General features: G+C 42.6%; 2 protein-coding genes across 2 annotated transcripts; one reads left to right on the forward strand and one right to left on the reverse strand.

Moving 5' to 3' along the window:
- Positions 1-15,842: 15,842 nt before the first annotated feature.
- prkcbb (protein kinase C, beta b) lies at positions 15,843-121,680 on the reverse strand. Its single transcript, XM_080447719.1, is given in 18 exon segments — positions 15,843-20,259; positions 27,975-28,115; positions 33,102-33,209; positions 33,934-34,014; positions 36,749-36,887; positions 38,167-38,229; positions 39,392-39,483; positions 39,733-39,906; positions 45,894-46,037; positions 46,438-46,534; positions 48,300-48,434; positions 49,942-50,098; positions 61,166-61,294; positions 62,383-62,494; positions 77,155-77,237; positions 118,055-118,086; positions 121,262-121,328; positions 121,331-121,680. Coding segments are annotated over 18 exon segments (2,040 nt in total). The 5' UTR covers positions 121,440-121,680; the 3' UTR covers positions 15,843-20,082.
- A 3,721-nt stretch (positions 121,681-125,401) lies between these two features.
- On the forward strand, positions 125,402-126,326 carry LOC308099507 (globoside alpha-1,3-N-acetylgalactosaminyltransferase 1-like; the record flags this gene model as incomplete). Its single annotated transcript, XM_080448251.1, is given in 2 exon segments — positions 125,402-126,156; positions 126,158-126,326. Coding segments are annotated over 2 exon segments (924 nt in total).
- Positions 126,327-137,015: the final 10,689 nt, after the last annotated feature.

Genomic DNA, 137,015 nt, shown 5'->3' on the forward strand with positions numbered 1-137,015 from the left:
TAACCACTTTAACCCCGCAGCATCCGTATTGCTGGGAAAAGCTTTTGCAGAAAACAGTGGTGTAAAGTAACTAAGTACATTTACTTAAGTACTGTACTTAAGTCAAATTTTACTTTACTGGAGTAATTCAAATTTTCAGCACTTTTACTTCTACTCCACTACATCTCCACTACAAATTATTACATTATAAAACATACATTAACCACTTTAGTCCTATTTTATACCTAGGCTATTTGAAAATTGTCGATCTACAAGCTCACAACGCGTTGCATCGCAACACGTGAACTTGTAGATCTGCTATTTTCAAACACTTTAGTACTTTTACTTTTGGTACTTTAAGTACATTTTGATACCAATACTTTTATACTTTTACTCAAGTAAATTTTTAGTACATTTTAACAGAGTACTTCTACATTGCAGTATTGATAGTTTTACTTAAGTACAACATTTGAGTACTTTTTCCACCACTGGCAGAAAATAGATTAGCGACACAGGCTTGACGTGAGCTTGTCGGTCGACTATTTTCAGCGAAAGCTTTCCCCCACAATGACAGAAAACAGAAAAGACACTAGTATAGAGCTCTGAGGGACTCCGGTCAACCATATAGGCTTTAAGTGGTTATAAGCCTTACTTATTACACTTGGTCATATGACGGCGTTGTATCCACCCGCTATTTAGACGCAGTGTGTTGTGAGCTTGTAGACCTGCTGTTTTCGGCCAGTAACACCATCGTATGATGGAGTGTGAATAAAGCCTAAATGTTGCCAATCAGCTCAGCCCAGGTTACAAGTTACAACTGAACTCACACAGGAACAGAGGGGGAAGTATGGAAAGCATAGTAAGAAGAATTAGAATGAAAGAGTGATGACAAGGAAAGAATGGGGGGGGGGGAGAGAGAGAGAGAGAGAGAGAGAGAGAGAGAGAGAGAGAGAGAGAGAGAGAGAGAGAGAGAGAGAGAGAGAGAGAGAGAGAGAGAGGACAGAAGATAAGACCGAATGGAAAGAATAGGACCAACAGAGTGAGGTGAAGAATAAATGAAAATTACGAAAAGAAAAAAATAAAGGGAAGGAATCAGGGGAAGGTGTGAAGATAAACAAAACGGCAGTGGTAGTAAGAATAGAATGGAACGGAATAAGAGAAGAGATAATTGGGAGAAAAGATGAGAGCAGAAACCAAAGAGCAGATGAAAGGTCAGCAGATGAAGAGAGTTCGTATAGAAGAACAAGGGAGGAGAGAAGAAAAAACAAGTGGGAAACAGAAAAAGAACATGAGCAGAGGGAAAGGTCAGAAAGAAAAGTCAAAACTATAGAAGGAAAGAAGAGAAGAGGACGAATGGAGAAGAGAGAGGAGGAGGAAAGTGAAAGAAGAGGAGAGAACAGAAGGACAGGAGAGAGGAGGGGGAGAAAAGAGGAGAGGAAGATAGATTAGAGAAACAGAGAGATAGATACAGGAGATGAGAGGTATAGAGAGAAGAATATTGGGTGAAGTAATCAGAGTCATGTCTGGTTTGTTTAATATGACAGAAAATTATCACTAGAATAACTATTTTCACTAGAATAATTCTATTGTCACCAGTACTGTATAACTCTATTGTTACATTGTATCTCTGCGCTATCTGTATGATTGCTATTATAACTCAAACATTTCTCCTAAAAATATGTTCATGGAAGACTATCTTTGTTGAGGACTTAAAATATATTTATACAGTATATGTACAGAGAAGCGTAAAAACAGGGAAGCAGAACGCCTTTTCACAATATCTCATAAATAAATAACATTGAACCCTCAGTTATATAATCAATAAAGCAACAAAGAAAAAGTACATCAATTTAACCAATGGCACAGCACACAATAAATCAACAGTTAATCTCAGATAAATCCACAATATATGGCACCAGATATGAAGAAGTTGGAGTTCATCACACGCATGCATAGTACAATCCCTTAAAGCAGGAGAGCAGTGTTTCTCTACCTGTGGCTCCAAAAAGTTGGCTGCAAGATGTTCTGACAAATAAACAAGAAATAGTAGTCCAGAACACACCAGGATACTTCTAATTTATTCATAAAAGATATTCAAGTTTCACCTTTTTTGTCTCTCATGATTAAATACACTGTATGGACCCTTGCAGGTCCATTTGGTACCATTTGTACACTCTCTGAGTTAAATGAACAGAGAATTTCACTGCGTAGTGCCCTGTGGACGCTGGAATACAGTTTGTTGTTTATTCTGCACCAGCTGAATATCAGGGAATAGCACTGCTGTGCACAGGACATCTTTTCTTTTGACTATGTTTTAAGGAATATTGATTTATTTAGATCTGTTAAAGCCAACGCAAACCTCGGATCTGCTCCCAGTGCAAAACCAGATGAGAACCACTGCCTTAACCATGTAAACCCTGGCAGCCCCCATTTTGGGCATGACATGGTGATCATTTATAAAAAATGTTTTTTTTTCCTAATTTTTTTAATAGCAAAAAACAAAACAAAAAACTGATCTACAAGCATGTAGATCGGCTATTTTCGCTATTTGCCGCACAACAAAGTGTAGGGCTTAGGTGGTTAAAGCCTAGCCTGGTATCCAGCCTGCTTCGCTACGTTCGGCGGACTTTTTTTTCTCTCTTCGCTTCTCAGTCTGGAAAGCCTCCTATCTCCAAGGGAGGCGGGACATGCCAAAAGGTTCGAATGGAACCTGGGGCTTCTGATTGGTCTGTGGTGCGGGGCGGGACCAAAAAAACAGTGTGATCGTTGTGATTCGTCATTCGTTTGAACAACATCCAATCAGCAACGACGTTGCCCAACGTAACATATGTAGTTCCAGTGTAGTTCTGCAAAACCTCCCAATGGGAGGCTTTCCAGACTGAGAAGCGAAGAGAGAAAAAAAAGTCCGCCGAACGTAGCGAAGCAGGCTGGATACCAGGCTAGTTAAAGCCTCCATCTGGAACATAAAACAACACTCGGCTACTGTCACAGTAACGAATGTCCAACAAGGTATTATGGCTTTAATACAAAGGCTACCAGCGCATGTGTGTCTAACAAGAATTATTTCTTTGAAGTAGTGAATATAATACAGTCAGAATAAATAAATACATACAAAAAACTGCTGAAAATGATGAAAATCACTCATTAGTTAAGGTTATCCTAATAAAGCACAACTAGCTATTCTTTATCAGACATGAGGGCACATCAGCTGTTGTCTGAATGTACATGTTGAAAAAAAGTTACATGACTTTTTTTGTTTTGGTTGGCTGTTATTTTACACTTTCTCAAAGGAACGAGAATGTAGTTTAATTCTGAAAAAGAACCTGCTTATTTACTTATTTGTAAAATGTACACGTGAAAGAAAAAAAGTCTGGATTTCACACGAACAATCCTAATGCCAAAGAGATGGGTTGGTGGTGCTGATTCAACACTCACAGACAGAGGCAGATAAACTCTGTTTTCCATGCAATAGTAGAATACTTAAGAAAGCTTTAGAAAGACTGCAGAGAAAAGACTTATACTAAAATGTACAGTACTTAGTATAACTGAGGCACATACAGTACACACACACACACACAGTACATAGCATATACAGCACATAGCATATAAGTATATGCAGGTACGTATGCACACACACACACACACACACACACACACACACACACACACACACACACACACACACACACACACACACACATTGTGTAGTGTTGCTTTCAGGGCCTGTGTTTGTATCAACAGACATTAAGATCAGCGTGATTATTCATAACGCAGCCTCTCTACCTGATCAATAAACAGCAGTATGCTTAAGTCAGGCTATGAGCGAGTGTTAATTATACAAAATATGTTACATTCTACAACAACAACAAAAAATAAATACAGTTGCACTGAACTGCCCGACTCGGGTCTGATAAGAGTGCAATTGTCCTACGGAGAAGGGAATAGGGATGTGTGTGTATATGCGTGTGTGTGTTATTGTTTGTGTTAAAAGTTAGAAAATCACTGCTATAGAGATGGGGGGGGGGGGAATGCAGCACAGGGTCTCTCTGGGCCAGAAGAGAGCCGGGGACATTTGCAACGATATGGTCGAAGGAAGCACCATCCAGTCGGTTAGTCTGACTGTGATCAAAGAAATTAAGTTGATGTCATTCATATCTTCAGTTCATGGACAGAAAGAACTGCACTTCCCTGCTGCTGTTACACAGTGAACTCCTCAGTGTTCATTTATCCATTTGTAAACTCTCAAATTTAAATGAATACTCAGGATCTTACTGCATGATAATGATACTGATCCTATGGAGTTGGCATGATGCGTCGCATCATTGCCAAATAGTAATAATAATAATAATGCGTTTTATTTATAAAGCACTTTAGATTCTTGCGAATCTCAGAGTGCTACAGGGTTTAAAAGCATGGCATAAAAACAGCATAGGCAACCAAACAATTACATGGCACCCAACTAGGCTAAACTAAAGGGTCAAATTAAAACGCTTTGTTAAAAAGGTAGGTTTTTAGTCCATTTTTAAAAGCATCAGTGGGCTGTGGTGCTCGGGGAGGGAATTCCACAGACATGGGGCTGTATAGTAGAAGGCCCGGTCGCCCATGGTGCAGAGCTTGGTGTTGGGGACAAGGAGAAGGTTGGTGCTCCCTAGCTCAAGAAGACAATAGTGACATGATTCCAGAGCGATGTTTGATTCTCTCTCCGTTATTACACTTATGTCGCTTGTCGAAAAGAACCGATTATAAATCTCGGAAATCAGTTCTATTCGGCAAGTGACGCCGTCGTACTGCAGGGTATGAATTAGGTTTAAGGTCTGTGTAGTGAACCCATATAATATAATGTTCTCTCTGCCTGTAGGACACAATGTTATACGCCCGCCATGCTTCACCTCATAATCACAACCCTTAGTCATGGGCTAGGTTGTGTGTGTGTGTGTGTGTGTGTGTGTGTGTGTGTGTGTGTGTGTGTGTGTGTGTGTGTGTGTGTGTGTGTGTGTGTGTGTGTGTGTGTGTGTACGCGTGTATATTGAACAGTATGTGGAGATAGCTGACATTATAGCCAATATAATGTAGTTTGTAGTCAGACGGCTTCAGGCCTGTGAGTTAGAAATAATTGGTTTTATCTAGCGAAGCTTATATTAACCACAAGCACACGTGCTTACACACACACACACACACACACACACACACACACGCACACGCACACACACACACACACGCACACACGCACACACGCGCACACACACGCACACACCCGAGAAACGGGAAGGACAGTGTTACAGTGCGGGCTGTCGCACTGCCATGCCAGTGCAGTGACAACACAGCATCACCAGAGCGACCCCTAAAACAGACCTGAAGACTACTAGCCAAAGAAATCACAATGCACAGAGCAAAGGAATGAGGAATGACGAAGTGGAGAGGAGAGAGGGCAGGAGAAGGAAAGAAATACAGAAAGAAAGCAAGAAAGAAAGAAAGAAAGCAAGCAAAAAAGAAAGAAAGAAAGAAAGAGAAGCGGAATAGAGAGAGAGCTGGTTGGTGGATGTAGAGTGGCTTCCATTTCCTACTCATTAAGCCTGATTCATACTTACTAGGTCTGCTATTGTCGACATGCGACACCGTCTTGCAACGGAGCATAAATCGGGCTTTTGTGGTACTCTGGGTTTGAGCATATGTCAGCTATCTGACTTCAAACAGCATCTGCTGTACTGAACAGGGCAGGGACATGTCTAAAGCTGGCTGCCAGCGGTGGTGATTGTTAACGACGCGCAGCTTGGATGGATGGATAGATAGATAGGTGTACTCACAGCAACATGGTGTGAGCTTGTAGATCGGCTATTTTTACTTTGGCACTTTTAACTATATTTTGTTGCTAATACATTTGTACTTTTACTCGACGGCAGATCTTTAATACAGGACTTTTACTTGCAGCAGAGTATTTCTACATTGTGATATTGGTACTCCTAAACAATTGGAGAACTTCTTCGACCACTGCACCTGGCATTCTGTGTTGAGTAGGTGAGGGTTGGAGCCCATATTCAGGCAAATGATGGAGTTACCATGACAACACATGATCTTAACCATCTTAACTGTACTTACTTACTTGTCTGTTATGACGCAAAATGTATTTCTCTTCATTATAATACTATTGAGTTTTAAGTTTAACCACATCGCCTTTCTCAAAGTCAAATGATTCTGAGTGACAGTAAGTTATTAGAAATGCTGTGCAGCCTCTGGAAACAGCCGGTTTGTCATGATAGCAGAAGTTCATCCTGTAATACAAACAATAAAATGCAGTAAACGTAATTAGTGAAACTAGTTACAGTTAAAGAGGTGAAGGATTGGTCAGTAATATCATCACTAAGCATCATCTTGTGGAAGTGCTTCAGGCCCAGGGGATCCTTGGAAAAACCGTTGTTGTCAGGTTAAGGCTTATACTTCAAAAGACCTTTTTGAAGGTTCTCACCTGAAAACCTTTTACAGTGAACAGCGCAAACAATTATAAATTAAGCCTTACCCCATTTAGACCTGTTACACCTATATACGTTGTTATACCTTTCAAGCTGGGAACGCCTCTGTGTCATTTTAGTTGTTGCTATATATTGCTGTTGACGGTGAGAAACCTCTTATCTCCATAGTCTAACCTTTTGTGTTTTTTTCGTAAATTAACGCCCTACTTGATCATACTACAGCGTCACACAAAAGCATCAAAAGTAGCAGATCCACAAGCTCGAAACGCGGCGCGAAGCGACGCGTTTTGAGCTTGTAGATCTGCAACTTTTGCTATTTTTGAATTATAATCCTGAAAAGTAACAGTTTTGGAAATAATGAAGTCTCCACCCGACAAGAGTTTTTCAGAAAACGTATGGAGGATTTAGAAGGTGTTTTTAGAACCGGCCTCAGGTCTTAATGGGTTAACGTCATGGCCCCTGAGAAACTACGGGACGCACACACTTCCTGACTGTTGTTTGGTATCCGGTATCTTTATTCTAACCTGCGATATTTCACCAAATCCAACATCACAGTGCTAAGCTCACACATCACACCAAAGACTATACCAGCACAGATCTGCTGATTCGCAGTAAGACACTGAAGCAGACCTATGTCTAGATGATGCGAGGCGTTGTTAGCTTGTAGACTGGTTCTTTTTGGCAAAGCGACACTGCCGTATTACGGAGTATGAATTCGGTTTTGGGATCGGATTCCACTTTATTGATCCCCGGGAGGAAATTCTTGTGGTTTGTCAGTCATTAGGACGTACTGTACTGTGTGCGTTAATGCTCCTTGATACCGCTGGATGTTTGGTCTCGGTGGGTAGTAGAGTTGTGGTATTGTGATATCGTCTCTGTCAGGTGGAACCCTTGCATGTCCAAAACTGTCCCTTTTGGCTAAAACATTAGATCAAAAAATAGGAACAATTGCTGATCTACAAGCTCACAACGCACCGCGATGCAACGCTTTGTGAGCTTGTACAGTAGATAAATAATCATAATCACAACTCTTAGTCATGGGCTAGGTTGTGTGTGTGTGTGTGTGTGTGTGTGTGTGTGTGTGTGTGTGTGTGTGTGTGTGTGTGTGTGTGTGTGTGTGTGTGTGTGTGTGTGTGTGTGTGTGTGTGTGGAGATGCAAGGTTTCTGCCCGACAGCAACGATATGGCGGTAGGTACTCTGCAATCCTACCGTACATATTGTAAATAGAATAGCTGTTGTTCAGGATAGAAATAAAAAACAAAAGGTACATTTTCTTCTCAATGACTCACACCCTTGTGCTTCGTATTTCAGTATGACTTGGCCAGGTAAACTTCATACCCATGTGACCTCAGACCTTTTCGTAGACCAGAGCCATCAGTCGCTCTGCCATCAAGTCCTGTCCCGTCCAGTCCAGTCCATGTGTGCGTGCGTTTGTGCGTGTGTGTATGTCACTCATATTTGGAAGGCATGTATTTGCGGTTTGGGAGACATGTATTCAAGTCTAATATTTATGTTTCGTTTCCGCAGCGTGTAGGCGTGTGTGAGTGGGTGTCCTCGCATGTGTATGTGCACACAAGTGTGCACATGAGTGTTGTGCGTGTTGTGTGTGTGTTAGTAATTGGGAGCCACGTATTCGGGGTTGGTGTAGGAGAAGCCGAGGAACTCGTCCTGGTCCAGGTTCATGATGAAGAGTTTGTCTGTAGGCGTCAGGTCCGTCGCCATCTTAGTGAACTCCTTGTCAAAGTTACAGGTGTCACGACTGGTTTTCTGTGGGAGAGAGAGAGAGAGAGAGAGAGAGAGAGAGAGAGAGAGCAAGAGAGAGCGAGGCGGAGAATACAGAGAGGACAGAGAGCAAAAGTGTAAACATCACTAAAGTTATGATTGACAATAAAGAGGAACTTGAACATGAACTTGAGCATTCCACGTCTCACATGGTCCTCAACCTTTTCTGGATCAGGGCCCGCTTGCAAATTGCGAAAGCATTATCGATTTGAGTTTAAAATGTTATATGTAAAAAATATATATATTCAACGATTTGCACAAATTTTCACGTTTTTTTCAAAAATAGCACTGCTTTTTTTGAAAAGCCAAAGAAATCTAAAATGACACAGACGCTTTCCCGGGTCTTAAAGGGTTAAGTTGTGAGATGGGTGGGCCGCTTGTATTTTCACAGCACTTTACGTTCTCATCTATTGGTGTCACTTTTTAATATCAATGTTATATTATCATTAATCATCTTAGTGTTTTGACAAATATTTGGGGCCCACTTGCAATACCCTCGTGGCCCACCGGTGGGCCCGGACCCGCAGGTTGAGAACCAGTGCTGTAGGTTACAGGTTATCAGATCAGTGTGATTACACCTTTTCATACGCACAGTGACACCCGCATTGGTGACAAGAGAGCAAACGCAAAAGTCAAGTGACAGAAGAGAAGAGAAAGGCGAAACCAGGAGAGGGGTGAATTCGACAAAGAGGTAGATAAATGAGACAGAGCACGAGAAAGAGAAAACTTAACGGAACGAATTTAGGGAAGAAGAGCCACAATCCAGAACGAAAGAGAAATTAAAAAAAAGGAGAGAAGGCTTGAGAAAGAGAGCAGTGGAGAACAAACTGAGAGAAGGAACTAAGGAACCAGAGAGGAGAAATAGGGTGTGTGTGTGTGTGTGTGTGTGTGTGTGTGTGTGTGTGTGTGTGTGTGTGTGTGTGTGTGTGTGTGTTGGTTTCTCTGGGGCAACAAATTGTTAATGCACTGCTTGGCTCAGTGGATCCATGGGGGGGGGGGGGAGAGAAAGAGAGCGAGAGAGAGAGAGAGAGAGAGGGGGAGAGGAGTGTGTGTGTGTGTGTGTGTGTGTGTGTGTGTTTTAAGGTGCGGGGGATAGGCCAGTTATGTTCAGTATAAGAAAACTGCTGCCATTTTAAGCTATCTTGGAAGACACACCAATGCAACACACACACACACACACACACACACACACACACACACACACACACACACACACACACACACACACACACACACACACACACACACACACACACACACACACACACACACACACACACACACACACACACACACACACACACACACACACACGCACGTGGAGGTCTCCTGCAGAGCATACTGCATATAAACAGTAGGTGAGATCGCTGAGTCAGGTCCTGTCAGGGCTAGCAAATACACCATCCTGATCTCATGGCTAATAAGCACATAATTACAAAAAATATTGGAGCTTTTCTTGTACGATATTGTTGTACAAATCAAATGTAGACCGTGTGGACTCTAACTGGCAGTGTTTTCAAATTAAACTAAACCTAAGCCTAACCTTAATCAAACTAACTCCCCCTATCCTTAACCCAAAGAAAACCTAAGAACTAAATCTTTCCTCATAATCCCGAGCCTTGCAATCAAACACTGGTGTGGTCCGCATTGCATCTCTGGTTGCACTAAACATTTTATGAACCATTTTGTAGCTGTATACTATTAATGGGGGGGGGGGGGGGGCATTACAGCTCATATCATAACCTTTTCGTAGGTTATGATATGAGCTGTAATGAGAATGCTAAGTGCACACATGGGGCAGCTGTCATTCCTTTAAAAAAAAAGTGTGTGCATTTGTGTGTGTCAGAGAGAGAACTTTGGGATACAATTTACATGTAAAGCATCTCTCAGTTCCATAAATGCCTCCGTTTTTTAACAGATGAGTCCTGTGGGTATCAAACCTCCGTCATTGTGAGTGTCAGGATGATCCACCCATTCCGTGTGGTGTTGGTGTTGGTGTGTGTGTGTGTGTGTGTGTGTGTGTGTGTGTGTGTGTGTGTGTGTGTGTGTGTGTGTGTGTGTGTGTGTGTGTGTGTGTGTGTGTGGTGTTAATCTGAACCCAACAAGCAAACCATGTGTATATTGAAGAATAAAAGGCCACGATAGATAGACATATAGACATATAGATAGACAAGATATATATATGGTAGAGACTAGCAAAGGTGAGAGGACAGGGAGAGTAACAGGCCAGCCACACACTGTAAATAGCTCTATTCACATCTATAAACATACAGAAGTCACATGGGAAGAGTCTCACAACTCTCCACACACATCAATACTACAGGTAAAGAAAGAGCAGAGAGAGACACCACATCAGATACCATAGCATAGAAGAGAGATGCCATAAAGACAGCAAGTACATCTGAAACACATGCACAAGCCACAGACAGAAGCCAGAATCCAATTCACAGACTGACAAACATAAGAGGAACTAATCGAGAGAATGGAGGAGAGGACAGGAGAAGAACATTTAATAGAATTTAAACTACAAAAGTGCACTGCGCAGATTCCTACCAGGCCAGGTTGCCTACCCAGGGCTGTGTCAGTCATGGGGTGTAGCTGTCATACACAAGGAAGCTGTGGGGGAAATAGTTTGTACGACAGACGTTGCAACTGTTCGCGTTTGTGGCGGCCGCTGTGGGCATACAGTAAGTGAAAGTTGTTTAGGAGATGCGCTCTATAGAGGCCCCTCAACATGCGATTACAATTTTGGTATCCATTGGATGGTAAGTTAATGGCATTTTTTTGTAAGAAATAGGCTACGGCCACACATTTGTGAGGGCAATTGCCCTAAAAAAAAACACTGTTCTCATGCTCATGAGATCAATTTGTGCCTAATTTGGCAAACGACGACATTTTGTAGAATGCGTGGCGCCCCCTATGGGTGCAAGTGTGATCGCTTTTGACTCCGCATTGTTTCGAGGCCCCTAAATGTGCGATTCAAATTTGGAGCAGGTTGCACGCTGCGTTCCTGATTTGTTGTTTTTTTATTTTGCAAAGGCAGCCCGTTCACGCAACCAATAGCAATGGAATATGAAACATCTGACTGATCATTCCGATGACTGACACACACAGCAAAATCTGGAGTGTTAAAGGAGAAATCCGGACATTTTAAGTGTTATCTTTGATGTGTAGTTACTCACTCACCGAGTTAGCGAGATTTCCCGTCCTCGGCTCACTGCGCTCCTCGGGAAATCTCGCGAGACGCGAGATTTCACGCGAGAGGAAAACATTCACGTCGCTGACCATGAACGCCAGCTCGTGAGTGATAAACAGTGCATGTGAAAGTATCAGGAGACACCATGAGGAGGATTTGTGGAAAAAAAAAGAAGTTTGGAGCTGTGGAATTAGGCGATTTTCACTAAGACACACGCCTCCCACTATGCCAATGCTGGGGGTCGACCAGACTCAGACAGGGGAAATCGCTGGAAAAACTCAACGCCACTTCCTAACTCGGTGAGTGAGTAACTACACATCAAAGATAACACTTAAAATGTCTGGATTTCTCCTTTAAATTAACTCAGAAAGGGACTCTTATGGGTTGAATTTTACATCTTCAGAGTTAACTTAACGCACCAGATTTTACTGTATACACAAATCCACAGAGCGCTGCCCTCTATTGTGTGTGTCTACTTGCGTGCGTGCGTGCGTGCGTGCGTGAGTGCGCGTTACATCCCTTATTTTGGTTGAAATATAATAGCCGAATATAATAGACTATTTGACACAATGTGAACAAGTGATCTAACTTGATGTACGTCAGTGACACTTTGTATCTATCAGAGCCTTTAGTTAAGTGAAAAGGCTAAATCTAAAGCGAGCAGTTTACACACACACCGCGACAGGAGTCTGACACCGCAGTTATGATCGCGCCACCTAGAGGGCAGCGCTCCGTGGATCAGTGTATAGGCAACAGTAAGGTGGTCTGGATAGAATGGGGGAGGGGATAGGAGTTGTGATGTTCAGCCCATCACTCTCAAAACGTCATCTCCTACCTTCTTCTCTGCCAACTCTCCCACGGTTGGAGATGAATTTCACCAAACCCAGGGACACACCTGTCACAGCTGGCCCAGCTTTCAGTTCAAGTGCCCATGGGCACAAGATCCACTTGATTCCCTGGCTCAGAGGCCTAGACCCTCTGAGCTCCTGGCCACAGTGCAACACCCATGTGTGTCTGATTTCCCTTGCGTAGCTAATGCCTATTTTTTGTACTCCATTGTATGATGTGTCATGCTGTACCACCATACAACCAAGTATAACTCAGACTTTAGCGCTACAACATGTGGGAAACAAGTGTTACCTTATGTTAATATACCTTAATCAACATAAGTAGCATTGTCATATATAACACATTGTATATGCATTTGTTAGATAACCTGACAAATTCATTCAGTATACAATGTGTGTCTAAGTGTATGTGTGCACAGTAAAATCCTCACTGTTCATTTAACAATGTGTACTGTACAAATGGTGCATTTGTCTTTACTGTGTGTTTAATCCTGCAAATAACACAAAGAGGTAACTATTTACATTAGAAAAGATACAATGCACATAAGTGCACATACTGTACAGTAGCTCATGCATGCATACACACACACACACACACACACACACACACACACACACAGCTGCCAGCCATGTAGGCCAGCTCGTAATGTGTTCCATCTCAGCACGGTTCAGTTGCATCCAGCGCTGAGAGGCAGAGAGATAGAGATATGGAGAGACTGTGTGTGTTCATGAGAGATAGATAGAGATGGAGAGACAGATACAATCAACGGTACTTGGCGTGGATGTATTGATAGAAAAGCATGATAAGGATATTATTACACACGTGTTCACACGTACACATTGGAACAGTATGTAGTAGAGAAGTCATAACATTGTAATAAAAGTAATGTATCGATATATCAATATATCGTCTGTCGGGTGGAAACCAAAAATAGCAGCAGTAGCAAATCTACAAGCTCGAAACGCGGCGCGTCAAGTAGGGCATTAATTTACGAAAAAACGCAAAAAGTTAAAATATTGAGATAAGATAAGGTTTCTACCGGCAGCAACGATATGTAATATCAATACATTTTTGAGGCACTGATGTATTTACGGTAAAACCTCTTGCTTTTGTATTCATTTGCTTTTCTAATCTAATACAATGGGTGACCACATGGAATGCCGCTACCTGCATATCCTCCTCCACACCATTTTAGTTGTCAATGGCGAATCACCAAGTTTTGAGGTGTGTTTTGGTTGGAGGGGAAAATCGAGTAATGTGATGTATGCTCCTTGTTTGGACTTTGGATATCGCTGTAACTGATCAATATATTGACAAAATGTAGACTATTTGCAAGATCTGCAATATTGAGGCCCCATACTTGGGAAATACGGCTAATCTTATCATACTGTACACACACAAAATGTATATCCAAACCCACAGGTTTGGATATCAATTTGATTTAAGTGTTTGCACGTAGAGTACATTTTCAATGTAAACATGCACCAGATACATGTCTTTTTGTTTATTTTTCCTGACAGAATGCAGCATCGGGTCTTTGGCCAGTGTCCTAAGTTGAATTCTGTGCAACGTAAAGATGTCTCTTATGTATACTGCATGCATGTATGTACTGTATGCGTACAAGACAAATAACTAAGTATACATGTAGGGCATATGCATGAGGATAGTCATGAGAATGCGGGAGTGCACACACACACACCATTAGATTTGACTTGACTGTGTTCTATAAGCAGAGACTAACAGAAAAACACTACTGTATATTTTTTAATTCCCCCTCTTTCCATCTCCTCTTTCCCCCTCTTTCCATCTTCAGTCCCTCTCTCCCTCCATCAGTCTTCTCTCTCACCCTCTCTCTCGCTCTCTCGCTTTTCAGTAACGAGAGGATTAGCAGGAGACAAGCTGATGTCAGTGGGGGTGGGATGAGAGGGGAGGTGTAGGCGGAGGAGAGGAGAGGAGAGGAAGGAAGAGAACAGAGCAGTGAGAGAGTGCGAGCGAGGGAACGTGTGAATGAAAAGCGGTATGGAGCGCTGACCTGTTCTGGGCTGATAAGCGTGTGCTGCTTTGTGCCCCAGCCACTGGCTGGAATTATCACACACACACACACACACACACACACACACACACACACTGCTGCAGTGCACAGTACACACTACTCCACCCACCCACGCCAACACCAGCAATGCCACTCCCACAGCTACTACCGACATCACCAGTACCACCACCACGAGTTGAACTGAATTTCTAGGGATGCAAAACTGCAGTGCTGTTTAACCCATTAAGACCGGCAAACCATAGTCAAAGTGTAGCGGTACTGTATGTATAGCACTAGCATCTTCATCAGTGGAGCACTAGTGGTGTTCGCAGCAGCGATGAGGCTGTGTTGTATCTACAGTACAGTAGGCTGTGCTCTGCATGTTCCGCCTTGACGTGGTCAGGCCTGCATGCCCTCTCAATCAGACCAGGCTCTTATGATAAGTGACAGCCATGAAATATGCACAGCCTGTCATAGCCGCCCCCCCCCCCGCCACATCATCTTTCTTGTCCCCTTCGCCACAGCTTCTTCCTTTTGCTATCTCTCTCGCACTCTCTCTGTTCCCTTTGGAATTCTCTCTCCTTTCTCTTACATGGCTTCCCTCTCTGACCATCTTCTCCTGTCCATCTCTCCTTTCTCTTCCCCTTTCCCTCTCTTTCTCCCTTCTCACTGCCTCCCTCCACATCACATTTATCTTCCTCTCACTCTTCCTTTCACCATCTTCACTTTGGTTTTGGATTTTCCCTCATGGCCTCCCTCAATTCCTTTCTCCTTCTCTGTCCTGTCTCACATTTCTCTTAAGAGCAAGAGAGAGAGAGAGAGAAAGCGAGAAAGAGAGAGAGAGATAAAGGGAGAGAGAAAAGGGGAGAGAGTTTGAGATAAAGGGAGAGAGAGAGCGAGAGAGAGAGACAAATAACATGAGAGATCAAGAGTTTGAGATAGTTTGAGGTAGGCAGAGATAGTTTGAGATAGACTAGAGGGAGTATGAAATAGAGATTGAGGTAAACAGTCTTAGAGTTAGAGTTTGAGGTGGACAGAGTTTGAGACTGAGGTAGAGATATAGAGATAGTTTGAGCTAGAGATTGAGGTACACACTAGGGCATTAACAGAATAATCGAATATTCGAATATTCGACTATCAAAACCACTATTCGACCACTGTAATCAAAGTCGATTATTCTATTAATTTTTATTTATTTATATATATATATTTTTTTAATAATCAAATCGATTAATCGAATATTCAAATACTTGCAGGTCGAATAATTCGAATGCTAAAAATCACTATTCGTGAATGCCCTAGTACACACACAGCGTTTGAGATAGTTTGATAAAAGAGAGGGATTGAGACATTTTGAGGTAGAGATAGTTTGATGAAGACAGCGTTTGAGATAGAGCTTGAAATACAGAGTTTGATATAGAGATAAAGTTTGAGATAGACAGAGTTTGAGAGAAACAGTAATATTTTAAGACTCTTAGCAAACATGGCAAACACAGTACATCAAAACAATTAAGCCCCCCCCTTCAACATTATCTTTGAAATATTTTATTTTTTTGTATGCTGTTTGTTTTTATGGAAAATACTTTGGCACATGGAGAGCATCGTGAAAGCATTTTCTTTCGGATATATTTCATTGTATCATACATAGCATACAGGACGATAGCTCGGACCACACAATTTAAGCACTGATTCAGTCTAATACATTATATGTTATGTAAATTCTAGTCATGAACAGGCCAAATAAATTAGACTTTTTTTTTCATGCACAAAGTAAATTTTCTTCTCCCTCCGCTGGGAGGAATCGTAGAAACAAAACAAACAAAACAAAAACAAAAAATACATGAATCCTTGATCAATATCTCTCCTATATTTGTTACAATACTGACCACATTGTGTACAAGATATATTATATACGAATCAACATTTGAATCTTTGACACAGTTTCATATATGTATGTTTTTGTATATGCATATGTAAAAGGTATTGGTTGTTATAATACAGGAATTAAATAATTGTTCCAAAATGCAGGAACAGATAGACTGGAATACTGTATATTCCTGGACAAGGACGCAGCCTTACAATATGACCTCATAAAATGAAATCCTGACACTTTGGCTTTCACGCACATAATAGTACACAGTAGGGAACAGTAGTCTATAATCTGCAAACACTTTTCAATGCACTCTTCTTGCTTGAGTTTTAGGTTCTGACGTCATAAGAGGAGGACTATGATAGTATATGATAGTTACTCTAGCCAATGCCTTTCTTTCAACCCCATGCCAACTCTAGTTTGTCTACTCATTTCAAATTCAACATTATACCATGGCCACAGATAATGCTCAATTCGGATTGGACAGAGGATGTGCATTATTTGCAGATAACCGCATGGCTGTGGTCTCAACAAAGTTCATAATTGATATGCATAATAAAAATGTACTGTATCAGCAGTCATTTAAGCTAACATAGCTACAGTACACGCTATCCTTAAAAGTAACATGGATCTCAATATAACTTTAACATTTTGAGGGGAAAACAAAACATATGTGCAAATATCGTGGTAATGTCACTGTTGATACAGTGGATACTACAGCTTCTATCACTTTCTGGAGTAGTAATGTTTATTCCGCAGTTGATGGAGATACTGTAACGCCAAAAAACGTTTCTATTCCAGTGTATTGCCTCAAAATATGAATGACCACTACTTGTGATTTAATTGTTGGTAAGTGGCTGTGGTATACTGCTAGATAATCAAATACGAGCCCTGCAGTTATCTAAAAATATTACCCGGAGGCAATTTGCCTTCGCATCGGGCACTATGTTCTGATAACAGTACGATTCATAGTTCATTATCACTTAAATAGCTGCTTATACTTCCAAAATGTGCCAAAAATCGGTACATTCTTTTTATCTGTAGAAGATATCTATCATCCAGATAACTCATCACTCACAAGTAGAATACTTGCTTGCCATTTGTTTCAGGTCAAAGAACTCAAGCACTGCCATAAAACTCAATTAAAACGCGGTTATGTGCTCTGTCATTTCAATGAAACAATGAGTCGCAGTAAAGGTCGGTGCCAAGTTAACTGCTGCTAACTGCTCTTACATCATAAAAACATGGGATTTGACTTTGTTCTGTTGCAAAATATTGCAACAGTGTGTCTCAGATACACTTTTGAACTGCACTGCAACTGTACTGTTTCAGATATTGTATGTTCAGGTGGTGGATAAACTCACTGGTGTGGGTTTTACCATCATCAAAGCTAGTTCAGCTGGCTAGGCCAATTTTATACCACTCCCAACGGGAGCAAACCTTTGCTCCCTCAGCCTTATGTTAATCCTAGCCATCTGTTTCAACGGTCGGCCATTAGGCTCAGTCCATATTTTCACTGCCCTGCAGTAGACTTGCATCGCCAATTGTGTCTACACTTTTCCCACACTAAAGGCCGAGGATATGGTGCCCCACATGTAGAAAATGTTTCTGGTCTTAGTCTTAAATGATCTTACTTTGAAGCCAACATTGAAAAAACATTGGAAAATACATCAGAGCTTACATGCCCAAAAAACTTTTCTTGTTTATGAAACATCTCTGGAGGAGACCAACACTGTCTGTATAATGTCCCACTGATTTCTTTAGTACCGATTTTAGGAGAGATTAGATTGTATTGCAAAGAAACCCCAAATAACTTCTTCTGAATTAACATTGATGTGTATAGCTGCAACTACAGCAGACTAAACTTATAACAGCCATCTTAGATACCACTTTAGCTAACTACTACAGGTAAAGTAGTAGCATCCTTGTTCCCATGGCTACTGCCAAAATGGCAAGACATTCCACCAACCGTTTGCTGCTATGATTGCTATAGAAATGTCTGTGCATTTTCTTGGTCCAGATTCTGTCCGACTGTCCCCACAAAATATTATTGCTAGCTGGGGGAAACATCAATAAAACAAAAACAAGTACATTTTCCTGCATTGCAGTGCCTCACGTTGACTTATCAACACCCTTAGCCCATACTGTTTATACTGTAGACTAATGAGACATTCTTCAATCGGTGGAAATGTAACCTACGGCCAGCCCCAAAAGCCAACAGACAACTGACTTTAGATGGATCTGACATCTGAATAATGTCTCCTTCTTTGGCCTGTACCAAGAAGGTAGGGATGGGACAATATGAAAATTACATGTCATGATTATTGTGGCAAAAATGATTAACGATATTATCGCGATAATCAAAATATGCTTAAAACTTAAAATGCCACTTTTGTTAACCACTTCAACCCCCAGGACAATTTCACGATAAATTAAAATCTCCACGATACGATTATTGTGAGAGTCCCTACAAGAAGGTGGTTTGGAGTTTGGATCAGACAGGTTCTGCTTGATTGGGCAGGGATATTAAGGAATCATTCAATACACAAATTCAGCTAACACACAAAGCCAGGCAAGGCGCTAGGAAGGCAGGCATGCATGCACACACACACACACACACACACACACACACACACACACACACACACACACACACACACACACACACACACACACACACACACACACACACACACAATCTGTAAACCAATTCCCATTTCAAGGTAGTCATGCTTTTTTTTTTTACACTGAGAAACTAACTACTATTCTCTCTCCTTGTTTAAACACTAAAAGATAGGATACAGTACCTCTGAATATTACAATATTACGTAATTAATGTCTGACTAAAGGACTGCATTTCCCAGCAACATCTTAGTAGCTCGTGTCCAAGACTGGTCTGCATTGACACAGGAACAGAAAATAAAAAATAATATTTCCAGCTGTTTGTGGCACAGGTCTTGCACAAATGTCTACCATAATGTGATAGCAAACATACCAAAAATGTTTACCATAAATTGGTGTCAGGGAGGCAGTGAAAGTGAGGCAGGTGCTTTTGGGAAATGAAGTCCAGGGATTATTAAAACTCATGCAGGACTATTTCAAACATTCCAGGTTTAGCTAAGGTAATGATCCAACAGACATAATATTCTGATAGAACGGGGGAACAAAACACATCAGAGATTAAGCTCAACTGAAAACACTTTTCACAAAAAGAGATATAATAAGGGGAATGCTGGAGCTATGTTACATGGTACAGTAAGTTTGTCTCTGCGTGCATTAATCAAACTGATGTTGGTCATGTGTTATTGATTTATGTGTTTGTTTGTTTGTGTGTGCGTGTGTGCGCGTGTGTGTGTGTGTGTGTGTGTGTGTGTGTGTGTGTGTGAACGTGTGTGTGTGTGTGTGTGTGTGTGTGTGTGTGTGTGTGTGTGTGTGTGCGTGCGTGCGCTGCGTGTGTGCATGTGAACCTCCTAGGACATGTTGTATAAGCATGAATGTACTGTATTCTTAAATGCTAATTATGTCCATGTGTATGTAGTTAAAATCTGGCATGCACAAATACATATGAGAATTTGAGAAGTGTGTAGAGCTGATACGTGTAGGTGTATTTAAGTACTGTAATTCTAAGTCTGTGCATGCAGATGTGTCTTACTGTACATATGTATTGATAGAACCCAAGAGAAGTGTGTGTGTGCATGCGTGCATGTGTAAAGAATAGTATATATGCGAGCATGTGTGTGTGCGTGTGTAAACACCTCTGTGTGTAATTCTATCTATGATTATGCCTGATCAGTATCAGTTATGTGTGTATGTATGTACTGTATGTGTGGGTGTGGGTGCGTGCACGCGTGCGGGCATATACAATATAATGATAAATGTGTTTCTCCACATGCGTGTGCGTGTCAGATCAGGCCTGCTCTGTGGCAACAGAGGGATCAGAGGCTCCAGGGAATTCTGGGTTGATAAAAGAGAAGCCCTGGAACTCATCCTGGTCCAGGTTCTGAATGACTTCCTGGTCCGGTGGGGTCAGTACTGGAGGGTGGCGTGTGAAAAAACGGTCAAAGTTCTCTGCGTCCCGGCCGCACTGTCGTAGAGGAGGAGGAGGAGGAAGGGGAGAGGAAAGGATGGGATGGAAGGGGAAGGGAGGAGCGGGAGTCAGGAGGGACAGGGGTGGGAGGGAGGGAGGGAGGGAGGGAGAGAGGGAGAGGAAAACAAAAAAAGGAGATGGAGGGGTTGAACTCGGGTGTGAGACGACAGTAATGTGAACATGGTTTCAAACATTTGAACAACGGTATGCAGAGGGTGTACTTGATTTGAGTTTGTCTCAGTAAAAGACGTTCAAAGTGAATGCAGTGATGATGATGGATCTGAGATTAGGCGCAAAACCTCGGGTTTTGTGCGTTTGTCGTTGTTCAAATATTTGAAGCAATTTCAAGTGTACATCAATACAAAAACAGGGGAAAAGTTGTCTCAAATGACACCCGGCACTGTGGCAGGGCACTACTGTACATCAAGCCAGGTTGCTGATTTGGCAGCTGGGATTGCTAGACTAATGCTAATGCATGCAGCTGACAGCAGTGCTGCTGCTGTTGAAGGAGGCTCCACCTGCAGCAACATGCAACAGCTGTACATTTTCATTGTCTATTGGACAGTACCATTTTTGTCTACTCATTTCTGTTTTGTTGTTGTTGTTGTTGATGTATTAACTACTATTTAACCAGGAAGAGAAAGGTTCCAGGAAGAGAAAGGTGACGGCTGGAAATCCCCTCCGATGGCGTTATCGGCTGGTACATTTTCACAGCCCATCTCTGAGTTAGAAGACAGAAATGGTGCCTTCCTATAGTGAGCATTAGCAAGGACCAATATATGGAGATACGGTTGGAAAAAGATGAAGCGTTCTTTTAAGTCTCTAATCTTGCACTTGCACTGTAAGTCACTCAGGATAACAGCATATGCTAATGCCTAGATTGTTGTTGTAAATTGTGAGACACAGATGTCAGCAGAATTGAAATCATATGAAACAAACATTCAAAAATGTTCCTCACCAGTTGGAGCTCCACAGGAGCTCACACACCCCTGAGACGACGTGTCTGGCTTCATGTTTATAAAACAACTGATTCAATTTGAAATTGTATTTTCCCAACAGTAAGCCTCGCAGAGGCTTTGGGACAAATTTTTCTCTCTCTTTATTTTTGCGTTAATTTCCATTGACATGCCTGCATTGAGGTTTAATTAAGACAACAAGGACTTTGTTATTCTCTGCCGGCATCACTCAGAGGGACGGCCTCAGACTCATTAAGTCTGAGAAACTCGTCGACCAAATAAAATCCAGACAGACTGTTTACGGGTTGGGGGCAATGTAGGAGATGATACGTACTTAACAGACCTGGCTTCAACAGCATTTACCGGAAAATGAAAAATATGCATTCATTTTAATCTCACTGGGGCGCCAGATGGGTGGGGTTACCCTCCCCATAGGACAATTAAAGTGCTAGAAAGTTGAGACATTCACAGGTATCTGAACCAATTTTTAGAATACTTTTATGTGATGAACTTAACTGAACCTACAGTGTGTGAATGATCCTAATGTGATAAGTCCCACCCAACTGGAAATCAATATTGTTTAAACAATAGGTCATAAATCAGAATAGGTCACAGCCCTCTTTCTGACTCTTGCATTCTGCAAGAAGTTTAGTGATCCTGCACTCGACATTGTCAGGGTTTCCCATTCAGTCAAACCACACGGACATCATTAATATTATGGTGGTGTCGCCTACGGTTATAAGCAGAGCACTGCACACAGAAGGTTTAGGAATTCATTTGAGACAGAGCCCTGGAGCATGCATACAAACATAAACACTCAATAATACTATGAGAACAGAGAGACACAGGTAAAAATACATGGATGAAAGGATGGATGGATGGATGGATGGATGGATGGATGGATGGATGGATGGGGTAGAGTGGAAGTGTGAGCGTAGATGGATGGACGTACGGATAAATGGATGACTGAATGGACAAACAGATAGAAGACCTGTGTGGTGACAGTTTAATATGGAGGCGGGCATATCATTTGTTTATCAGTGTGGACTGAACCAAGCAAATAACCAGCTGACCAACCGGAACAACCAACTAAGACCAGCAAATCAATCAATCAATCAACCAATCAATCAATCAATCAATCAATCAATCAATCAATCAATCAATCAATATACAAACAACATCATTTCTAGGGTATTCCAGAATTTCCAGCTCATAGGTTAGGACAGCATAAACAGAAGAATGTTTGCTATTTATCAAGGTCACGTGTTTTAAGAACTGTAGATAATTCACTCATATTAGCAAAGGGACATGGAGTAGAGAGAGAGAGAGAGATAAAGGTGAAAAGACTAAAGAGAAGAGATTAAGAACAAGAAAGAAAGAGAGACCAGAGAAGGGGTGACAAAGAGAGAAAGGGGAGGAGACGAAGAGAGGAGAAAGAGAGAGAGAGGAGTAGAGATCAGACAACATATGTTAGTAGACACATCAGAGGAGATGAGAAACCACAATGGAATGTTAAACAGCCCGATTCCAATTTGCATGCACGCACGCACGCAGGCACACACACACGCGCACACACAAATACTGTACAGATGGGTGACAAATTAAAGGAAAAAACCTGAGTAAATGAGTGGAGGAATATAACAAATGCATCTTATTCCATACAGGTGGAATGCACAATGCATTTAAAGAGATGCAATGCCCTATTTCTGTTTGTGTCTCCAGAAATACAGCCGCTCAACATTTCAATCTACAGAATTTGGAAGAAAGAAAAAAAAATGGTATAACAGTAATACCACTGGAGGAAATAGGCCTGTGTCACTCTAACTTTAAGCAACTAACATCCTATCCTATCCTATCAGTGGCATGTATAGAAGTGCTGATCAGGCTAAGTTGTCCTCGGTTTTGATCGAGATGGCAAGAAGAAAAGATCAAAGTGACTATGGAAGAGGGTTTCTTTATTGGGGTATAGATGGCAGTAGCTTCAGTTACTAACAAAGACTGCTCAACAGGCTAGTGCGTCAATCGGAACAGTGACCAAAGTGACATTTGCATTTACAGTATGGGAGGAAAGGCATCAGTAAATAGGAAAATTGATGCGAATGCATTAGTGCGATATCTTAACCCATTAAGACCTGGAACGCATCTGTGTCACTTTAAATGTCTTTGGCTATTCAAAAATAGCAGATATACAAGCTCATAGCGCGGCACCGAGTGCCGCGCTATGAGCTTGTAGATCTGCTATTTTTGAAAAATCGTGAAAAAAAATGTTTAGATTTTTTTTTTTTTTTTAAACGTTAGGATTTAGAAAACATTTTTAAGAATCGTCTCAGGTCTTAATGGGTTAATGTCAATTAAGTTATTGTCAAATGTCAATGCAGGACGTGATCAGACTGTCAGGAAGAACAGTCTGTCGACAACTACATGGAGAGGGATGTTATTGTAGGGTTTTTCAGTGCATAAACCCCTCATTACAAAGACAAATGCACATTTAGAGAGTTCCAGTAAGCGGTGCCAAAGCTACTGACCCTGGACCACAGAGACGTGGAGAAAAGCGATGGTCAGATGAGTCATCCATCACCATATTTTCCAAAAGGGGGTCGACCGCATGGCACACACCTAGAGAATTGCACAGGACCCGCCTTGCTTGACCCCTGTCAGAAATGCGGTGGCTCGGTTATGCTGTGGGGTGTTTTCCAGCATGGTTTGGGTCCCCTTGTCCCTTAGAGGGAAGGGGGTCACTGCAAAGTTATTCCGAGTGATCACCTTTATCCTATGATGAAACACTTCTATCCTGTTGGGAGTGATTTCTTCCAGGATGCGCCCCTTCCACAGGGCATGAGGGGTCACTGAATGTTTGATGAGTATGAAAATTATCATATTCTATGAACGTTGCAGTCACCATATCTCAACCCAATTGAACACCTATGGGAGATTTTGGACTGACAAGTTAGAGAGCGTTCTCTGCCACCATCATGAAAACACCATGAGTATTATTTTGTTTGACTGTGTTCCATCCCTCCAGCAGAGTTCCAGAGACGTGGACAATCTATGCCAAGGCGCACTGAAGCCGTTCTCTGGCAACCTTCATTTATCATCATGTTTTGACGATGGTGGTGGAGAGTGCTGTCTAATGCTGCGTTCACACTGGCAGATATAAAGCTACAGGCTACCATTCCACTAAGCCAGCTACATGAAGATGCAGAGATACATCTGACGTTTGTAGAGCTGCTACAAAAGCTTCAACAGCTACAAAAAAGTTGAGCTGGTTTTAGCTTCAGACACAAAGGTACAAAGCTACAAATGCTGTGTATCTTTGTATCTTTTGCAGCTGCCGGTGTGAACACAGCATAACAAGTCTGTCCAAACACTCCCATAGGTGTAACCAGTGTTTTACATGGGCTCCTGCCATCTACGTATGTCCCAATAATGAACCCTCTTTCATATTCCCTCAGATGTTTTCCTCTTGCCATCTTGATCCAACATTAAGGTCAACTGCTCCTGCTCAGTTTGTATACATGCTGCGGAGCACTATAGGATGTTATTTGATTACGTGAATCATGCAGTCTATCTGTATGGAACCACCTGCATTCATTACGTTTGTCCAGTTATTTATTCAGGTATTATCTTTAATTTGTCACCTGTCTGTACATACAGTACGCACACACACACACACACACACACACACACACATGTCCATCCATGTAAAATTACATGCACATAGAGTACACACAGTTTCTACGTCAACTAACAATGAAGTGTGAATGTTACACCAGCAGTCACACCACTACTACCCTTTGATCAAAATACACACACGCGCACACACACACGCACACACATCCCAAGCAGGCCATAAGACCGCTGCATAACATGCTCAGAAGGACTCTTTAACACGAGGGTGGCCTAAGGCTGAGTGTGTGTGTGTGTGTGTGTGTGTGTGTGTGTGTGTGTGTGTGTGTGTGTGTGTGTGTGTGTGTGTGTGTGTGTGTGTGTGTGTGTGTGTGTGTGTGTGTGATAGAGTGCATATATGAGCATGTGTTTCTGAATGAATGTTTGCTTGAGCACTCTGGCAGATATGTTTATGTGGGTGTGTACATCTGTCAGTTGATGAGCACATTCTGTAAACCAACAATTCCTGTGTTGTGAGTGCATTTGTGAGTGTGTGTGTGTGTGTGTGTGTGTGTGTGTGTGTGTGTGTGTGTGTGTGTGTGTGTGTGTGTGTGTGTGTGTGTGTGTGTGTGTGTGTGTGTTCTCTCCTCACATATCCACCTGTCCGTTGTCATTAGGATCACAGTTACCACGGCCACACAAACAGGGTGGAGCACTATATTGTAGCAACACCATCGACAACAGCCCCTCCCAACCTTTATCGAGAGTCTAGACACGCCCACGCAGGCAGGCAGGCGCACACGCACGCACGCACACGCACACGCACACGCACACGCACACGCACACGCACACGCACGCACACGCACACGCACACACACTTCCGATCAATCTCTCTCTCCCTCCCTACTCCCCACCCTTCCTTCTTTTCCTCCGTCACGTCACATGATTCCAGATAGAGGAGACAGGACCCTGTCCCAGACAACATCTGGCCCGTATGAGACAAGAAAGGGAGAGGTAGAAATAGTCCTCCACCCGTTTTCCAGTTTCAGCCATATCCATCCATCCATCCATCTATCCATCCATCTATCTCACAGATCCAGCTTTATCTGTGTCACGGCTAAATCTCATCTCATCACATTTGTGTCAGTTTGAATCAAAATGACAGACAGTTGGCTAGCTTCATTATCATGATCATCATGATCATCATCATCATCATCACCACCACCGCCACTGTCACCCCCATTGCCACTGTTGTCCTCCATCATAGGGCTGGGTCTGTGCTGAATCGTTCCCGAGTACATTTGCCCTCTCCCCGCTGGCCAGCATTCACATTGGCCATGATTCTTCCGTAACCGAGTACACTTATATGCAACTGTAATAGTACTTAGGTGGTCCTGGGTCCGCACCCGGGACCATAGTCGCCCATAATGACCTCCATCGTCCCACTGTTGTCCTCCATCATAATCACCTCCATCGTCACACAGTCGACATCCTCATCACCAAAATAATTTTCATCATCACCATCACCATCATCTTAACAATTAGTGTGTCATCATACTACGCATCACGGTTTCAGAGACTTCTCATCTCTCCTTCCTCATTCTTATGTGAGCCCGTATGACCAAACCGTCATCACCATCACCATCATCACCACCGTTATCATCATGAGTAGCTTGATTAGAGCCCGGCCGACATATCAGTTTGGCTGATACTGTATATCAGCCATTGTTTTACTTTTGGTAATGGCAATTACATTATGCATCGAATGAGTCCGTCCTAACTTTTTAACCTAAAAAATTGCATATATACTAGCTCACATTGCATTGCGAGGCAACACATTGTGAGCTTGTAGATTGGCTATTTTGTTTAATATATTTGAATTGGGCTGAAAGCTAGTGTTTGTGTCTACTTCAAATGGACACTTTAATCAAATCAAACTTACTAATTCACTGATTGTTTGCTTATAAGTTTTTCAAATTGATTTAAAGATACAACATATGGGTCAAATAATTGGTAATCAGGACTCTTCCAATTGGAGTTCAGCATCCAACCCAAACATCTGCCATGGGTCAAGCTCTAATCATGATCCTTTCTTGACTTACCTGTGTACAATCCCACAGAGAAGACAGGACAGAGACAGACCGGGCATATTTGAGGAGAAAATATCAATAAAATGTAAGAAGACAGAGACAGAGAGAGAAAGAGAGAGAGACAGAGACAGAGACAGAGAGAAAAGTAGAGAAACATTTGGTGGTGTGGATTTTTGTCATTCACTAGATTGGAGCCATTAAGTTGTAGTGTACCCTTCCTTACTGAGGGTTCATGGGCCAATCTATGAAGTTATTAAGAGTTCAAAGGTCACATAGTTTCCTTGAACATTTTGGGGGTCAGTGTCAGATTGAATCTCTGAGTTTGAGCCACCAGGTCATGTTGGGGTCACTGTACACAGTGGTACAGCGTAAACACAATTCTTCATCGGAGTTCAGAAGTTGAAAAGGTGAATTAACCACATTAACCATGGCGTCCCTATTTTTTACATGTCATTAAAGCGACAGCTATAGCTGAATGGTTAGAGAGCTCGCCTGGGAAGCCGAAGGTCCCAGGTTCAATTATTATTATTTTAGGGGAACATTTTAGAAGAATTTAAGAATTAGAGAATTTCTTACATTTTAATTGTTTTCAAAATTAGCGAACACAGCATATCTCCCAGCTGTCAACACTAGATCAGCTATTTCGGTAGTACAACAAAGTATGCTATAAGGCTTAAGTGGTTAAGGACCATTGTCAGACTGAGTTTTCACTTTGGTCTGGATGGTCAATGCATTGCCTTGTTGAGGGTTGTTTTGTGGTCAGGGTCACTTGTGGTCAGCCTTACAGCTTTGGCTCTAGAAGGCTTAAACACGTACTCAGATCTCAAATATGTACAAGCCAATAAGTCAGATTTGAAAAAAGAAAACTGGCATTACGTAATCTGACTCCATCATGGTCCAAATAGATAAATTACTTATTTATTCATGGAAGGACTGGAGCGTTAAAGCTTTGGGTTTAAGATGGCACTTGGGAGTATAGTAAATGCACTTCCTTGTTGAGGGTTCCAGGGGCCGAATATCAGGCCTTAAGGGCCAAGGTTCAGGGGACGTTCAGACTTACAGCTTTGGGTTTGAATGGCGGCTGCACCTCCTTGTTCTCCAGCTTGTCCCAATCCATGTAGCGGAAGAAGCCGTGGTCCCTGATGTCCCTCTCCCCCTCTGGGCCACAGCCCAGACGCTTGGCCGGGTGTTTGGTCATCAGCTGGAGACACCAAGCACACCAGAACAGGATTTAAGAAAAAAAGAGCTATCCCTGAGGAGTGTACAAATGGAACCACATGGACCCTTTTGGTTCCACTTGTACACTCTTCTGAGTTAAATTAACACTAAGGCTTTTACAGAGTAAGGTAGGTAATTAGTCCCCCCAATCACTTCCATCATTCTAGGCTTGCTAGCTCCTTAACAATTTTGAATAACATGCCCTTTTAACCCCGTAATGGCAGCAATTGGTGCGTCTATCATTGTTGAAGCTGTTAATCGTGTGTTGCTGTCTTGTCATCTTATTCACACAAATTGTATATTATTCATAGTTTGATTTTGTTGTAAAACACTTTGTAACATTGTTTAAAAAAATTGCTAAAAAGTATTATTATTATTATATCTTTCCTTACACCACTTTTGTGATGAACAGAATATTCGCAGTTAACACAATCCCGTTGAAATCCATACAATAATGTTTTCACATTTGTAACTGTGTGCCCTGTCACCAATTAATGTTTTCATTTTAATATCATCGCGTTGAGACATGATGAAAATATCCATGAATTCAGTCTAATATTTGATTGTGTGGTCAGTTATAGTTGACTAATGTATGTAAACTTGCCACCACAATGGATCACATACGGTAACCTTTAAAATGAGCCACAAAACATAGTTGTGCTCCAGTCCTTAACCATATGGACCCGGGCGTCCCTACTCCCCTACTCTGGGAATGTCATAATAGATGTCATATAGATTAGATTAGTTCTGCGAGAATAGCCAATCTACAAGATCACAAAGCGTCGCGCTGCTTTGTGAGCTTGTAGATCGGCTTCCTAGCATCCTTCCCTTTTCCCTTCTTTCACAAAAACAAAAAATTATAATATAGCTTTGGCTTAGTACAGGTGTGTGTGTGTGTGTGTGTGTGTGTGTGTGTGTGTGTGTGTGTGTGTGTGTGTGTGTGTGTGTGTGTGTGTGTGTGTGTGTGTGTGTGTGTGTGTGTGTGTGTGTGTGTGTGTGTGTGTGTGTGTGTGTGTGTGTGTGTGTGTGTGTGTGTGTGCGTGCGCGCGCGCGTGCGTGCGTGCGTGCGTGTGCGTGCGTGCGTGCGTGCGTGTTGTGTTGCTCTGTGTGTGCACACCTCCCTTGGCAGTCATAACTCATTACATTAGCAGTAAAATAACATTTAACACGGGTAGGACAATCATACTCACATTACACACACAAACATTGTTCACATACGCATGTGCACACAATACAAACACACACTACTCTATCGTGCGGACGTGCGCGCACACACACACAGAAGATTTCCAATTACAAAGTCAAAAGTCAAATGCTCAGAGAGGAGAATTTTCTGGATGAAAAATGAGAATGTAATTGAGTGTTGTTTGGAAAATTCTCCTCTAAAGCACTAAATGACCATAGCGGGCATTCTCTCTGCCTCTCTCTCCTTAAATCCATCTCTCTCTTTTCACTTTCTACATATCTTTTCTTCTGTCCTTCATTTCTCTCCCTCTCTCTCACCTCTACCTCGCCAAATAACCTTTATTGTTCTCAGACTCTCTTTTTCTATCTCGTAATGTTGCACACAGCCAGAGGAAGAGAAGCAGAAAATGTGTGTGTGTGTGTGTGTGTGTGTGTGTGTGTGTGTGTGTGTGTCTGTGCCTGTGTGTCTTTTCTTGTGTAAGGACAAATTGACACGATTAGGGTTTGCTGTAGAATTGTATAGTTTAACACATCATGAAGCCTGTGTATGTGTGTGTGTGTGTGTGTGTGTGTGTGTGTGTGTGTGTGTGTGTGTGTGTGTGTGTGTGTGTGTGTGTGTGTGTGTGTGTGTGTGTGTGTGTGTGTGTGTGTGCGTGCGTGCGTGCGCGACCTTGCTGGCTGTGAAATATTGATGCTGGTTAAGGCGAAGGCAGAGGAGTGGAAAGGTTCTTATAGCACACACATACACACACATACTGTACACACAAGCACACACACACACGCCTATATGCACACATGCAAGATTTAAACCCCTTAAGCATGCACATGTGCGCACATTTATGCTACAATATTTATGGACACTTTTCATTTCCTAACGTGTAACCATGCCGATTATGCTTAACCCATTAAAACCGGGAAAGCATCTGTGTCACTTTAGATGTGAACCACTTTAACCATTATTTTATACTTTGGCTATTAAAAAATAGCAGATATACAAGCTCATAGTGCGTCACTTCGTGCCACGCTATGAGCTTGTAGATCTGCTAATTTTGAAAAATCATGACAATGTGTGCAAATCTTTGAATATATATATTTTTTTAAACGAACATTTTGAACTCAAATCTTTGCTTCTGTGGGTCCCTGGAACAAAAATATTTTTGAGATGGGGGTCGGCGGCCAAATACATATAATTTTGGGGGTTGACATGGAAAGGTTTGAGAAACACTGACATAGAAACATAGGTTTTAATGGGTTAACCCCCTTAATTTGGATCCAAACTTTCACCCAGCCTGACCTCTGACAACTGACACCACACAGCACAGACCCGGGTTTCTTTTTTAACTCGGACAATTGTGTGTGTGTGTGTGTGTGTGTGTGTGTGTGTGTGTGTGTGTGTGTGTGTGTGTGTGTGTGTGTGTGTGTGTGTGTCTGTCTGTGTACAGTATGTGCGCATGCGCGCACGTGTGTGTGTGTGTGTACACTACGAGGATGAGGAAGGCAGAGGGTCAACAGCTGCATCATCGCGGAGCTTTGAAGAAAATAATAAAAGAGACACACACAGATCCCATGGCCAGTCCAGTGGTGTGGTGTCAGGCCTTCTTCCTCTCCTGCAACATCATCATCAGATGGTGACGCGTCTCTCCATCCGGCCTCGGATTGTGTGCTGCGGCACGCGGCCAAGGTCCGTGTTGGTGTGAGTGTTTCAGCGTGCACAGAACAGGCTCTGTTGGGATGAACAGCAGCGGTGCATCTGCGTTGGAGGGCCGGTTTCTCAGCGCCGTTTCGTCTGTTCCAGAGGGCGCTCCTCTGACCTCATCCCCCCACAATTCGGCTCAAACAGAGAAATGCATTCTACTATGCTGCCACCAAAAACGTGGAAAGCCTTACCAAAAGCCATTAATCCATCAATCAATCCGGGAACGGATATTGTGTTATTTTAGATTTTTAGCCATTATTTTATACATTTTGATTTTTGAAGAAAATTTTTAACTGAAATCTTTGCTTCTGAGGAAATCTTTGCTATAATATCAGTGGTTCTCTAGCTTTTTTCATGTCAAGGACCCCCTAAATGAAATGCATTTGTCTGCAGACCCTTTTGAGTCCGCTGACAAATGAGTGTGCGTGGCTGGATTTTGTCTGAGTGGCTGGATTTTGGTGACTAGCCACTCAATGTTGGAACCAGCTTGAGGAACGACTGCTGCCTTGTTGGAATCGGCGAGGTGCAGTATGACTTCGAGTTTAGTGGCGGTAGTGAGGCCCTTGATATTGAGGTGGAGCACTGCCAGGCCTTGGTTTTTGACGGGGATGATCTACAGTACTCAATCTCACAATGTGTGACGATAGATCTGCTATTCACGGTGTGCGACACGCCGCACGACCAAGTATAAATCAGGCATCAGGTTTGGAGAAGTCGGCCTTCTCAGGCTGTCAGTCGCCACGGCAACTGAACTCACCACTGTGTGTGAGCGGGTAAGCAAGTAAGCGAGCACTGTGTGTGTGTGTGTGTGTGTGTGTGTGTGTGTGTGTGTGTGTGTGTGTGTGTGTGTGTGTGTGTGTGTGTGTGTATACTTATGTACAGTATGTATGTATGTATGTGTATATATGTATGTATGAGAATATGCATGTACTGTATGAATGTGCACATGTATAATTGTTCTGCGCACGTACGCACACATTGTATTGTGCATTTGTCTTCAAAGCATGCATGTGCATAAACATATCTATAAGTGTGTGCGTGCGTATGTGTAAGAGATAGAGGATATACAATGAACAGTGTGGAGCAGAGGCTTAACAATGAAGACTGCAGAGAGAGAAGGGGGAGAGAGAAGGTGGAGAAATAGAGAGAGATATAGAAGAATAAAGAAATAGAAACGCATAACGTTGCTGTCGGTGGAAACCTTGTATGTCCAAAACCATTTCCTTTTTTATTATTATTTTCAAAGTAGTGAAAATAGCGACAGGTTGTGAGCTTGTACAGTAGAGCGACTATTTTGGACATGCAGCACCGCCATACAACAGTTCAAGTACAAATGGAGCGTGAGAGGGCAGATAGACAGAGATAGCGAACAATGTTGTTTCACACCAACTAAATGGTCTCTCACAGTGACTTTAATTATGTAGATCATTTTGATGTCCTCTCCTAGCTCCTCCTCCAAACCCCTTTCTCTTTACTCTCTTAACCTCCCCCTCCCTCCTTCCACCTCCTCTTCCAACCCCCGCATTTCACCTCCTCTCCAATTTAATACCTTCCCCGTTCCCTCTAGAACAGCTATTGCGTGTGTGTGTGTGTGTGTGTGTGTGTGTGTGTGTGTGTGTGTGTGTGTGTGTGTGTGTGTGTCTGAGTGTGTCTGAGTGTGTCTGAGTATGTGTGTGTCTGCTCCATAATATATTTTAAGTGTTTTACAAACTCTTAAAACTAGCCGTTGTAAATGTAAAATGTATCAATATTGAACAACTGCATGGTCTATTTCTCACTTAAATGGTATTGGAACATAATTATTTATTTGTTCTGGTAAACCGTATATGCCTGTGCTCCAGGTCTGCTGTCTGGCACTTCTCCGCCAGCCTACAGCATAAAGGTCACATGATGTCGGTCTCCTGGCTCACCATTACGTGGGTCACAGTATATTCCAAATCATTACTTTTCGTAGGTTTAAGTACTGTAGGAACAGCGAGTGAGAACCGCCTCGTTTGTGAGCAAACATCTGCACGTGTGCGCATGTGTGCATCTCAATTTATGTGTGTGCGTATAGTACTATATGCTGTGCGTGCGTGCATATCATACCCCTTTACAGATGGCGACAGCCTCCTTGGACATAGATTTGGGGTAGGAGACATGATGCTCCATAATGGACTGAAACAACTCATCTTCATCCTCACCATCAAACGGAGGCTAGGAGAGGAGAGGAGAGGAGAAATAATGGTTATTTTGCTACAGTTGTATCATTAAAGTGTGAGGTTTATTTACCAGATATTGTTGATCATATTTATCTAAGCTCTTTGTGATCAAGGAAATGGATTTCTCTCACTGTATGGCAAAATAGGTCTCAAAATCACACTTTTAGCACATAACTAAAAGCAAACAAAGACAATTCTGCCAAACGATAAAACACAAAAAAAAACAAAAAACAATAACACGATTTTTGGGAAATTTAATTTCTGTATGTATTCATGTTACATTGTCCTTGACATAAGTTCTGCGGTGGAACAAAATCGTTAGGACACTAATATTGGTGTAATGAGAGCGCCTCCACCAGTAGGCGAAAACCTATATACAACACTGGCTATATTGTACGGGTTTGTGTGATTTTTTGTTATCTTCTACACCGTACAACAACAACATTAATGCACATGTACAGTAAGTGGCATTTGTGTGATTTTCTGGATCGTGATTTGAATCACTATTCAAATCGCTATTTGTGGTTACTAGCTTACAGAGCACAGAAGTAATAGATAAAGTGATCAACAATATCTGCATTCATATCATGGCCAGGTAGCTACTCTACCTCTATTACCAAAATGACTGTGACATCACCTTTCTGCTGCATACGATGATGTCATAACATAACTTTGCCGTGGCAGTTTTGGAACACGGTTACTTATTATTTGGCACACACCTGTCCAGCCAGCATCTCGTAAAGCAGTACTCCGAAGGCCCACCAATCCACAGATTTCCCATAAGGCTGGTAGGCTATGATCTGAAAGGCAGGTCACATGACAACCATTTAACACAGTGTTCGTTTGAACTCTAGAGTGTACAAATGTAACCAAATGGTTACAGGTCCATTCGGTTACATTTGTACACTCTCAGAGTTAAATGAGCACTCAGGATTTTACATTTTAACAAAAGTATCACTTACCATACCTTTAACTACTGTAGCCTCGTTCCCAGCCTTTTATCATCTCCGAGGAGAAAAGGCTGGTTACGACCTAATGCAGAGCGTGTATACTGTACACGACTTCTGTCGTATATACTCCTCCCGGTAACTGCCTTTTTCGCCCCATCACAACACGGATTTCAAGCACGGGAAATGTAAACGGATCTGTAAAGCCTCAATATAACTTCCTTGGGCGGTACTTCCGCCAAATTCCAGTACTTCTGTTTAGACACTCAACCGGCTAGGTCTCGCTGAGCGTGACCTATAACCGTATTATGACCACGGATAACGTTGCAGAAACCTCTTATCTCCATACTTTATCTTTTTGTGTTTTACCGTAAATTAACGCCCTACTTGATAATACTACTAACAGCGTCTCACAAAAGTATCAAAATTAGCAGATCTACAAGCTCGAAACGCGGCTCGGAACGCGGCTCGGAACGCGGCTCGGAACGCGGCTCGGAACGCGGCTGGGAACGTGGCGCGAAGCGTCCCATTTTCATCTTGTCAATCTGCTACTTTTGCTATTTTTGAATTTCAATCCGGAAAAGTAACGGTTTTGGACATATTTGGACGATATGTTCTTGTGTTTGACGTACATGGGCCAGACATGTCGATCAAACAGACCAGGTGGGTCTGGTGTAGTTTCTTGAGCATATTTGGACTACATTTTTAAATTTCAGCTGGTATTGACAGGTGGAAAAATAAAGCTAAACTACTACCCCAAAGTCAACGATTATTTGAGGCTTGATTGTGTACAGTTGTCTCTACGTGTGTGTGTGTGTGTGTGTGTGTGTGTGTGTGTGTGTGTGTGTGTGTGTGTGTGTGTGTGTGTGTGTGTGTGTGTGTCCGGTCACTAGCTTTCAACCTTGAGTCCTTATTTTGGGCAGGTCATTATGACATTATCATTTCATATACTGTATGTCATTTGGGCATGTCATTTAAAAAAAAATAGGGAAAATAGCAAATCTTCAAGCTCACATGATAGTATGTGGGGCTTAAGTGGCCAAGAACACAGTAGTGTAACAGCATCAATAATGCAGTGGTCAGCACAACATTGGCATGTGTGAATGTAGGCCAGTACACACACACACACACACACACACACACACACACACACACACACACACACACACACACACACACACACACACACACACACACACACACACACACACACACACACACACACACACACACACACACACACACACACGGAGACTGTCAAGTGATGGTTCAATATTCAAATGCTAATCAAATTGTAAAAAAAAAGACTGAGTGTGAAAATTTGAATTTGAAGCCACTCTTTACATGAGGTCTTCCCTTCAACTTGTGTACAATAAATGTCACATTTTAGTCCCGGAAAATCTACGACACTGCATACATTTTCTGTTACTTGACGCCAAGGCACTTTCGTTTCATAGTGGATTAAAAATCAAATCAAAAGAATGGTGGGCCTATTCTTTGCGCTGATAATAGCTGTTCAACAACAGCAGCATGTTCAGAAACCCAGCTCAGCCGTGGAGAGGGTGATTAGCACTCCGAGCAATATACTATAGAAAGGCCCATTTGGAAATACTTCACTTTTACGCAGCTTTAACTCCAAGAGTGTACAAATGGAAGCAAATGGACCCCTTAGCCACTTAAAGTTTAACCCTATATACTTAATTGGCTGTGGTCCCCTGAGGCTCTATACGGTAATTGGTCTGCTCCTTTTTTCCCTAGTCTACACCAAATCTCTTCCCCGAATGTTCGCCCCCAGAACAGCGATGCAAGGGTGGTTAAGGGTCCATTTGGTTCCATTTGTAAAGTCTAGCTATGTCAGCTACAGATGGCCTATCATTCCACTACCAACAACATGAAGACACATCTCAAATACAAACATGCATCCAAGTAAGTTTGGTCAGATGTCCAAAGTTAATCTCCAACCATATTTTACACAGCCAAAGAGTTGCTAAAAATGCGGACACGTAATTCAACATTTAAAATTGTACTACTGTATAATACCAGTGGTGGAAAAAGTACCCAATTTTTTTACTTAAGTAAAAGTATTAATACTGCAATGTAGAAATACTCTGTTACAAGTAAAAGTCTGGAATTAAATATTTACTTGAGTAAAAGTACAAAAGTATCAGTATCAAAATGTACTTCAAGTACCAAAAGTAGAAGTACTCATTATCCAGAATGTCCCATTTCACAAGTTTTCAAATGTATACAAATCTTTTGAAAATTGCAGATCTACAAGCGCACAATGCGTCGCATTGCGGCGCATTGTGAGCTTGTAGATTGGCTATTTTCAAATGGCCTAAATGTATATACTGTAGGGCATAAGTGGTTAATGTATGTTTTGTAATAATAATCTAAATCTACAAAGTAACTAGTAAACCTTTCAAATAATTATAGTGGAGTAAAAGTACAATATTTGCCTTTGGGATGTAGTCGAGTAGAAAATTTGAAATACTCCAGTAAAGTAAAAAATACCTCAAAATTACAAGTACAGTACTTGAGTAAATGTGCTTAGTTACTTCACACCACTGTATAATACTTAACTTACCTCAGGTGCGATGTAGTCTGGCGTTCCACAGAAGGTCTTGGTGGTGATTCCATCCACCATGTTCTCTTTACACATGCCAAAGTCTGCTATCTTTATGTGACCTTCACAATCCAACATCACGTTGTCCAGCTTCAGGTCCCTACAGGATGCAAGTGCAAGATATATGTATTTAACCACTTGAACCCTAGCGCCCCATATTCTAGGGGAACATTCACCAGAAACAGCCGATCTACAACATCTCACAATGCATCGCAACGCAATGTGTTCTGAGCTTGTAGATCTGCTATTTAAGTGGTTCATTTTAATGTATGATTTCCCTTTGTTAAACTGGAACATTACATTACATGCAGTCAGTTGGGAATAATTTGTCTGGGGGGGAAAGTACAACATTTTCTGTACTAGACTTGCAGGCTAGTACAGTGACTGTACAATATTTGTACACACTTACTGTAAGTGTGTTTGTCCTGATATTACATTTGTAACTACCTCACCTCTTAAAGGGTCAAACCAGGACCAGAGAAAGTTACTGTTCCACCATGACACACACACCCTACTTAATGCATCTAAAAGGTGACGTGAGACTCCAGATTGATTTAAATAATCTTTAAAATAATAAGAAAATATAAAGACTATTTAAGATTTTACTACAAACGTTTATTGATCCCTTGAGGGAAATTCATGTAATTTCTGCTTTATTAAATGTTATAGCAAAGAGAGACAGGAGACAGTATAGCAGCGATGACATTTGACGCATGTCACAAGCCGTAATAGAACCCTCAAAACGTCACAATTAGATCTAGTCCAATGTCATATGCACAGCATTCTAACTGTTAAGGTGTGTTCACTGTTCACACAGGAGGCAAAGATATTTTTTATGTCGCTTGATTCGCAAAGCGAACTTCGCTCTAGTTGGGATAATTCAGCTTGAGCAAAGACGAGAAAGAGGCAAATTTCGCACATTCGTGTCACCGGTTTGCCTCACTCTCGCCGCCCGATGCAGCTTCGCATCAATTTGACGTCTTTGCATTGACTTTGTATGTAATTGTATGTAAAAAAAAAAAAACCTTTGCCTCCTGTGTGAACACAAGACAGGATGGCCTCATGGTTAGCAGAACATAAGCAAAAGGCCACAGTATACAGTAGTACAAGTGCAAGACACACACTTTGTGAGCTGAATTTCTGAAAAGGACTAGAAAGGGGTGGGGGGGGGGGGGGTCGGTAAAAAATCCATTCTTGTCTCATGAAGGCACGTAAGATAATATAAATGTGTATTGGATATTCACAACTTTTTGGGAAGCAAAGACCAGATAATTACCATGTCTTAAGCTTCCGTATATGGTATGGCGTGAGAGCACCAAACCAGAGGTCTGATTTGCACCATGCTGTGAGGATGGTGCAGTGGGTGTGTGTGTGTGTACCTGTAGATGATGCCCTTTAGATGCAGGAAGAACAGGCCAATGGCAATCTCCGCAGCGTAGAACCTACACACACACACACACACACACACACACACACACACACACACACACACACACACACACACACACACACACACACACACACACACACACACACACACACACACACACACACACACACACACACACACACACACACACACAAATAAACAACCATGGTTATTAGGTAGCAAAACAGGAGGGAGGCTAGTAGAAACAGAGTTAGTGTGTGTGTGTGTGTGTGTGTGTGTGTGTGTGTGTGTGTGTGTGTGTGTGTGTGTGTGTGTGTGTGTGTGTGTGTGTGTGTGTGTGAAGGTCAGAGCTGTCTCTTCTATTTCAGACCCCGGCTAATAAGATCAACCTAAGAATGGACACACTGCATGTGTGTGTGTGTGTGTGTGTGTGTGTGTGTGTGTGTGCGAGTCATCTACGTTAGGTAGGACCGCTGTGGGTTCGGAGGCAAGAGCTGTGAGCTCCGAGCGGGCAAGCAACACCTAGAGAACCAGGTCAACCATAGTTACATTACATGCACTACCCTACCCCTGTGTATGCCAAGTAGGGTTGCCAACGGTCCCTTGAAATACTGAATTGTCCTTTATTTGGAAGCTAAAAGATGTGTACCTTATTTGAATTTCAGGTGGTTGGCAACCCTATTAACCCAATTTAAGCCAAGTCAATTGAATACATGCGTGTACAACGGGAGTGCTAGAATTATGAACAATATCAGAAGCACTGGGCAGAAGAAGAAGAAAAAAGATGGGGAAAAGGGAAAGGGAGAAAAAAAATCAAACATTAAAGAAGCACGATTTTGTTTAGTAGCATAGGCAAGTTTACTCTCAAACCCTAGATATTAGACTGTGAGACCCAATATATTACATAATAGTATAAAACCTGGGGTTCTGGATTGATCTGTAACAATGTATTTTATCTGTTGTGCTCTCTTTAAAGATATGTAATTTAGGAGCACAGTGTACAAGTGTTTGTGATTCCATAATCTTGCATATTTGTGAGTGTGTGTGTGTGTGTGTGTGTGTGTGTGTGTGTGTGTGTGTGTGTGTGTGTGTGTGTGTGTGTGTGTGTGTGTGTGTGTGTGTGTGTGTGTGTGTGTGTGGGTGGGTGGGTGGGTGGGTGGGTGGGTGTGTGTGTGTGTGTGTGTGTGTGTGTGTGTGTGTGTGTGTGTACTCACACAGCGTGTGGCTCTTTGAACTTGCCGACCTGCTGTATCTGATACATGAGGTCTCCTCCATTGATGTATTCCATAACAAAATACAACCTATCCTATAGGGTGAGACACACAAAGAGAAAAAGAGAGGGGTCATCAGACAGACAGACAGACAGACAGACAGATAGAGGTCACATTGGGTCACAGTAAGTCACCTAGTCAGTCATAAACGGAGGGAATGGTGAAACAATGAAAACCCTTTTAGAGAGTATTTGGCCTCTCTCTCCAGTAATTGTGTGTGTGTGTGTGTGTGTGTGTGTGTGTGTGTGTGTCTCTGTGTGTGTGCACGCGCGCCCCTGTCCCACCATGGTCTGGAAGCAGGAGTGCAGAGCTGTGAGGAAGGGAGGTTTCCCAGCCAGAGCGAGGACTCTCTTCTCCACCATGGTGCATTCTACATCATCATCCTGGATCACCACGTCCTTCTTCAGAATCTTTATGGCAAACAAGTCGTCTGTCCCTTTACGCTCTGCTAGCATCACCTGGGGGGGGGGGGAGAGATAGAGATAGATAGAGAGAGGGAGGGGGAGAGAGAGAGAGAGAGAGAGAGAGAGAGAGAGAGAGAGAGAGAGAGAGAGAGAGAGAGAGAGAGAGAAATGTAGAAAGAAATAGGGAGGGGGGGTCGAGTGAGAATATAAAGATTATTATATTTCCTTGCAGTCTTCCTTCATTCCTTATCTTCTTATCGTCATGATCTCTCTATTGCTCCTCTGAGGAGGAGAGACAGAGGGAAGGAGGTTTCACTGTTATATATTTTCTCCTTTTCTATGACAGACAGACAGGCATGTGGACAGACAGACTGACAGATTACTTAAAGATCTTCAGGAAATGAGGATGAAAGAGAGAGAGATTAAAATGGAGGAAGGTAGAGGATAGGAGCTCAGGGTGGAGGCGACTGAAGGGGAGCAGAAAAGAGCAAGATGGCGAAGGAAAGAAAGGAGATGGCAAAACGGAGAGGAAGAGAGGGAGGGAGAGCGGGAGAGTGAGAGAGGAAGAGAAAGAGAGAGAGAGCTGCACGAGAGAGAGATTGGCACCAGTCAAGCAATTCAGACGCGTGTTCTCCTTAATCGAGAAATCTGGAAAAACATCTGCTTGCAATCACGCCTGCAGGATCCACAAACACACACACACGGGCGGCAGTTTCACAGTTATCATTGACAGTTTTAGTCTCCCTGGAGATGGGTAGATGGCCACCGACAACACAGGCTCTCTCTCTGTGTGTGTGTGTGTGTGTGTGTGTGTGTGTGTGTGTGTGTGTGTGTGTGTGTGTGTGTGTGTGTGTGTGTGTGTGTGTGTGTGTGCGCGTGTGCGTGTGTGTGTGTGTGTGTGTGTCTGTGTAAAAGTTTCCTCCTGTCAAGGTCAGAGACTCCTCAGAGCATCCTGGGTACACATCTCCTTCCTACACCCCCTTCCTTTACCCCATTCCTCTCCTTTTGTCCTCCCATTCTATTTGACTTCTGAACCAGGAGGATTGTTTGAATTCTTTCACAAGTTCCACTTTCATCTCTCCCCATTTGCCCCGGTCTACAGTTTCTTTCCCTTCTTGTTTCTCCTTGTCCCATGGCAATTACTGTAGTAACAGAGGACCATACTTGGTGGTCTGGTTTGTTTAGCCCATTGACTTCCGCTCACGGTATACTTGACGTTACTGACAAACATTCCAAAGCATACCGTGCAATTTTCTTCTTCAAGGAAGCCATTAGATTCCATTTATTTCAGCAAGGTATGAAAATCTAATTGATATCACAATATTTAGTTTGACCGCCACCCCCCCCACCCCCCCGTCCCAATTTAGTAATTATGCCAAGTCCTGTTGTTTCCACTTACGTGTAGTCACTGTCATTGCTAATGCTAACCCCTACAGCTACAATAGTTATGCGGGGGGGGTGACAACCACGTGTCTCCTCGATACACATGTCGTCACGTGTGTGTTCTTTTCACCTGACGGAGAGGAGTTTCACCGGGAGGGCGCTAACGCATGCAAAACAACACGCTATTCCTCTCAGTTCTGCATCCTAACAGGCACCTTGTGTCGTGGAATTCTGGATCAATCAGTAATTTATTAGGCAAGTTGGAGACAATATTTTAGGTGGTGATGGATATGCTTTAATAAATAGAAGTTATAAGTCGGTGGTACAGTAGTTCTGCCAACAAACTCAGGACAATAGTTATACTAGTTGCTACAAGGACAAGTTGTACCATGACAATAGCTATCAGGTCTAAATTCTTCCTCACCTGACTAACCTGTACTGTAGGAGTCGTTATTGCAGTGACAGAGATCAACCTCCTCGCCCGACATCCCACCCGTGAACACAGGCAATTACATTTCTTAGAATGCCCAGCCAAGCCATCCATGGCGGTATACAGGAACTTTACCCCTGCGCCACCCGGACGCCCCGTTTGTTTGTTTTTAATAAAATGTCTGCATTTGTATTACGCTGAGCCCTACCCTACATACTGGTGAATCCCTCTGCAATGTGGAGGGAGAGGTATTGAGAGAGGGCATGAAAAATGGCAGTGAACCTAAAGCTAGCCCCTGCCACTGTCAAAGCCACATAATGGAAGATTTTTGTTGGCTTCATCTTGTGGCACTTTGGCGATGTGCTTCGTATCAGCAAATGTATCGCACCACGACTCTAGTTTCAGCATACTTACAGTATCATATCATGTGTTACCTGTCAACACCCAGGCTTAAAAGGTAATCCATCATGCTAAATATCAATGTGTTTGGTCAAAGTTACATTGTTGCGTTTTAATACATTGCAAAGCGTTGATTGATTTGCACAACAGCGCAACTTTCATGTAACGTTAGCTAACAACAGCGGTCATCAGGGAGAGAGACGTCAATTTCTTGTAGTACACATCTCCCACCACATTAACAACTGGATATCGTTGCCGTCGGGCAGAAACCTCTTATTTCCATAACTTTTGGTGTTTATATCGTAAATTAATGCCCTAGTTGATCATACTACAGCGTCACACAAAAGCATCAAAGGTAGCAAATCTTCAAGCTCGAAACACAGCGTGAAGCCGCGTTTATCTGGTATCCTGGAAACGTAACATAACTTTCATACACTGTTGTTATTGTCTGTTTGAATCCTGAAGAAACAACACAGTAAAGCTAACAAGCTAATTCCCGCTGTGTTAAAGTGTTTTGCGGCGTCTGGTTTATACATATTCAGCTATGGTAATATGGAGAGGTTACTGGGTTTGGGTCTCTAGTGGGACCACAGCACAGAAGGACAGTAAGGAGGCCCAGGTAGGATAGTGTGTGTGTGTGTGTGTGTGTGTGTGTGTGTGTGTGTGTGTGTGTGTGTGTGTGTGTGTGTGTGTGTGTGTGTGTGTGTGTGTGTGTGTGTGTGTGTGTGTGTGTGTGTGTGTTCGTTCTGGAGGGCAGGGCCAGTTCAAGATTGGGAACTCTAGTTTTCTGTATTAGCCTACAGTAGTTGTATTTGTGTGTTATGTTTGTCTGTGAATGTATGTATATGTGAATACAGTATCTTAATGTGTTTGTGTGCGCTTGCATCTGCACCTTCAGTATATTTTAGTTTGTGTTTTCATGTTTGCTTTATGAGTGTGTGTGTGTGCGTGTGTGTGTGTGTGTGTGTGTGTGTGTGTGTGTGTGTGTGCCATATGGTGACAGTGTGACTCTATGTAAATACAAACTCCATGAATGTGAGACAGAGAAAGGACACCATCTGGCCAAAGAAACACAAGGACAAGACCAAGTCACATAAACCTGCAAGAACCTGTCACTCAAAAACACACACACACACACACACACACACACACACACACACACACACACACACACACACACACACACACACACACACACACACACACACACACACACACACACACACACACACACACACACACACACAGTGGTGGGTTTTAAAATATATCTAACCCAGAGGTTCTCAAAGTGGGGTCTGGGGACGCCCAAGGGTCCTTGGGGGGGTTCCAAGGGGTCCCCAGCAACATTTGTTGATATAGTGTCACAATCATTTTAACCACTTTCTCTATATATACGTTGGATATTCAAAAATGTACAAGCTCACAACGCGTCACTTGCTTGTACATCTGCTAATCTGTAGGTGCAATATCAAAAAAGTTGTTTTGGAAAACTCGGCCTCCTGGTGGCGCTATAATAGGCCGATCAGAAAAATTTGGGGCAGATGTTTGGCTCTGGCATCCAGGGAGTGTGCGTGTTTCACAGTTTTGCTTCGATCGGGCCAACGGTCGGACGTCGGACGGACGTCGGACGAACGGACAGGGGGCAAAACATACTCTCGGCCATGCCTTTGGCCTGGCCGAGACAATAAAACCCCCAGTGATTAAAAAACAAAATGTGTCACCAGAAGCGGGATATCAAAAGCGGAAGCATGGATCCCCCAGCAAATCGAACGCTCCATAGGCCGTCACTCATGAACTCTACCAAGACAACCCACCCACCCACCCACCAACCCACCCATCCATCCATCAAGCGTGCATGATTGGTTATTTAAAATACTCCCCCTAGACAAAGTTAAAGTAGAATAATAGTTAACAGCCTGAAGCTGCTTATCTTATCGATTTTGTCTCTGTCCATAGGGCAAGAAGACAGGCCCATATGCAAATGACCAGCTTCTCCCAAGTCAAATCAGGATACAGCCAATTTTACCTCTCTCTTGTACATTCACTTTTGTTCACAAGTTCACAAGTAAACCATTTGGATCAAGACCACTACAGCTGGCAGTGACCCACTCCGCTGCTATCTTCGTCTGTGACCAGACAAAAGCTTCAATGGTTGCTATGTGCTACCCCTCCTCTCCTGAAGCAAGAACTTCCCTCTGTATTATCTTGGTAACATGCTACATTTCTTCAATCTACTAGAACAGAGTCCACTCCACCATCACCAGAAAGTCCACATCTGTGCCGCAAGATGTCCGTCTGCTTCGACGAACCAAGGCCTAGGGAAACATCAACAGCCAACCACCACTCCAACGTTGACCTCAGCATGATGAGATGTCTCCAGCCTAAAGATACTCTGTTGGTTCAGCAAGCACATGTCTGGCTGAGATACTCCAAAGATAACAAAAGATCAGCTCAGTAAATTCAGCTCATGTCTACAGCATTAGATCATCTATTGAATTAGGACTAGTTTATCATAAGTCTTTAAGTTAGCCGTTGCCCTTTTTTCACCTCCTCCGTATTCACCCGTTTCATATCCTCAGTTCAGGTTCCACATCTGCTCCTATTTCATATTCCGCTCGTTGCACTGACCATGAAAGGCTATACTTGGGGTTACATGTTTGTGATCCTACTGACTTCATCTGAATAGATTGATTCAACTCTAGACACGCTTTCAACCATTGATTGTAATTGCTTTATTTCACTGCATATTGTTATATTCTAGTGTGTGAACAATTGAAGAAGTAGACTTGCTTTAATATAGGGGTTATGAACATTGTGTTGCTCTGTGTATGTCTGTTAACGAATTAGACAATTTTGTGTGTGTGTGTGTGTGTGTGTGTGTGTGTGTGTGTGTGTGTGTGTGTGTGTGTGTGTGTGTGTGTGTGTGTGTGTGTGTGTGTGTGTGTGTGTGTGTGACTGTTGAGCTGTAAGGACAACAGTAGAGAGGCGGCAGCAGTAGCAGCAGCATTATAATATAGATATCCTCAGACACACTGAGATAAAAGAGCAGCTCTGAGACCAGCAGCCTCCCACGCACACACACACAGTGTGTGTGTGTGTGCGTGTGCGTGTGCGTGTGCGTGTGTGTGTGTGTTTACATGCGTGTGTGTGACTCATGTCTCTCTACATTGACGTATATGTGTGACTTTAAATGCCTGTTACCATGGAAACAGGAGGCTGCCGCCACACAGGTTTGGTACAGACAATGGGTTCTCTCTCCCTTTCTCTCTTCCTCCCTCGCCCTGTCGCTCTCTCTCCCCCTTGCCTGTCTCTCTTCTTACTCTCTCTCTTTTTTCCTTTATATCGCCCATCATTCTTCCTCTCTCCTTCTCTTTATTCATCTCTTTCTGGCTTTGCTCTTTCTCTCTCTCCATCAATTCTTCATTCCCTGCCTCCTCTCTCTCACACTCACACACAGCTCAGACATACACACTAGACAGATAGACACACATACACCCACACACCCCCGTAGATGCCTCTATGAATAAACATGCACACACACACATAATTAGAATTTACAATTCAGGCATTTAACAGACACTCTTATTCAGAGCGACTTACAAAGTGCAAGGTCGGAGTAAGTGCTGCGCGGACGCGGACACGGACACGGACACGGACACACACACACACACACACACACACACACACACACACACACACACACACACACACACACACACACACACACACACACACACACACACACACACACACACACACACACACACACACACACACACACACACACACACACACACACACACACACACACACACACACACGCACTCACCTTGCCGAAGCTGCCCTTGCCCAGCACCATAAGGAAGTTGAAGTCAGAGAGTTTGATGCGGTCTCGGCTGCCATTGGCGTCGAACCGGGCCGCAGCATTGGCCGCTGAACCATCGCTGTTCTTGGTGGGACCGATCTTAGCTCTCTGAACAGCGGGAGAGAGAGAGAGAGAGAGAAGTTCTGCAATGTCTTTGAAGGTTAAAAAATCCCATATGTGTGTGGCGATAAAACGAAATTATTGTATACTTCGTTTAACAAACTATATATTAACCATTGGTGTTCAATGTTAGAATCAAAATGAGTTGGGTGTTTTCAGTCAGTAATGGAAATACAAGTACTGAATGAGTAATAATGGCTTTGCTAGATTCCTCAGAATTGAGTTAGTACGTGCTGTCTACAGCCAAATCACTCATATTTATTCAGAATTCTGGAGACTGTGTCTCATTGAGTGTCTGAAGATTGTGAAGTTGAGGATGGAGAAACAAAGAGAGAACTCAAGCCCCCCCCCCCCACACACACACACACACACACACACACACAAACACCTCAAACTTCTGCCGTAGCTCCTCATTGCCTTCCTCTCCTTCAGGGGGTACAGGAACATTAAAGTACTCCCCCTCCTCCTGAGAAAGCATCTTAAACCTGGGAGAGAGAGAGAGAGAGAGAGAGAGAGAGAGAGAGGGAGGGAGGGGGAGAACAGGGTGAGGAGGAAGAGATGGGGAAGAGGAGGGCAAAGGCAGAAGAGAAGAATAAGGAGAGAGGGGGATAGAGTGAGAAAAGAAAGAAAGGAAGGAAGGAAGAAAGGAAGGAAGTGTCATGTTTTCAAAAATAGGTAGAGTATTGATGAGCTGATGTTGGCAAAACCTGTTAGCTTGTTAGCATGTATGTAGCACGTCAGCCTACAGTCACTGCTGGATACAAAGCATTAATAAACAAACACATCCAATACAGACAACAATCAAAGCTTTATCTCTCTCTTTCTCTCCCCCTCTCTCTCTCTGTGTGTAGTCTGTCTGAGAGCTTGCAGTGCCAGCAGGCACAGGGATCCGGAGACACACACAGATGGAGCAGCAGAGTGTGCGTGCCCACACACACACACACACACACACACACACACACACACACACACACACACACACACACACACACACACACACACACACACACACACACACACACACACACACACACACACACACACACACACACACACACACACACACACACACACACACACACACACACACACTGTGGATCTGATTTCTAATGGCATCTCTCCCATTCCACCTCAGATGCTGGCATCTCATTAAAAAAAATGACATGGTCATGTCAGCAAAAAGAGGAAGTGGGAGGGGGGGAGGGAGCGACAGAGATAGAGGGAGGAGTGATGGAGGACGAGAGATGACATAGGAAGTTGAGAGGACAGAGGATAGAGTGAACAGGCACAAACAGCAAGATATAGAGAAATAGAAAAATCCCCTATCAATGCCTCTGTATCTTGTTCTTCTAAGAGAGAGAGGACAAACAGAGAACAAGACTAAGGGCCTTAATTTAGGTGAACTAGCATGTGGGGTGTGGTGACAGACTTTTGGCATTTTCCAGCCTGGAGAAGGCCAGAGTACAGTACCCATGGCGAAGCTGCGCGGTGGGTTCGATTAGCCAGCATTTACAGTATAATCAAGAAAGTGCGTTGCAGCAGGTGGATTCAATCATGACAAATCTAATGATTGGTTTTCATGACCATAAAGAGCAGTGCACTGTGCTCCTTTTTTTTTATGGAAGAAAAGCCTTGGAAACATAATTCCACCTGAGAACAAACTGATGTCCTTGTGCGGGAAGGTGCAGAGTCATCATACAACAAATCTACGGCACCAACAAATCATCAGACCACAGAGATTAAATGATGTAAAAATATCTTAGGAGTAAATAACAAATGCAGTTAATACTGGATGTCTGACACCGTTTCTGTGAGAAGCGTTACTCAGTGTAGAACCCAGTTCATAAGCCTGATTCATAGTCAACAAATAATATATATGGACGGATGCAAAATAATATTGCTGCAGTGCACACACCTCCTACACTAGGTGGATGTCTGCACAGGTCTGCTTTGAGTCCTCCATCTAGGAGGCCTGTGCAGCACTCACTTTATTGTGTCCATGCGTATCTGTCTGTGTGATCTGTCCATTAAATGGTGTCTGCAAAATGAGTATGCTTTCTGTACACTGAACTATGAAAGGCAAAAGTACGCAGTCAGCTGTACGTGTCTGCTCCCTGTTTTAAACACTACACAGGGCACATTAAGATGTGGTTCAATGATGTCCGGCAATGAGAAAAACGGAACGCTCCATTTCTTACCAACCACACCTCCATGTCTTACCAACCATCCCTCCCTCACTCCATGTCTTACCATCCGTCCACTCCTAGTTTGTGAAGTTCAGAGATGCCAAATGACAGAGAGCCCATGAAGTCATTGCGGCTGGTCAGGTCCCAGTCCCACACCTCCACCGACAGACGACGGTCCTTATCGTACTCCTTTAGATGGCTGCCACACACACAAACACACACACACACACACACACACACACACACACGAGTTTAAGTGTCCCTGTTTAAAATCTTAAATGCAACACCGTCATACTATGGAGTATGTGCATGGAGGTATAGGCTGTAGCCTCACTGACCAAATGCACTGTGTCACATACAGTGGTGGAAAGTAACTAAGTACATTTACTTAAGTACTGTACTTAAGTACAATTTTGAGGTATTTACTTGAGTATTTCCAATTTCCAATACTTTTACTTCTGCTTCACTACATCTCGGATCCAAATCTTATACTTTTACTCCACTACATTTATATGAAAACTTTAGTTTCTAGTTACTTTGTAGATTTTGATTATTATTACAAAACAAACATCAACCACTTCAGCTCTGTATACATTTCGGCCATTTGAAAATAGCCTATCTACAAGCTCACAATGTGTCGCGATGCGACGCATTGTGAGCTTGTAGATCAGCTATTTTCAAAAGATTTGAAATGGGACATTCTGCATAATGACTACTTTTACTTTTGGTACTTTAAGTACATTTTGATGCCAATACTTTAGTATTTTTACTCAAGTACATTTTGAATTCCGGACTTTTACTTGTAACAGAGTATTTCTACAATGCAGTATTGATACTTTTACTTAAAGGTAGGGTAAGTGATTTGCGTTGGTTAAAATAATTGTTAAATAGCTCTATATTCTGATAGTACTCATTGCTATAGAGTGTTTGTTCAGTATTAGGAGTCTCCTTGTCTCTCCACCTCTTTATTAAACAGAAAATGCATTTTCGTTTCAGTTTCAGTTTCATTTCCAATTTTATCCAACCAGGACAGAGAACTCAATCAGGATACAGATTAAACAAGTGAAATTGGAAGTGATGACACTAAGAAATGAGCAGACAAAATTGGAACTGGAACACTATACAAATTAAGCTTAAAAATGGGTACTTTCTCCTGATTGGCTGAGATTTTGACACCTACCGAAACATTTATTTTCTGTTTATTAAAGAGCTGGAGACTCAGGGAGACATCTGTTACTGAAAAAACACTCTATAGCAATGATTACTATCAGAATATAGTATTTTAACCTTTTAACAAAATACTTTCTGTTTTAACCAAAAAATATCACTTACCCTACCTTTAAGTAAAGCAATTGAGTAGTTTTTCCACCACAGGTCACATACAGTATGTACATCTTACAATCTGGCCAGCTTGATTTTAATCATATGGTTAAGATTACTATGGTGAATATACTTATAGACATCTAGGCTAATTGCGGTGGTCTTACAGTACAATACATGGCACAAAATGTTATCCATGAGTACAAGTGTAAAAATATAATAGTGTGGCAACACATTTTAACAGTAATATCCTGCAAAAAAGCATTTTCATATTTTGGGGTTGTTAGTTTTATCACTTCGGAGCAGCTGACAGTGTTAGTTGACGTGTGTGTAGATTGAATTGCAGTTTGCTCCCTGCTCTGTGACAAAGTGTAAAATGTTCTTACAACTTGAAGGTCTCGTTCCAGGTGGGGTTGAGGTTGCATTTGATGGTCTTGGTTTTCTGTTTGCTCTCGCTGCGTGGGTCTGGGATCAATTTGAGTTTCACATAAGGGTCCGACAGGCCATTAGGGTCCATGGGAACCAGGTTTCTTGCCTCTTTGACTAGAAAGAGAGTGAGAGAGAGAGAGATGTGGGAGGGAGTCAGGGTGACTGAATCGGAGGGCCACGAGTCATGTTGTGTTATGAGTACATATTGTATTACATAAATTGTTGACTTTATGGATGGTGCACAACAGTGTCTTAGCATGACACCATTTCACAGCTGTATGTACTGGCTATACTACACTGCATTAGAGGAGAAGGGCCAAAGCACTCAGAGAAACAATACCCCCCCCCCCCCACAAACACACACGTCAGAAGACCTCCCAATTGAGTAGGGGTGTGGGTTGCCAGATCTGTCTGCAATGACCATGTAGACAGATGAAGGTTGCCAGTTCCAACACTAATCCCCTTTTTATGTGTCTTAGTTATTGGGCAGTAATTGTATTCCAAAGAATAATCCCTTGTGTTTAAATGGTGTATATGAGTGTATGTGTGTTAGAGAGAGAGAGAGAGAGAGAGAGAGAGAGAGAGAGAGAGAGAGAGAGAGAGAGAGAGAGAGAGAGAGAGAGGGGGGGGGGGGGGTGCAATCAGGGCTCTAGAGTGTGACCATGTGTGAATAAACAATTTCATTGGTCACACCAATGCGCCTGACATTTAGCAGGTCTGTCTTTGTGTGTGTACAGTATGTGTGTTGTTTCGACCTGCAAAAATACCTGCCCCTACTCTACCTCCGAGTGGCTCTGACCGCGATATATAGCACCTTGTACTCCTCCCCGAGTGACATCACAACTATAAAACACCAGTAATTAAAAAATGAAGAGAACTATTGATTAATTCATTGTTTTTTTGTTTTGTTTTTTTCATCAAGAAAAATGCTGTGGTGCCTGTTATAACTGTGAGACCTCATTGGAGGTACCCGCTCCACCACTTGTCTCTTCTGGTCCCTGGTAAGATGCCTTATCCTGAACCAACATCTTCAGTAGAGATGCCCTAATCTGACTCAAACTAAACAGACTAAAAAAGCCTACAATACAAAAAGGCCAAATACAGTATATGCCTTGAATGGCTTGTCCAATGTCCATGGCTCAGATATGATAAAATGGGCAACTGCATTTATTGCAAAGAGTGTAGCCAAAGCATGGCTGGGAACGGTGCTTTTGTTGCGTTTGTTTGTGTTTCTGAATTGAAACTTAAAAAAAAAAGTGTCTCCAAGAAATACAACCCGTGTCGTCATGAGTGGTCAGCAGAGCTGACAGAGATGAAATGTTTTTGGTGCACCTCAAGAAGAAAACGGTTTTATTTGTCACTACTACTCATACAGGTACAAGAAGCTAAATGGAATTTGGTGAGGTCCGCAAAGTACCTCACCACCAATAATAATAAAAAAGGAAAAGTAAGCTAACGCAAAAAAGATCATGTGCTGATGCAAAGTTAGGCACACTAGTGCAATCAATGTAAAATGCTAGTCTGGAACCCGGGCAGATGTTGTTGCTGTTCAAGTTGTGAAGTTGCATCCAATTACCAGAGGCACAGCACGGCTGGAGTTGCTGTTTCTGAGGCTGTTCACCAGGGACACACACAGACACACACACACAGTCACACACACACACACACGCGCGCGCACGCACACACACACTTCATCATTCACTCACGCACAGGAATATGCACAATTCGAACACGCACAAACTAGAAATGTAACACAAATAAATCACTCACATATGCACACACAAATTCACACAAGCCCACCCACGTTCGTTGGTGCCCAGTCATAGACACATGCATGCACACACACATACACATAGTACACTGCACAAAGCACTTATGCGTTAGCAGATGTAGCTCAATAATGAATGTGTTTAATGTAGTTTTTCAGCAGACATGACAGGCAGCGGCTTGGAAAGAGTGCGCTAAAGCTAAAGTTAAGCTACAGTACAGTAGGTTAACCAGGTCAGGGTCCAGAATCAGGTCATGTGTAAATTAAAATACAACCACAAATGATTGTGGGGAAATTGGATTTTCAGAAGAATAGTGTTGTCTATGTTTTTCACTGGTTCATTACTTCATAATTACTGTATAGAATTCCGATGTAGGGGATTAGGGCAGTTCCTGTATATCAGCATTGTCTCTTGAAGGATAAGTAAAAAAAAAATCAACACATTTTCCTACTTGTTTCATTCATACCGACTGCATACAACATAATATATAAAATGATGTCACTCGATCCAATTTTGAGTTTCACAAACTGTAATCGCTGCAGTTATCAGATGCAATCTGATCGGGCCAAATCAGACAAACCTTAATTGTAAAAAGTGAAACCAAACAGAATAACACTACAAGTACACTGAGATTGTGGCCCGGGTTGGCCAGTATTGATTATGTTTTATTCAAATCACATTACCATTCTCCATCCTCCTTTAAAATGCATTAAATCTTTGAAAATTTGCCCAAAATAGGGACACTAGGGTTAATGGGGTTAAATGCGCTATTATTAGTGGAATGTTGTGTGGTCTTTGTTCAACATATTATTGTGCTGAAATTGTGTGTTAAACACTTAAACTATTAAGTCCATGACAGTTGTATTTGACAACTGCGTGGAAGGGTGTGTCTCCTGCATGTGAAGTTCTATTCTATGATGAAAGAAGCGACAGCATTTCTAATATTAACTTATCAGCAATAATGGAAACAACTGAGAAAATAGGACCCAGCCCTATAAGGAAAAAGAAAAAAAAAAGTAACTAAAACAAAAACAACATACTTATCCTTTTAAGAGACCATGCTAGGTTTTGCTAGCCTAAGCTCTTCCAAAGCCCTGGGGACCTGATGGGAGGATATTAAGTTAATGGGGATTTCATGCTGTAGCGGTACTATGCTAAAGCTAATCTCCATGGGGACCAACAGGCCTCAAGGCCTCCAGAGGAGAAGGTTCATAAATATTACATGGTGCCTGTTCAAGTGACCATCAAAGGCCGCTTGGGCTGCGAGTAGAAAGCAAGGAGTGCAAAAGAGTGTAGCATGCTGCTGCACACTCTCACAGGACACTCCTGGAGAGAGTGGGTGAGTGTGTGCTTGTACGTGTGTGTGTGTGTGTGTGTGTGTGTGTGTGTGTGTGTGTGTGTGTGTGTGTGTGTGTGTGTGTGTGCGCAATTGAGTATTTAATTCTTCCCTAAACGTCTATATTGTCGGGGGTGCACTCAGAGTGCCTGAGTCTAATTCCTGCCTGCATGTGTGCGTATGTATTACAGCATGTACATGTATGTGCACATGTGTATCCTTTTGTGTGCATCAGTGCATGTGTGTCTTTCCCATGGAGTATCGTGTAAGCACAAATGTATGCATACAGTATGCATGCATGCACTGTGTGTGTGTGTGTGTGTGTGTGTGTGTGTGTGTGTGTGTGTGTGTGTGTGTGTGTGTGTGTGTGTGTGTGTATGCATGAGTATTTGAACGCGTAAGACTGAGACAGCATGTCTATATGCATGCATGCATGCCTGATTTTCACATGTGTATGTGAAAGTGTGTGGGGTGTGTGTGTCTTCGAGGGTTTAGAGTGCACAGCAGCAGAACACATGCAGAGCACATTGGTGTGGGCGTTGACAGCTCAGCCTTATTTCATGTGGAAGCGACTCCTAGTACCCTACTAGGTCTCTTATGTACTGTCCTGTAGCCTTACCTCGCTCAATGTAAAACCTCCATTAGTACTCTAACTAGGTCTCTTATGTACTGTCCTGTAGATTTACCTCGCTCAATGTAAAACCTCCATTAGTACTCTAACTAGGTCTCTTATGTACTGTCCTGTAGCTTTACCTCGCTCAAAACCTCCATTAGTACTCTAACTAGGTCTCTTATGTACTGTCCTGTAGCTTTACCTCGCTCAATGTAAAACCACCATTAGTACTCTAACTAGGTCTCTTATGTACTGTCCTGTAGCCTTACCTCGCTCAATGTAAAACCTCCATTAGTACTCTAACTAGGTCTCTTATGTACTGTCCTGTAGCTTTACCTCGCTCAATGTAAAACCTCCATTAGTACTCTAACTAGGTCTCTTATGTACTGTCCTGTAGCTTTACCTCGCTCAATGTAAAACCTCCATTAGTACTCTAACTAGGTCTCTTATGTACTGTCCTGTAGCCTTACCTCGCTCAATGTAAAACCTCCATTAGTACTCTAACTAGGTCTCTTATGTACTGTACTGTAGCTTTACCTCGCTCAATGTAAAACCTCCATTAGTACTCTAACTAGGTCTCTTATGTACTGTCCTGTAGCCTTACCTCGCTCAATGTAAAACCTCCATTAGTACTCTAACTAGGTCTCTTATGTACTGTCCTGTAGCTTTACCTCGCTCAATGTAAAACCTCCATTAGTACTCTAACTAGGTCTCTTATGTACTGTCCTGTAGCTTTACCTCGCTCAATGTAAAACCTCGCTACAAGAACAACAGTACAGCGGCAGTGTAGCACACACGTTATCAGTGGGGACTCTAGTACATGCATTATTTCCTTGCTAGCTTGTGACTACATTGCTTTGAACATTCTGCAACAGGGCTACAACTATCAATTATTATCATTCTATCGATTACTTTTTCAATTGTCTAATAATGGAAGAAGTTTGTTTTCTTTACATATATATTTGTTTTTCTATAGCAATAACTCTAATAAGTATTTAAGCGTTATTTTATACTTTGTTGTACAACAGTTTCTTACTCTTTTTTTTAAAAATAGCCGATCTACAAGCTCACAACGCATCACAGTGAGACGCATAGGGAGATTGTAGATTTTTTTTTTCCACTATTTTTTTTTCATAAAGAAAGCTTTTCGCCTATAATGACATGCCCAAAATAGGGAGCGATTATGAATCGATTATTTTATTAAATTATTGATTAGCGATTATTATTTATATAATCAATTAAATCGATTAGTTCGATTAACTGTTGCGCCAGACAATCTAGTCCAAGCTACTGTAGTAATGTGAAGAGACTATGTGTGCCTGAGCATTATGAGTGAAATTGATATATCTAAGTGAGCGTTGCAGTGGCCTCCATCTTAACCATTAACACATTGATTGCCAAGATCGCATTGATGCGTTCTTTCAAATCCATCGCTTGCATGCCAGCAATTCAAAAGAACGCATTGATGCGTTCTTTTGAATTTTCATTGTTTAATCTGTGATCGCACGGCTCTGTTTATTTCTCATCAGCACTTTCGTTTTCCACTTACGTCACACTCACCCGGAGCCGGATGTAAAAAAAATAAAATAAATCCGGGTCACATTGTTTTTCTCCGGTCATTTTCGGCCAGAATAGGGAAAAACATGTTTTTTCACACGGTATAAAAAACTAACGGACAGCTCAACTTCTATTTTCTTTGGTCCGGGTGACTAACAGTCATCGTCGTAGCGTATCACATCGTTTTCAGGCCGATCAGCGGATCAGGGATTGTCGAAAACAAACCTGTTTGGGAGGGGGCGAGCGAGGTGATCAATGTGTGGATTTGCTGCTCTCTACTGGTGGAACTGTCGTAGGTGCTTAACACCACAATCAGAGAATTTATTTGAATGAAAAATTACAAAATTAAAAAATTAAAAAACACGCAAATTGCTGGCACAGGGGTGAGTACATTATGAATAAACTCTGGCAGTCAATGTGTTAACACTGGTGTTCCTAAAAAAAAAAATATTTTCAAATTTAAGGTTATTTTCAAAAATAGCTAAAATAGAAGATCTACAAGCTGACAAAGCATCACGATGTGACACGTTGTGAGATTGTAGATCAGCTATTTTAGCTATTTGTCGTAAGATGAAATATATACCACTTTAAATGGTTAGGTCATGGGAGCCTGTTTGGACACACCCATAAGCACTGTAATGTGCAATAAGACAACAACCATAAAACGTGACTCAACAGTACAAATACTTATCTGGCAATGTGGGCCTGTCTATATATCTACATATTCATATACTACTGCAGAATGACTCCAAGTGGACCTGTAATTGCAGTGCAAGAGCAAACTGCTGATGGCACCACACTGACCCCTGTGGACATCAAACTGTACTACAGGTCCCTCCCATCCATTCTGATTCTGCCGTCTTGCTGTAAGCTCCAAGCACACGAGGACCTCCTCTTCACTGTTCCAATGAAACAACCCAAATATTAACAGAAAATAACCATTAGAAAAATAAACCAGGGACACGACACGATAGGTCAGTTGGGTGGACTCTTCAGCTTCACCGTTTCAATGTGCTGTACCCCCAAATTCTGTCTGTAATATGGTTGTAATGTCGTTAATGTCCTCTACTCTTTAGAGGTAGAGGACATAAAAGGGATAGTTCACCCCCAAAATGACTTTTTTTCTTTCGATTAGTCACCCCATGGAGACTTGAATTCATGGATATTCTTTTGTTTTTGTCGCATTCCTAAGCCAATAATTTGATGACCGACAGCGGCTCCGGTAGGAGACACAAAGAGTCTCCTTTGTGTCTCCTACCGGAACCGCTGGCTACCGGTCCGCTGGTCATCAAATTATTGGCTTAGGAATGCGACAAAAACAAAAAAATATCCATGAATTCAAGTCTCCATGTAGTCAGGGGATATTCAAAAAATCTTGGAATAAATTCCTTACCAAAAAAAATCTTCACCAATGTGTTTGTAAAAGTGTCTAGTAACACATCTCACAAAGACTGAAATGCAGTTTCCCTAGGAGAATTTGTGACAGCTCCTGAAAGTTGGGGTACCCACCATAACCTTATGCGGGGAAAAAAAATCTAAATTTAATTCTGTTTTAAGTAGCATGTGAGGGGTCAAACTAGGGTGTTTTTATGATTCTGAATCCATTGCAAGCATTTATTTTGCACCAAAACCACTCCTTGGGCTAAAAACGGCCATAGCCATCCTTTTCCAGGTATACTTTTTGTGTAAAAAGTCCATTGAGATTGGGCTGTTTTTAGCCCAAGGAGTGGTTTTGGTGCAAAACAAATGCTTGCAATGGATTCAGAATCATAAAAACACCCTAGTTTGCCCCCTCACATGCTACTTAAAACAGAATTAAATTTAGATTTTCTTTCCCTGCATAAGGTTATGGTGGGTACCCCAACTTTCAGCAGCTGTCAAAAATTCCCCTAGGGAAACTGCATTTCAGTCTTTATGAGATGTGTCAAGGACCCCCAAATTGATATATATATTTGAACCCCCATCTGAAACTGTTTTGTGCCAGGGATCCCCAGAAGAGAAGATTTGGGTTGAAAAAATCTTTTTTTTTCAAACACTTTCAAGATTTTTCAAAAATGTTCAAAAACAGAAAGGTGTGAGCTTGAATACCGTATCTGCTATTTTTGAATAGCCAACGCTCAAATCTAAAATGATACAGATGCTTTCCCGGTTAGAACACAATACAATACAGTAGGAGAGAGCGACAGAACAGCTGAAACCCCATTATTCCATTCTATTCACATCTCACGTCTTTCCAATCAGTGACACTTGTGAAGCTTAATAAAATGTGCAGGCCATTTTGCTGCTGTGTTTGCAGTCTGGGTGTGTGATAACAGGGTGTTATCTGTTATCGGCTTCCTTATCTAAAAGAATAAATCCCAACCAATGATTGGTCTGCGGAGCGTGGGAACCACAGACAGAGAGAGACAGAGAGAGAGAGAGAGAGAGAGAGAGAGAGAGAGAGAGAGAGAGAGAGAGACACAGAGAGACAGAGAGAGAGAGAGAGACAGACACAGAGAGACAGAGAGAGAGACAGAGACAGAGAGAGAGAGACAGAGAGAGAGACAGAGACAGAGAGAGAGAGACAGAGAGAGAGACAGACAGAGAGAAAGAGACAGAGAGACTTGCACCAAAATAGGTTTGTTGAAACGACCAGTAACTTAGGTTTATTTCCAGGTCATCTACTGTACCTACATCTACTGTAACTGTTTTCTTTTTAAAGCTGCCAGATCATTGTTTGAATCTGACCTGCAGCTGGAGACCAAAGGTTACTTGTGTTGTTTTCACACAGGAACTGATCTTAAAGGGATATTTCACTTTCGAAAAAACTTTTTGTCATTTTATCGTCTCTACAGGCCTTTGTGAGCCCCCCAGACAGTTTTTAAGTTGCTCGATTCAGTATTTAGACATTTGACATTCATTTTATCAGACACTCCCCCTTCCTATACAAACCCATTGTAACTTCAAACTCCATTTAAACCATGTTAGATTCATCAAAAACACCCGTCCTTGGTTCTGGTGACTCAGCCTGACCCCCTAATACGCGAGGGGGCCGTGTTTTTTTAATTACTTTTTTCATTTATTTTAAATATATATTTTTGAAAATTTTAAAAATAAAATACAATAAAAAAATTAAATAAAATAAATGAAACACGGCCCCCTCACGCATTAGGAGGGCAGGGTGAGTCACCAGAACCAAGGACGGGTCTTTTCGACGAATCTAACATGGTTAAAATGGAGTTTGAAGTTACAATGGGTTTGTATAGGAAGGGGGCGTGTCTGATAAAATATATCAAAATCAAATATATAAATACTGAATCGAGCAACTTAAAAACTGTCTGGGGGGCTCACAAAGGCCTGAGTAGATGATAAAATGACCAAAAGTTTTTTTGAAAGTGAAATAACCCTTTAAACCCCTTTTGTGATACAGATCTTATGTTACTGATTACTCATTGGTTAATTTAGATTCTGTCTGTCTGTCAAGAGACTGATTCTGTAGTCAGAAGTACAAAACAAGGAAGAGGACACCTTTCAAATTCAGTACCCACATCTCAAAGAATGTAATCGTCTTCAGGCTAATAGTCTTACACTATATTTGGAATATTTATAGATACATTACAAAAAACATATTTTTGTATATAGTTATAAACGGCTAATTCTATTCCATGTACACAGTAAGTGGCATTTGAGTCTGGGAGACTGGTTAAACTTCTCAGGAAGCCATAGAGAAAACACAACCTGATCCTCTACTGCCATCCTGAGGTATGGCATGGTACCACATAGAGTCTGCAATTAATTAAAAAAGGAGTATGTTGAGGGCATTTTCACATTTTATATCAATAGTACATTTAAGAGTTCTTTGCAGGAATGAAATGCTGGTGGCACACTGCCTCCTCTTATTAGGCTAGCAGATATAACACTTCTTCAGCCCAGGATGTAGAGGAGAAATTGAGTAGCTCACCATAGGGGCACAGTCAATATTCCTACTCTGGTCTTGTGGAACACCCGCAGAATTTAACTCAACACCAAATTTGAGTCCGAATGCAGCTTGAGAAACAGGTCAACGCTCACATGGACAAAGTGCATTATACTGTATGTAATAATTCACATTCCTTCCTACTCCTGGTAAAGACTCTAGATGTGTCAGTTCCTACTCCTGGTAAAGACTCTAGATGTGTCAGTTCCTACTCCTGGTAAAGACTCTCTAGATATGTCATAATACCAACTCCAGGTAAAGACTCTAAATATGTCATAATACCAACTCCTGGTAAAGACTCTGGATGTCTCATTTCCTACTCCTGGAAAAGTCTCTCTAGAGATGTCATAATACCAACTCCTGGTAAAGACTCTAAATGACTCTTCCTACTCCTGGTAAAGACTGGAGTGGTTCTCATGTCAAGGACCCCCAAAGTAATATGTATTTGGCCACAGACCTCCATTTGAAAAGAATTGTGCCAGGGACCCCATACAAGATTTGTGTAGCACAGCAGACCTTCAAGCGCAAAGCAACGCGTTGGGAACTTGTACATCTGAACAGATTTTGATGCTATTTTACATTAACTCACCCTTGGGGGTCCCCGGATGGGCCCCACTTTAAGAACCACTGCTCTAATTCCTACTCCTGGTAGAGAGTCTAATTTCCTACTCCTGGATGTTTCAGTTATGATGATGTTGCGGCCTGCACCTCTGTATATCCACCAGCAGGGGGAGACAAAGTACTACAGGTTGTTCTCCCTTTGTCCTAATTCTGCACTGTATACATTGTAACCAAGTTTTAAGTATGTAATGCATTCACAGTTCACACAGTGTCAAAATGTCATATACTTCACAATGTGGCCTGTGTATGTATACAATTATTGCTGGATTTTTAAGTGTTAATGGGTACTAGTCCATTGTCTATGACATGTAATGCGCAGTGTAAGGAGCAGAGCTACGCACGGGTGGAAAAAGCCGATAATTAATCAACTCTCGTAATTAGGATCATCGTCTCAAATGTCTCTAAGAAAAATGACCAAAAAAACTGTCATGAAAAATAATTAGAAAGCACATGGTTCTGCTGATTTTTATTAGATTTTTGCTGGCGGTTTATGCTGTAAAACTTTTGAATGTGAAATTGCTGGTAGTTGATGAGTGACAGCTTATTGACTTCCATCAACACAACACACTAATGCCTGATTTTATCTTGGCTGAAAAGCTCAAAAAACATGGTGGGCTTGTAGATCTGCTGTTTTTGGTGCGCGACACGGCGCACAACTAAGTATAAACCAGACGTAACATCCTGTCTCATTTCCTGTTAGTAAAAAATGGTAGTACATGAATCTAAGAGCTAAAATATTATACTAGATAGAAGATCGGCTATTTTGGGTACGCAACACTGTGCGCAACAAAGCACATCAATTTCCTAGGCCCAGTCGACACCAATGAATCGCCATGCAGCAAAACCATTGCAACATGTTGCAGAGAGATATTGCAGCGGTCTGTTGCAGGTTGGAGCTGTTTTAGGAGTAGTTGCAAGTTGCAACTTGTTGCACAGGAATCATTGATGTGGACTGGGCTATAATAGTGTCAGTATATCATTTTCACCATACTACACCTACTGTATTGTACCGATTAGTTAAAAAAACATTCTTATTTTGATGGCTGTAAATATATATATATATATATATATATATATATATATATATATATATATATATATATATATATATATATATATATATATATATATATATATATATATATATATATATATATATATATAACTAATCCGTGGAACACTGATTGAGAAACAGTGCTGTAAAGTATAATAATATAGTATACTATTGGGACACAGATTATGTCATCCTGTTCAATACTACTGTGTGTGTATGTGGGAAGAGAGAGTGGAGAGGGGAAATAGAAGAGGGTGTGAGTGTGTGTGTACTTACTGACGACAGTGAGCACGTTGGTCTTGATCTCAGCAGCGATATGGATTCGACCCATCCTCTCTGTGTGGTCCGTCCCACACAGACTGGGGACATTGGCCACACAGCGCTTATGGATGTTCATCATACAGTCTACCACACACACACACACACACACACACACACACACACACACACACACACACACACACACACACACACACACACACACACACACACACACACACACACACACACACACACACACACACACACACACACACACACACACACACACACACACACACACACACACACACACACACAAGAGCATGTTGTCGCTGTTGGGCAGAAACCTTGTATCTCCATATTCCATCTTTTTTTTATATATAATCTTTTTATCCCACAATTTTGCAACCCTTTTTCACCCAGTGCCAATTGTCTAAGTAATCCTGGGCGCTACACTCCCCCCGCCAGCCTAGGGAGCCCAGAGCCGAGCTCATGCCTGTCATGGGGGAGGCGGTATAGCGACCAGGATTACTACATATTTTGTGAGGGTACCTACCCTAGGAGACACGGGGAGAACATGCAAACTCCGCACAGAGAGGCCCTTTCGCCAACCCCACCTAGGGTATGGGCACTGATGACGCGGAGGAGAGAACAAGCCCCCAGCGCCCACAGCGTCCACAGCGTCCCTGGTGAGAATCGAACCCAGGACCTTCTAGCCGTGAGGCGACAGCGCTACCGACTGTGCCACCGTGCCCCACCATATTCCATCTTTTTTTTTTCTTTTTTCATAAATTAATCTGCATCGTTTGAGGGTGCTGATCAGTATGAAGCTGATACCAATGGAAAGGTATTTGCAGATGCTGTAGATGATATGTGATCATGTAAACTAAATGGTACTGTACCCACTATATCATGACTGACATTAAAACATTGAACGTACTGTAATGTATATTAGTGATGAGCTATCCTATATTAAAGGGCCGGCTGGCCTCCCATTAGCGGCCCAAACTATGTGGCCTTCAGCTTTACTTACAGATATTTGCTGCTACACAGTAAAATCGTCAGTGTTAATTTATCCATTTGTACACTCTGAGTTACATTTTTGATTGTACTGTAGCTGTATACTGTGTGTGTGTGTGTGTGTGTGTGTGTGTGTGTGTGTGTGTGTGTGTGTGTGTGTGTGTGTGTGTGTGTGTGTGTGTGTGTGTGTGTGTGTGTGTGTGTGTACATACGGTCACATCTCATGCCCTGGTGTATGAGGCCATAGAGCAGAGAGCCACAGTGGTCACAGAAGGTTGGACTGGAGTAGGTGTGGATCTTAAACTTATGTTTCGCCCTCGGATCCTGAAAGAAAGAAAGAAAGAACGCAATTAAGAAAAGTTGAGAGTCACTCAGTGGCATCATTTGGGGTCCCAGGGGATGGCGATTCCCACCCATAGGCTTTACACAGCAAATTAAGCTCTTTTACGCATATTTTCTCCACCTCTGAACGTTTTTGCAGATTAATCTGATGGACGTTGGTTATGTTGATTATGAGCACACTTACAGTAAATCCACACCCATCCATCTATGTCTACATGTGAAACACACATACGTTAGATACGTGTTGTCTTGTCTGCTAGCATACCTTCATTATCCTACAGTAAGTCACTTTTTTTTGCCACTCTCTAGTTTTTTTCTTCTGAAATGACACCTCTGTAGTCACTGCTGACATGAAGGATCCACCTCTTTATCCCTCCATCACACAATCTGTCCACCCTTACTTCCCTCTACCGACCAACTCCATCCCTCACTTTTAGACAGTCGTCCTTCATGTGCCCCATCTGTTCTAGTCATCTCTTTGTGGTCTATCTCTTCCACTCTTATCTCCGTCCTCTCTCTCTTTGGGGAGCACCTGTTCTGTCTTCAGATCATCTAGCAGTCATAATTCATACATAATCATTGATCTTTAATCATTGATCCTCTCCTCTGTTTCTCCTCTCTTTTCTGTTGTTTACACACACACACACACACACACACACACACACACACACACACACACACACACACACACACACACACACACACACACACACACACACACACACACACACACACACACACACACACACACACACACACACACACACACACACACACACACACACACACACGGGATGTACCCACACCCACACACAAGAGTGCAGCTTTTTTAAACTCATGTAAATGCTGTGCTGTGACTTGAAAAGGGGAAGCTCAGGTGTTATTTCCCCTTTTCACAGCACAACAAGTGTAACTAAAACAGGTTTGTGTGTGTGTGTGTGTGTGTGTGTGTGTGTGTGTGTGTGTGTGTGTGTGTGTGTGTGTGTGTGTGTGTGTGTGTGTGTGTGTGTGTGTGGTGCACTTGGAGTCATGGTTCAGTGGGCATATACACCTGCAAGCACAGTAAAATCCTCTGTCTTCATTTCACTCTGACAATTTTCATGTTTGTTTCCATTTGTACAGTCCATCCTCTGAGGTACAAAGGGATAAATGAACACCGAGGATTTTACTGTGTGAGCTTGTGAGTACCCCGTTTCAGTGGCTGTTTTTGCTCTCTGATGCTCTCATAAAGAAACTTTACATTTCAACTACTGCAACTCCCTCCTTGCTGCTCTGACAGCATGCTCTCTCAAATCCCTACAACTGACCCAGAATGTCGCAGCACACGTGGTCTTTAACCTCCCAATATTTTCACATCTCTTCACTTCTGTGATCCCGCCATTGGCTTCCGATTGCTGGTCGCAGCATCCAGTTCAAGTCACTGGTGATGACCCAATAGTGATCAAGGGCAAAGCACCGTTCCCACACACTACGATTAGCAAACGCAGAAAGCCTGCCCCTTCCTTCCCTATGACTAGGTTGATTGGACAGCGCTCCAAGCATCCTATAGACTTTTCTCCCACTGGCTGCCAAGCTGTGGAAGGACCTCCCTCCATCAGTGAGGATGTCAGACTGTCGTTCTATTTACAGTAGATCAATTAGTTGTGTTATTTAGATAGGTGCCATGTTTACTTGTTCACAGTTATTTAGACATATTTATGTTGTTTGGTTACTTAGATTACAGATGCTAAGTATAAGTACTGTAACCACTTTAAACCCTATATACTTGTTGACTGGGGTCCCCCAGGCCAGGGGTCTATACTTGGTCCCCTACTTTCTTCCCTCTACACAAATCTCTTTGCATATTTTTACGACAGTATGACAATTTTGATGTGTACCATCCTAGTTACTTTGTAGCATAGAATTGTTTTCTTAACACTCCAAATTACTCGCCCACTCATTCATTTCAAATTCATTAAGTTTGTTTGCATAGTTAACCCACACAAACCTAGATTTTTGGGACATGGTTCGGTTTCGGTATAGATTAAAAATTATTATGTTTTAATAATAACTTCAATAATAATATAATTCAATACATTTCCAAAAGTCGCTCTTCATTTTGCTTGTCAGCAATAAAAATGTTTTTCCTTAGAGCTTATAATAAAAATAAAATATACGAAGTAGGGTAGGCCGCCCACACAGTCAAACACGAACAGAACCATTCAGTCCCATGATTAACAATGTTCAGCCATTCCATTTCAGCGTCTTGAATGTAGGCTATAACACAAATACATAAATATAAGTAATACTACAATATAACATTTCATACAATAACCCCGTGTTCCTCTAGGCCCTGAAACACATTTCCGTTTTTCTATCAATATCAACAAGCAGCATCAATTTCAATATTGACCTTTCACTTCTCTATTGAAAAGTGAAATAAGTAATGCTCAAAAAATTGGACAAAAAGAAAATCCATTTGAGTTGGAGCTGTTGCCCTGTGTCTCATCATGTTGCTCGTTGATATTTATGTTGTCTGTTGATGAAAAGGTTGATACATGTACAGTATCATGGTCTTAATTAATGGTATCTAGTATCTACCTTTAGAAACATTTACTATTATTATTACATGCAAATGATCACATCACCCTAGGCTTGCTCTTGCTAGTTTGTGGTAACGTCTGTTGTAACAAGCAATATTATACAAATAAAACAGAAACACAAAAATAGACATGACTTGAATTTAAGCCTAGCCCATTTATTAATTAATTTGGCCATTTGTAACTCAGCGAATGTACAACAGTGTTACATACTGTACATGTACTAGGATTTGTGTAGGAGTTTATCCTTGCCTTTGTCATAGAGAACACAGCTGCATTCTGAATGCTTTTAATCCTTGTACCGTAGCATCCACATATACTTTACTGTCCATGACTGACTGACTGACTGCCCACGTCTGTCCATGGCTATGGGAGTAAATCAGGGAGACTGACGAGATGAACAACGCAGGGAGAAATATGAGAGGAGATTGGTGGGGGGGGGGGGGGGGGGGGGGGAATCCTCCGATACTAAGTAACAACATATCTCCCAAACGACTGATGTCGCATTTCAAATGATAAAGGAATGAAAGCCTGCTTATTAACCCATTAAGACCTGGAACTGTGTCATTTTTAGATTTGAGCTAAAAAGCATTATTTTACACTTTGAGCTATTCAAAAATAGCAGATCTACAAGCTCTAGCGCGGCACCGAGTGCCGCGCTACGAGCTTGTAGATCTGCTATTTTTGAAAAATCGTGAAAATGTGTGCAAATCTTTGAATATATATACTTTTAAAGCGAATTTTTTTTACTCAAATCTTTGCTTCTGGGGGGTCCCTGGAACAAAATATTTTGATGGGGGTCCGCGGCCAAATACATATCCTTTTGGGGGTCCTGGACATGAAAAAGATTGAGCACCACGGATATAGAAACATACGTTTTTCAGAAAACTGTTGAGATTTAGGAGACATGTAGAATCGGCTTCAGGTCTCAATGGGTTAAACTGAAACAGGAAGCCAACACAGTACCTGTCAATCAATCAATTCCGCCACACAACGTTGTTTTCAGTGTCTCATTATATTCATCTCATTCTTTGTGGAGTCCATTCTTGACAAATTGTTGGTCATTGTTTTGGTCTAGTACCGCTCTGTCATCCATTGTTTTGGTCCAACAATCGTTTCCCTACGGAATCAGTCATAACAACCTCTCAAGCACCCACCCACCCACACACACACAAACATGCATCAGATCTCCCATGATGCTCTGTGACAGGTGGACAGACATGCAGTTGCACTATAAGTAGACCTATTCTATTATATTATCTGTTCTCTAGGCTGGTGTATGTGTGTATGTGCATGTATCTCACAATGCGTTGCGCTTGTAGATCTGCTATTTTGAAATGGCCGATATAGGGCTTAAGTGGTTACTGTATGTTTTGTAATAATAATCGAAATCTACAAAGTAACTACGGTAGTAACTAAAGTTTTCAAATAATTGTAGTGGAGTAAAAGTACAATATTTGCCTCTTGAGATATAGTGGAGTAAAAGTAAAAGTATTAGAAATTGGAAATACTCGAGTCAAGTGCAAATACCTCAAAATTGTGCTTAGGTACAGTTCTTGAGTACATGCACTTAAAGACTATGCCAAAATCCATTTGAAAAATTGCTTTTCACTGTTCTCAGGTCAAATATTGATATGCGATTAAAATGCGATTAATTAATTACAGAGCCTCTAATTAATTAGATTACATTTTTTTATCGAGTCCCAGCCCTAATATATATATATATATAGTGTACTGATATGTGATGGATGGTTTGGTTTGATTGCTTGCGAAACCCAACCCCCCCACCCCCACTTCGGTCGCCATCTTGTGTTTTTTTTTTCATTTTCAAGGTCTAAGACTGAGTCAACACTGAGGATTTTGCTGTGTTATGATGAAAATCTGAGCCACAACAATAACAGAAGAGGCAGCGGCGACTAATCGCTGTAGAGAGAAGTTCCAGATGCCAGAACTAAACGCTGTACCGAATCCCTCACCATTAAATCCATTATTGCTCTGCAAGAGGGCTTGACCTGTCATCTTTCATTATGTGTCGTGTCGACAGAGCAAATATTTGTACTCAAGTTAATTCTGGGCCTTGTACATATTTTCGAGTCCGTCAGAATCTAACAGAAGCCTGGTGACTAGCAGTAAGACAGCCTTTGAACATTTCTTAAAAGACAAGTCATGAAAACAACGTCCGTTATCAGTCAAATTGTCTATTCAATCTGATGTGGGTAGTTATTGGGCAATAGCAATGACACACTTCAAATATGGCCGTCAAAGGGCTCTGTATAGAACAAATGTAAATTATTGATCTTTATAGAGAACCCACATGGAGAAAAAAATATAGAACTACAGTATAACGATTGTGGCTTGGGGTTTGGGTTTGGGATACGGTTTTGGGGTTGGAGTAGGGATTGCGGTTGGGGTTGGTGGTGTGTGTGTGTGTGTGTGTGTGTGTGTGTGTGTGTGTGTGTGTGTGTGTGTGTGTGTGTGTGTGTGTGTGTGTGTGTGTGTGTGTGTCCACACACAGGAACGAGTCTCTCACTATCGGATGCGAATTCCCATTTGTTTCCACAAACGCTTTGTTGTTAGATTTAGTTTGACACCATCTGTGTGCAAGGTGTGTGTGTGTGTGTGTGTGTGTGTGTGTGTGTGTGTGTGTGTGTGTGTGTGTGTGTGTGTGTGTGTGTGTGGGGGTGTGTGTGTGTGTGTGTGTGTGTGTGTGTGCGTGTGTGTGTGTGGTGGTGTGTGTGCGTACTGTAGGTGCGTGTTGACTGCTGCTGTGTGGGTGTTTTGGGGAAGTGGGAGGAATATCTAATCAGATTTAGTAGGGCCGTGAGTTGCCTCGGGTTATGGAGAGACAACAGCCAATCAGAGGATGACATCTCTCTGGCATAACAGGATGATCCGTAACAAACAGAAAGGAAAGAACAGAGAGAGATACAGAGAGAGAGATACAGAGAGAGAGATACAGAGAGAGAGAGAGAGAGAGAGAGAGAGAGAGAGAGAGAGAGAGAGAGAGAGAGAGAGAGAGAGAGAGAGAGAGATACAGAGAGAGAGATACAGAGAGAGACAGAGAGAGAGAGAGAGAGAGAGAGAGAGAGAGAGAGAGAGAGAGAGAGAGAGAGAGAGAGATACAGAGAGAGAGAGATACAGAGAGAGAGAGAGAGAGAGAGAGAGAGACTGTAAAGGGGGAGAGAAATATGCAGAGACAGAGAGAGACTAAAAGGAGAGAGCGAATGATACACATATGGAAGAGAGATACAGAGATATACCGTAGACCTAATGGGAGAAAGAGAAAGACAAAGGGAGAGAGATACAGAGAGACAAACAAAGGGGGTGAGAGAGATACAGAGAGAGAGAGACATAAAGAGAGAAAACTTTGACCACTCCATTTATTGTTATTGGCTCTTTTCTCTGCACGACATATGCTTTCTTATAATATTGTGTTCTTACATATCAATTTGTCCAATTGTTATAGCCCTCCTAGAAGATGATCATTGGGCATTACTTAACAAGAAATGACAGTCATATCAGCTCGCAGCAAGCTAAACCCCTTGAAAGGTACTGTCAACTACACTGTTTCAGAGACATGGCGAATATCATTCTTATTAAGCTATACATTTTTATGTAATATAATCCTGTCCGGAGCGCAGAGGTTCTAATGCTCTAATAATTGAACTAGGCTATTGTATCAGACAGAGCGCTGACAGCGTTATCAGATGGGGGAGGGGTGGTCTCGGTAAACTGTGCTGTTTGGCCCATTCATCAATCAAATAGACGGCTTATCAGATCCCGCCTACTGTATCCGATCATTTCCACTCACACATACAAGAACACAAATGGGCTGTTTCCGTGTCCGCTGTAGACCGGGATATGCAAATTGCAAAGCGAATTGGACAGCGTTTCAAACGTGGTCCAAAAAACGTCCCATAACCATTTTCTTCAGCATTCTGACTAAACACTATGTCATACATGTGTTTATTAACACATTGAGTGCCAGTCGCGTATATCTATGCGAACCTATTTAAAGCCGCCACGTGCCAGTTGCGTAGATCTACGCCAACAATGCAAAGTCCACATTGCATTGCAGGCCTCGTTCGATACGACACATTTCATTGTAGCACCACCGGAAACGGAATTATCCGGGATCCGTTTTTTCCGATCCCATCCACTTCCATTCTAAAGATGACACCAATCCGCCATTTTCTCGGTTGTAGTTTTTCTCGTCGCTGATCGCTGTTTAACATAAACCGTTGTAACTACAAGAATCAGATTTTCATGCGGTCTTCACAGGTCGACTCGGACGGATCGCTTGTGTGTTTACAAAGAGTTGAATGCGCGATTTTAGCGGTGTTGCAAAAAAAAACTAAAAAACAACAATAAAACGCTGGCACTGGTGAGTACATTATGAGATTAAACTCTGGCGTGGAATGTGTTAATGTACTTTTGCGTTGTATCGTACTATCGTTAGATAAAACTAGGGTTTGGTTGCACCAATGTGACATTTCTGGCTGATAACAATATCCAATATAATAATTGCTGTTATGGCCGATAACCGATGTCAATATGATCTCATTCTGTATTTAAATACATTTAAAAAAAATGTGTCCATTCTGAAAAATACATGTAACAGGGTATCTGCTAGGCTTGTCACAATTATTACATAATTGCCTAATCGCAATTATTTGAGATAATCGCAATTGTTTTTGCATAATCGTCATTATTGTTTCCATGTTGAAAAATGTTCATACATTTTTAAACATTTTCCAAAAATAGCTGATCTACAAGATCTACAATGCATTTATTTTTAAGTATACAATACAAGTATAGAATCATTAAATGTGTCAGTCATTTCTTTGCATATTTAAGTTATTTGTCATATCTGCCCTGTGCAATTTGTGATTATGAAGCCTCAAAAGCAAACTGAAATAAAAATTGTATTCATATGTTCAATGCCAGAAGGCAGAAGGCAATGTGTGTACTGTCACTTTAAAAGCCTAGTGTATACTTCATTGTACGATGGTACCGCAGACCAAACATACCATAGATCTACAACCTTACAACATCAACGCCTCTTTTACCAAGGCCAGCCAATGAGGAACAAGTGTGACTAGTTACAGGGTCTGAACATAGATCAGTTTCCTCTGACGAACTGATAAAAACTGTACATGTACAGTAACTGATAAAAAGCTGGATTTCTGTGGACGCATACAACAGCTCATTAAGAATACTGGCTTTGACTTCGTCACCGCCCACTTGCAACCCCCCCCCCCCCCCCCCCCCACCACCACCACCCTCTGAAAGTCTCACTGAAGCATCCAGGCGTCTGTCTCTTTTGCCAAATAGAAATAGCTATCTTTTTAAACACTTCTATAAATATGACACTGGTGTAAAAAATGCCTTCTTACATTCGGATATTATTACAGATTATCAGGAAGTTCCATATTCTCTTGACTACTTTCACATTTCCTGGTTGTTGAGGCGCATTCACTTCGGGTAGACCACGATCATTTATATGAGCGATGTAATTCAATATCAAGTCAATGTGATGGAAGGTACATGGCCCTGATACGTCAAGAGTTCAGTCTGTTCCTATTCCCCTGATTGCCAGAGAAGCTTGCAGCTTACAATGGTAAATGAAATACACAGTTTAACCACATTGTGTGGTCTAGAGAAGCCACCGTGAACGACTCATAGTCCGATCACTAAATCCCATCCAACAAGACAATGCTGCAAATTGTTGACAATCAGTCAGTCAGTCAGTCAGTGGTGAGCAAAATACAAGCAGAAATGAGGAGAGAGGAGGGAGAAAGTCAGAGACTAAAGAAGGGAGGAAGGGAGAGAGAAACAAAGGCAGATGCTTTTTTTTTCATTGCAGATAGCTTGAGAGAATAGTATATTCTCTCTCTCTCTCTCTCTCTCTCTCTCTCTGTGTGTGGATCTGCCCACCTGCTAACTCAGTTAAAATGCTACATGAAGCTCCTTACAAATGGAACATCCCATTCGCATTCTGTCTCTCTCTGAATATAATACTTACTACCTGCTGTTTTTCTAGATAGATAGAAAATAAATACATAAATAATAATTATTATCTCTCAGTGCATCCTTCTCCTGACAGTTCACAAATCTCTCTCTCTCCCTCTCCCTCTCTCCATCACTACTGCGAAGATTCAAGGTTTCGGAGAAGGTCCTCCTGAAATCCTTCTACATCCTTAGTGCACTCATACAACAACAGGCTTTTGAGCAGAGCAAAAAGCCTTCTGAAGGACAAATATCACCCCAGCAATTGAGTGTTTGTGCTGATGCGGACAGGCAAGTGCCTGCGGTGTCACAAGGTCACCACAAGAAGACACAGCATCATTTCCCCCCCAGAGGCTATCAGAGCCCTGAACATTGACAAAACCGCCTGTAAACAGACTCCTTATTCTCTTTCTTTTTAGGACAAAACCCCTTTCACATATTGTATTTTGCACATATTATACACTGTAGCATGTATGTACTACAAGAATGCCGGCTGGGGTTATTGTGCTGACACCACCTTGCAAAGCGACGCACTGATCAGTGTTCAGTGTTGGTGATGAATTGAAAAAAGACCATTACTGCATCAAAACTAATCATTTTCACGAATTCTCAAATAATATCAAAAAAGACGCAAACATTTTGAAAGTTGTGAGCTTGTAGATCTGCTATTTTCACAATATTTATCTGTGGAACCGAGTCAAAACGCCTCAACTCCTACATTCCAAGTACTTATCAGAGTGGGGGCTTCCCCAGTTCAAATATGTCCCCAGTTGATTATTTTGGGGGGTCGTGGTGGCCTGAAAAGGTTGAGAACCACTGCTCTAGAATAGATGGTCTTGTATCTTATAGAATCTCTACGGGGTGTCTCTCTGTTTAGGACATCAGTGAATAAGAGCAACGGCGTTGCTCAAACAATGGGGACATGTCACCCCTGATGGAGACGAAGGTTCCCTTTTACCTGAAATGTTCTGAACTGCTTGCTCACAAACGCATTATTTGCCTATAAACCACTGGTGCAGCAGGCTAGAAATGTAGGCTTCATTACAGGCTCTCATATCTCATCCTGGTGCTCTCCCACAGGGAACAGATTCCATTAACCCACATGGATAATTGACTTCTTCTTTTAACCCATTAAGACCGGGAACGCATCCGTGTCATTTTAAGATTTCTTTGGCTATAAAAAAAAATAGCAGTTCTACAAGCTCATAGCACGGCACCGAGTGCCGTGCTATGAGCTTGTAGATCTGCTATTTTTGTGATAATGTGTGCAAATCTTTGAATATATATATATACATTTTTAACTCAAATCGTTGCTTCTGGTGGGGGTCCCTGGAACAAAATATTTTGAGATGGGGGGATCCGCGGACATTTTGGGGGTCCTTGACATGAAAAAAGTCAAGGACCACTGATATTATAGCAACATAAGTTTAAAAAAGAAAACTGTTAAGGTCCTTACACACCGGGGCGATTTGCGATTTGCGAAATGCAGATCTACATGCTCGTAGATCCGCTATGAGCTTGTATCGCTGCTATTTTTGAACAGCCCAAAGTATAAAATAATGGTTATGGCTAAAATCTAAAATGACACAAGTATGCGTTCGCGGATTGAATGGGTTAAACATACACACAGCTGACAGTGACACACAGGGACGGGACGGGGCGCTGACAGAACATACTGTAGGAGAGAGACAGACAAAGGCAATGAGAGAGGAGAAGGTGAGTGAGAGAGTGAGAGAGTGGGTATAATACCCATAGCCTCTTTAATCATTCTTAGAGGACTTCATCCATCCATCTTATTTAACCCATTGAGACCTGAAGCCGATTCTACATGTCTCCTAAATCTCAACAGTTTTCTGAAAAACGTATGTTTCTATATCAGTGGTTCTCAAACTTTTTCATGTCAAGGACCCCCAAAATGATATGTATTTGGCCGCGGACCCCCATCAAAATATTTTGTTCCAGGGACCCCCCAGAAGCAAAGATTTGAGTTAAAAATGTTTGTTTTAAAAATATATATTTTCAAAGATTTTCACGAATTTTCACGAATTTTCAAAAATAGCAGATCTACAAGCTCGTAGCGCGGCACTCGGTGCCGCGCTACGAGCTTGTAGATCTGCTATTTTTGAATAGCCCAAAGTGTAAAATAATGCTTTTTAGCTCAAATCTAAAAATGAGACAGTTCCAGGTCTCAATTATCTATCTGGCCGATGCGTTGCTGTATTCACACAGTACTGTGCAAACCTGTGTTACTTTCACTCTGAGTGTGTGAAAGTTTGAGTTGAGTTGATCCGGTACCATGCAGTGGAAAACCCTAATTATATCCAAGTCCAACCGTCTCTCTTCCCTCCATCCTTCCTCTCTCATCGCTTTTCTATCCCTCCCTCTAGTATCTATATCTATATATTACTCTTGGCATTCACTGCGGTCTATAATTATCTCTATTTATAGCTCTAAGCTTAACATTTGAGCTACTATTTATCTATCTGTTCTAGGGCTGTAATTATTGTTTCTTTTCTTGGAGATTTTTCTATCGCTAACTTTTTGGACGATTAATCGAATAATCAAGGTGCACGTTTTCTTTTATATAAAAAAATGATTTGATGCGTTACTTTATACGACAGAGAAAGATAGTATGTACAGTATACAGCAAAAATTGCAGATCTATAAAGTCACAACGCATCACATCCCGGATTCGCGGCGCGTTGTGAGTTTGTAGAGCGGCTATTTTCGCTGTTTTGGACATTTTCTGAAACTTATATTATAATGACATACAGTAATAGGGATCAATTATCGATTTTTTTTAAATAATCGATTAGTTTAATTAAAGTGTCGCAAATCTGCGTATACAGTACAGTATACAATATACAGTACAGTATACAATATACAGTATGTACTTTATCGGTTTATCTGTATACAGTATCTATGTATGTTTCTATCCATCTGTCTGTACTGTCTGTCAGTCTAACTAGGTGACTGCCTGTCTCACGGTACTGCCAGTTTGGAACATCATTACCCATCATCCCGCTGGGCAGGAGGCGAGGTCGTAAGGGCATGAACTCATTAAGGAAGTGTCATGGTGGGGGGGGGCGGGGCCTCGTAATTAAGAGCGCCCCTGAGGCTGAGTGGCATTTAAAAGCAGGAAGTACTGAGGAGGTGAGAGAGATGGAGAGATGAGGGATAGAGGGAGTGAGACAGCGGGATGACATTTGAGCGGAGGAGGTGGAGAAAAGAAGAAGGGGAGGGGGTAGAAAGAAAAGAATGGAGGAATAAAAAGAGTGATGGCCTTTTTCCTTTTTTTTTGCCGGGAGGGTCTGCCCAACTGCACTTGTCTGTCTGAAGGACACTTCAAAAGGAGCATAGTGATGCTGTTTCAGGCACACAAGGAGCCTTCAGGATGTTTACCAGCACGTTAAATGCTGCACTTCAACAGCACTAGTCTAGTCACAACACAGGGTGCTTAGGAGGATACTACTGCACGTTTAGGGTGCTTAGGAGGATACTACACTAAGTTTAGGGTGCTAGGGAGGGCAAATGAAAGAGAAGGGTGAGAAAGTTTAGTGTTCATTGTAATACATGCCACTGCTGTCACTTTTTGGAGGCATACTCGAGCGGAGCCTGACTGATGACAGATGTTGGGGTCCAAGGCCGATATCGAGTCCTAGACCTCCGATTACAATCACTGATGTTTGGACTGATATTTCGTCAAAAAAGTGCAAACTGTGCTAATCGATTTGATGAAACTTAGAAGCAAACAAATCAATGCAAATAATCACAATAAAAAATATAATTGAACAATTTTGCTGATCTAAAAGCTCACAATGCGACGCACTGTGAGCTTGTGGAACTGCTATTTTTTTTTTACTTTTGAAAAGAATTGCCTATGAACACATGCCCAAAATAGGGATGCAAGGTTGAAAGTGGTTAAAAATCTGCAAATGGGGTGTCACTGGCCTAGTGGTTAAGGCACATACCACATTATGCATATTATCCACTAATGCAGCCTGACAGCGAGTCGCAGGTTCGATTCCCGAGACCGACTACCTTTGCTGCGTGTCACTCCCAGTCTCTCTCTCTCTCTCTCTCTGTTTCCTGTCACTCTAAACTGTGTACTATCAATAAATAGTTGCAGATACCGATGATCATGTCATCAAAAAAATCATTATGGCCGATCCATCGGCCTGGCTAGAAAGAAAGGTGATAAACATGTGCTAACTGTAAAGTATATGTATACCTATTTAGGAGCAGTTTATACATTTGTACGTAATTTGGATTTTCTCTGAGAACGACTGGAATACAAAATGCAAAGCTACTGTATATGTCTTTACTATATACTGTGTCAATTCACACAATACACGATTGTTTCATTGATCAATACATGATTGTTTCATTGCTCAATACACTATTGATTCTACGAAGGCGCAAAATGTGTCAATTTCATTGTTAAATCGATCATGACTAATCCATTTTGTCAGAGCTTGAACAAATTGTTTTAAAATCTTTTGATCTTTTGCTTCCACTTTCCGTACCACTTTCCCGACCTTCTGGTTGAACCCACTAATTGACACGTTACAAACTAATACATTATAACAAATTAATGATAATATCAATGCAAAAATACCAAACAATTATTATCGATACTCTAGTTCAGTGATTCTCAACCTTTTTAATTTCATGGACCCCCAGTTTGATAAGCATTTGGCCAGGGACCCTGATTTGATGTGATCTTTATCTCTGGGACCCTAATCTACAGTCTCCCATTCAATCCGGAAACGCATCTGTGTCATTTTAAGATTTCTTTGGCTATTTTTTAAAAATCTTGAAAATGTGTGCAAATAATTATTTGAATATATACATTTTTAAAGGAACATTTAAATCCTAACAGTATGTTTCTATATCAGTGGTGCTCCAACTTTTACATCTCAAAGACCCACAAAATGATATGTATTTGGCCACGGACCCCCCCCCCCCCCCAATGTGTTTTTCCAGGGACCCCCCAGAAGCACAGATCATAGTTAAAAAACATAAATTATATATATTCAAAGAGCTACAAGATCTACAAGCTCACAGCGCGGAACTCTGTGCCACGCTGTGAGCTTGTATATCTGCAATTTCTTCAATAGCCAAAGAAATCTTAAAATCCCAGAGATGCTTTCTCGGTCTTAATGGATTAACCCATTAAGACCGGGAACGCATCTGTGTCATTTTAGATTCGAGCTTAAAAAGCATTATTTTATACTCTGGCTATTCAAAAATAGCAGATATACAAGCTCATACTGTATAAGTAGATCTGCTATTTTTATTTAAACTCCTAAGAATTTGTGCAAATCTTTGAATGCACATATTTGAACAAAAAATTGTTTTAGTTAAAATACCCCCCGACCCCCCCATTTTTTTTAGATGGGGGGGTCGTGGCCAAATACATAGAATTTTGGGGGTCCCTTGACATGAAAAAGGTTTGAGAACCACTGACATAGCAACATAAGATTTTCAGAAAACTGTTAGTATTTTGTATTTTGGTATATTATTGGCCTGGGCCGCACCGTGGTGGTCCAGGTACCCTAGGCTACAATTCCAACCTGACATCGGGTTAGGGTTACCTTTGAATTGCTGCATGTCACTCCCCATCTCTCTCCCCATTTCTCTCCCCATTTCCTGTCAGTCTACTATGCTATAAATAAAGGCATAAAAGACCCCCCCCCCAAAAAAGATGGTATATTAGTGAATAAGAGCAACAGTGGGACAGGCTAACTCTGGACTGTGATTGTGAATTTAATTTGTAAAAGGTTCCCTTTAACTGAAAATGTTCTCATGCCCACTCACACATTTGAACCACATAATCCCTATATACAGTACTTTGATGGACATCATATGTGATGTGTTGTGAACTTGTAGATCTGTTATGTTTGGTTGAACGTTCGCCCATTATGACACGCCTAGAATGGGGGAGATTGAGCCCATATACTGTAGCTCATGTTCTCTCTCTTCATAGTCATCTCTATTTTGAATCATTCACACAATTATTAAATACGATATATAATTCATATATATACTTACATCTGAGGCAGGCCCCTTATCAGCCCCTGGACAGCAAAACGTGACGAACTCATGGCAACGCTTGTGAACCACAAAACAACACACTGGGGAGAGAGAGAGAGAGAGAGAGGGAGAGAGAGGGAGAGAGAAAAGATAATTAGTTCAAATTCAAATCATCAAATTAAATGATTCTTGGGCTAAACATCAGGCACACATGCACACACGTGCACAGTTCCTCTGCTACGTGGACCACTTATTTGCATGTTTACATATCGTTGCTGTCGGGCAGAAACCTGCCCACCTCTCCATATTTTAACTTTTGCTGTTTTTTTCGCAACAACTACTACTTGAACATACTACGGCGTCACGCAAAAGTATCGAAAGTAGCAGATCTACAAGCTCGAAGGTGAGGTTTCCATGAGGTTTCCACCCGGCAGAGACCATGAGACTCAAGGGTGACTGACCGGCCGACTGATTAGTACAGTAGCATGACTGACTTACTGACTGATTGGCAGGATGACTGACCAACTGATTGGTTTGTAGGATGACCCACTGATGACTTATTGATTGAATGATTGGGTACTGGACCTATGAGCTGCTCTGACTGACCACGAATCATGCTCCCAAAATATGAGTACCATTTTGTGTCTCGAGTTGGAAAACAGTGAATTGTTGCAGTTCCAAATAGACATTTGGTAAATGTGTTGCCGTTTCCAGGGTGTTAATGGTGAATTGCGGAGGAACATGTGCAACCGGCAACACACAGGGAGGCCCTTATCTCCACTTCCATCAATGTCAGCTTCACTGACAGGCAAGAGGAACAGAGTGAGCTAAAAATAACATGCACACACGCACGCGCACACACACACACACACACACACACACACACACACACACACACACACACACACACACACACACACACACACACACACACACACACACACACACACACACACACACACACACACACACACACACACACACACACACACACACACACACACACACAGTGTATGTAAATAGTAAGCCTCAGGGGTGCATGCCAAGGCAACTAATCAATGTAGTGCACAAAACAAATGTTTGTCTAATAATGTTACCAACAGTCTATAAGATATGGTGATGTTACTACCACTACCACTATGAATCCTACTGTGGCTCCAGTTTGTGCCCCTCATGTAATCATTGTCTTTATTTTTAATGCAGTATTTATATTTAATACTGCAGGCCATTTAACCAAACAGATGTTTTTTTTAATCCTGGAGGACTCTTCTAACTTGCTGGTAAAAAATATATATATCTGTCTTCTCCGGTGTGCAGTGAAGTACAGGTCTTTAGGAGTTGACACACTGAAAGTGTCAGACGCACGTTATCAAACAAACATTGTTTACAATGGCTGCAGCCACACTGGAAGCATCAATTTGGCACATCAAAACATGTTGACGCATCTCTCAGAGCTTGGTTCTATTTTGGAGTGTCGACCGCCTGGCACAGTCCAAAATGAGTTGGAGCAACGCAGAAAGGCTAACTTCTTAAGATTTTTCACTCACGTCAATGACACTTCAACATTCCCGATCATGTTGACCAGTCTGCTCCAGAAAAACTTTGATGCTGATGTGATATATGTTTTTTTTGTGAATCGATTGCGGAGTATATGTGTGAATATTTGGACATGTGATGTTTGAGGAGAAGATTTCTGATGTCTGTCTGGATGTATTTTGTTCTGTAAGAATAATAATAAAGAAATCCAGAAAGACTTATTTCAAGGTATATTGTTGTTGACATGATGTCCTAAGTCTACTACTTTTCATCATAGTGAGTTACAACAGATGAAAGTTGGGAGTTGTCATTTTGTGACCACACAAAGAAAAACATTAACATTGAAGCAAAAACAAATAACGCAAATGTAACTAGTAACTTTTATAATGCAATACCTATAAAGTAAAGCAGTTACTCTTTGACAGCAGTAACTAGTTAAGTAATTAAGTTACTAATTTAAAGTAACTTGCCCAACACTGGTCACGGCCCTTTCTCATTTCACAAGCTGTATCTTGTTTTCTGCATCATATCAGTTTGCTATTGGCTGAATTAAGATACTGTAACAAGACGCAGTATCTACTAGGGGTGTAACAATATATAGTGCCACGATATGTATGTATCGTTGTGAACACACACACACACACACACACACACACACACACACACACACACACACACACACACACACACACACACACACACACACACACACACACACACACACACACACACACAACGTGATGTAACACAAAGGCAATGTTTCTGCAGCCTGGGTCTGGTGAAATCTACTCTATTCTGGAGGTGAATTCATACCTACACTGATCAAAAGGTTTGTAATTCTCTTCACACACATACATATTCACACCGGAAATGTGTACCTCAATGGTACTTCTTTCCCACGCAATAGCCTCTCTTTGCTCACACCACCCACACACACACACACACACACGCACGCCACCCACTCACCTCAATGATATCACAGCATGAAAATACAGAGTGAGGGAGCGACAGATAGAAAGAGTTGTTTGCACATATTGCTTCAAGGTAACTGCTCTTTCAAAAATATCAGTACTGCCAAGACTCTGATCATCACGCACGCGCACACACACACGCACACACACACACACAGATGTGACTGTCACTGTATTAGCGTAGCTGTACTTCATCCACCAGACACTGTCCATTCGTCTATCCATCCATCCACCTTACCATCACTTCATCCATCCATCCTTTCCCATCCCTCACTTCAACTATCCTTCAACTCATCTATCCGTCAATCCATCTATCCATCCCATTCCTTCTTTCACTTTATCCTGCAGTCTGTCCTCTCTGTCCTCCTGTCTGTCATCCAGGTGTCCTGTCTGTCATCCAGGTGTCCTGAGTGTCTGTTCTGCTGTCTGACCTCAATGTGTAGCATCTGTGTTCCAGGGGTGGCCATAGCTGAATGGGTGGAGAAGCCGTCTGAGAATCAGAAAGTTCCCTGTTTGATGACCTCTAGGTGTTCTCCCTGACGTCTAGTGGTCCTCTAGACGTCCTCTCTGACCTCTAGTGGTCCTCTAGACGTCCTCTCTGACCTCTAGTGGTCCTCTAGACGTCCTCTCTGTGTAATATATGTCCTCCAGGTGTAATATATGTCCTCCAGGTGTAATATATGTCCTCCAGGTGTAATATATGTTCTCCAGGTGTAATATATGTTCTCCAGGTGTAATATATGTCCTCCAGGTGTAATATATGTTCTCCAGGTGTAATATATGTCCTCCAGGTGTAATATATGTCCTCCAGGTGTAATATATGTCCTCCAGGTGTAATATAGAGTATGTCCTACAGGTGTAATATATGTTCTCCAGGTGTAATATATGTTCTCCAGGTGTAATATATGTTCTCCAGGTGTAATATATGTCCTCCAGGTGTAATATATGTCCTCCAGGTGTAATATATGTCCTCCAGGTGTAATATAGAGTATGTCCTACAGGTGTACTATATGTCCCCCAGGTGTAATGTCTGTCCTCCAGGTATAATATATGTCCTCCAGATGTAATATATGTTCTCCAGGTGTAATATAGAGTATGTCCTCCAGGTATAATATATGTCCTCAGGCACAATGTCTGTCCTCATGTGTCCTGAGTATTTCTGTCTCTATCTGACCCTGGTACAACTGGCAGCCTGCCTCTATCTCTATTATTAATCACACACACATTAAATATCCATGGATAGTGTGCGCACACACACAAACATGCACGCACGCACACACACAAAGAGGTATTCAAATACGCACAATTCAAAAGCAACATTCATAGGAAACATACAAAGATGCACAAACACATACATACACAACAAACACAGAAAGTAAAGCGTCCACACATGTACAGTCTGATACTTGCATGGACACAAACATACAGTATATTGACATAATACAGTCAACTTTACTGTATCTGTTAAATATAATGTAAGTGCCTTTACTGAGTAGTAAGGTGCAGGTTTATGTATAGGGGGTTAATGTCTTTATCTTATCTCTCACCCTCTCCCTCTCTCTCTGTCTCACACTCTCTCTATTATATCACTGTGGCTGCACCAACGCACCAGGCCTGAAGCCCTAACCTTGCTATAACGTTACACTCACAAACACACGTGCGCAGCACCACAGGATGAGGCCTTAAGATACATTACACACAGTGGAGGGCTAGGGTTAGCCTGTTGCTAATCTCTCAAGACAGACAACGAAGGAAAAAAAAAGTCTTATTTTTTTTGCCGATGGGATCCCAGATTGGCCTTAAGCCCAGTGTATAGCATACTGAAGCAGAACACCCGTCTGTTCGGTTCAGCTGGTCCAAAACTACAATATGCCGTCATTCAGAGGCTCAAAATAGCAGATATACAAGCTCATACACGCTACGAGCTTGTAGATCTGCTATTTTAGAAAAATCAAGAAGATGTGTGTAAATCTTTGATTATATATAATTTTAAAGCAAACATTTGTAACTCAAATCTTTGCTTCTGGGGGTCCCTGTAACAAAATATTTTGAGATGGGGGTCTGCTGCCCAAATACATATACATTTTGGGGTCCTTGACATGAAAACATGTCATTCTAGGATTTAGAAGACATTTTGTAGAATCGTAACCTCAGGGCTTAACTACAACATGCCGTCATTCAGAGGTTCAGCTGGTCCAAAACTTCTTTTGTTTCCACATTCATTCAGCCCGGCTTCAGCTCATTCCATCAGCAGTGAAGCCAATGAAGACTGCGGTAGTTTGGAAGAGACACAAGCCAAAAACACCCCTGAAATCTCCGTCTAGTGACCATTCATAAACACAACCTAGAAAGGGCAAAACCTCCATGGTCAGAAATTGCCCACAGGGCAGGGTGTTGCTTCCAGAACGCAGAAGTATGAAATGATATTTGTCTGTCCACACACACACACACACACACACACACACACACACACACACACACACACACACACACACACACACACACACACACACACACACACACACACACACACACACACACACACACACACACAGTCTATCCTACTTAAAGGGGAATTCTGGACCACGGTTTTCTTACCTTTTTTTTTATGATATCTTAGGATGAATGGTAACAGTAGAAAAATTTCATAACTCCATCCCGGGTCCGCCACAGCTAAAAACGCGCCAATAGGCCTTGCGCTAGATCACATATTTTGACTGCACCGGAAGTCTCGCTAGACGAGATTGAAATCTCGTCTAGTGAGACTTCCGGTGGTAAGAAAACCGTGGTCCAAGGTTCCCCTTTAATCAATACACCAACTTAGTGAAAGAAGTAGTGCTTTTTGCTTTGATGTTTGGAATTAGACAGAATGCAGGCTAGTCATGTGTGTGTGTGTGTGTGTGTGTGTGTGTGTGTGTGTGTGTGTGTGTGTGTGCGTGCGTGCGTGCGTGCGTGCGTGCGTGCGTGCGTGCGTGTGTGTGTGCGTGTGTGTGTGTGTGTGTGTGTGTGTGTGTGTGTGTGTGTTTGCGCGACCGTGCGTGCACGCATTCAGTATATTTTTAGCCTATGAAGGAACTATATTTACAATTTCCATTGAAGCCAGCCAAATATAGAACAAACACAAACACATGCATGCACACACACACACACACACACACACAGACATACCAACCAGAACATTATTATTTCAGAGGATCCCGTGCGACTCCGGCAGTCAGTCACATGACATCATTATGTAATGTCTCTCGGCCAATCCATACCCCCATCACACATGTCTTTCTGTCTGTCGATAAAGTTGTGCAGTGGGGGAGGGGGAGAGAGAGAGACAGATAGAGCGACAGACAGGCAGAGAGATAGACTGTACTTAAACCAATAGACCTCGCAGTCATGTTTGATCAGAGATCCTTATGACTCACGCTGTACTGTAGATACTGTAGGGCTGCAACTGTCTATCGCTTATTTTCATATTCCAAAATTGATCAATTTTACAATAAAATCAGTGGTGGAAAAAGTACTCAAATTCTTTACTTAAGTAAAAGTACCAATGCTGCAATATAGAAATACTCTCTTACAAGTAAAAGTCCAGAATTCAAAATTTACTTGAGTAAAAGTACAAAAGTATTGGCATCAAAATGTACTTAAAGTACCAAAAGTAAAAGTACTAAAATGTTTGAAAATAGCAGATCTACAAGCTCACAACGCGTCGCGGTGCGACGCGCTGTGAGCTTGTAGATCGGCAAATTTCAAATAGCCTAGGTATAAAACAGGACTAAAGTGGTTAATGTACGTTTCATAATGTCATAATTTATATCTGAAAAGTAACTAGTAACTAAAGTTTTCAAATGATTGTAGTGGAGTAAAAGTACAATATTTGCCTCTGTAGTGTAGTACTGAAAATGGGATGTACTCCAATAAAGTAAAAATTCCTCAAAAGTGTACCTAAGTACAGTACTTGAGTAAATGTACTTAAGTTACTATACACCACTGCAATTAATCGAGGAGCGTGTTTTTATATATGTATAAATACAACGAGTTTCTAATGACATCAGGGATCCCTGTAACCCTACCCCTCCATACTTAGTCTTAGTATGTTACAACAAGTACAACAAGTACAATAGTTATTGCACAAACGTGTGAGGCATACATTCCCAACTTGCATCGTTCCCGACTTAATTGTTCCCAAGTAGGCCGGGGGCCCATTTATAGCTGTGGTAACGGGTACCGCACACAGGGGAACCCTAGCAACGGGTCCAGCCAGTATACTCTGACAACAGGTACGGCAGCATGGGTATTATTGCATAACTCTATGGGGCATGTATTCCCAACCGATTTACATCGTTCTCGACGTGCGCGGTCCCCGAGTTCGGGCACCCGTCTAGTATAAGTAATACATGATCAATAGGCGTTACTAATGAAGGCTCTCGGTTCCATTCTGGTCAGGGTGCTGATATTGTGCATGTTGGCTCACATGGTGGGTGTGTAACTCTGAGAGTGTACAAATGGAACCAAATGGACCCGTAAGGGACCAGTCGAAATTTACAGAAGGGGGTCCCTGGAGGAAAATAGGGGCGGGTCATGCCTTTCTAATTTTAGTCCAAGGGAGGGTCAGCTAATTTGACTTTGAATCCAAGGGAGGGTCATGCAATTTTGAATTGATAAAATAGTCTGTTTTTTATATACCTTTTTAGTACAGCAGAACAGTGGTCAATGACCCCTCTCTATTTCAAAGGATACAAAGAATTCAAATCAAGCAACAACTTGGTCTATTTAGAATCAATGACGGTCGTTAACAAGCCATCAACGCACAGCAAGTGAACGACCCAGTCAAATCTATTCAGCGTCTTAACGATGGTGGTTGAACAATTAAGCAAAACTTCAACAGGCATTAGGCATATTGGAGATATCCTCTTTCAAGTGTGTTTTTGTTGCTCATAGAATTACATACACCAGGTAGGTAACAATGACCAATTTATAACTGGATATTCATAATAATTTGAAGTAATTCTGTGCATGTGATTGATTTGGACCTATATGGACAGTTGTGTATCCATATAGGTTTCCTAGGGGCGTTGTGGGCATCACTTCCTGTCGATTTGATCCAATGAAATCCAATGAAATCCAATGATATCCAATGAAATCGACAGGAAGTGATGCCCACAACGCCCTAGGAAACTTGTGGATAGATGCCAGCCTAGATCCATAAGTAAAACCAGAATCATCAGGCCATAATTGCAGGGCTGCCAACATTGGACTGTCAGAATCCAGGAGCCACACGCCCATAACTTTTGAAGGAAACATCCAGAGACAAGATAAAATAAATCCCATACAATTTGGACCCAAGGAATGAAGTGGTTATTATTAAGATTCAAGCACATCTTGACTCTATATTAGGCTACAGGACAAAAACAGCAAAATGTTAATATCAGATATTTCTGTTTTTACTAAATAGTTCTTACCAACTGCATTTTCTTAATCCTTGACGTGTGTTTTTAAGATTCTGCCATGTACCAGACTGAAATAATGTCCCACAGGGTTAATTTTTAACCCTATGTTACACCCAAAAAGGGAAACAGAGCAAATATCTGGAAGTATACAACATACAAACAAACACATATTCCATACAATTTGGACTCAAGGAATGTATTAAAATTGGTATTATTAAGCATATCTTGACTCTATTTTAGGGCATTTTTTTTTTAACTGAGCCAACAATGTTCAAATTATTATTTGTCTTTTTACTAAATACTTGTTGATAGTTTTCTTGCCAACTATTTTCTCATAATCCTTGGAGTGTGTATTTATTAATGTGTGTGTGTGTGTGTGTGTGTGTGTGTGTGTGTGTGTGTGTGTGTGTGTGTGTGTGTGTGTGTGTGTGTGTGTGTGTGTGAGAGAGAGTGTGAGTGCACACGTGTGCATCCCTGCATTCCCAGTAGGCTATGAAGGCTTACTTTGTGGCTCCTAGAATCTCAACCTAGAGAGAACTTTCAACTACCAGGCTGCTCTCCTGTTGAAACCATCTTCGAGGTTTGGTCCAGGAGGCAGACACTGTTAGTTTAAGAGCAGGCTAGGCTTAAAACGTTCCTTCCATTTGGGGAACAACAGCTCCATCATCATCCATAGTCTCTAATGTCGTCATAGCCAGTGCAGTGCACGTTTGATTAACTCAATAACAAATGACAACTCAACTCTTATGAACGTGTGGTGTGGTGAAGTAAGTAAGTGTGTACATTATATTTGTACAGTATATATCACTTCTCACAGAGAGAACTCACAAAGTGCTTGACATACAACAGAAATAAAAAACACAGCATGAAACATTCAAATGATTAAAAACAACAAAAACACACAAACAAATCTAAGACATTCCACAAGTGGTTCTTAAAAATGTCCAGAGGCTGCAGCTCTCAAGACCTGTGGAGGGGCATTCCATACATTTTAGTTTTTGACCTGTTTTCGTCCCGCGGGGGAACTCCTCCTCCACCTCCTCTGCCTCCTCCAGCTTAAAAAAAATATTAAAAAAAATAAGACATTCCACAAATGCTTGTTTAAACAGTAATGTTTGTAAGTGGCTCTAAAAAATTCCACAGAGGCTGACCTTTTTTCGTTCCAGCTCTCAAGACCTGTGGAAGGACATTCCATACATTTTAGTTTTTGACCTGTTTTCGTCCCGCGGGGGAACTCCTCCTCCACCTCCTCTGCCTCCTCCAGCTTAAAAAAAATATTTTAAAAAATAAGACATTCCACAAATGCTTGTTTAAACAGTAATGTTTGTAAGTGGCTCTAAAAAATTCCACAGAGGCTGACCTTTTTTCGTTCCAGCTCTCAAGACCTGTGGAAGGACATTCCATACATTTTATTTTCTTTTTTATTATCTTTCTTCATCTCGTGGGGGAATGCGGAGGGGGAAGCAGTTAGGGGTTAAGTGTCTTGTTTAGGGACACTTCGAACCTTAGGCTTCCCAGGCGGGCTCTCTAACCATTCAACTATGGCCGCCCAACCTGGTACGAGGAATGACCAATACACTCTGGACAGCTGACCTTAGGGTCCTGCTGGGCACATGATATTGTTGTAGCAGGTCATTGATTGATTGATTAGTTGAATATTTTATTAGGCAAAAATGTAAAACAGCACATTTAAAATACTTTGTCTAAAAGGTCCGTTAAAAAAAGTCCTTGCGGTCTTGTTTCCAATGAGGTCCTTGGTATTCAATTCATAGTCATATATAGTGGCACTGGCACCACAGTTCAAATATCAATACAAAAATACAGAAAAATATAGCACTATGTACAAACAAAAAATAAAAAAGCAGGGGAAAAAAATAATAATAAAGCTATATGTACAAAAAAAGGGGGGGGGGGTCGTCTATCTAACGGGAAAAATAGTATACCTCCTTTTTTGGCCTCCTGAAAGGTGAATTTTCAGGGCTGTTTTGAATGAGCCCAGCGAACTGCACTTTTTGAGGGATGGGGTTACACTATTCCAAACCTGGGTGGCAGTGCTGTAGAAGGAGAATTTGCCCATGTTTGTTTTATGGGTGGGTGGTACCAGATCATTGTTAACGCTCCCTCTAGTTTTGTGACTGTGGGTGTCGCTAACTTTTTGGAGGTATTTACTCAGTTATGGGGGCATATCGGGCAAATTTGCTTTACAATTTTGAAGACCAATCGCATTTTTTGTTGTTTAGTCCTGTCTTCTGACCTGAGCCAGCCTAGGCAAAATGGGTGGGAGAAAGGTGGGTCATGGGCCCCAGTCCGAGGAGTAGCCAAATCAGTTTGTTTTGGGAGGTTTGAAGCTGAAGCTTAGTCTTCAGTGACATCGAGATGTTGTAGTACCAAGAGGTGCACGCAAAGTAAAAAAGGGGCTGGATCAGGGCCCCTGAAAGGGTTCTGAGGGCATCCTTGCTGATAAAAGAGTTAACTCTGCCCATAAATCTGGTTCTCTGGTTAACTCTTTTGATCACCTTTGTAGCCATGCTTTCACCTGTCAGGTATTTGTGAAATGAAGGGTCCTGGACAATTGGACATCACTATATGCTTCAAAATGAGGCTCTACTGGCAGTGGTGGACCAAAGTACTCAACCCCAGTACTTGAGTCAAAGTATAAATACTCCTGGTGAAACATTACTCAACCACAAATGAAAGTATTCAAAAGTACATTTTCTTTTTAATATCAAAGCATGCTGTATTTAAACGTAGACACCTCAAGATTTATTTTTTTACCCCAGAAATGTTTACAATACAATATAAATAATAGTGAAGATAGCAGCTCTACAAGCTCACTGTGATGCGTTGTGAACTTGCAGATCTTCTATTTTCATTTTTTGTAAATAGGGCTTAAGTGTCAAAATGTCCCCGAGCAAGACACTTAATCCCTAACTGCTCCCCCCTCCGAGCTCCTCTGTGGGCAGCACTTATAGCTGAAAACGGAAGTTCCCCCACGGGACGAAAAACTGTAAAAAAAAAATATATATATATATATGGAATGCCCCTCCACAAGTCCTCTGTGGACATTTTTAAGAACCAGTTGTGGAATGTCTTAGATTTTTTGTGTGTGTTTTTGTTGTTTTTAATCATTTGAATGTTTCATGCTGTGTTTTTATTTCTATTGTATGGCACTTGATATACTGTAGCACTGCGAGTTATCTCTGTGAGAAGTGTTATACAAATAAAATGTCCATACTTACTTCACCACACTACAAGTTAATAAGAGTTGTTGAACATGTTTCACCAGGCAGGTCATGTCATTTGTTCATGAGGTAGTCTCGCGTGGCCAGACTGTTGCCTCCCACAATTTTCAAATGTTTCCGGTCATACAGTCTGGGACTCGGAAGCTCTGATCATGATTAGAATATAAACCGGATGTGAAGCTTCCTCCCCACTTCCGTTTCGTCTTTACAGTCGCGCAAATTTATCCGACTATAAATCAAAATAATTTAAGTATATTTAGCTTGCTGCTTAGCAGAAATGGAAATAAAAAAAGAAAATGTAAAGATATTTAAAAATATATTTTCGTGAACGGAAGTGCCAGTTTCCTCAATCGGATTTCGGGAGTTGTAGTTCCAGACTCTATATAGCATTCGGAGATTGTGGAATAGTTGTCTGGCTACGCGAGACTATTCATGAGGTTCATCACTAGTTACATTTCTCTCCAAAATACCTTGAATATGATGGAAGACATGATTAATAATTACTGTGATTATGATAAGCTTACATTTCATATCATACACCATACAGTAAGAACTCCTATAACTTTCACCAGCAAAAAACTTTTTTTTTTTATCAAAAAATTTAAAAATATATTACAACATCATGACAATACCTATCGTCACATTTTAATGTCACGATAGGCTATATCGTGGGACAATATATCGTGACACTCCTAGGTTGGGAGGGTTAATCTTTTTTTTTTAATCATTTGGGGAGGGTCATTGATTTTTTTTTAGTCAAAGGGAGGGTCATGGCATTTTAGATCAGGGCACATACATTTCCTCCAGGGGTACCCTTCTTTAAAAATCGACCTGTCCCTAAGGGTCCATTTTGTTCCATTTGTACACTCTCAGAGTTATGGGGGTCCTTGAAAATAAGACAACCACTATGCCACACTAAATGGAACAGAGCCTTAAAGGGATATTTCACTTTCAAAAGAACTTTGGGTCATTTTATCATCTACTCAGGCTTTTGTGAGCCCCCCAGACCGTTTTTAAGTTGCTTGTTTCAGTATTACGCGACAGGGGGGCCATCGATAACTTTTTTCCTTTTTTTGGGGGGGGGGGGGTAATGAAAAAAAATAAATACAATAAAAAAAAATACACGGCCCCCTCACGTATTAGGAGGGCAGGGTGAGTCACCAGAACCAAGGACGGGTGTTTTCGATGAATCTAACATGTTAAAAATGGAGTTTGAAGTTATAATGGGTTTGTATAGGAAGGGGGCGTGTCTGATAAAATTAATGTCAAATATCTAAATACTGAATCAACCAACTTAAAAACGGTCTGGGGGGTTCACAAAAGCCTCAGTAGACGATAAAATGACCCAAAGTTTTTTTCAAAGTGAAATATCCCTTTAATTAGTATCATTGGTAACACCTGTGAAGGAAGTAAGGAAGGGGCCCAATTCATTCCCAATATGGCTGCTGTGCATGGAGCTTATTGTTATTATTAATAAATTAATTATTATTTTTGCTCACCCTCTACTCCTCTCCTCCCTCCTTCTATCTTCCACTTCTTCTCATCTCTTCTATTATCTTCTTTTTTCAGCTCACATACCTCTCTGTTCTTAACCTAATCTGTCCTCTTCTCTTTTCCCCTCTTGTCTTATCCTTTTCTCCTATCCTCTCCCTTTCCCTTTCTGTCCCTTGTCTGTATAGTATAGCTTTCTCCTCCTCTCCCCTGTTTCTCCCCTCTTTTCTGTTGTTTAGGTTGGCAGTGTATCCATCTGTTAGAAGTCTAGTGTGTGTGTGTGTGTGTGTGTGTGTGTGTGTGTGTGTGTGTGTGTGTGTGTGTGTGTGTGTGTGTGTGTGTGTGTGTGTGTGTGTGTGTGTGTGTGTGTGTGTGTGTGTGTGTGTGTGTGTGTGTGCGCGCGTGCGTGTAATGATGGCCCAGATTTAGACACTATTAGATCCCATGACCTTGTTCTGTACCAAAACACAAACACACAAACCAGGCAGTTGGCTCGTTCTAATGTCTCAATGTTGAATCTTTCATGATTGCAGGAAACATATATAAACCACATTGGAGAACCTGCCACTGAACATCTAAAGCCCAGTGCACAGCAATGATTACCGACGCAACAAAACCGTTGCAACGTGTTGCAGAGAGAAGTTGCAGCGGTATGAATTGCCCCCGTTGCAGGTCCACGTTGCATTGCGAATCGTTGGTGTGGACTGGGCTTAAAGCCTATTTTAGACCAAAAATGTGCAATGAGCAGAGCTGAAACGTGTTACCACAGAATCCCCAAAACTGTGTTGCAAACTGTTTGCAACATTCTAAAACTGGACAGTCCACAACAAGGTGACGAGCAGAGAGAGATAGATAGATAGATAGATAGATAGATAGATAGATAGATAGATAGATAGATAGATAGATAGATAGATAGATAGATAGATAGATAGATAGATAGATAGATAGATAGATAGATAGATAGATAGATAGATAGATAGATAGATAGATACTTTATTTGTCCTTGCGGAAATTCATTTTGTGCCAAGCAGCCATCAGGATACAAAGAATTACAAAATAGCACGTCAACTAGACCTACAGTATTATTTAATTGTATCCATTATAACAATCCCCTTGTGGTTCAACACTTCATGTGTGTGCTTTATGTGTGTGCCCATTTGCTATAGGCAGAGAGAGGAAGGGGAGATAAAGACATGAAGAGGAGAGAGAGAGGGGGGGGAACCACATCCTTCCTTTTTTTACTGTTTAATTACATATGGTAGGTAGGTTACATACATTACATGGGTTGTTCTTGAACACACCCACGTACGTGTGAGAGAGAGAGAGAGAGAGAGAGAGAGAGAGAGAGAGAGAGAGAGAGAGAGAGAGAGAGAGAGAGAGACCGTTAGAATTAGAAGTACAAGTACAAGTCATCGGTAGAATAATCATTAAGAAAATAATCTTTAGTTCCAGCCCTAGTAATAACGGCTGATTAGTTTTAGCAGCGCGTTTGCGTGATCGGAATTGCGTTGCGACTTGTTGCATGAGAGTCAACAAGTAGAATCACTTGCTAAATCAGCTGGAACAGGCTGACCTGCAACGGGGTGATTCAGACCGCCGCTATTTGTTTCTACGCAAGGCTCTGAAACCGTTTCATCACGTCTTGAATATTTGGTCTGAACTAGAGCTTAATGTGTTCTCTTGTCCACCATCCATACCCGCCGGCAGACAGCCTGGGGCAGCGAGCAGATAACCCGTTTAGACCGGGAAGGCATGTGTCATTTTTAGATTTCTTTGGCTATTCAAAAATAGCAGATTTACAAGCTCATAGCGCGGCACCGAGTGCCGCGCTATGAGCTTGTAGATATGCTATTTTTGAAAAATCGTGAAAATTTGGGCAAATCTTTGAATATATATTTTTTAAAGCAAACATTTGCAACTCAAATCTTTGCTTCGGGGGGGGGGGGGGGGGTCCTCGGCCAAATACATATAATTTTGTGGGTCCTTGACATGAAAACATTTGAGCACCACTGATACAGCAACATAATTCTTTTCTTTTTTTAATGATTTAGAAGACATTTGTATAATCGTTCTCAGGTCTTACTGGGTTGTTAAAGGGCTGCTGGCAATGAGCTAAAAACACATCCGAGAGGGAGAGAGACCACCATGCAGGCATCCATCCTACCCACCCTCCCTACCACTGCCACGGAGAGACCTGCACGAGACACCGACCTCAGAACACACAGAACGCCAAACGCACCGACAACACAGGAAGAGAGGAAGGCAGAGATGAAAGAGAGATGGTAGGGGGAGGGGGCAAAGAGTCAATAATCCAAACTAAAGATGTTCATCTCGGGCACCTCCTGTGTGTGTGCGCGTGTGTGTGTGTGTGTGTGTGCGTGTGTGCGTGAGCGTGTGTGTGTGTGCGTGTGTCTTATATAAGGAGGCTGTGCAGCCCACGCCTGTGTATAAATACCCATGATGCCGTTGGTGAAGCAGGGAGAAGGGTCACAATGAGTACTGCACACCGATCATATCGCACTCCTTCTCAACCTCTTCCATACAGTGCTGCACGTCCTTCATTATACCCATCCTCTGTCCCCTGTCCTCTCCTACATCAGAGGTTCTCAAACTTTTTCATGTCAAGGACCCCCAGATTAATATGTATTTGGCTGCGGACCCCCCCATCTGAAAAGGTTTTGTGCCAGGGACGATTTGTGTTAAAATAATTCATTTCATTCAAAAATATTTCCAAACCTTTTCGATATTTTTCAAAATATTTCAAAAATAGCAGATCTACAAGTTCGCAGCCGGGCACGAAGTGACGCGCTGTGAGCTTGTAGATCTGCTATTTTTTAATAGCCAACAGATAAGTGGATAGAGTGGTTAAAATGATTGTGATGCTATATTAACCTAGCCTGGTAAACCCCCCCTCCCTCCGGAAATCTCATTTGCATTTGGTTTCAGGAAGGAGGGTCTGGGATTGCTCACAGAGTAAAGCTGCCCGAACTGCTGCGCATCCGAACCAATCAGCGGCTGCTAGGGGCGGGATCATCCAATCACCTGCCTAGTAGCTTGAAAAAATGAAACTCCGTCTGTCATCGATTCTGCGCCCGGAGTCTCAGATGCAAGTACGCTGTGAAACAAAATGTATGTCGCAAGCTTCTTCCATTTGACGGAGTGAGGTTAATATTAACCACTTTTGCTGGGGACCCCCTGGAACCCCCACAAGGACCCCTGGGGGTCCCCGGACCCCACTTCGAGAACCAATGTCCTGAACAGTCAAGAACTTCAAAAGAAGTCAAGACAGTCAACATTCAAAAATATTTAAAAAATAGCAGATATACAAGCTCACAGCGCATCACTTTGTGCCACGCTGTGAGCTTGTACATCTGCTATTTTGTAACATTTTTGAAGAATCTTGAAAGTATTTTCGATCATTTTGTATTTTTAACATAATCTTCTCTTCTGGAGGTCCCTGGAAACAAACAAGAGCTTGTAGATCTGCAATTTTTTTTAAAACGTGAATTTTGTGCAAATCCCTGGAACAACATATTTTGAAATGGGGGGGGATCCGCAGCCAAATACATTATTTTGGGGGTCCCAAAATGATGTTTTTGGCCCGCCGACCCCCATTCAAAATATTTTGTTCCAGGGACCCCCCCCCCCCCAGAAGCAAAGATTTGATTTAAAAATGTTGTTTCAAAAAAATATATATATATATTAAAAAATGTTCAAGATTTTTCAAAAACAGCAGATATACAAGCTCATAGCGCGGCACCGAGTGCCGCGCCATGAGCTTGTATATCTGCTATTTTTTAATAGCCAAAAGCATAAAATAATGGTTGTAGCTAAAAATCTAAAACGACTCAGATGCGTTCCCGGATTTAACAGATGTGTATCAACGTTAGGGGGATGTGTGCGGGCGTACAGTATGCTACTCCAGCACAAATCATCAGAGTGTTACATCAGAGAAGTTACCGTACAACTGGGGTGACGGCCCACCAAGTGGTCCCCCAACCTGTGGGCTGGGGGCCACTGGTGGGCCGCGAAGGATATTGCAAGTGGCCCTAACCCAAAATAATTGGCAAAACACCCCAGATTTTAATGATGACATTAATTACATTAACACATTGCATGCCAGTCGCGTAGATCTACGCGAACCTATTTAAAGCCGCAGCGTGCCAGTCGCGTAGATCTACGCGAACCGCCGATTCCCATGTTAAGTGCCCCAGGTGCACTTTCCGAATTTTTTTGATCCATTTCCGTTTCCGGTTTCCGGTCGGAAACGGAATTATTCGGGTTCCGGTTTTTTCGATCGTATCCGCTTCCTGTCTGGGATCCTGTTTAAAACTCGATTTTCTCTGGTTGTTGTTTTTCTCCTCGCTGATCACTGTTTACAGTTGATCGGCTGTAGCTTCAAGATGGCGGCACGGATTTGGAAACTGTTTTCGCTGTCCGTTTCTCACGGATCCGCTGTGTGTTTAGAACCAAATGAACGCGCACTTTTAACTTATTTAGCGAGGTCTGTGGCGACATGAAAAAAACTAAAAAACAACAATAAAACGCTGGCACTGGTGAGTACATTATGAGATTAAACTCTGGCATGGAATGTGTTAATATAAATTAAAAAAATATATGTAAAAAACAATTCCCGGTATTAAAGTGCAATGTGTTGATTCCATTGATCCGAGTCGACGCGCAATAGATTGATTGAGATCATTAACACACTTAAGTCCTGAGGCCTACAAATGCCTACAAATGCCTTCTAAAATCAGTAGTTCTCAAACTCTTAAGATTTTTCAAAAACAAGTCAAAAAAATTGCAGATGTGCAAGCTCGCAACGTGGCACGAGTGCATCTGCTATTTTTGAATAGCCAACGGTGTAAAATCTCAAATGACAAGATGCTGTCACGTTTTTTAATGGGTTAAAATAAAGATTTCAGGCCTGGGCCGCTGACGTAGCGGTCCAGGCACCTATATAAGCTTGTCGTGGGTTCGAGTCCCGATCCCGACGGCCTTCGCTGCATGTCATTCCCCATCTCTCTCCCCATTTCCTGTCAGCCTACTGTCCTATCAATAAAGGCATAAAAGCCACAAAAAAAATAAAAGATTTCGAGATTTTCAATTGGGCCTGATCAGTACAGGTTGGAAACCGCTGATCTACAGTATTTAGGCACACACTGACACACAATCCTAATTTAAATACACCTGGCCGTGTACTCCAGGCAGCTCACCTGAAAAATTACTGATTTTCAGCGAGCGACACCATGATACTTACTTTGTGTGACAAAGTATATACGATTTGGCTTTATTTTAACTCTGAGAGTAGAAATGGATCTACAGGGGTTCATTTATACACTTTATAACCCTAAGACCCGGAACGCATCGGTGTCATTTTAGATTGTTTTGGCTAATCAAGTCAATAATCAAAAAAAAAAAAAGAAGCAGATATACATAGCGTGGCACCGAGTGCCGTGCTATGAGCTTGTAGATCTGCTATTTTTTATTAAAAAAATTAATCTAGAAAATTTGTCAAAATCTTTGAATATATATATATTTAAAGTGAACATCGCACCTACCGTCAGCTCACAAAATAAAAATAAAATAATATATCATATAATATAACAATACCATCAGCTCCCAGTACTTAATGCACAACTTGCCCAGGGGCAAGGTCTAGCGCACTGTTTCCCAAACAGTGGGTTGAGACCCATTTGTGGGTCGCGGAACCATTTTCGTGGTCGGGGGGTGAATATCCCTTAAAAAAAAAGATTTTTGAAAGATTTCCACAAAAAGTCCACACATTTGTGAGTTGTGAGCTTGTAGATCTGCTATTTTCACTAGTTTGGGTCCCGGGCAAACATCCGATTTCTCTTTTGGGTCTTGAGCTAAAAAGTTTGGGAACCACTGGTCTAGTGCATTGAAACAGGGATATACACCCGCGTTCACGGCTGATACCGACATTAAGCCTCTCCCACGTACTTACGGTCATCAATGCCAGTGAAGGAGGGTCTGAATCACGCGCACACACACACGCACACAGGCAGAATGAAAAGGAACAGTATACTCATTTGTATTTAAGTGATTACAGTCACCATCTTCACTATGTAGAACTATTAATGTACTGGCTGATGACAAAGAGAGAGAAAGGCAGAGAGAGAAAGAGGCGAACAAGATGCTAGAGGAGGAGATGGAGGGATGGAGGGTGGGAGAGGGGATGGGCCAAAGGGTGACGGTGAAAAGGCACGTTGTTCAACGGAGAACAGGTGAGATGCCATGACATTTTGAAAACCACATTATTAGTTGTAATTCTAACACCCTTATTTGCTGCAATTGCACTGGACTGTGTACCAGAGAGTCTCACGTTGTCATGCGGTGGTTTTGAGATTGACGCAAATCTGACTCATTCTCATTAACAGTGTATCTGTGTGTGCGTGTGTGCGAGAGAGGGCAAGGCAGGGCAAGGTCTAATATCACTCAGTCAGTGCTTTGCAACAAACTGCTGTCTGTCAGTCAGTGTTGCTCTACACAAGCATACACACACTAACCAAATGTAAGTGACTATGACTGATGGTATTGTAAGACTGTCACTCAGCCTCTCTTGCACACACGCACACACACACACACACACGTCACACACACACCCCCACACACACACACACACACACACACACACACACACGCACACACGCACACACACACACACACACACACACACACACACACACACACACATAAATGTGCTTGCACTGTATCACATGCAAGTTAAGGAACAGCACTTAACACAAGGGAGAATTTGTATCAGATACATAAAAATACTAGAATGGATGCAATAGAGATAGAAATAGAGAAAAAGAGAGAGAACGCAATTCAACTCTCCTTTTGGCTCTATGGCTCTGTTGCTAGGTTACCAGCAATAGCCGAATGGGTTGAAGTATCTCAAGAGCAACCGTGACATAGATAGAACACACACACACACACACACACACACACACACACACACACACATATTCACACACAGAGACACATAAAGTACTGCAGACACAAACACACACGTGTAGGGACACCATTGTCACCAGCGGAAATAGATCACGGTCCAAAATTGTGTGTGAATCTTTACTGTCATTGACTGGAAAGGAGCTGGGTGTAACGTTTAGAAGCTCCAACCCGATCTCCAGAGGAAACGTTCTCTTTGAACGTTTTTGAAATTCCGTGAATAGACACGGAAAAACCCGAAATTCCGTGCATAGCCGCCTCGCATCTCCCCCATTGTGACTAAACCATTTCGGAGGCGCGCAGTCTCAAGGGAATTGTCGCCACGTAAGGGGCCACCGAGCGAGCTAAAGCGAGCGAGTTGCCGTCCCGAACGTTGCGACATTCCCTTGTGCCTACTCAGCGCCGTTTGAGTTATGTACCGATAGGCACAGAATCGTAAATTTTGTTGTGGGGACTGCTCTGCTTCCGGGTTTTTCCGGGTTGCGACTGGTTACGCCCACCGTGGGACTCGCCGTACATATGCACGCAATTTCGGGGTTTCTAGGCGACTATCCACGGAATGAAGTGCACTGGATCCGTGCAATGTTACGGAGATCTCTGGAGATCAGGCTGGAAGCTCTGTTCTGGAGTCAGTGAAACAAAGGAAATACAGGTTCACACACTGACAATTAAACTCCCCGTTTTCATTGTGATAAATACAAACTTAAAATATACTACGTTAGTTCCATTGATCCGAGCCGGAACCGAGTGCCACGCTACGAGCTTGTAGATCTGCTATTTGTGAAAAATCGTGAAAATGTGTGCAAATCTTTGAATGTATATATTATTTTAAAGCGAACATTTTTAACTCCAATCTTTGCTTCTGGAGGTTCCTGGAACAAAATATTTTGAGATGGGGGGTCCGCGGCCAAACCACAATTATGAAAAAGTTTCAGACGCACGCACGCACGCACGCACGCACGCACGCACGCACGCACGCACGCACGCACGCACGCACGCACGCACGCACGCACGCACGCACGCACGCACGCACACACGCACATGCACAAACACAACCGTTTCATGAGGCGTTAAATAAATACAGTCTATTGGCCATGTCGGCAGACTCCAGAGATCAATGGACATAGCACTGAACGCCCTAGCCTCAGGCTGTAGCCTGCATTAACCTATTCAATCCGGGAACGCATACTGTGTCATTTTAGATTTCTTTGCTATATCCATACCATTATTTTATACTTTGGGCCATTCAAAAATAGCAGACAAGCTTCTAGATCTGCTATTTTTTTTTTTTTTTTGTGTGTGCAAATCTTTGAATATAGGCCTCCATGTTCTTTTAAGCGAACATTTTTAACTCAAATCTTTGCTTCTGGGGATTCTACAAATGTCTTTTAAATCCTAACAATTATGTTGCTATAATATCAGTGGTTCTCAAACTTTTTTCATGTCAAGGACCCCCCCCGCCCCCATCTAAAAATATTTTGTTCCAGGGACCCCCGTAGAAGCAAAGATTTGATCCCGGATTGACAGGCCTAACAGGGCTAACCAGGGCTAGCTTATTACCACACCACGCGATGGACCAACCCAGGTGAAGGAGTCACTTTGTAACTTTTCCTTGATAAAAGTAAATACCAGAATGATTTTGATGCCAAGAATACGGCTCATAGTAGAATAACTTCTTTGAGATGTGATGCTGCCTGTGACAACCTAACAATAAATAACATTAAACAATTGATTTGGCATTATAGTAAAACAAACCGAGGAGTCTGGGATCCTAAATGTGTTCTGGGAAAGTGTGCGTGTTTTGGAAACGCAAGCTCTGTTCAGAGAGGTTTGGGACCCCATGTTCCACATGTTGGCAGCTGAACAGAAGGATAAAGGCTCTGACGCAGTATGGTACTCCTGTCAAATACAAGTTAATTGTTGATAGTGTGCAACTTAACTAAGTAAACGAAGCAAAACTAGAATTTCACTTTATTTTAATTTAGGTCAAATTTTATCTGATTATTCCTTATTACAACTTAAAAGCCTTTTTGTTTTTGTGCCTTATGTAAAGGATTTTTAAATGCCTTTGTGTAAGAAATATCCCATAAGGTACAAAACTGCCTTGCAGATTGTAGTCAGGTGTAAACAAACAAAGATGGAACTAGAAAAAGTGCTCCTCGGAGCACAGGTCTCCGCCAGGTCAAATAGGTTATTGTGGGCCAGCAATGTTCAACATTCGCCAATCAGGACTATGAAGATCATGTCTACCGATTTGCGTGTTGTTTGGACAAAATCTGTAGGAGTAATATAAAAAAATGTGTTAAGCAAAAACCTGGTGGCGCTTTACCAGGACAATGTGAAAAGGGTGGCATGCATTCCTTGGCCTAGTGGGAAGATAAAAGATAAAAGATAAAATTTGACATAAATTAAAATATAGTGAAATTCTAGTTTTGCTTTGTGTACTTAGTTAAGTTGCACACTATCAACAATTAACTTGTATTTGACATGCGTGCAAAGTTTCACAGCAATCGGACGCTGCGCTTATGATTTGAGGCATTTTGTTCAAAACAAGCCACTCCTGCTAACTTTAGATGCCAATCTTAGCCAATCAGGATGGATTATGAAAATCTGACAGATCCGTGTTGATCACATGACTATAGAGATACTGTGTACCAATTTGAGTTATGTTTGGACAAAATATGTAGGAGTAATATAACAAAATTGCAAAAATCGGCCTCCTGGTGGCGCTATAACAGGCCCATGTGAAACATTTGGGGCAGAGGTTCTGCTCTGGCATCCAGGGAGTGTGTGCACAGTTTCACGTCGATCGGGCCACATACACGGACGGACGGACAGGGTGCAAAACATAGGTCTCGCCATGCCGGGAGACAACAACTGTCTATGCTATAGCATGTGCAGTGACTTTCACTGGCAAACAACGGCTCGCAGAATTTGGATGAGAAAATGGTTGGGGAGATGTGGTCGACGCAGATTCTTCTCTTCTTCAGCGAGTATTGGTGGTGAGAATTTAACTGTCAGTTTTAATTGTTAACAGTAGTAGAGGCTAGCTAGCCTCAAAGGTTATAGAAAGTTTACCGTTGCTTGGCAACACCATCAACAGGTCAAAGGAGCAGGTCCGTTCAGAAAGTACTGGCGCACCCAGACTTTAACTCGTAAATATCAATTGAAATTATCGGGGTGGCACCGATGAGTGTGTGAGCACTTTCCAAGGTTTAAGATGGAATCTGTAAACTTATATATTCTCTGCCGAACGTTGGTGCCGACCAAAGCCCTGGACCCCATTTCTCCTTTAGTCTGAGCTTGGCCATAGTGTTTTTCTTTTGGTTTAGTATTAACGAATCTAGATAATATTGGAATAAATATCTGGATTACATCAAGTGTATGGTAAGATATATGAATTCAAACTGGGAAGTGGTCAGTCTGGTTTGTGTGTGCGTGTGCGTGCGTGTGTGTGTGTGTGTGTGTACATCACAGGCATCAAATAAATATGACCCACATTTGCTCTTGGATCTGTCCCGATATGTCTCCAAGGAGTTACCATGGTAACGATTGTGCTAATGATGAACATCAAGCCAAGTCTAACAACGACCCCCCCCACACACACACACACACACACACACACACACACACACACACACACACACACACACACACACACACACACACACACACACACACACACACACACACACACACACACACACACACACACACACACACACACACACACACACACACACACACACACACGAGAGGGGTATCAGAGCTGCAGTATAAGTTAAACATGCACAACTCTTATTTCATTTTGCATACTTCCTACTCTCTTTTTACCTTCCTCTTTTTTATTTGACCCTGCCACTCGTTTTCACGCACAACAACCACATAATTAGGGTTGTGATCCGGAACCGTTGGTTTTTATCACTCTGTCAGAGCTGGTATGTGTAAACTTCTTAATTTCAAGGACCATCGTAATTCTGAGAGTGTACAAATGGGTGCATTTGGGTCCATTACCCACCTGTAAGGGTCCATTTTGAACCCCCTATAGGAATCATTAAAAAGAACCGTTAATGAATCGGACCGTTAAGAGGGAATCATTAAGGAACCCGAATCGCACAAATCCTAAAGGTTCCCAACTCTACACATAACCCTACACATAACCCTACACATAATACACACAGATACATCCACAAAGCTAGATAGACATCTGATCTACGTAGATCCATGATGCGTCATATAGTAGAACCGTTGTTCCTAAACCTGGTAGTTTAGCAGTCTATATGTGTGCAGCACAAGTTTGTTCAGTGCATGTATGCTGTTATATCGGTGAGTCATAAAGGAGAAGGCGGGGGGGGGGGGGCTAAGACTTGGGCAATATAGGGGTTGCCAGCCAGCAGTCGAGAGCGGGACGTCATACAATAGAAGACCTTTAATACTGCGTCAGACTCCGTCAGTCATACAGTAAAAGACACATTATTAACACATTGAGTGCCAGTCGCGTAGACGCGAACACATTGACTGCCTAGAACGAGTTAACTCGTTTTTACTCGTTTTTAAAATCCATCACTTGATTGCCTAGATCAAGTTAACTCGTTTTTAAGAAAAAAAAAAATAAAATAAAATAAAATTTAATTTTTTAATTTTGTAATTTGACCCAAAGACCAAGGAGATATGATTAGTCGAAGATCTAGACTCCTATCCACTTCCTTGTTAACTTAAAACTTTAAAATTTTGTATCTCAGCTCCTGAGTACTTTTTTTTTTTCAATGAAAAATCTCTGGCAATAAACTGCAAAAAATCTGAAATAACTCAGGCAATCAATGTGTTAATTGCGCAGCGTGCCAGTCGTGTAGATATACGCGAAGTGGTGTTTTTTTTTTTTTTTTACTCACAGGTTGACTTTTCATTGTAGGCCTCGTTCGCCACGACACATTTCATTGTAGCACCACCGGAAACGGAATTATCCGGGATCCGGAAATTCCGGATCCCATCCGCTTCCACTCTAAACCGGAAACTAAAAGTCGATTATCTCGGTTGTTGCTTTTCTCATCGCTGATCGCTGTTTAGATGAAACCGCTGTAGCTTCAAGATGGCGGATCGGATTTCGAAACGGTTTTCGCTGGCCGTTTCACACAGATCCCCTGTGTGTTTACAAACAGTTGAACGCGCGATTTTAACGGATTTAGCGATGTCTGTGGCGACGTGAAAAAAAAACAAAAACAACAATAAATCGCTGGCACTGGTGAGTACATTATGATATTAAACTCTGGCATGGAATGTGTTAATGGTTACGGTATGTCCAGTAAAACGGAATGTGTGTGTGTGTGTGTACACAGTGTGTTTGATTGGAGGGAATAATGAACACTAACTCTGGCCACACAAGTACAGTACCAACTAGAAAAAGTGCTCCGAGGAGCACAAGTCTCCGCCAGGTCAGGTAGGTTATTGTGGCCTCCTGGTGGCGCTATAATAGGCTAATGTGAAAAGGGCGCCATTTCTTCTTAGGCCTTTCACCGCAATCGGACACTACATTCATGATTTGAGGCATTTGGTTCCAACAATGTGTTTTGCTAAATTAGACCTGCTGGTGGCGCTATAACAGGTCAATGTGAAAAGGGTGGCATTTATTCCTCGGCCTAGTGGGAATGTGTGTGCAAAATGTCACGGAAATCGCACACCGCGTTCATGATTTGAGGCATTTTGTTCAAAACTGACCTATCCTGCAAACTTTGGATGCCAATGTTAGCTAGCCTCGCGTGGCCAGACAATATCACACGACACACTGCGTGGATATTAGCCTGATCCCTATCAACGCTAGATTTTTTTCCAAGGGGCGGTTACAAAAAGATCCAAACGGACTCTATTGGTTAGACCTAAACCAATCAGAGCAGTGCTTCCTTGTACGTCATTGCTCCAAATAAGGTGATAAGCCCGCCCACATTTGGATACTGGGCCCTGATTGGTCCCTCACGACTTCGGCGGGAGAGAAATGAAATCTCTATGGAGGGGGGCCAGACCTAATCTGCCGAGGGCTAAAGTGCGATGCAATTTTGCAAAGGCAGATTCGTCTGGAACCAGGCTAAATGTTAGCCAATTAGGATGGAATATGAAATTCCGGACACATCCATCTTGATCACATGACTATAGAGATACTGTGTACCAATTTGCGTTCAAATGTGTTTTACAAAAGTCAGCCTCCTGGTGGCGCTCTAAAAGGCAGATGTGAAAAATGCAAGCCAAAGGTTTTTCCTTGGCCTTTAGGGAGTGTGCGTGCAAAACTTCACACAGATTGGTGCAGTTATAGGTAAAAACGTGAATCGGCCTGTTATAGCGCCACCATGAGGCTCATTTGAAAGTTTTTAAGAGGCATTTCTTCCTGGGACTAGTGGGAATCTACGTGGAAATTTCACGGAAATCGCATGCTGCGTTCATGATTTGAGGCATTTTGTTGAAAACAAACCAATCCTGCAAACTTTGGGAGCCAATCTTAGCCAATCAGGATGGAATATGGATAATCGGACAGATCCGTGTTGATCACATGACTATAGAGATACTGTGTACCGATTTGCGTGTTTTTTGGACAAAATCGGAATAATATAAAAAAATGTGTTTTGCAAAAGTCGGCCTCATGGTGGCGCTATGACAGGCTGATCTGAAAAATGTGGGGCAGAGGTTCTGCTGTGGCATCCAGGGAGCGTGTGTGCACCGTTTTACAGCGACCAGGCCAACGGTGGCGGAGATTAGCTGGTCGCAGACAGAAGGATGGACGGCCTTTCGGCCTGGCGGAGACAACAATCTGGTATCGATAAGTGCCGATAAACCCAGTAAACACAGCGAGTCTCCATTTGATGGTAGAACTGATGACAAAATGTATTCTTGGAAATGCAAAATGTTCCATGGTGAAAAAAAGTGCTTAGAAGAGCTGAGAGTTAATGGATGTACAGACATCAAAAACCACATGGTTCCTGAGGGAGCGCTCATTTTCTCCACTCCTCTGTCCGTTTTTTCCTCCTTCCCCCTTTTTCGATTTTATTTTTACCTTTTTCCCTGTACTTTCCGGCGATCTCCCCACTCACACACCTACACACACTCTTAACCCCAACTCCTCCAGCGAACCCCCCTCCCCATCTCTTTACACACTCATCCCTACACCCATCCATCCCTCTATACATCCCCTCATCCATCCCTCCCATTTGGCAGATCTCTCAACGGAGCTCTTAGGCTATTTTTAGAAGCCTCTGTGCCCACACCTTCCAGAGAGAGAGAGAGAGAGAGAGAGAGAGAGAGAGAGAGAGAGAGAGAGAGAGAGAGAGAGAGAGAGAGGATGAGAGAGAGGATGAGAGAAAGAGAGGAAGGGATGGATGGAGCTTAGGGAGACCAAAAGAAGCATGGATAAATGGGGGAGAGACAGAGAGACAGAAGGAGGAGTGATAGAATGAATGGAGATGTGATAGAAAAACGGATGAGGGAGAGAGTAGGGAGGGAGGGAAGGAAGGAGAAAAATAGTTTAAAAAAAAGAGAGAAGCAGAAGAGAGGAGGGAGGGAGGGAGGGAGGGAGCGGGCATGAAAAGCAGGGAAGAAAGAGGGGAGGGATGAGAAAAGGAGATCCTGTTAGAGGGTGGGATGAGGATGGGACAGAATGAGGTGGAGGGAGAAAAGAGGGAGAGGAATCCAAAAAGAGAACAACAGAGAGAGAGGGGGTACTAGGAGACAGCAATAGAAATAGGGGGTGGAGAAAAAAGGGGGGATCGAGGGGGAAAAAAAGAGAATAAGGGGCTGGAGAAACTAAAGGAGTGAGTAGGATGGAGAGAGCGAGAGAGCGAGAGAGAAAGAGAGAGAGAGAGAGAGAGAGAGAGAGAGAGAGAGAGAGAGAGAGAGAGAGACGGTACAGAGGTGGATTTAAGAGAACAGAGGAGGAACAGAGGAATGAGGGACGAACAGTCAGGAAAAGAGAGGGAGAGTGGGTGGGTGATCTAAGCCTTAAGGTGATGGTGGGGGAGGGTATCGAGAGAGAGAGAGAGAGAGAGAGAGAGAGAGAGAGAGGAGGAAATGAATTGTGCAGTGTGTGTGTGAGAGAGACAGAGAGAGACACAGAGAGAGAGAGAGAGCTAGGGTTTGGAGCCGGAGACCTCCAGCCCACACAGGTTGGAATCAGACAGTCACCTGGGCTCCCGATGAGGGATGAGTGTTTTGAAACATTCACCAACTCATTAACTCCTTTGGGCTGTTGTTACAAACAGAGAGGAGGATGAACACAACACACCTCACAATCACCTCAGCAACACACTTCATGGATATACTGCACCTCATTATCCCATTCAAAACCGGGAACGCATATCAGTGTAACCACTTAAACCATTATTTTATACTTTGGCTATTAAAAAAAATTGCAGGTATACAAGCTCATAGCCCGGCACTGTGAGCTTGTAGATCTGCTATTTTTTCTTTTTAATCTTGAAAATGTGTGCAAATCTTTGAATGTTGTATATTTTTTAAAGCAACATTTATTGTTTTACTCAAATCTTTGCTTCTTTTTGGTCCCTGGAACAAAATATTTTCAGATGACCAAATGCATATCAATTTGGGGGTCATAGGCAACATAGGTTTTTTCAGAAAACCGTTAGGATTTAGAAGACATTTATTTGTAGAATCGGCCTCAAGCCTTAATGGGTGAATTATGAATACACCCCAAGGACACACCTTATGAACCCATCGAATGAATACATTTCATGACCCCACCTCACGAATACACCTCATTAACACATCTAATTAACACACCTCATGTTCACACCTCATTATTACAATGTGCTGCTACATTTGTTACGTTAGCAGCCTTGTGCATCTTCCTCAAGAAGTGGTAAAGTGGCCGTGGTTCCGGAGGTAGAGCGGCCATTTTGGGAACCTGTACAGTAGGTTCCTCCTGGCTTCGTGTCGAAGTGTCCTTGAGCAAAACACTGAAGCTCCAAAAGGCCTTTCACACTGAATGTGGCAACAGTGATGGCCATGATAAGTTAGACCCTGAGGAAGCGACGGGTCGCATAGTTCGAGGAAGTGTAGAAGATCCGAAGTTAGAAGAAATGATTAGTCATTTGTCACATCTATGGTGGTTTTCTATGCAATCTTCCAGTAAGTGCTAGTTCTGCCTCAAGGTTGTTGTTTTTTACCCGGCTAACTGGTCATGAATTAAGAATAGAAACTAACCTTGAATAACTTGTTCCAACAGGACAAGCCTGGGACGATTACTGCCACTCTAAGGAGAGGCAATCCTTTGATACATGAGGCATACAAGGGAGGGAAACTGGAGCACCACCAGGAGGAGGGCTGCCATTTTAGTTATTTTAATGCATTCTTGGGTGAACCATAATGGACCTATTGTGTTTTTAACCAACGTGAATGAGGTTTTATGCAATCTAAATAAACAACGAAACATAATAGAGGAAGAAACAATTTATTATCTTAATTATGTTGATGTCTTAAAGGGGAATTTTGGACCACGGTTTTCTTACCTTTTCTATGATGTTATGATATCTTAGGATGAATGGTACAGTAGAAAAATGTCATAACTCCATCCCGGGTCCGCCACACATCGCGTATTTTAATAGCTTTTTGGGCTTTTTTTTTTTGGTGAGATCTGACGTTCATAGTGACAGAACACTATGCAACCGGAAAAAAAAGAAGAAAAAAAACGGAAGTCTCTCTAGACGAGATTGAAATCTCAAGATTTCAATCTCGTCTAGAGATACTTTTTTTTTTTTTTCTACTAAAATACGCGATCTAACGCAAGGCCTATTGGCACACGTTTTAAGCTGTGGCGGACCAGGGACGGAGTTATGACATTTTTCTACTGTACCATTCATCCTAAGATATCATAACATCATAAAAAAGGTAAGAAAACCGTGGTCCAAAATTCCCCTTTAAGACAAGCTGAATGGCCCTAGGCTGCAATGCAGACTGACAGCGTGTCGCGGGTTCGAATTCCGATCCCGACAACCTTTGCTGTGTGTCACTCCCCGTCTCTCTCTCTCCTCATTTCCTGTCTATCTACTATCAATAAAGGCAGAACAAGCCCCAAAAATAACCCCCCAAAAAAGAAAAAGACAATCTGAATTACCTGAATTATTTAACACAAGTTTGCATTCTTATCGAGACCTCGGGAGGAACGCACTATGTTGGAAACGCGTTTCCATTCAAGCAGGCATGTGAGGTGTGTTCTAACAGCTTGTTGTAGGTGGGTTGGCAATATGTATACAGTGTATGATAAACATTTGACGATACAAATGTCAGAATCCAGAATAAAAAAATCTCCGTCATTCTCATCCGAGGCTATCATATATTTTGTTATGTGTTCCCCTTCAATAGCTCAACAGACATTTTAAAGTTTCTTAACTCTCTCAGTGCCACACAACGAGATATCCCGAGTTTTTTCTGAATGCCCTCAGTGCCAAGAACGAAAAATCCTGAGTTAAAATAAATAAATTAAACATTATTTTTTAATTTTTGGGGGGGGGGGAATTTTTTTCAGAACCCAAGATATCATTATCTGAAGATTTGCAGCTCAATCCACTCCTTGTTTAACTTATAACTGAAAAAGGCTGTATCTCGCTTCTTAAGCACTTTTTTTTAACAAAAAATTGCTTGCATAGTATGAACATATTTTTTTATTTCATTGGCACTGAGAGAGTTAATTTAAGTAATGAGTATAGAAGTATAATTTTATGAATAATTAGCAAATAGCGGAGGTAATGACGTAGTCCCACTGGATGTTTTGAAAACTCCTCCTACTCTCCGTGTTCAGTGTAAAAGGCCCATAACTACTCCAGATGAGTGTGAATGTGTGTGAATGGGTGTAACGCGCTTTCGATAAAGGTACTATAAAAATGCAGACCATTTGTAGAAGTACAGAATGAGACATATATTTCCAAACAGCACTCAGGCTGTTCTGAACAAAAGTTAAGCCAATACATGCTAGGGAGAGAAGGAAAGAGGAAGTGCAAATTGCGCAATCACTTGTCACACTTGTTATCTTTGACAAGCTAACACCTACAAAACCATAACACTGCGACAGCTATTTTCAAGTGGAACAAACAAGACGAGTCGAGAAAGGACAGCCGGATACATCACTGTGAGTGAGGAGGGGCTGCTAAATGTGGGCAACAGTGTGTGCGCGTGCGTGTGTGTGTGTGTGTGTGTGTGTGTGTGTGTGTGTGTGTGTGTGTGTGTGTGTGTGTGTGTGTGTGTGTGTGTGTGTGTGTGTGTGTGTGTGTGTGTGTGTGTGTCTCTATATCGTTGCGAAGCAAGAGAAATGTGTGTGTGTGTGTTTTCTTGACTTTTCTACTAAGCAAAGAGGAGAAGAGTCATAGAACAACGTGCAGATAGTATCGATAGTAGTAGGGTTGCAGGATAAATCCTACAGATTTTGGCGACTCCATGGCCTTTCCTCTAGCCACCCCTAGGCCAGCATTTCCACTTGTTTTTTGTTTCAAAAGCACTTCAATTCTGGTACTTTAATACATTTCCCTGTAAAGCTTTTGTTATGAACAGTACGTGTGAATATACTTGTGTGAAAGGGGGCAGCACAGACATTAGGTCCTGCTAGCAGGGCTTCTAGAATTGTAGCATTGTTTGAAATATACATAGACTGACAGACACTTGCAAACAGCAATAGCAAAGAGTCCATTTACAGCTTTTTAGGTGCAAACTGCACTTTGTGCCTACGCACACATCTCCCTCTGTATCTTTCCCTTTCACTCTCTCTCTCTCTCTCTCTTTCATTTTGTCCATCCATTATCTGCTCTGCGCATCACAGATTGTGTCACCCACCATATTCTATCTATTGTATATATCACCATCTCAACTTCTCTCTACATGTGTTATGTACTCCTTCAGACTGTAACAATTACTGTAACACACAGTGCTGTGTGTGTGTCTCTGTCATCAGCATCAGGAGTACAATACATAGAGGTCTATACTGACAATTATGACATGCATTCCCTAGAGAGCTTCACACGATACTGCACAACAACACATAGTGTATATCTATGTGTATTAATGATTAACAGATAATCACTAGTTGGTTTTCTATTACTGTGTGCCTGGATGTACTAACGAGTAGATGTTAGTAAATACCTTCTAACAAGACCAGGAGACCTGGTTCTGCCAGACCCAGACTTCACATGACGTGTCAGCCTGTGTCTATGCCCATGTATGGACGAAAGGGGGACAGACTTTTATGGCTGGGGCCTAAGGACAAAGTGACCAAAACCTGTTTTTGCCCATGTATGGAGAAAACAGGTACAAAACATGCCCATGTATGGACGAAAGGGGGACAGATTTTTATGGCTGGGGCCTAAGGACAAAGTGACCAAAACCAGTTTTTTGCCCATGTATGGAGAAAACAGGTACAAAACATGCCCATGTATGTACGAAAGGGGGACAGACTTTTATGGCTGGGGCCTAAGGACAAAGTGACCATGCCCATGTATGGAGAAAACAGGTACAAAGCCTCATGTAAGCCAGACCCCCTGGGTCCGGCAAAAATGTAAATTAAACCATGGTCAAGGAAAATACTCGTTTCTCATTGGCTGGCAAGAGTTGGCTAAAATTGTATACCAGGACACCTCAAACATATCTCGGGTCTTCGGCTTAATTTCTCCCTCTCCTCCTCTCTTCTGTTAACAACATTTAACCTGATGCCCCTATTTTGGCCATCTCATTATAGGCAAATATTGCCTATAAGACTTAAAATATGTTCATTTCATAAATTTAAAAAAGCAGAAACCGCAGATCTTCAAGCTCACGTCGATCACAACACATCGCATCGCCACTTGTTGTGAGCTTGCAGATTGGTTATTTTTGCTGCACGACACAAAGTATAAATAGTGATTAAACACTTCTCTCTCCCCCACGCACACAATCTAATATTTCCCTCCCTCTTGGTGTCTGTCTTGAGTGACACATTCTTTCTGTCTGCCCCCCCCCATCTCCATCTTGCTCTCTACCGTCAGTCTTTCTCTCTCTCTCTTGCTCTTCATCATCCTATCCATAGACCCCATAATAGCATTTTATTTCTCTTCCTTTCAGTTTTCTCTCACTCTCCTTTCTCAGCCTCAACCTGCTCTGTATTGTCTTTCTCTCCTTACCTCTACTCTCTCATTTCCGTCCTCCTCTCTCTCTCTCTCTCTCCACACTCATCTCCTCGCTTCTCTCTCTCCATCTCTCTCTAGGGTTTTCTCTAAAGGGATAATTTGTTCATTAAATCTGAAGAGAAAGTGGAGAACCCTCAACAGCCTGTTAAACATGCGCACGCACGCACGCACGCACGCACGCACGCACGCACGCACGCACGCACGCACGCACGCACGCACAGTCAAATGGAAGTATACACACAGCACAAACACAGTTATGCCAAGAGCTACTAAAAACCATAAACCAAATACGGTGACGGTGGATCATTAAATGGTACACACACACACACACACACACACACACACGCACACACACACACACACATGCACGCACAGCGCACACACACACACCCTCAAATAATCTATTACATATTCTGCAGATAAATTCTCATCAGTGGCAAACATGTTATGTAAGAATGAAAGTTACTGCCTCATGGGTCCTCAGACATCTCACCGTGGAAAATGTATTTTCAGGGAGGCCCAGATCCGACCCGACCTCAAAAACGAGCGAGAGGATATACAGTAGTAGCGGTTCTCAAACTCTTTAATTTCAAAGACCACCCAGCTTGATATGCATAAAGACCAGTAGTTCTCAAACCTGTTTGGGCTCAGTGCCCCATCATTCATAATTATAACATTTGAATGATCTCCTGTGTAATGAATATAAACAATACATAAAGCACATTAATCGATCAAAATTATATTAATCCAATGAAAATAGCCTCTAGTTTATTGTTTTTATCCATAGAAAGACAGACAGCCGTTGTGAGCTTATAGATCTGCGAATTTCATTAAGCTACATTTGAATGCGTTGTCAGCACATTGCAATGTGACGTGTTGTGAGCCTTTACATCTATATGTTGGTAATCTCTCAGGAAAGATTCATTACACACAAGTAATAATCAATAAGATTAGATCTACTCCTCTCTCAGACAGACTTTTTTTCTTTCCTCACCACCTCTCAGACCAATGGCTGAAAAAAAAGATCGACAGTCCAGCGACGAATGAGAACCAAACAAGAGGAGGTAAAAAGAGGGCGTTGCAGAACCGGCCTAGAGTGGATACGGAAGCGGTCTGTGTGCCTGAATGTGTGCAAATTACCGAGCCAGCGGGCGGGCTCTACGCAAACCACCGTACGGTGGTTTGCAGGAGATTTATGACCACTCACGGGTGTCCGGTAGCCTCGTAAACCACCACATTATCATGTGTCTGACACATGATAATGTGTGGTTTACCAGGCTAGGTTTCCGGTGAGTTGATAACATGTTTTGGGAGATTCCTGGATCTTCCGGGAGAGGTGGGATGTGTGGGTCCTACAGCACATGCCAACTCCAAACAGCACATACAACCAATTAATTGTTTGACACAATAACACAATGAGACAGAGAGAGCCAGAGAGAGAGAGAGAGAGAGAGAGAGAGAGAGAGAGAGAGAGAGAGAGAGAGAGAGAGAGAGAGAGAGAGAGAGAGAGAGAGAGAGAGAGAGAGAGACAGGAAACCCTCCTGTAGGGCAATATATCGATATCATATCGATATCATGATATGAGAATAGATATCATCTGGGATTTTGGATACCATAATATTGTGATATGGCATAAGTGTTGTCGTCTTTTCCTGGGTTTAACCACTTCTTCACCTATTGTCAAAAACGAGATGATCTACGAGTTCACACCGACATGTTGTGACCAAGGTCTTTTGTCCAGATCACCCAGCCCTACCCTCGTGAATGGATTTGCAGAGAACACTGGAACAATCAGGATGCTGATGCAGATAGAGTCAGATACAGGTTTATTTATTGCATGGCAGCATGGGAGAAATACATCAGACACACAGGTCAATGGCCATGCAGTTCTCTGATCATGGCAGAGAAGACAAGCCCTTATATAGTATGGTTAGATAAGGTTCCCTGACCTTAAGGTCAACAAACTTGTTTGTCAAATGGTTGACACCTGACCTTGTCAGATTCACCACTACACTAGCCAAGGGAGTAAGTGATCACCATATGTGGAGAATGTTCAAGGTTACAAGGGGTTACAATGTACGCACAAGTGGCACACAGCACAGCATAGGCAGGATATGTACTATTCAAGATATTACTGGGCGGGGGGGGGGGGGGGGATCTAACACTCTACATCTTAATCCCTTGTACAACGCGTAGATGTTTTTTCAATTTTAGTATTATTCTCGCACCTTTACTAACGTCCATAGCATATCATGTACTGTATATATCTGTTGCTATGCTCACACACCTTATGTATATGTAGATAAACTGTTGTGTTTTGTTGATCTCTCTCTCTCTCTCTCTTCCCCTTGCCCCCTTCTTCTTCTTCCCTTTCTCTTTTATGGTAATAATAAAAACGATGGAGCTTGCAGAAAAACAAATTTCACCCACCGATTTACACCTGTGATGTGACAATAAAGATAAGAGATAACACAAAACTGTATTAATCCCCAAGGGCAACATGTGGAGAACAGCTGCTTAGCTTGTTCAGTTCACAGGACATTGGTTTTCAGCTGATTCAATTTCCACACGGTATAACACACAGGGAAGTGAAGGGATTACACCTGGCCCACTTTGGGTCCCGAGCCACAGGTTGAGATCCTAGCCGCAGTACAGTGGATCCATAAATACAACATAAGACCCTTATTGATCTGCTTGTCTGGGTCACTGGACACTGGCCTGCTGTAATAAACCAGCAGAGACAGATGAACCAGAGTGGAGTACCTAGCAGGTCCTGTTTCAGTGCGCTCCGTTTTAGCTCTCTCTCTCTCTCTCTCTCTCTCTCTCTCTCTCTCTCTCTAACACACATGCACTATCTATCTAGTCTCCATTTCTACCCATATGTCCTTTCCTTTTTAAAGGTGCCAAAGAATATCTATCGACCAATCAGTTATCCACCTATGATTATCAATCCATCCATCCATACATTCATGTTTCCCTTGGTTATCCTTTTAGCCTAAATGTCTGACTGTACCTTGAGCTGTTTACATTTCTGACTAATAAAGTATTCAATCAATCATCCATCCATCCATTCATGCATAAATGTGATACCGGCCTCTGTCACCATGCAGACCAACCCTCCACTCATTGCCTCAGGTGTGTGTGTGTGTGTGTGTGTGTGTGTGTGTGTGTGTGTGTGTGTGTGTGTGTGTGTGTGTGTGTGTGTGTGTGTGACCTTGCAGAAGAATTCCCTTTCTCCCTGGCCTCAGGGGAAGTGATACCTTGCTCCAGACAGGCACACAGGTTGAACACACACGCACGCGTATGCGTGCACAAACACATAGACACACACTTAAGACACACATATGCACAAGCCGACCCACACCCACGAAGGTTAACGTGGTTTATTTGGGGCACAACCGATTTTCTTCTCTCTCTCTCACACACACACACACACACACACACACACACACACACACACACACACACACACACACACACACACACACACACACACACACACACACACACACACACACACACACACACACACACACACACACACACACACACACACACACACACACACACACACACACACACACACACACACACACACACACACTTAACGTGGGAATAAATCAAAGAGAAGAGGAGGGATGTGTGTTTGAGAGAAAAAAAGAGAGAAAATAAAGAGGCACTGGAGCAAGGGAGAGGTCACGGTAAGAGGTGGAGATAGAGATTAAATTGAGAAAGGGGGAAAGCGAGAGAAAGGGGGTGAGAGAAAAAAGGAGGAAGATATACGGTAAATGGGGAGATGGGCGAAAGAAGGAGATACGAAACGGAGGTAGTGAAAGACTGGAACAAGAGATAACTGAAAGGGAGTCAAACTGAGGTAACAACTGTATTCCACTTTCATCTAGTTCATCTGTATACCAGGGTGGGCTGGATTAGACCAGGAAGTGAGGGAATCTAACAGGAATGTAAGATAACTGGGCCCTTTGAATTGGGCCCTTTCTCAAGGCTTTACATTTCATTATTGAATGACCTATCCTTAATTATAATTAGTTACACACACAAAGTGGCCCACTGCTTCTGCTTTAAAGACTGAAACATGCTAACACAGAAAATAAAATGTACACATTATGTTTTTATGGTTATTCGTTTCTGGTAAGGGGGATTTGTTTACGAAATAGAACTTGTTATGTCTAGAGAGAGAAAGGGGCTTGTCCGGAGTGCTTGTCCGGAGAGTTAAAAATACACAGATTTATCAGCATCTTGAAGAGCTAGGAAGTAGAGCCCTGCATCGGGTCCCGCGGGAAGCCGACACAATTCTTGCGGGAGCGGGCAGTTTTAAATACCTGCGGGCGGGAACGGGGAGTCAAGAAATAAAAACGGCCGGTCCCCCTGCACCATCCCGTAATAAACCAGATATAGCTCAGCTAAAGCACGCAACTTTGCTTTAGCTTGATATGAACTCATTTATATTCAAACAGTAAGTCCAGCCAAGCCCACTGTGTCGCTGTCCGTGGTGCTGTAATGGCCGCATTCTGTGTTTCAGTTTGAAATGTTTTTGGGTCTCAAAGGAAATATTACAGGATTATGCGGTACTAGACAATAATATGGCGAGATTATGATGGACTAATCGGCACTTACATTTTTGTTGAAGGCAGGAGTGGCCGTCAGAAAACGTCCCACTCAGGATTCCACTAGGAAGCACTTCTTTTATTGGCTAAAACACTCATTGTCACAGAATCTATGTCAACATGAGCTTCACTGGTTAACTTGACTAACTACTATCTTGTGGATGAGTGAACACCACACAGAGAGAAAGTCTTGTTTCTGTCATTTATTTTTAACCCAAAATCGAAGATTTCAATCAAAATCTCTTTCTAACATTAGGATATGACAGTCAGAGATGTGATAGCCTACCTGTGTAACAGGCTGTCAAAACCCAGGACTGTTAAATCCCCAGACACACCTCCATGAACTAATAAAAATGGTGCTTTGGAAAGTGGCTCATTCGTTTTTGTTTGCAGTTTACCTTAGGTTACTCTGATGATGGAATTGAGGTGAGTGGTCTTTTTATGCAAAGCGGGTAGTGTCTTACAAGTGTGGCTTACATACCAATCTGCTGGAGAGGTGCAGAAATTAACACAGCACTCAGATCAGTCAGAGGGGACAGTACACAAACATTGTGTACACAACGGGGGTGACCAGACTGAAAGGTGGGGACATAAATTCTTGCCGCACTCCCATTCCAGCATTTAATTTATTCCAATTACTGATTATTCTATGTCAGTTGCCTGCTTTGGCAACATGTTAACAGATGCAGCCAAGCCAATAAAAACGTTATTAAGTGAATAAAAAGACTAACACCTAATCCTGACTGCCAGCAAGCAAGCAATCTGACGACGATATCGCGCAAGAAACTGTCCTGATATGGAGCGTCAGACATGACGTTGCAACATAGCCTGAACCAATCAAATCTAATGAATGACTAATGAGGAAAGGAATGTATCCGCTTCATGAAGCTACAATGCAACACACACACACACACACACACACACACACACACACACACACACACACACACACACACACACACACACACACACACACACACACACACACACACACAAGTGCCTTCCTTCAGTAACAACCACTATCTATACTGTTTGAACCATCCTGTAATATAAAAAATAAATAATGAGTCTCATTTTACCATATTGATGACGGTTTAAATTATACTTAAACAGGCAATATTAAGTAAAGAGGGTCTTATTAAACCGTGAACAATCCTAAAATATAAATATAAGCGCGTCAGGGGCAATGTGAGCTAGAAAACGTACTGTTTGTCCACATTGGAACATCCAATTTCCTTCACTCTTTGTCAAATTAGATGTAGGAACGTGTGCAAAGCAGTGTGCAGATCTCGACCAATAAAAATAGTTTGGGGTGGCGACACGGCTGCAAAACCTTGCTAATATAGAGACACTGCGAGGGAATATTTTAGAGGTGGCTGTCGCTCGCGGTGTGTCAGGACAGTCTGATAGAACGCGTTAATGACTCTTTGGTGCTCGCATCGCTGACAGTGAGGATGGGGTGTAAAAATTATAGAGAGATGAGGAGGGGGCAGGAGAAGTGGAAGAAGGAGCTAGTACATGAAATAGAGAGAGAGAGAGAGAGAGAGAGAGAGAGAGAGAGAGAGAGAGAGAGAGAGAGAGAGAGAGAGAGAGAGAGCAAAAGAGAAATATAATGGTGCTTTCACACTGTACTTAGCCCAGGGCTTACAATCCCTTCTTTAGCTCCAGGCTAAGTGAGATTTCAGCCGATGGCTATAAATGTTCACACTACAAGAACAAATAGAGAGAAGAGACAGGGGGAAGTGAATAGAGAGAGAAAAAGACCTCTCTTTATACCCAGAACCCATGCCAGATTTTTGGGTCAGATGCCGACCCCGATTTTGGACAGCCTCCAGACCACCAATTACTGATGTTTTGACGGATGTTTGTAAAACATAAAATGTATGTTTTACAAATGCAATTGCACTCACTCACACACTCTCACACACACACACACACACACACACACAAGTCTCGCTAGACGAGATTGAAATCGCTAGACGAGATTGAAATCTCGAGATTTCAATCTCGTCTAGCAAGACTTCTGTTTTTTGTTTTTTTTTGCATAGTGTCACTATGAACGTCAGATCTCACCAAAAAAAAACTTTAAAAAAAGCTATTAAAATACGCGATCTAGCACAAGGCCAATTGGCACACGTTTTAAGCTGTGGCGGACCCGGGATGGAGTTATGAAATGTTTCTACTGTACCATTATTCCTAAGATATCATAACATCATAGAAAAGGTAAGTCCAAAATTCTCCTTTAAGTGATAAATAAAGCATGTGGAACTGAATTGAATTGAAAGAAACAACAAGTCAGACAGAGAGAGCAAGCCAAAAAGAAGCAGATAGACTAGACTGAGAAAATGAAAAAGGAGAAGCTTTGACTGCTGCTGATCATGAAATGCTACTTGTCAGTGTGGGTGCATGTTTAGTCTGGCCATAATAAAAGCCAATCAGTGATATCCGCCTATACCAATCGCCAAACCTCGTGTGACCAGGCTTTCGGCGTACCTGTGGAAAGCCTGGTTTCCATTTACTGCTCAGTGCTCTGATCCGGTCTAGAGCCTGCCTACTGTATCCAGTAATATGCACACACACATACATGCACGCATTGTTTCTGCATCCGCGCTCACCGGTTCAGCAACCTACAAAATGAGTCTACCAATGGCGTGCCGGGGATTTCTAAATGCAAAGTAGTAGCTAGAACGGTGGAGAATACAGCCACTAACAAACCTATTGCTTTGGAAACCAGTCACGTCACTGCCCAAATATGAAGGGTCACCCTAAAGGCTTTGGATTGGTTCCGCAATGCAATGGGTTGTTGTTTTTTTATGTTCTAATTGTTTCCATCCAGTTTTAACACATTGCGTGCCAATCGCGTAGTTCTACGCGAACCTAAATAATTGCGCAGCGTGCCAGTCTACGCGAAGTGGTCTTTTTTTTCTCGCAGGTTCACATTTCATTGTAGGCCTCCCTCGCAGTGAAATATCCGTATCCGGAGATTTTCGTTCCCACCCGCCGCCGCTCTAAATCTTCCCCTAATCCGCCATTATCTCTGAGTTTTTTTTCTCCTCGCTGAACGCTGTTTAACATAAACCGCGACTACTGCAAAATGGAATGTCGCCGATTGAAACGGTCTTCTCTGGGCCACTCACACAGCTACCCTGTGTGTCTACAACAGTTTAACGCGCGGTATTTAGCGAGGTCTGTGGCGACGTGAAAAAAACAAAAAAACAACAATAAATCGCTGGCACTGGTGAGTACATTATGATATTAAACTCTGGCGTGGAATGTGTTAACAATGAAAGCTGTTTGATTGTGATCAGTCTCTAGTTGAGCAAAGCGTTTAGAGACTGACTTGTGAGTCTATTGTGTGTCAAGGTGTAACCAACCAGTTGAGGGCTACAGAGCGGTGAGTGTATTTTGTTGCAGGCGGCATAAAATATAAATAAGACATGTGTGTATGCACGTGTGTGTGTGTGTGTGTGGGTTTAAGACACCTACCTTGACACTGGAATCCCTGCTTGCCAAAACCCCTGTGGATAGAACATACACAAACCATTTAATGGTTGAATATTGTACAAGCACTTGACAGACACACACATACTGCATTATGTCACTCACAGACCCCCCCCCCCCCACACACACACACACACACACACACACACACACACACACACACACACACACACACACACACACACACACACACACACACACACACACACACACACACACACACACACACACACACACACACACACACACACACACACACACACACACACACACACACATTGACAATGCAATATATATGTTCAATAAAGATATATAATGCTCCACCAATATCAAAAGGATATAAACGCCAAGAAAGCTGACAGCTTATTACGATTGCGGTCCTTTAGGGTGTATGTGTAAACAATGTTCTGATCTGATTAATGAATGATTGCTTGTGAGTGATAAAGTGCAAGTGAGTGTGCAGGGGGGGTGCGCATTGAAAATCTCTGTGGGACTGCGTGGGTGTACTGTGTCTACCACGCCAGGGGAGAGGGAAGACAAGGAAAAAAATAAATACAATACATTATCACAAAATACCATACATGAATACATTTAAATAAACATAGCTCAAAAACTAACATTATAATACCTAGAGGTACATCAGGACCAATCCAACTCCAAAAACAATAATGAATCGACCCCTTCTGGTCCAGCTCTTTACTGAGAATTTGAACAAAACTAATAGACTACAGGTAGACTATTCCAGGACACGGCCCCTGTGTACAGGAATTTGTTTTTCCCACTAGTCTTGAACTTGGGAGGAAACACATTAGTGGCGCTCCCTGTTGTAGAATCCCCATGCACACTATTGACCCTGGTGAAGTAGTTTGCCAGATACTTTGGCACTGCATTGCTGATTATTCTGTGAACCATACACGGCCTAATCTGCAAAACCACTTAAGGCTATCAAAATGAGACTGGTTGAGATGATTCCTGGGATGCTGTTTAAGGATTACCCTAACTAGGACACACACAGGTAATGGTGACGTGGATAACAACAACAGGCTGAAAGACTGTTCAGAGTGACTACTGTATGACAACACCCGAGGACATTTCTGTTGTACATGACATAGAAGGCTGTCGGCCATCTGTTATGACCACTCTGCACTGAAACCAGTCCAGTACAGCTCCCGTTGGCATGCACGTACGCACGCACACACACGTCACACGCACACGTACCTTTTCATGTCACCTAAATAAACCTGCATTGCCTAATTCAGTGATTTTCTATTTCAAGGACCCCCCATTTTGTATTAGGCTATCAACTCCCGTTTGACATGTTTTATCTCTGGGACAATCTACACTGTAAAATCCTCACTACCAAGAGTTTCAGAGCCGTGAGGTTCATTTTGATCCTAACCATCATTCATTTAGCTGGGGGCCCCCTGGTACCCGCTCAAGGGCCCCTAGGGTTCCCTATACCCCACGTTTATTTTTTTTAGATCCCACGGGGGAAATTCAGTTTTTAGCTTTACCCAGCTGAGCGCTGCCAACAGAGGAGCGCAGGGGGGAGCAGTTAGTTCAGTGTCTTGCTCAAGAACACTTCAACAGTAACACAGGGGGGGCCCGGGATCAAACCGGGAACCTTCCGATTCCCAAGTGGCCGCAGAGCCACTGCCGCCGCATGTTGAGAATAAGTGGCCTAATTGACCCAAACCGGTAGACAGGTGATATAAGGTTAGACAGATAAATGTACCCACACGGATTTAAATGAACACTGGAGACTTCACTGTGTAGATAGATGTACCTAGACTTAACATTACATTACATAACCAAATGTAGCGCAAGGCACCAGTTAAGAGGTGCATATGCAGTGATCCGTTTAAGATGTTTACCCTCACATTAGACCTTTATGAACACACACATACACACACACACACACACACACACACGCACACACACACGTCTAGGTCAAACCCATTGAGCTATTAAGAAATCAAAAACCCCATCGACAGGACTTAAATAATGGCCGTTTGGGGAATAGAAGGTAGCCTAGATATGAATAAATCCGCCGAATTAGGACAACTATGGGCCAAAATCTCGTTTTAGAAACCCCACCGACAGGCCCCTCTGACTGCTGAGTGAAACCCTGGTGGGTAATGACATGTCTGTACCTGTGAAGAGAAGAGAAGAGAAGAGAAGAGAAGAGAAGAGAAGAGAAGAGAAGAGAAGAGAAGAGACAGAAGCAGAAGCAGAAGCAGAAGCAGAAAAGGAAGGCTGGGAGGGGGGTCGGGAGGGGGGCTGAAATCTTTGCAAGTGTTCTTAGTGTGTGAAGAACATTTTAGGTTACATGAATCTCATGTAACCTATAATCCTTCTTCCTGTTGAATGCACACGTGTTTAAACCACAAGTTCAATTAAAAACAGCATCTTAACGCTGAAGAACCTCACAGCCTGCATTATAACCTCATATTAATATATTTCTATATCTTTCTATCCACCCCACTTACACCCCTCCCTCCTCCTTTCTGTCTCTCATGTAGAAAGCATCAAAGAGTGGCACACACACACACACACACACACACACACACACACACACACACACACACACACACACACACACACACACACACACACACACACACACACACACACACACACACACACACACACACACACACACACACACACATTCAATTACGAATTAATAAAAATCACCTTACCTAACCTATTTAACCACTTAAACCCCAGCATCCATATTGTGGGGTAAGCTTTCGCAGAAAATAGCAGATCGACAAGCTCACAATCCGATGCAACCGTCAGGTTGTGGAGCTTATCGATTGGCTATTTTCAGCGAAAGCTTTCCCCACAATAACAGAAAACACACTAGTAGAGGTAGAGCCCTGACAGGGACTCCGCTCAACAATATCGGGGTTTTTTAAGTGTTCAGCTTTCGCTGAAAATAGCAGATCGACAAGCTCACATGGCTGTGAGCTCACAGGTTGTGAGCTTGTCGATCTACTATTTTCAGCCAAAGCTTTCCCCACAATAACAGAAAACAGAAAATACACTAGAGCCCTGAGGGACTCTGCTCAACCATATGGGGTTTAAAGTGGTTAAAGGGGGGGGGGGGGGGTTCTTGCATTCAAATGAATTACCATCCCTCTCTCTTTTCATCATCTCTCTCTCTGTCTCTCTATGTCTCTCTCTCACCAGATGAAGTCGGTGCAGTGGCTGCAGAAGGTCGGCTGCTTGAAGAAGCGCGCGATGAACTTGTGGTCTCGTGCACGTTCTTCTGGCGCAGGGCTCCCTGGCGCGCGAAGCCCCGCATGGGCTGATCCTCGCGCTGCCCGCTGTCCTCCCCGTCGCTGTTCGCCGCCGAGTCTGCCATTCTTTATCTCTCTCTGCCTCTTTCTCTCCGTCTGTTTTTTGTTATGTTGTTGTTGTTGTTCTTGTTGCTGCTGCAGCGAACGGACGCAGAATATGTGATGTAAAACAAATTTAAAAAAAAGCTGTTTTGGTGCGTAAAGCGGTTTTTTGAGTAGTAAATTAGTAGTTTCTTTCTCGTTTGTCAGGTTCGGCAGGCTGTTGCGCTCTCAGCCTCGCGCTGCTCTCCTCTGCTTCCTCCTTTTGCGCGCTGTGACTGCTGTGCTGTTAGAGAGAGAGAGAGAGAGAGAGAGGGAGGGAGAGAGAGGGAGGGGGGTCGATAGAGAGATAGAGGAGGGGCGATTTAGCCTATGTTTCACTGATAAACACGCAATTCTCTATGACGTTTGACAGTTTTTAATGTGATTAAACCCCGCCTCTGCTATTCTGTTCGAGTAGCAGAATAGCATGGCTACATTAACACCTGTTCAGGCTGCAACAGAGCTACTGTATACATTACAAGTAGACCAGGTGTAGGTCTCTGAACTCAGTAAACACTTGCTGATAGGTGGGAGAGACCTAACAGCAACATGGGTTCAAATCAGTCCATAAGCCATGTAGCTCTCATTCTCTAAGCCTTCTGATGGGGTTTTTGATGATAGGCAGCAGGACCCCTCTAGATGAACTTGCCCAAAAGCAGGTTGCATATGGGCTTTGCTCATATCTCTTCTATTTAGGGTGTGTGTGTGTGTGTGTGTGTGTGTGTGTGTGTGTGTGTGTGTGTGTGTGTGTGTGTGTGTGTGTGTGTGTGTGGGGGGGGGGGGGGGGGGTGTACTTGACCATGAAACAAATATCTAAGCATTTTCTTTTGCACAAATCGAGGTTTCTGGCATTGTGAAGTCTCCCTTTACAATGCTTCTAAATTAATATAAAATGCAAGTAATTTTCCAGCTGCTATCTGGGAGAACCTTGTTGGTCCCAACTGTACAGTACACACACATGAGCACGTGTGCACACAGCAGCAGCAGCATAGCATGTCAGCTGGCAGAGAGTGAGTGACCTACATGCGATTTTAGGTGGCAACTGGACATCTCCCATCACTGCTATGCAGAGGGCACTACACTGTTTTTTCTCCTTCCCTCCCTCTGCCACACAGGTTGAAGAGTGCATCTCTGTATGCCACAGTGAATGTCTTCCCACCACTTCAAGCTCAACACAAACAATTTCCTTCCCTGGAAATGCTTGCACCCTGCAGGTTTTTTCCATTTCCACCGATAACACAAATTGCCAAGAACCTGGGAATGCTTCAAGGCACATGTAGAGCTGCAACTACCAATTATTTTCAAAGCGATTATTCTATCAGTTACCTTTTTGAATAATGAAGAAGCATGTTTTGGGGGATTTTGTATTATTATATACAATGTGATTCATTGAACATAATTGAACATAGTTCCAATAATTATTTTATATTTGACGAGTCTGATTAAACCACTTAAGCCCTATTTTACACTTTGTCGTACAACGGTATCAGACAATAGCGAAAATGTGTGTGTGTGTGTGTGTGTGTGTGTGTGTGTATGTGTGTGTGTGTGTGGAGGTGTGTGTGTGTGTGTGTGTGTGTGTGTGTGTGTAGAACCAGTCCAGGCTTCATCAACCATTAACTGGATTCAACTACACCACCACATTTTAACCTTCCTGGTGCAGGTTATTGCACAGTACCAGCCATTTATTCTCAATAAGCCCTGGGAAAGTGAAGTGAAACTTACTTTATGTAGCCCTATCTGTGAATAACCAAAACAATTAAGTTAATCTTCAAAGTTCCAGTAAGTTCCATTTTACAATGAACCAGAGTTGATGATATGCACAATACAGTGGTCTATAGAAAGTTTAGTCTTGCTTGTCATCGGTAGGCCAACACTTTCCCATTTAAACCAACTGCCTAACTAACAGCAATGTGAGTGTAGGTGGGTGGTGAGAAGTCTGTTAACTGAACTCAGAGTGAATTCATTTGCACAGGAAGTTTTCACGTACAAGGAATCTACAGTACCATAGATCAAAATCGATCAACATTTTATGAAGGAAATACAATTCTTAAAGACCTAAAGTTTCACTTGAATTCAAAGTTGAAGATAGCCTGGAATCCAGAAGAAATCCTATATAAAAATTAGCTACTTGGAGGGCCGGCCGGTGGACCACGGCCACATCATTATGACTCAGACATAACCATATAGGCATAAATGGAGATCTGGTTGTCCAGAGCCACAGATCCGACCGCTATGCCCATATATGGTCTTTGGTGAGGACTCGAGGGAGTGGGGTGTTTGTTCGGATATGCTGTTGTGCAGAACTGCCGATTCGACCGATATGTCCATATATATTAATGGACATCCAGTTGTCCAGAACTGCCGATCCAACCGATATGCCCATATATGGGCATGCCAATTTATGGCCACATACTGATGACATCAAGGAGCTCCATATATGGGCATAAAAGGGTAATGGCTGACGGATACAGAGATCTCTATAAATGGGCATATAAGGGACAAGGACTGACAGATATACAGAGATCTCCATATAATATGTGGACAAAAGGGACACAGACAGACGGGTACAACGGGTACTCTGACAAAGCCCCCAACACTATGACTCAGACATATCAGTCGGATCGGCGGTGCGACGTAGGTGTGAGGGCCGCATAGCGGCCCAAACTCTAGAGGTTCGGGCCACTTACTTAAAAAAGAATATTTCAAATGGGTCACGGTTATACAATACTCTACAGTGGTATGTATACTCTGTAGGAGCCTGATTGAAACAATGACTCATCACTGTGTAGAGAGACCCTTTCTCTCTCTCCATCATACCAACACAGCTGTTTGATGTATAGTGTTTTTCCTCGTGCTATTAAACTAGGCCGGCCGCCTACAGAGAAAGCTGACTTAACCATCAGACGGAGGAAGAATAGTGATTTGATTTGATTTATTTATTCGCACAATAAAAGACAGAACAAAGGTAACATCGTTAAAACAACACAGAAATACAGTGGTAGTACCTTTATAATGTCAGGGGTGGTACCCCTCTGGTGCCCCTGTGGTACCACCTATTTTTGTGGTACCACTTTTTTCTATGTGGTGCCACTAGATGGCGGTAGAGAGCAACTAATGGCGGTAGAGACACACAGGCATGTTGTGTCTATTTGAGACAGGGCTGCTTTCAGTAGAAGCTGCAATTGAAGCTGAACTTGTTGAGAAGTGAAACAAATAATTGTATGGGTTATATTATCAAGATGTATTTTGGTAAATTGCAAAACAACTTATGTCATAAAGGTTGTAGCCTACACAATAAAGTCCTCATTATTAGTGGCATTTTGACACTCCTAAATGAACACTGAGGATTTTACTGTGTACACTGAGGCCTATACGGTAGGCTATCATATGATACACAGGCTAACAGTCTTTGTTTTTCATGGAGATCCTCATCTTGTAAAGTTCTGCAGATGGTTGATATGAAATCTTTCTCTATCTGGTGTTTGGGTCAGGATATTCATTGTTGCCTAATAATCATGTATAGGTTGTGAAGACTCCAGCCACGTCTGTCTTCTCAGAATTGCAATGGATTTCATTGAAATGAAAGGACTCGGGAAAGAGGAGAGATGCTAAGCAGAATATATACCTAACATAGTTATACAAATGAACGCTCTTATGTGGAGTTATCCGACCTATATCCAACGTAAACTCCATATATGGAGATAGCTTACATCAGTAAGATGTCTCGAGCATCCAGCCAAGCACTATATAAATGGTGAACTCAATATTTCCGCGTCCAAGAGCAGAATTATTCAACTTAGTAACTAAGTCATTCACTCTTTGACTATCTCTAATTCTCAAGACGGTCTTGAGGATGGTCATGGCTCCGCCACTGGCTCGCCCTCGAACTAGCTGGTTCCCGCCACCAGACAAAAGAAGGGCCTTTTGTCTAATAGTCACAGGGATGTTGGCCTCCGCCGCGGTTATCCTAATCCACAGGTCTTTGAATTGGAAGAATGAGGAATATCTTCGCTTCGACAAACCGAGCACCCTGACTGGACGCACCGACGTTGTCGCGATGACGCCCTGGTTAGCTCCGATCATATGGGAATCCACATTCGAACCCGCGTTGTTGGATGGCATCTACAAACCCTGCGACATCACCGTGGCAGTTACAGTTTTTTCCGTTGGTGAATACATACAATTCCTCAAGGATTTCCTGGAAACCGCAGAGAGGTACTTCTTCGTGGGATTTAAAGTCCATTATTACGTCTTTACGGATAGGCCAGAGCAAGTCCCCTCCGTTAAGATGGCTGCAGGACGGGAGTTGTTTGTCAAGCCAGCGCCAAACTCAAAACGCTGGGAGGAGATAACAGCCAGCAGGTCAAAAATTATTGCTAATTTTATCGAAACGGAGCTGCGCGATGGCGCCGACTACATCTTCTGTTTTGACGTCGATTCGAAGTTCCATGACCGCTGGGGATCTGAAACTCTAGGTAAGCTGGTCGCCGTGTTGCACTTTAATCACTTCACCCATGAGCGCAGCCAGTTCATCTTCGAACGCAGACCGGAGTCTAAAGCATACATGTCCGCCGACGAGGGCGACTTCTACTACGGCGGGGGCGTGTTTGGAGGGGAGCCGGCGTCCGTCCATCACATGCTGTCGACGTGCAGCGACAACTTTGAGCTGGACGCCCAGCGGGGCATCGAGGCAGCGTGGCCATCTGAACGCCTACCTTTGGCGCCACAAACCCACCAAGATTCTGTCTCCAGAGTATCAGTGGCATGACGTCCACGCCAGAAAGCCAGAGATCAAAATAATCAGATTCTCTGCAATCATTAAGGACTACCGTAAGGTACGTCCAGGATGGACTGGCGGCCCGATGTAGGAAGAGAGTCATCAGCAGGGCCGGCGCGTCCATACTAGAGCTGGGATACCCGACATAAACTGTCGGGTACCGACGGGCCGTGCACGGGTCGGACGCATTTGCATAATTGGTGGTCGGAATTCAATTCGGATCGGTCATATTGTTGATATATAGAAAATAAAGTGTAAAAATACGGTCCGCCTGGGATAAACACCAAAGAAAGAGGCTCACCCGTGTCTGTTCTACTTCCTGGTTTACGTGACAACGCACAGTGCGTTGTCACGTAAGAGACTAGCATGTTGGGGACTAGCATGTTGGGGCCAGCGGAGGTATAAGTTAACTTGTCTTCTGGCAAGTTTATTACAACTGAAAACTTAAACGGCGGTGTGGAAGCATTTCAGCTTACTCGTTAATGCAGACACGAACGATGCCGTTGGCTTTGTGAAGTGCAAAGGTTGCGGCGACCTGATGCATTATGACAGCAAGCGGACTGGTAATATAGCCCTGAATCGACATCTGGATAGTGTGTCATATATGTGAATATATAGTGAAAAAAAACGTCGGTTCCGGGCCCCGGTTCGGACGCATATTAATAATTAATGGTCGGGCTCGATTCGGGTCGGACACAAAGCTGTCTGTTACGGGTCGTATTCGGGCTGAAAAAATCAGCCCCATCCCAGCTCTAGTCCATACAGGCGACCTAGGTGACCGCCTAGAGGCTAGAGCGGCAGTTTGGAGAGGCGGAAAAAAGTGTGTTGTTACTGTTATGTTACTGTTCAACATATTGTTGAACAGTTAATGCAAGTAATTAATGCAAAAAATAAAAATAACAATCACTTTGAAATGCAATCACCCTTCCCCTGTTGCTAATAATGTACTGTAGGGTTCATGGACTCACATGCGCCACATCGTGGCCGATCAGCCACACTACACCTTAAAAAAGGTGTCAAATGTGGCACCACCAAGTAGTAGAAACCCATAAAGGGCTTATAGAGGACATGACAAACACAAATACCTTGAGTGCAGTTCTGTGTGTGTGTGTGTGTGTGTGTGTGTGTGTGTGTGTGTGTGTGTGTGTGTGTGTGTGTGTGTGTGTGTGTGTGTGTGTGTGTGTGTGTGTGTGTGTGTGTGTGTGTGTGTGTGTGTGTGTGTGTAGCTATATTAAATGGTAGATGGAGAGGCTTGATTCATCAGGCCGGCCCTCAGTCTATGTTTAAAGTTACTGAGTGAAGATGAGGAGTTGGCAATAAGAAACCAATAAGTGACCACAGTGACCAGCACCGTGACTGGGCTTATCAGATGATACAGTCTTGGGAAACTATCAAAATCAAATGTGACAAGACAAGTGATTTTATGTGTAGACAGATGTGTATACAGTATACTGTACGTATTTTATCATAAAATGAAACCATGCCATCATTACACACTCTAACCATCAAGTTCAAGATCATTCAATCATCTATACAGGGTCACCATGAGCAGCCCAGGTTCCTCGAACTCTCCCTGCTTGAAGTATAATACATGTGATGCATCTCCATTTTATCTTCCTGAGATACAAATGGAGGGAGGGCGTTGTTACATAAACCTCCTGTTAAGAGTCGACATATTCTGATGGCGACAAACCCGGTGACACACACACACACACACACACACACACACACACACACACACACACACACACACACACACACACACACACACACACACACACACACACACACACACACACACACACACACACACACACACACACACACACACACACACACACACACACACACACACACACACACACGTCCATATATGGACATAAAAGCACACACCACAGGCAGGCAGATACAGATACAGAGATCTCCATACTCTGACAATGGTTACAACAGGTACAACGGGTATCGCATCACCGGATGGGGCATGCATTCCCAACTTGCATGGTCCGCGATCAGGCCGGTGGCCAAAGGGCTAGTAAAATAAATAGTTATATTGCAAATGCTCATACAGTAAACATTGCAGACACACAGACTGGCACATACGCACAAAAAAAGATGTGCACACATACACTGTAACAAATTTCACTGTAAAATTACAGTATATTACAGGCAGCAGAGTTGCCTGTAATTTACTGTTATTTTACAGTACATCTACTGTAATTCATTTTACAGTAGATATACTGTTTTTTCAATTACAGTATATTACTGTAAATTAAGTGTGGGTTTATGGTAATTTAACAGCATACCGTTTTTTCAATTACAGTATATAACTGTAAATTAAGTGTGGGTTTATGGTAATTTAACAGCATACCGTTTTTTCAATTACAGTATATAACTGTAAATTAAGTGTGGGTTTATGGTAATTTAACAGCATACAGTTTTTTCAATTACAGTATATAACTGTAAATTAAGTGTGGGTTTATGGTAATTTAACAGCATCCATTTTTTTCAATTACAGTATATAACTGTAAATTAAGTGTGGGTTTATGGTAATTTAACAGCATACAGTATTTTTGTAATACAGTATAATACAGTATAATAACTATGGGTTTTACTGTCATTTTACAGTTTATTCTAGCATGTTAGTTTTCACAATAAAAGCCAATAAAATCTGCTAATTTATAATTTGACATTCAATTCTTGATATACAGTACCACTAATACAAAACACACAGGTATAGATATTCAACACAGTTGGTTTATTTTTAAAGCTGCTAATCAACAATATTTGGAACATTACAAAATGTAGGAAGGTAGACATTAATTTTACAAAACAGTCTCCATTAAAACATTCTTTTTGTCTTTTTTTCTTCTTTTTTTTTAAATGCAATCAATAATAAAAGTTTTCCCTGACAGACTCATGAGGTAGATGAGCAAACAGTTGTACAGCTGCTGTACGTGCATGTTTTTTTTTTCCCCCGAGGAGAGGATGGATAGAATAGAAGGAGAGGAGAGGAGGGCACCAAGGGGAGACACTGAGCTGTCTTCTATGAGGAGAGGATGGATAGAACAGAGGAGAGAGGAAAACAACATCTCGCTAAACAATACTGTCTTTTACTGTAAACATGTCAGAAAACTTATAAAACTTTAGCTCAAACAAAAGTTTTGATACTGAACTGCAGAACATAAAGAGCACTTTTTTGTTTGTAAATAAAATAAAACATCCTGTCACATCACATCTCCAAAACAATTAAGGTGCTGTATGTGTGTGTGTTTTTTTAAAGTAAGTAAACAATAATTGCATTTTCAGGTGTTCCAATTTCCCTAACCCTATAACAAAAGTTAGCATTCGCACGCACAAATTAATAAAGTGCATTATACTTGCCACCACCGAACGCCCTCTCTCATGAGAGTAGTCATGGACGATATTAAGAGAGATTGATGTTTTCAAAGTGCTTTCTGATATGACACTTCACTGGCCTTACTCAAGTAAACGTTTTCTCAGACTTTGCAGTTTCTGTGGGAGGGCTTTTTCCCCCAATCCAAGCATTACTTTCTGAATGAAAGTGAGTGTTTTTTACAAGCATTTTGGGTAATCCAAATGCAGCGCATATGTAAGCCCAAATAACAGGCAAACTGCCTGAGGCAAATCTCTAATATCGTCCATGACTATACCTCCCTCAAGTATGATGGCAGTGGAGATGGGCTCTAGGTGCACCGAGTTTGGACCCTTTTGAGGCGAATCTTCACTCAGAACAGTCAGCACACCAACAGCGACAGTTGATATGTCCGCATCTCTGACTCCTGTATCCTGCAAAGGAAAACACAAGTTAAGCATTATGTTATGTTTGCAATCCACTGGATTTGCTCTTCTCATGAAAACATTTTTTGTGCAAAACAAAATGTTTTGTGTGCCAACTACTGTACTTACTGCAAAGCAGGTCTTGTAGAATGCACTGCAGTCGTCCCCAAGAAGAATGGACATGCCTTTGAGGACAACAGCACGCCGTACAGTCACTTCTGGTGCCTAATGATACAGAGACAGAATAGATCAGTTAAAAAATACATTTACATTCAATTTAAGTTAGACAGGAATTGAAATAGGTTGGTCTGTATCATCTTGGGGAGGCGGGGGCTCATGTTTATGCCTTCGTGTTGTCAATGTAGATGACACTAAAGCTGGACTCAGATTACAAGATAATCAGGGTAATTTTGGGTCGGACACCCAATTGTCTGCTGCAGACAAATTTCAAACACGTTTGATATTTATCTGGATAGCTAATGTCACAGTGGAACGGCATGGCGGGAGCTGTGCTGAACCGAGAGAAAGGCCGGTCGAAAACCACATTGTGTGTTGCATGTTTAAGATAATCTTAAAAGATTATTCTGTAGTGTGTGATGCTACCAGATTTCCATACACGTTCAATATATATATTTTTAACTTCTCATGTGTGACTCCAGCTTGAGGATTAGTTTACATTACAAAATGAAATCACTCACAGAGTTGATGTCCTGCATTAATTCAGTCAGCTTCTGTCTGATGTCTGTTTAGGCGATGTGTAGGCGATGTGGTGGCGATGTTAGGCGATGTTAGGCGATGTTGGGCGATGTTAGGCGATGTGTGGGCGATGTGTGGGCGATGTTAGGCGATGTTAGGCGATGTTAGGCGATGTGTGGGCGATGTTAGGCGATGTTAGGCGATGTGTGGGCGATGTTAGGCGATGTTAGGCGATGTGTGGCGATGTTAGGCGATGTTAGGCGATGTGTGGCGATGTTAGGCGATGTGTGGGCGATGTTAGGCGATGTTAGGCGATGTGTGGGCGATGTTAGGCGATGTGTGGGCGATGTTAGGCGATGTGTGGGCGATGTGTGGGCGATGTTAGGCGATGTTAGGCAATGTGTGGGCGATGTTAGGCGATGTTAGGCGATGTGTGGGCGATGTTAGGCGATGTTAGGCGATGTTAGGCGATGTGTGGGCGATGTTAGGCGATGTTAGGCGATGTTGGGCGATGTGTGGCGATGTGTGGGCGATGTTAGACGATGTTAGGCGATGTGTGGCGATGTGTGGCGATGTTAGGCGATGTTAGGCGATGTGTGGGCGATGTTAGGCGATGTTAGGCGATGTGTGGGCGATGTTAGGCGATGTTAGGCAATGTGTGGGCGATGTTAGGCGATGTTAGGCGATGTTAGGCGATGTGTGGGCGATGTTAGGCGATGTTAGGCGATGTTGGGCGATGTTGGGCGATGTGTGTTGATGTGTGGGCGATGTTAGGCGATGTGTGGCGATGTTAGGCGATGTTAGGCGATGTGTGGGCGATGTTAGGCAATGTTAGGCGATGTGTGGGCGATGTTAGGCGATGTTAGGCGATGTTAGGCGATGTTAGGCGATGTGTGGGCGATGTTAGGCGATGTGTGGGCGATGTTAGGCGATGTTAGGCGATGTGTGGGCGATGTTAGGCGATGTTAGGCGATGTGTGGGCGATGTTAGGCGATGTTAGGCGATGTTAGGCGATGTGTGGGCGATGTTGGGCGATGTGTGGCGATGTGTGGGCGATGTTAGGCGATGTTAGGCGATGTGTGGCGATGTTAGGCGATGTTAGGCGATGTGTGGGCGATGTTAGGCGATGTGTGGGCGATGTTAGGCGATGTTAGGCGATGTTAGGCGATGTGTGGGCGATGTTAGGCGATGTTAGGCGATGTGTGGGCGATGTTAGGCGATGTTAGGCGATTTTGGGCGATGTGTGGCGATGTGTGGGCGATGTTAGGCGATGTTAGGCGATGTGTGGGTGATGTTAGGCGATGTTAGGCGATGTGTGGGCGATGTTAGGCGATGTTAGGCGATGTTGGGCGATGTGTGGCAATGTGTGGGCGATGTTAGGCGATGTTAGGCGATGTGTGGCGATGTTAGGCGATGTTAGGCGATGTGTGGGCGATGTTAGGCGATGTTAAGCGATGTGTGGGCGATGTTAGGCGATGTTAGGCGATGTTAGGCGATGTGTGGGCGATGTTAGGCGATGTTAGGCGATGTGTGGGCGATGTTAGGCGATGTTAGGCGATGTTAGGCGATGTGTGGGCGATGTTAGGCGATGTTAGGCGATGTTGGGCGATGTTGGGCGATGTGTGTTGATGTGTGGGCGATGTTAGGCGATGTGTGGCGATGTTAGGCGATGTGTGGGCGATGTTAGGCAATGTTAGGCGATGTGTGGGCGATGTTAGGCGATGTTAGGTGATGTTAGGCGATGTTAGGCGATGTGTGGGCGATGTTAGGCGATGTGTGGGCGATGTTAGGCGATGTTAGGCGATGTGTGGGCGATGTTAGGCGATGTTAGGCGATGTGTGGGCGATGTTAGGCGATGTTAGGCGATGTTAGGCGATGTGTGGGCGATGTTGGGCGATGTGTGGCGATGTGTGGGCGATGTTAGGCGATGTTAGGCGATGTGTGGCGATGTTAGGCGATGTTAGGCGATGTGTGGGCGATGTTAGGCGATGTGTGGGCGATGTTAGGCGATGTTAGGCGATGTTAGGCGATGTGTGGGCGATGTTAGGCGATGTTAGGCGATGTGTGGGCGATGTTAGGCGATGTTAGGCGATTTTGGGCGATGTGTGGCGATGTGTGGGCGATGTTAGGCGATGTTAGGCGATGTGTGGGCGATGTTAGGCGATGTTAGGCGATGTGTGGGCGATGTTAGGCGATGTTAGGCGATGTTGGGCGATGTGTGGCGATGTGTGGGCGATGTTAGGCGATGTTAGGCGATGTGTGGCGATGTTAGGCGATGTTAGGCGATGTGTGGGCGATGTTAGGCGATGTTAAGCGATGTGTGGGCGATGTTAGGCGATGTTAGGCGATGTTAGGCGATGTGTGGGCGATGTTAGGCGATGTTAGGCGATGTGTGGCGATGTGTGGGCGATGTGTGGCGATGTGTGGCGATGTGTGGCGATGTTAGGCGATGTTAGGCGATGTTAGGCGATGTGTGGGCGATGTTAGGCGATGTTAGGCGATGTGTGGGCGATGTTAGGCGATGTTAGGCGATGTGTGGGCGATGTTAGGCGATGTTAGGTGATGTGTGGGCGATGTTAGGCGATGTTAGGCGATGTTGGGCGATGTGTGGCGATGTGTGGGCGATGTTAGGCGATGTTAGGCGATGTGTGGCGATGTTAGGCGATGTTAGGTGATGTGTGGGCGATGTTAGGCGATGTTAAGCGATGTGTGGGCGATGTTAGGCGATGTTAGGCGATGTGTGGGCGATGTTAGGCGATGTTAGGCGATGTTAGGCGATGTGTGGGCGATGTTAGGCGATGTTAGGCGATGTGTGGGGTTCAAGTGGTTAATGTTATACGTGAAGTGTAGACATTAGTGTACGTGAGGATACCTTTTACTGCTCAGGGAGATGGACGGACGGGTCAGCTCTGACGATCAGCCGAGAGCCAAGCTGGAATGCAGGAAATCTAAGAAGAGAGAGTTAAGTTAAGTCAACCATACAAAACAGACAGTTAAACTTCCCTCGTCCAAAAAGAAAAAAAAAAGTGTGGGCGATGTTAGGCGATGTTAGGCGATGTTGGGCGATGTTGGGCGATGTGTGTTGATGTGTGGGCGATGTTAGGCGATGTGTGGCGATGTTAGGCGATGTTAGGCGATGTGTGGGCGATGTTAGGCAATGTTAGGCGATGTGTGGGCGATGTTAGGCGATGTTAGGCGATGTTAGGCGATGTTAGGCGATGTGTGGGCGATGTTAGGCGATGTGTGGGCGATGTTAGGCGATGTTAGGCGATGTGTGGGCGATGTTAGGCGATGTTAGGCGATGTGTGGGCGATGTTAGGCGATGTTAGGCGATGTTAGGCGATGTGTGGGCGATGTTGGGCGATGTGTGGCGATGTGTGGGCGATGTTAGGCGATGTTAGGCGATGTGTGGCGATGTTAGGCGATGTTAGGCGATGTGTGGGCGATGTTAGGCGATGTGTGGGCGATGTTAGGCGATGTTAGGCGATGTTAGGCGATGTGTGGGCGATGTTAGGCGATGTTAGGCGATGTGTGGGCGATGTTAGGCGATGTTAGGCGATTTTGGGCGATGTGTGGCGATGTGTGGGCGATGTTAGGCGATGTTAGGCGATGTGTGGGCGATGTTAGGCGATGTTAGGCGATGTGTGGGCGATGTTAGGCGATGTTAGGCGATGTTGGGCGATGTGTGGCGATGTGTGGGCGATGTTAGGCGATGTTAGGCGATGTGTGGCGATGTTAGGCGATGTTAGGCGATGTGTGGGCGATGTTAGGCGATGTTAAGCGATGTGTGGGCGATGTTAGGCGATGTTAGGCGATGTTAGGCGATGTGTGGGCGATGTTAGGCGATGTTAGGCGATGTGTGGGCGATGTGTGGCGATGTGTGGCGATGTGTGGCGATGTTAGGCGATGTTAGGCGATGTTAGGCGATGTTAGGCGATGTGTGGGCGATGTTAGGCGATGTTAGGCGATGTGTGGGCGATGTTAGGCGATGTTAGGCGATGTGTGGGCGATGTTAGGCGATGTTAGGCGATGTGTGGGCGATGTTAGGCGATGTTAGGCGATGTTGGGCGATGTGTGGCGATGTGTGGGCGATGTTAGGCGATGTTAGGCGATGTGTGGCGATGTTAGGCGATGTTAGGTGATGTGTGGGCGATGTTAGGCGATGTTAAGCGATGTGTGGGCGATGTTAGGCGATGTTAGGCGATGTTAGGCGATGTGTGGGCGATGTTAGGCGATGTTAGGCGATGTTAGGCGATGTGTGGGCGATGTTAGGCGATGTTAGGCGATGTGTGGGGTTCAAGTGGTTAATGTTATACGTGAAGTGTAGACATTAGTGTACGTGAGGATACCTTTTACTGCTCAGGGAGATGGACGGACGGGTCAGCTCTGACGATCAGCCGAGAGCCAAGCTGGAATGCAGGAAATCTAAGAAGAGAGAGTTAAGTTAAGTCAACCATACAAAACAGACAGTTAAACTTCCCTCGTCCAAAAAGAAAAACCCTCATAATATGGGGTTGTGGTATAAAAAAGGTTGAGAACCCCTGCTCTAGTCTGTAGTAGTACCTCTGCCATTATATGTCCCTCTACATTAAATCTTTTTGCCAAAAATTGCAGATCTACTTTGAAAGCTCAACGTGTTGTGAGCTAGTATAATTGGCCATTTTTGATAAATGTTCACCCCAGAATATGGACTCTAAGGTTCAATGTGTAGACACTAGTGTAGGTAAGATTACCTTTGGCTGCTCTGGAAAAGGCACAAAATCACTTGAATAGAGAACAATAATTTAAGCTAACATGTACACCAAGAGATTAATTGTGCAATGTATAGACATCACTGAAAATACCTTTTACTTCTGCGATGGTGGGACAGATGTTGGTCTGATCACCAAATATTTGAGCCTGAAAGACATTTTCACATTTAAGACGTAGTGCAATGAAAAATAAGTTTATCACACTTTAGAGCATATCTGAGGTCTTAATATGGACATACCCAACTATAGATGCCAAAAAAATGTTTTGTGTATTTTTATATCAAAATCTTATCGTCCAATCTTAAATACATCATGTGAACGAAAACATGCTGCGTGATGACATAGATAGACCTGTATGAATATAAATAACTTGATTCCCATAGCTCAGTGGTTCTCAACCAGTGGTCCAGAGACCACCCGTGGTCATTGAGGGGGTTCCAGGTGGTCCCCAGATAAATGATGGAGTTGGTAACCAAATGGACCCTTATAAGATCTTTAAGAGCGTAAAATGAAACCAAATGGACCCATCGATGTGTAGGTGATGTTTAGGCGATGTCTAGGCGATCTTTAGACGATGTTTAGGCTAGACATTAGTGTACGTGAGGATACCTTTTACTGCTCAGGGAGATGGACGGACGGGTCAGCTCTGACGGTCAGCCGAGAGCCACGCTGCAATGCACAAGAAGAGAGAGAAGTTAAGCCAACACTGATCTTTTGTGATCTACACCAAAGAGCCAGTCTACAAGCTCACAACACATCACGACTTGTTGCAAGCTTGTATTTCGGCCATTTTGGGCAAATGCAGCCCCCAGAATAATGACTCAGGGGTTCAAGTGGTTAATGTTATATATGTGTAGACATTAGTGTACTTGAGGATACCTTTTAATGCTCAGGGAGGTGGACGGACGATGGGTCAGCTATGACGGTCAGCCGAGACTGGAGCAGCTGAGCTGGAATAAGCACCTAAGAAGAGAGAGAAGTTAGCCTACACTGAACTTTTGTGATATACACCAAATAATAGCCAGTCTACAAGCTCACAACACATCACGACTTGTTGCAAGCTTGTATTTCGGCCATTTTGGGCAAATGCATCCCCCAGAATAATGACTCAGGGGTTCAAGTGGTTAATGTTATATATGTGTAGACATTAGTGTACTTGAGGATACCTTTTAATGCTCAGGGAGGTGGACGGACGATGGGTCAGCTATGACGGTCAGCCGAGACTGGAGCAGCTGAGCTGGAATAAACACCTAAGAAGAGAGAGAAGTTAGCCTACACTGAACTTTTGTGATATACACCAAATAATAGCCAGTCTACAAGCTCACAACACATCACGACTTGTTGCAAGCTTGTATTTCGGCCATTTTGGGCAAATGCAGCCCCCAGAATAATGACTCAGGGGTTCAAGTGGTTAATGTTATATATGTGTAGACATTAGTGTACTTGAGGATACCTTTTGATGCTCAGGGAGGTGGACGGACGATGGGTCAGCTATGACGGTCAGCTGAGACTGGAGCAGCTGAGCTGGAATAAAC

Source organism: Gymnoscopelus braueri (assembly GCF_963280865.1).
Source record: "Gymnoscopelus braueri genome assembly, chromosome: 13".
In the NCBI taxonomy this organism is placed as follows: domain Eukaryota; kingdom Metazoa; phylum Chordata; class Actinopteri; order Myctophiformes; family Myctophidae; genus Gymnoscopelus; species Gymnoscopelus braueri.